The sequence below is a fragment of the Bicyclus anynana genome, chromosome 7 (assembly GCF_947172395.1).
Source record: "Bicyclus anynana chromosome 7, ilBicAnyn1.1, whole genome shotgun sequence".
Taxonomy (NCBI): domain Eukaryota; kingdom Metazoa; phylum Arthropoda; class Insecta; order Lepidoptera; family Nymphalidae; genus Bicyclus; species Bicyclus anynana.
Genome location: NC_069089.1, coordinates 9,397,774 through 9,520,111, shown reverse-complemented (window position 1 = coordinate 9,520,111; position 122,338 = coordinate 9,397,774). Strand labels below are relative to the sequence as shown.

At 34.5% G+C, this 122,338-nt stretch overlaps 8 protein-coding genes across 9 annotated transcripts; all 8 read right to left on the bottom strand.

Moving 5' to 3' along the window:
* Positions 1-10,532: 10,532 nt before the first annotated feature.
* LOC112049284 (larval cuticle protein LCP-17) lies at positions 10,533-12,498 on the bottom strand. The gene is made up of 2 exons (XM_024087159.2): positions 12,354-12,498; positions 10,533-11,574 (listed from the first exon to the last, which is right to left on the bottom strand). Exons 1-2 carry the CDS (start codon positions 12,363-12,365, stop codon positions 11,206-11,208), a joined length of 381 nt encoding a protein of 126 aa, XP_023942927.1. The 5' UTR covers positions 12,366-12,498; the 3' UTR covers positions 10,533-11,205.
* Positions 12,499-17,630: 5,132 nt separating this feature from the next.
* LOC112049203 (endocuticle structural glycoprotein SgAbd-8) lies at positions 17,631-18,870 on the bottom strand. The gene is made up of 2 exons (XM_024087040.2): positions 18,719-18,870; positions 17,631-18,148 (listed from the first exon to the last, which is right to left on the bottom strand). Exons 1-2 carry the CDS (start codon positions 18,728-18,730, stop codon positions 17,777-17,779), a joined length of 384 nt encoding a protein of 127 aa, XP_023942808.1. The 5' UTR covers positions 18,731-18,870; the 3' UTR covers positions 17,631-17,776.
* A 7,210-nt stretch (positions 18,871-26,080) lies between these two features.
* Positions 26,081-40,363, bottom strand: LOC112056007 (uncharacterized). The gene is made up of 8 exons (XM_052882650.1): positions 40,278-40,363; positions 39,083-39,321; positions 38,055-38,145; positions 37,436-37,511; positions 36,160-36,404; positions 31,908-32,068; positions 28,673-28,793; positions 26,081-26,679 (listed from the first exon to the last, which is right to left on the bottom strand). The coding sequence occupies exons 2-8, from the start codon at positions 39,319-39,321 to the stop codon at positions 26,518-26,520; spliced, it is 1,095 nt and encodes a 364-aa protein (XP_052738610.1). The 5' UTR covers positions 40,278-40,363; the 3' UTR covers positions 26,081-26,517.
* Positions 40,364-46,020: 5,657 nt separating this feature from the next.
* On the bottom strand, positions 46,021-48,205 carry LOC112057733 (larval cuticle protein 1-like). The gene is made up of 3 exons (XM_024098277.2): positions 48,113-48,205; positions 47,642-47,757; positions 46,021-46,509 (listed from the first exon to the last, which is right to left on the bottom strand). Exons 1-3 carry the CDS (start codon positions 48,119-48,121, stop codon positions 46,299-46,301), a joined length of 336 nt encoding a protein of 111 aa, XP_023954045.2. The 5' UTR covers positions 48,122-48,205; the 3' UTR covers positions 46,021-46,298.
* Positions 48,206-53,450: 5,245 nt separating this feature from the next.
* Positions 53,451-55,453, bottom strand: LOC112057724 (larval cuticle protein 1). Its single transcript, XM_024098265.2, has 3 exons — positions 55,328-55,453; positions 54,850-54,965; positions 53,451-53,925 (listed from the first exon to the last, which is right to left on the bottom strand). The coding sequence occupies exons 1-3, from the start codon at positions 55,334-55,336 to the stop codon at positions 53,715-53,717; spliced, it is 336 nt and encodes a 111-aa protein (XP_023954033.1). The 5' UTR covers positions 55,337-55,453; the 3' UTR covers positions 53,451-53,714.
* A 7,566-nt stretch (positions 55,454-63,019) lies between these two features.
* Positions 63,020-64,367, bottom strand: LOC112057719 (larval cuticle protein 1). The gene is made up of 3 exons (XM_024098251.2): positions 64,211-64,367; positions 64,006-64,118; positions 63,020-63,479 (listed from the first exon to the last, which is right to left on the bottom strand). Exons 1-3 carry the CDS (start codon positions 64,217-64,219, stop codon positions 63,260-63,262), a joined length of 342 nt encoding a protein of 113 aa, XP_023954019.1. The 5' UTR covers positions 64,220-64,367; the 3' UTR covers positions 63,020-63,259.
* Positions 64,368-72,479: 8,112 nt separating this feature from the next.
* LOC112049094 (origin recognition complex subunit 3) lies at positions 72,480-81,747 on the bottom strand. 2 transcript variants are annotated; one of them, XR_008250994.1, is made up of 12 exons: positions 81,339-81,746; positions 80,714-80,860; positions 79,785-79,963; positions 79,601-79,709; positions 78,708-78,925; positions 77,988-78,135; positions 77,315-77,440; positions 76,218-76,532; positions 75,339-75,728; positions 74,542-74,775; positions 73,357-73,761; positions 72,480-72,648 (listed from the first exon to the last, which is right to left on the bottom strand). XR_008250994.1 is itself a non-coding variant. In XM_052882726.1 (12 exons), exons 1-12 carry the CDS (start codon positions 81,363-81,365, stop codon positions 72,552-72,554), a joined length of 2,175 nt encoding a protein of 724 aa, XP_052738686.1. In that variant the 5' UTR covers positions 81,366-81,747; the 3' UTR covers positions 72,480-72,551. The 2 variants fall into 2 exon arrangements, 1 of the variants encoding a protein (XP_052738686.1); XM_052882726.1 differs by having other exon boundaries at positions 73,577-73,761; positions 81,339-81,747.
* Positions 81,748-89,478: 7,731 nt separating this feature from the next.
* Positions 89,479-115,419, bottom strand: LOC112057712 (T-related protein). Its single transcript, XM_024098236.2, has 8 exons — positions 115,194-115,419; positions 102,586-102,754; positions 96,897-97,017; positions 95,629-95,772; positions 93,370-93,646; positions 92,502-92,618; positions 91,739-92,069; positions 89,479-91,418 (listed from the first exon to the last, which is right to left on the bottom strand). The coding sequence occupies exons 2-8, from the start codon at positions 102,744-102,746 to the stop codon at positions 91,169-91,171; spliced, it is 1,401 nt and encodes a 466-aa protein (XP_023954004.2). The 5' UTR covers positions 102,747-102,754; positions 115,194-115,419; the 3' UTR covers positions 89,479-91,168.
* Between the last annotated feature and the right edge of the window lie 6,919 nt (positions 115,420-122,338).

The window sequence follows — 122,338 nt, the reverse complement described above, 5'->3', positions numbered from 1 at the left end:
TTAAGTATTAGAGGTACCTACTTTAACGAAATTTTATTAAGTAAATAGGTATGTATCAATCTCAACGAAATTATACAAAATAACGGTCGGTACTCGAGTAACGTTATTCAACTCGCTCATCGACGGTGCCGTACAATTTTGTAATTTTGCACTTTAAATGAAGATTTTTTTTTTATATAATTACAAATGTATAATTTGCAGATTATCCCTATATTAGTTGTTTTAATAGTAAAGAAACTCTAAATTACCTATTTATTTATTAAATGTACTCTTATGTCTAGATTATATTATGCATCTAAAACTTGTTACAAAGATTTATTTTAACTCATTGACATAATGATAAAAATAGTTTAAAATTATTCTCCAACACATCGAAATATTTTGTAGAAAGCTTGTTGAATTTACTCGTAATACAAGCATTCTACAAAATGTTTCAAACTTTGAGAAACTTTGTTTGGTGTAACTTTGCATGCAGTTAGATTATACTCATACAGTTTAGTAGGTGAGTAGGTTTAAGCTGTTCAGGGGTTAAATTTACTTTTAAAATAAAAATCAAGTTTGATTGAAATTTAAACTATCAATTCTATGTAAGTTCTGTTGTCGTGTCATTAGATCCATCAAAGTGATAAAGCATTATATTAAATTTGTATAATAATCAGGTAGGTATGGATTGATCATGTCAAATTTGTTTATTGATGACTATTTTCTTATAGTTCAAGGATCCTGGTTATAATTTATATTCTTTAAAAAATTAATAGGTTTGATTAAATGAACGAAATTAAAAACTGGTTCAGCATTGTACTCATTGTGATAAAAAATATTATCATAATTAATTAATTAAGAGTCAAAGGTAGACAAGTAGGAAAGTCTTTATAGTAATTCAATATGACAAAAGAAACTAATGAAATGAGTAAAAGTAAGAGCAAGAAAGTTTAAAAAAAAAATCTCATTTAATTGAAGATATTATAGGTAAAATGTAGACGATAATGACAAGCATTAAACTGTATTTCATAAACTATAATCGGCTGCAAATGTTGCTAACTTTACATTTGTTGTAATTTAGAAGAGGTGAACATTTTGCTAATTGCATCAGTATACAACTAATTATATTTTCCGAGTAAGATAATATTGTATCTACTTCTAAAAATGAAGAGAATGGCACTTTATTTAAAGAAATAACGTTTATAACAGACATTTCTATTTTTTATGTTAAGGAATTGATAATAATGTTAATAAGACAATAATCGTCCTTAGATAATTCTTTAGAAAGTTACCCACTACCTAGTTATTAATAAGTAATTATTACAAAAAGATCTTTCTTTTTCTCTACCTACACAAAATTCTTAAATCATAAAGTTGACAAGGATACAGAAAAAAATATTTCTTGTTAATTATACATTATTATTGTTATTTATTGATTTTAAATTTAATACATATTGACCAATTTGAGAGTCAAATTTTTATTAAACATCAATGTTTCAAATTTAGATTCGTTAAATATGCAAACACATAATATAACATAATAAAGATCGATAGGTAAAGGTACTCGTATATCAAGTTCCATCATTTAAAATGATTAAAATGTATATTGTAGTAATCCTACAATCAAATAAAATTTGTTCTTATTTGTTTTAATTGCTCACAGCTTTAAAGCACGTCTTGATTTTGTTAAAATAGGTAATTTGGCATAATTATCTACAGAAAAATTTAATTCAGGTAACCTGCACAATGTACCACAAAAAAATTAACTAAATCATGACGTAACATAACATGGACATAAGTTTATTTAAACTGCAAATTGTGGCTATTTTAGTAGCGTTTACAAATAATAGTATATAGAAAATTAAGTGATACTTTTAAATTCTGGTAAAATATTACCACAATATGATAAAGCTCCCTAAAGCGTTCCTTGTGAAACTTAGAATACAGATCTTAATACAAACTTAGTACCTACTTGACAAAATGATGCGGCGATAATGTAAAACACGTTCATGTTAAAATCTCTATTACAAATGAAATTCATGTCAATGAAATTCATGTCAATGAAACCTATATTAATTATAAAAACATTAACATTTTTTTCATAAATGCGTTACGTCTTACAGATACCAGATAAGTGCGATGGTTAAAGCAACAAGTACGCTTTTTATATTATCCATAAAGTAAAATTATTAAACGATAAAAGTAGATAAACAGTAGTATGCAAATTGATGACACTAAGTGTTGCTGTATTGGTCAAGTACACGAATCTAGGATATAGGTCATATGTAGATTCTATTGAGTTTTCACATTATCGTAAATATAACTTACTTTACCTCCTATTCTAAGGAACATTGGTTTATGTATTAATTAGTTGGTAATTTATGAAAGTGTATTTCTGAACAAAACTAAAATGTACTTAAACTGGTTAACTAAAGGAATAAACACACTAGAGGTAGGTTGACGCGGCATTTCGTGACGCTTTTCGTTACAAGTCTTACAAGTGGCAAGTCTTACAAGTGCAAGTTACAAGTGGTGTTTTGACGACCTCCGTGGCGCAGTGGTATGCGCGGTGGATTTACAAAACGGAGGTCCTGGGTTCCATCCCCGGCTGGGCAGATTGAGATTTTCTTAATTGGTCCAGGTCTGGCTGGTGGGAGGCTTCGGCCGTGGCTAGTTACCACCCTACCGGCAAAGACGTACCGCCAAGCGATTTAGCGTTCCGGTACGATGCCGTGTAGAAACCGAAAGGGGTGTGGATTTTCATCCTCCTCCTTACAAGTTAGCCCGCTTCCATCTAAGACTACATCATCACTTACCATCAGGTGAGATTGTAGTCAAGGGCTAACTTGTAAACAATAAAAAAAAAAAAAAAAAAAAAAAAAAAAAAAAAAACAAGTGGCATCTTAAATAACAGAGCAGAACCAACTTGGAGATGATTTCAACAAGCTGATAATTTTACATTTTATTCTATCTAAATCCCTCTAAACTTTAGTAAATTATGATTAAAAGCAGGCGTTACTTTCCGGAAGTATTATAACTTTTATTTTACAAATATAATTAGGTAAATTCGTCATGAGGTTGTCGATACACAATGTTATTAACAAGTTAGTCAAAGAGTATATTTAATTTAATTATTTAGCCATTTAAATTAAATTAAAGTTATATTTTATCTTAATTGGAGTCAGTCGAAAATTCTTTGTCTACCATGAATACCTAACATCTAACAACTTTCGTTGTGGACGGCTCGCTTTGTATGCTAAAAAATACTCGTGTGTAGATGCTCTAACTTATAAGCATGCAATACGTCATACAATGCACTATCCTTTAACTATGAACCTGAGGCGTAAGTGTCATAAGCACCTCGTCCATACCCTTCAGACAGAAATATACTCGTATATGATTGATGGCAAAAATCAATATACTTTCCCGGAAAAGCTCAGACACAAAACCTTTACTAGTTTGCAACTAATATATGCTAATTTGTAAATTGCATTTAATTTCCAATGAATCAATAAAGTCATGGTTCATAAATGATACTTAAAATTGTAAACCAATTCAAATAATTAAATACATAAGGTTAATTTGCTGCAAATGGCAAAGGCTAAAGGTTGATACAGACAATCAAGAAGCCAACGATGATTTTCTAAAAATATATATTTTGTTATAAAAAATTAAATCTAGATCCAATAAGACATCAATCAAAATATAACAGCTAATGTGAATAGGTGAGATTTCGGGAAGGAGCACTTTAAATAAAAAATATACATAATAAATAATAATTAATAAATAAATAATATAAAATAAAATGAGTCTTTATTACTAGATATTGATTAATAGCTGACTGGTTACATTTACATTCATAAATACATAATTAATAATTAATTAGCAGCTTGTCCTTCAACATAGGCCTCCTCTATCAATTTCCACTTTTCTCTGTCCCTCGCAATACAATCAGGACCGGCGACTTTCCTAAAATAATCCTCGCAACTCAAATACCTGCCTTTCTTTCCTCTTGCCATCCCTGCATTTTTTGTCTATTTTTCGCCCTTTTCAAAAATCAAAATAAGCACACAACAATGAAAAATATAATTATAAATATAATACATAAATAACAATCCAAAAGTATTTATCGGTATCGTGTTAAACTAAAAATAAGAAATACCTACCTTAATTTTATAACTTAATTGTTTAATTAAGTTGTTTTAGTAACATGACGTACAACATATTTGTTGTAGTAACAAATTAGTTGTAAGAATATTATTGAAAATCTAGAATAGGTAAGTAATTATATAAATAAAAAAAAAAATGTTTTTAAATAAATAAACCATTTATTAGCAAAGGTATTCAAACACGTGTCAAAATTAATAAATGTAACAAAATAATTAATGACAAATTTATGAATATTCAAATCACATTTAAATAAATCAAACATCGTAAAACTTAAACCTTACCCATATAAAGAGATATGCACATCCAGGTTAAAATCTGAACGATTCTGCATCCTAATTAGTTATTTATTTTAAAAAAAAACTAAAATTAAATGTGTAATCAAATTTTTATCTATTTTATTTAATTATGTAAACGCAAAAGCAACCAAAATCGATTAATTAAGTAAATAATAATGTGAAGTCCGTAAAACTACGATAAATGAATTTTTAAAGTTAATAAAATAAAAAATCATTAAATCTTTTTTCTTTATTATCTTCTTTAGCAATGCTTTAACCCTAATACTGATGGTTTATCCTTTACTGTTCACTTTGAGAAATTCACCCTGCATAATCTGAACAGGTTTAGAAGGTCAAAAATAGTAAAATTTACAATAATGAATTTATAATTTTACTACTAGACCACTACAGAGCTCAGACACTTTGTTGCCGGTTTTTTTACATGTCTCTTATCTAAAGCTCAAAGGTTGTAGTTGGTACGTATACCGAGCGATGTACCTACGAGATGAATGAACGATACTGAGCATAGTCAGTATATTTGAGAATTTAATGCATGCACATAAAAAAAACAAATTTTAAATGACTACATGTGAAAAGTGTGATTGTAATATTGTTAATGTCAGAAATAAAAGTAAAATTGTTGCACATCACACTAGGTTACAAAAAAATAGTAATTCTTTGGCAATTGACGTTTTTATTACAATAAACTACCACATGAAGCCACTGGCATGTCTCTCATAAAGTCTAAAGTTTTTATTAAACGCAAGCTTCTAAAAAGTCTTATTATAGGGGTAATGACTATATAAATGATAAAAAGCTAGATATTGAACTGCACTATGCACTTGTAAAATGGTGGTAAACAAAAAAAATCATATTTTTTTGTGTTTGTGATTTAGCGTTCCGGTACGATGCTGTGTAGAAACCGAAAGGGGTGTGGATTTTCATCCTCCTCCTAACAAGTTAGCCCGTTTCCATCTTAGACTGCATCATCACTTACCATCAGGTGAGTTTGCTAGATTGTAGTCAAGGGCTAACTGGTAGACAATAAAAAAAAAATGTTTTTTTTGAGCTCTTCTCGGACCAAGGCGTGTTTGGAACCCTCATAACTTGATTTTAAATTAAAATATGCTTATAAAAGTGTTTAATTAAAAATATAAAGTTTTCAGTAAGATAACTCAGTGTCTGTTAAAACTGGAAAGCTGAAATTTAGTATAGGTATGTATAATAATTACGTCTACAAAGTGATAAAAAGTAAATTTGAAAAAATTAAAATTTTATTTCTACATGCAAAGTAAGGATGAATTTTTTATCGTCTATTCATGGTGTGTGGTATCGTTATCGGTATGTTTGTGCATTACAAAAGGGATTAAAGTGCTAACTTACCTTACGGAACCCTACACTGTGCGTGGGCCGATACGCAATTGGCTGTTTTTAATTTTTAAAATTACCCGTAACACTAAAAAATATTTAAAACCATAGACAGAGAAGCGAATAGACAGATAGAAAAATTAATGCGAATAACTTACCTAAAATGACAAATGAATAATCTTAGATTATATTTTATTATCTATGTCATGTATTGCAAGCCAATTTTCCAGGTACAACGACGATCCAAGCAAGATATAACGAATAGTAAGCATAAATTACAACTTGAACTTGTTACAAAATACAAGTAGGTACAGATTAGCTTAAAACAATCAAAATTGCATATGTTTTGACTTACAACGCCTGTTAGTTGTCTATTACTTCTCTGTCTACGTTATGCGTTTGAAACCCAAAACGCGTTATGAATTCGCATAAATAATGTCGTCGATGACACATTACTGTCCTTACTGCAATATAAACATCAAAGTTTATCACGTTATGCTCGTTTTGAATTTAAAACAGTCTTGAGTATCATTTTGACATAATCTATAATTTTATAGGGACATGGTTGTATCCGGGTTATCCATAAAACTATTATAATGTTTGCAATGAAAGTTAAAAACTGCTTAAAAGCTTCATTAGTTAGCACTAGATAACTAATGAAGGAAAGTTAGCATTAGTTAGCACTAGCCCTTGACTACGTTTTGAAATGTTTGAAATTTAGTTTTTCACGCATTCCGCGGAAACCATGTATTTTTCTGGGATAAATGCAAGCTTATATGTTGCCCTATGACCTCCTCTATCTTTCAGTGAAAGTTTCGTTTAAAAATTTTCTTAGCTGTCTCAGAGATTAGCCTAGACAGACAGACAGAAAAATTTTTAAAGGTTGATTATGTGTTGGTATTGTGTAAATATCTGATAATAAATAATTAAATACAATTATTAATATATTAATTAAATATATAATTGAATACATTAATTAATATATAATTGAATACAATTATTAATATATATTATTATTTTATTTTTGTAATGATGATGACAATTAAACTGTCAAAACATTCAATTAGGCTAATTATTATAGTTTGAAATACCTTGTTAACTATTTTTTAGCTACTGATCATTAGAAACATGAAAGAGCAGACATGGCTTCTAATACTGTGGCACAAAATTGAAAAGAAAAGATCGTACTTCGTATGTTTTGTTTGAATGTTTGTTACTCTTTAACGCCGCCACTACTGTACCGTTTTGGCTAAAATTTAAAAAGGTAATAGATTTTACGCTAGATTAACCCATAGGCTACTTTTCATTCCAGAAAAATCCATGGTTCTTACGGGATTTGTGAAAAACTAAATTCCATGCGAACGAATTCGCGAGCGTCCGCTAGTTTACCATAAATAAAAGCCAAAATTGGTACGTTTTAAAAAAGGCTGAATATAGAAGTTAGCGGTACTTGCTCGGAAATCATTATTTTATTGTATGGAATGACCAATAAAATTCGTAGATAATTTTTGTATTTGATTGAGCATATTTTTGCTGCGTAACTTTTGGTATACATTTTTAAACAGGTACTACTGGTGTCATTCAGCAATAACAACGCATACTCGTCTCACTGATGAGCACGAGTTGCCTGTCAGAATCAGAGAGGTTAGGCTTATAATCCACCACGGTGGTCCTATGCGGATTGGTAGACTTCATACTCGTAGAGAATTGAAAAAATTCTCAACTGTGAAGATGTCCTCACGATGTTTTTCCTTCATCAATTGAGACACATGCTATTTATGTCTTTAAAATGCACATAACTGAAAAGTTGGAGGTCCTGCCCCGGACCAGTATCGAAACTACGCCTTCTAAATCTAAGGCAGAGTTCATAATATCCACTGAGCTATCACTGCTCTCAACTTCTTGTATAGTAATTCAAAATTTACATCACAGCTTCTTTGCTGTGATCGATATGGAAGGCGACAGACAACTAATACAACAAGAATAATAATATTGTAGTTACTTATTATTAAATCATTGGAGCAGCATGGTGGGTCTAAGCTCCATTAAGAAGGGGGCCTAGTCATGAAGTGCACCTTTAAAATAGGCTTATAATAATTAACTTACTAATGATGAATAAACCTAGATAAAGATATTTATTTATCAGTACATCTTTCAAGTTTCAAACCTTACGAGATTATAGGGCTGTAAGTACCTCGTGATACACAAGATGAGATTTTTGAAAACTACATTTGACGTTTTTGAAATCCAGCTATCTATTATAATATTATAATATAAAATAATAAACAAACGGAAGTAATACGAATTGAAATCAAGATATTTCTTAGAAGTTCATACCGTAAACATGTTTGCTATTAGGAAGTGTAAGGAACATCTAATTGTGTAAAGAGTAATGGGAATTCCAGGAATAGTAACATTATCTACCCTAGTTTGATAACTTTGGATTACGAAGAAGCGAGCTATGTTCATAGTATCTCTGCATGATCAAATGATAAATGAGAAGGTTGGAGTCGCAAAGCTTTGAATAAAAAGGGCCAGGGCACATTGTTCGAAAATCCGATGGACTGTGGGGTTCCAATATTCTGGAATGGCATACCCCCTTGACTGTGGTGACCAATAACATCAAAACAGGTTATCCGAATTAAGGCCACGGTGTGTTAAAAGCTTTTACAGAAGGCCTGTATCCAGTACCCTTAGTATACGTTAATCTCATGAAGAGAAATATTGAAATTATTGTCGACCAATTTAATCAACAGCAGTGACGAAATATCTCTCTTTCGACCCTATACAATGAAAGACAGACGCTATTGGTCGCCATTTGTCTTTCTCTCGTCTCGAGATGTCCACAGTAACAGTAAACTTCTTCTTTTTGGGCCGTTTCCGCACTTGGTCATGTGATTGGCCGTTGGGTATGGATCCTTCAGTGTATTATCCGCTAGATTAATTCTATTTTAGTAATAAGTTAGTAGTCATACATAGTAAAAGTTATTTGCGTTCATTAGCTGTTAAATTATTATCTTCCCTATACATAAGTATATTTCCTTTTCTGAGATTCCTTCCTTCCTCATTCCTTTATCTGAGATGAATTAAAGGAAACTTCCAAAAAGCCCTAAAAAATAATTTAGTTCATTCTAGTCGTTATTTAGATGTGCGCTTGATATATTAAATAAATATTCAGTAGAAAATATCTGAAATTATTAAAAGCCAGAAAGACCTTGTCATCTTGTTGGAATATAAATTTGATCATAATTTATATTTACACTTTAAAAAAAAAATGTTTTTATTTAGTTACCTAGACGAGGAATAAATTCAGATACATACGTATTAGGACTACATCCATTTCCTAAATTCCCATCATAAATCAATTCTAAATCAATTTTGTCAACATCTGTTGTATCATATCAAATGGCTCTGCTTAATAATAAAGTATTTCCCTATCCCCTCTAACTATGAAAAAAATAAGGTTGGTAGGAGTGTGCGCACGATTAGAGTTTACTGATTTGTTGTCTAACCAAAAACCTCTTAGACAACAGTTGATTGGAGAAGAGATAGTTCTCTTCTCGGACCAAGGCGCAATTGGAACTCTCGTAACTTTAATTTTAAGTTTTCGACCAATTATTACCATTATCTAATAATATACCTGACGCTTCGAAAGTGTTTTTAAACTAAGCTCTCATTCGCACGTGAGTTTTTTTTAACGGACGTTAAAATAGTGTACAAATTCAATGAATGCATTCCCAGGTATTTGTTCACACGACAGCGTTTTTAAAACATGACGTTTTTTTCGAGCAGTGTTGCTTTTTTAATTTTAGTCGTTGGAGATAGACCTACATTGAACTTAGTAGCCCTCATTCACACGAGAGTTTTTTAACGGAAGTTAAAAAAGCGTTAAAATATAGTATGAAGTTAAATTTCCTTTTCTATTTCCAACACCCACTGAAGCACTGCTCGACTGCACAAAAAAACGTCGTATTTTAAAAACGCTATCGAGTGAACATATACTTGGGAATGCTTTTGTTTTGTTTGTATTTGAACGGTTTTTTACCTCCGTTAAAAAAACTCTCGTGCGAATGAGGGCTTATGGAAATAAATTAATTTTGAATTTGACTTAATTAACATTTTAATTTAACCTATACCGACCATTTAGCTTCCAAACAACACATCCGAGAAGTTCGGTTCTCGCCTGCTGTCTCAAGGTAGGTAAATATTAATAATTAAAAAAATCATGGGTAGATAGATTAGATCTAGAACTAAAAAATCGGATGTAAGTATGTATTCAAAATATTCTTGTTGACCTTCAAAGCTGCCAAACATAAATCTCTAGAACTAGTCAATAAAACCTCTGTCATATAAGAGTGAAGACGATCGCACCCGCAGGCCTCCGAAACTAGTTTCGTTTTAAATGTCAACGGCTATTATTACCTCCCAAGAGGTCGGGTGGGTCACTTAGAATATTTTTGCAGTCGGAAACACAAATGCAGAGTTATACATCCGATGATTATTATTATTAAATCATTTTAGAATTTAAACTAACTCCAAAATGTGTGTAACCTTACAATAATGACAAATATTAAGAAATATTGCAACATTTATGCGCTTACGAAAAAGTTTTTGTATGTTTTAACTCAGTCGAATAGAATTATCCTATATTACTGTGTTTTATTTATATATCTTAAATAATTTCTGAAATTCAAGAGGATTGGTTTAATTGGTGTAATAGGGACAATAAAAGAAAAATTTTGGTATAAAACATTTGCATAATGTTGTACAAAAAAGTATGTATAAAAATTATCAAACACAATTTGTTGATTTATAAAATCAATCAGTTATGTACCAAAATTTCAATAATATTCTTCGGAAACATCATTGCTCAAAATTATCTTAAAATTACAATTCATTGTTTCCCTCACATTACATTAATCATAGCCTTTAGCTCACTAGAGCTCTATCAGACTTCATGTTTCACGACGTTTTTAAACTTGAAGCACACTAAACAAACAAGCACACGACCAAAAATGGTGTTTAAAAGTTACTGTTATAATATTTTTTTCCATAAATATCAATTCACGAACATTCGCGCAGCTTAGACTGAATTAACTCTTTGATAACAATATTGTGCATAAAGACAGGAAAACGGTATTTTTCCTTATAATCGGGTATTTTTCCAGCGTCTCTAGTAATGTTTTTGTCTATTACATGCTCTGTCAAGATATTAAGCTTGCATCACAGTTTTCTTTACTTAAATTATTGCATCTTTTCAATACCATTCTAAGTGTGGTCATGAATCTTAGTGTGTTTCGAACCTTAACAATGTTTACTTTTAGCTTGAATGTTCAAGTATCATTATTAGATTTATGTTTGAGTATTGTTGGTTCTAATAATATTGTACCTAGGTATTAAAGATTTCAGTCTATTGTTGAGGCTGGGGAGGCGCTGTGGCGAGATAGTTCAAAGCGCGCTGGATGTCAGCGGGGATTGGGGGAGAAGTGGGGAGTATGCTTCCTTGAGGAACGTAGCCGTTCTCGTCAGCTGTGTAGCTCAGGCCAATGGGCTTTCCGTCATCGCCGGGATATTGGAACTCCCCCTGGATTTGGAGGGCGGGATTCTCGGCACCGATATTCCTGACTGCTCCGTTCGCAGCAGCGGAGATTCCGTTACCGGTTTCGTATGAGTACTGGAATGATCCGTCTGGGTTGATATTGCTGTCTTGGCGTAAAATCGGGATTGGCTCCGGCGACTGCGGGCCGGCAAGGGCCACAGCGACTAAGGAAAGTACAATCTGAAACAAAACACACAAGTTAATTCATATACCCACAATGTTATTTTATAAAAAAAAAATCGGTATAAAAATATATATCATTAAAAAATATGTCTAATTAATTATGGAGATGAGTTTAATAGTATAGTATTTTTCATTTCATTGACAGTTTTATTCATACTACTCGTATTAATGTAAATTCTAAAGTGAGTTATTTTGTCAAGTTTCATGTTCTCACAGCTTAATCATCAGCATACTCATTGATAGGATTACAAGAACGATTATGGCGATCATTCACATGAAAAGTACTGTTTTCGAGAGACAGAAAAAATAGTGTTCGTTAAAGCAAATACACTAAATTTATTTACAAAGTATAATTATTGCACAATCAATAAAATCGAACAGGAAAAATAATATAAAATGCACTCTTTTTGTCATAGATCAATGCATATACTAATATATTCTAAAGAGGTAAAGTGTGTGGTATTGTAAAATCTGAACCGATTTGCTTAATATTCTATTGCTACCAGAAAGCCACATTAAGTCTAATAAGCGACATTAAGTGTGTAAGCGTCTTAGGCTTCATTATATCCTCGTATTTTTACGGGAGCGGGAACTACGCGGGTGAAACCGCGAGGCGTCAGCTAGTTGTAGATAAATTTAATGACATTTGTCATTTTGATTTTATATAAAATCTGTTAATTACTGAATTTTTACGACTTAATTTTGTATGCTTTTAAATATTTAAAAAAATAATTTTACTAATCACTATTTGAAGGAACACTATGATAGACACTTACAATGGTCTTCATGTCGGGTTCAAATGATGAATGCACTAGACAATGTGGACCTATGAGTGTTATCTCTATATATAGCGGTCACGCCTCCACCTGTGCATGGTATTGCACCACAACCCGCGTCCGAATAATTCGACAATATTGTGAGATAGCTGGACTATGAACATGCGTTACCCAGACATTCTACGTTTTTAAAGACTGTAATTTTGTTACCCTAGGTAAGTACTAAGTAACCATTATGGAATTTTGAATGAAGGTTTCAACTATCTAGACCCCTTAAACGTCCAAAGCTAAAGCTTATTTTTTTAATATTGTGCTCTTTAAATTTATGGTAACCCTTTGTGAAGGGTTACCATGTACTTATTCTCCTGCCATAGGTTAGTACTAAGTAAGGTAGCCAATTATGGAATTTGGTCTGTTTTAGCTTTGTAATGTAGCAGGTTACTTGGGTAATCGTCTAAAGATAAAGCTTATTTATTAATATTTTGCTTGCTTAAAGTTTAATTTTTAAGGGTGTTTGTGAAGGGTTACCATAAATCTAAGGGCCACAGCTCCTACCATAGGTTAGTACTGAGTAAGGGTGCCAAATATGAAATTTGGGCTGTAGGTGGTTTTATAATATAGCAGGTTTCTAGCTTCCAGACCCGTAATCGTCCAAAGATAAAGCTTATTTTTTAATATTTTGCTCCCTTAAAGTTTAATCTTTAACGGTGTTTTTTGAAAGGTTACCATAAGTATAACGGTCGACTTGAGACATGATTTCTCATAATATACACAATATCAAAAAACTATATAAAAACTTGTATGTATAAAGATTTTGTATTTTTTGTATTTTGTATATAATTGGAAAATTGAGGTACTGGATCCTTGAGACCTTCTTCCTTCAAAAATAAGCACGGATCAAGCTCGATATTTGGTTACCATGCTCACCTATGGTAGAAGCATGGGCTGACAAACTTTCTTGTCTTCATAAAATGAGGTACATCTGGCTATGGCTGGCCATTGTTCTACTAACTGTTTCCATGCAAGGTGTTTACACGAGTAATTTAATTCAAAACGCCTATTGGTACTAAAAGAATTATCTAACTAACAAGACATCCACAGAAACGCCGGCGTGGTGCAATGAATGGCGTGACTGCTCCTGCAATAACGGACGTGGTTCTATTACTACAAGTGTAAAATATTCGTGTGTCTAGCATGGGTGTTTTTACTGTCTGGGTTGTGGGTATGTTTATATAAGTAGTTATATCTAGTATATAAATTTATATTTTAATTATAAATATGTAGATTAATTATTATTAGGTTATTACAAAAAGATAAATTCATATTTTAATTATTTTATTTTTATATTTATTTATTTTAGAAATTGGATATCTTAGTACCCATAACTATGCAGGTGCCCTAAATTTTCGAATTGAAGAATTGAGCTTTTCTTTGTTCTAAAAAATTTATCAGTGAACTTCTTCGTAAATTCTTTTTTTGATCTTTCTTTCTCAGGCCGGAATTGGGAATCTGGTAATATTGTATTTACTCGCCTCGAAGAGCACGCTAAACCGTTCGTCTTGGTGATAAGATAATAATAATAATTACAGATTTAAGCATTATCGCGTGCATGTTCTTATATCTTATAAAAGAGATCGATAGAGTATGTCTCTATAATGGCTCTATAGTGGACCGTTAAAATATACTGATGACTCTTATAAATGCATTTTTGCACTTATTATTTGAACGTACATCCAGTAAACAATGACGACAGGTTTAATAGGTACATGTTATTTATATATTTATATAAAGCCAATATCTATTGAGTTTTTAACAATAAATTTTCGTAAATCGTTTCATTATATATTCAAAACAAAACCGCAACGGGCTGATTGTTATGTAAATGACTTTAATCTATACTTCTATACTAATATTATAAAGCTGAAGAGTTTGTTTGGTTGAACGCGGTAATCTCAGGAACTATTGGCCCGATTTGAAAAATTCTTTCGGTGTTAGATAGCCCATTTATCGAGGAAGGCTATAGGCTATTCTTACGGGAACGGGAACCACGCGGATGAAACGGCGTCGTCTAGTAAATAAATAAAACCTGATTAGATTGAATGCTCATCGAAAATGCTGCCTTTGAGATATAACAAAACAGTGCTTGCTGGAATAGTCTGCTATTATAGAAGTCGAGCAAGGCCGCTGGCGACTGTAAATTAATGATTAATTAGAAAAAGAAAAAATAGACGTACTTTATTTACTTATGACTATGAGTAGAGTATAAGTACTCGTAAGTAAATAAAGTATTTATATTAATGCCTTTGATAAAGTGGTACAAACATAAACCATTGAAGAAATATAGTTATAAAGTCAGCAAGGTTAAGTCGAAGCCTTAACTGAATAACTAAGCTTTCGTCAGTATTGTTTCTGTTTTATGTTTACCGCTGATTGCAACATTTATAGTATCAATCAATTTGAAATTTTATATACTCAGTTTTGCTTAAAAATAGAAAATTCAAGGATGTTGTTAAAATATTTCTCACGCCTCGCTGGTTTCATATTTGACCCTTAAACAACTTTATTACGAGTACATAATATTATAAATTCAACAGTAAGTTTGTCTGTCTGTTTATCTCTCTGTCGGTTTCACAGCTAAACCACTGAACCTATTTAGATTAATTTGGTGTAGCGATAATTTGGATTAGCAGAACATACGATACTTTTTATCCCGGAAAATCCATGGTTTCCGGAGAATATAAAAACTTAAAAATCTGAATTTTGAAGAACGAAATCGCGGGCGTCCGCTAGTAGATATTATTATAGTCGAATTTTATGTAAAATAGATTGACAATTTAAAAGTTATTAATTCAAAGTGCATGAGCTGGGCATAACAAGTACACGAGCTTTTGTACAATGTTGATTACTGTTTTCTTAGCCCTTATTCGCACGAGAGTTTTTTTAACGGACGTTAAAAAAGCGTTCTTACTCAACAAATGCATTCCCAAGTGTACGAGTATGTTCACTCGCCATGGTTCTTAAAACACGACGCTTTTTTATCGAGCAGTGTTGCATTTTCAATTTTGGGCTTTGGCAATAGACATTCATGAATTAGCCCAATTACAAAATTGAAGAAAAGCGTTGTGTCTTAAAAACGCTGTCGAGTGAACATATATTTGGGCGTTTGTTGTGTTTGAACGCTTAAAAGCTTTAAAAAAAACTCAGGTGCGAATTAAGTTATAAAAAATGCCAACGCTGGTTTTTAACGTAACGCTTTTTTAACTCTCGTGCGATTGGCCTTAGTCAAGCTGTTTAGGTACGGATCATGAGGTTAATCTGATAATAATGATCGTTACAGGGTCAAACATTATTACAATGGAATTTTACAATGGAAGAAAAGACCTGTACTTAGCAAGAGAACGTTAATTAAGCTGATGATGATGACGAAGCTATTGTGTGTTTTTTACCTATTTTACATGTTAATATGGCACGACACCCATTGTTGATAGTGGGTAGTGAGCCTTCTTTCGTTTTCTTCCTTTCACGGCTGTGGATTCCATTCCCACAGCAGAAAATATTTGATTGATGGGTATTTTCCACTACCTGGGTATATATATATATAAAATAAAAATAATACTACTATTTATATTTATATATATTACTATAAGTATTTAAATGTATTATACGAGTATAATGTTTATCACTTATTTTAATCTTACTCATTAAACGTGTGTATTGTCCAAATATATTATTAAAAAAAACAAAGGTAACATACGTGTACAGAGTGTAAACGAACCGAAGATCAATATTTTAAAGGTTTTAAGAAGAATATGGGTGATAATTTAATCCAAATTTATTTCCCTATTTTCAATAATACTGAAGAAAATCAAAACTTTTCATATTTATCATCTAGTTTAATTTAATATTAGTTCAATTTCAGATATATCTAAATAAAACAAATCAATAATAATTTGATAAATTTAAAAAATAACGATAATAACTCGAAAATCTATCACAAAATTTTCTTTATGATAATAATCTTCTATAGGTCTTAACAACAAAATTAATACGTAAATATCAGTCTGAGTATCATCTTAAAAGCTGGGTTAAGGGCTCGCGAGGAGGTCACGGCTGGAGTCTGGTTTTTTATAAAATCCGATGATTACGCAGTTTTCCATTTGATGGCCAATTAGGCACCTACCGGCGATCGCAATCTTATTTGTTATTATTGGAGAGAATTCAGTGACATCTATTAATTGCCTAAATGTTTTTGAATAGTTTATTTTTAAGGTTCTCAGGGAAGCGTGATGGTTTAAAGCAGGAATTCATATCACTCAGGTTCATTGTTCCTGAGAGCTGTGAAAAAATCTCTAAACCAGCACAATCAAAAGATACCGTTTATGCTAAAAATTAATTCGAAACTCGGATTTGCGAGTTGTCCAAAACATCGTTACAGAATAGCTGCACAGGTTTGTACGGAATCACAAAGCAAAGAAAACTTACGCTGCACATAAGGAACCCTCGGTGCGTGACTCTGACTCACACTTGGCTGGGATTTTTTTTGTAAAAGCTAGCCAATGACAAGTATTACATACTTTGAATCGTTATAAAAATAATAATTGTTTATAAGAACTAAATACATAATTACGAGTATGTACGTGAGATATTATTAAATAATTATTAAGCTGTCAACTCGTAACTATACTTAAACGAACATCAAGAATCACTATTATCACTTCTTATCAAAATATTCAAAGTCTATGTACTTAAATATGCTTAAGGTAGGTAGTAGAAATAGATTGCTTAAAAGGTCAATGTCTATTTTTTGCTCAACATAAATTTGGAAAAACACCTAATAATAGTTCCATACCATTGAATGTTTCCTATAATTCTTCAAAGATTAGTAGGTACTTCCAAAGAATTATTAGTTTTGTGCATAATTAAACATTTTCATTTTACTGCTAGCACGAACTTCGAGCGCGTTGAATTCTTTTATATCCCCACTTTATTTCTAAATGAAACAAACACAACACATAATATTTATATAGATACTAAAATTGTAAGAAAATCCTTATCTTACTTTCAGAGAACAAAGTGAACAGTCAGACCAAGAGATCATACTAAAAAGTATTCGATGTATACGTCCTGAATAAAAAGTAAAGTCGTAATATTTGCTAAAATTCACTCAATCCATCCAGCTGTTTTCCGTGTCAGAGTAGCAAAAATCCAAATACACTAATACATAATAACTTATAAATATTTTCAATATAAGTAGGCTTTTATAAAAAGTAAACGATATTTTATTTGGTTTTAATAGATTCGGTTTATTATGATCTACAAAAGTACAAAAATATTTATAAATAAAATTAATTGTTATTTTTACATTTTCCCTACAGTATAATTTACATTTCAATAACGTAAATCAATGGCGGATAAGGGAAGACTTAGTTTTCAGGCTGGGGTGGAGCGGTGGCGAGGTAGGCGAGTGCGCGTTGGATTGGTTCTGGAACTGGCGGGGGGGTTGGGAGATGAGCTCCTTGGGGCTGGTATCCGTTCTCATCAGCTACATAAGACAGCTGAATGTTGGACCCATCGTCACTGGGGTACTGGAATTGACCTTTGACTTCCAACGCCTCGACGTCTCCAACTTTCTTCAAGTCTCCCTGTTGGTCAGCGCTGATACCGTTTCCAGTTTCAAAGGAGTATTGGTATGAGCCGTCACCGTTGATTTGGCTGTCTTGACGGACGATGGGAATGGGTTCGGTTGGAGCTTGGGGAGCAGCGAATGCCACCGTAGCGAAAAGTGCAATAATAACCTGAAAAACAACAACTTTTATTATATACATTTTTTATCGTTTGACATTTAGTTGTATGTTAATTTATAATAATTATTACAATATTCAAAGGGATTTCAATCGACCGATGTTGACTAGAGGCTATTTACACAGACATTCGAGTGCACAATATATAAATAAATATATGTTGGAAATATATGTTGTGCTCAAATTAAATTGATCGTTATAGGGTACAGACAGGAGGAAGATTAGGAATAGGACAGATGACTTTGCGTGCTTTCTGGAGCACAGTTGAATAACAAATAACACTGCAGATAATCTCTACATAGCTACTGAGGATTGCTTTTACACAAAAGTATTAGTTGTTGTCCTGACCCAGAACCTGAACCCTAAAACTAATGATCCATAGTTGAACAAGTTAATCACTTGACCAACGAGAGTCTTTTTACAAACACGTTAACTAAAACACTACAGATATGGACGGTGTATAATGATAGTAACAATTAACAGTAATGTTGCAATAAGTCACACATTTTTGAATCACTTCACTGTCACTAAAAGCTAAATTCGATTTCACCATAAGGCACTTACAATAGATTTCATTTTTGTAATGTCTGGTAGTTGTATCGATACAAGATACTGTTATTGACTGATGCATGTGTATCCTGATAATTTGAGTATTTATAGTAGGCTCAAGTTACCCACCTCCCTGCAATCCTAGTTTCGCAATCCTAAGTGATGTCGCAAAATCTATGAAATAAGTAAACAGTGGATGCATTACCTCGAGATGTATATGTCAACTTGGTGCGGCGACGTAACGGCTTTCAACAAAGCTAACGGATTTTCATTTGTTCAGTATTGACCTTAACGCAAGAGTGTTTACATCCACAAAATCACGCTGCCTTGCATTCCTTGATCGCACAATTCATTAGTATTACACAAAGTTTTTAGTGTACGTTCTTCATCATTTTCGTAAGATGCAAGAAATTGCATATTGCTTTTGATGTGCTAATTTAAAGACAATTTGCGTTATGTGTAATTATTGCCAAGGCGAGTTCAAGCTCACTTATTTATTTATCTCAGTAAGCATAAATTATGTTTTAGTATGTGAAATGTAAATAAATATTTTGAGACGCGTGCCATGAGGTGAACAGTTATCTAACAGTGCTCACGTAAATGCAGTTAGTGGATTATTGATCTAGTACAAATGGGCATGATTTTAAGATTACAATTACGTATAGCAGCCGCTCCGCTCCCGTTTTGTGTAATTTATCTATTATCATCTCAAAATGCAATGCTTATACAATCTTTAATATAATAGGATTTGCTATAAGATAGCAATCTAGAGCTCTCCTAAAAAGTATACATTTTACTATTGTCTTGCACATTATAAACCTGTATCGTTTATATTATTACAACAAATACATAATTTATGATACTATCACGTAAATACGATTACGTATTTTTGTATTGAACTAGCTGACGCCCGCGGCTTCGTCTGCGTGATATAAATCTTTTCATAAATACAGCGAGATCAATATATTTAGCCTATAACAGTTGCTCTACCTTTTAAAGATAGTCTCATTAAAATCGGTTCAGCCATTCGAAAGCTTAGCCCGGAGCCCGAAGCCCCGGCTTAGACAGACAAAAATAAAAAAAAATTGCTTCAGTTTTAGTATCGTGTAAATAACCATAATCAATTACTATAATATAGTTATTTTGAAATCAAAGACGACGTCAGTTGTATTTATATATGTATTGATACCAGTTTTCAAAAACAGCACATGAAAGAAATGTTTGGAGATTTTCTTTCTAATCAAATAAGAAATAAAAGATTTAATAGTTATTAGTATAATGAAATAGAAGAATCAAAATAATCGATATAATCTAATTTCTCGTGGGACGAGTTGAAGTGGCAATGGGAGGGGCACATAACTCGGGGACGGTTACACATAATATCGGATACGCACCGGAAAGCTGAGCTTGTCAAGCCTGAAGGTATTAAACAATCACACCTATTAGCTGACAGGATGACATCATCGTGTACGTTTCACGAACGATTTATATGCATGCATACATACAAAAAATTTTGAAAAATTTAAAAGTATACAATAATAAATTACTAGAACGCAGCTCCACCTTCGGGGTCCAATTACAAATTCGAGTAAAATTACATTAACATCGGTCCAGCCGATCTAGTGTGATGCGTTTTTTTTTTTTATTTATTCTCTACAAGTTAGCCCTTGACTATAATCTCACCTGATGGTAAGTGATGATGTAGTCTTAGATGGAAGCGGACTAACTTGTTAGGAGGAGGATGAAAATCCACACCCCTTTCGGTTTCTACACGGCATCGTACCGGAACGCTAAATCGCTTGGCGGTACGTTTTAACCGGCAAATTGCTTAAATGTGGTCATTACATTTGTAAGTACATCTTATTTATTTACATCAAAGGTCTCATAAAGTGACATGTATTAAAAACCACAAAAACTCTAAAATTGTAAGTATAACAACAAAATTATAAGGTATAAAACGATTTCGTTTCTATGAAATTTCTATTTATAGATAACAGACTGAATAGTTGTCGTATATCGATGCCTACAATAATATTATGTAATATCATAATCAGTCGCTTGAATAGGTATTCAGACAACAAAGGATTTCGTGTCGATTATGTAAACGCAGATGTATTGTAGATTGAATTTGATAAAGCTAACAGAATGAATGACTCCAAGCGTAGTTTGATTGCATTGACAACAATACGATCGGTACTGATTCGGGCGATGTGTTGAATACTTATCAAAACGGTTTTAAAGAACATTAAAAACACAGCATCATCATCATTTATTATCAGCCTATTTTAACGTTCCTTCTTTATAGGACAGGGGATATGGAGCTTAGACTCACCGCGATGATTCAATGCGGGCAGGTGGGCTTAGGATAATATTGTTTGACACTTTAACGTTCATTATCAGATTTAAATGATAATGACTGGGCTTAACATGCTCTCTGAGGACCGAGGATGTAACACCACCAACTCCTAGTGTTACACCCTTTATAAAAATAAGAAGAAGCGAGAACAGGCACTGAAGTGGGCCGTTAATAATGACCAAAGACCTGTTGATGTCAGTAGAATAGCCGGGAACACTCTTAAACTAAAAAAGATAACATATAACACAAAATAGGCTTGACTTGACCAACTCTCTGTGGTTTCTTATGATATACCCATAGATAAAATAAATTTAGGTATATATACTCAGAAGCTAAGAAGGCTCAGAGTCACACAGCGGGCGATGGAACGAGCTATGTTAGGAGTAGAGTAGGAGAGCAGAAGAACCAAAGTCACCGACATAGCTCAACGAGTTGCGAAGCTGAAGTGACAATGGGCGGGGCACATAGTTCAAAGAGCCGATGGACGTTGGGGACTCTAAGTGCTGGAATGGCGACCCCGCACTAGTAGGCGAAGTGTTAGTGGACCCCCCACCAGGTGGACTGACGACATCAAGTGAGTCGCAGGGATTCGCTGGATGCAGGTGGCTCAGTATCGTGATGTTTGGAAATCCCTACAATAGGCCTATGTCCTGCAGTGGACGTCCATCGGCTGATATGATGATGATGATGATAATATATGCTTAAACAATACACATCAGTATCTAGCCCCAAAGTAAGCATACGTAAGAGTATCTTGTGTTATGGGTACTAAGATAAATGTATATATTATAATATATACATTTATATACTACATATAAATTATTATACTTATATAATGTACAAATGCACCTCCAACTTTTCAGTTGTGTGCATTTTAAGAAATTAAATATCACGTGTCTCAATCGGTGAAGGAAAACATCGTGAGGAAACCTGCATACCAAAGAAATATCTTAATTCTCTACGTGTGTGAAGTCTGCCAATCCGCATTAGGCCAGCGTGGTGGACTAATGGCCTTGCCCCTCTCATTCTGAGAGGAGACTCGAGCTCAGCAGTGAGCTGAATATGGGTAAATACACACAGACACTGGATAAAATCCATGTTCATCACACAAAAAATTTCCAGTTGTGAGAATCGAACCCACGGCCGTGGATGCAGAAAGCAGTGTCACTACCTTCTGCGCCACGCTGTCGTCAAGTCGTAATATCTATACTTTTAGGATTACGACTATAATTTATTATCATCATTATTTAACAATTATGTAAACATTAATGTATTCGCTATTTAAAATGACCTTTAGATTTTATTAAATGAAATATTTTGACTTTGACTTTTCTCGTTCTCCTATGAATAAAGTAAGAACGCTAAAAAGGGTAATATTATCCGAGAAACGAACTTTTCAGGTTTGGGGAGATAAGCATGTGTGATAACCTGTTTGGAGGAGAATGAAACTCCACATCCCTTTCGGTTTCTACACGACATCGAACCGGAACGCTAAATCGCTTGGCGGTACGTCTTTGTCGGTAGGATGGTAACTAGCAACGGCCGAAGCCGAAGCTAAAAATTTTAATTCTTAGTATATTTTAGTGAGACAGTATGAGGAAATCGGAAACGGAGCCAGTCATACTTACATTCTTCAATTTGCGAAGGTTTTCCTGTATCTCTTCTGTATGATTTCTGATTTTCCTAAACTGACCTTGTTAAATAAAGTATTATCATAATTTTTCATTGTTAATTTTTACTAATATTATAAAGAGGTAAAATTTGTGTAATCTTTGGATCTACTTTACTGGTTTTAAAGATTCTTTTACCAATAGAAAGACACGTTATTTGCGAGTGTCATAGGTTTTGTTTTATTCCTGATAGATAGTGACAACAAAAACTTACAAAATACTTCTTGTATTAATAACAGTCACAGATAAAAATCATACATGTTTTGTAGGCTAGACGTTCTTATCATTAAATAGCGATCTGATAGCCTTAAAATGTTGATACAATACTAAAGGAAACCAGTGGATGGTGTGCTAAGAATAAATAAACGACTTATAGGTTTAAAGTCAAACTATGTCTTTATTAACTAAATACATAGACAAATATAGCCAATGCTAAAATACGGTTTTATATAATTATATGCGTTAGTTTTGTAAACTCGGAAGGTAATATCTCATTTAAAATTAAAATTATATACTAACATTACAAAGGCGAAGACGCATTGATTTTGAATGTATATACATAATGTCTTAAACTCTTAAAAACTAGTTATATCTAAACGAATATTGTAAATAGGGGATATTAAATTATTGTTTATTTATTAGTTCGTTACGAATAGGCTCTGAAACGAGTAGAGCGATTTTTTATAAAAATTCTTTCACCAATAGAAAGCTGCAATATTAGCCAATAGCATAGGCTTTAAACTCCCCGATTTCCCTAGGGGGAAATTGCGGAAAATTTTTAATTTTATAAAGATGTAAATTAATGTTAAGGTGCTTTTCCACCAAGAATGTACTATGCATATGCTACAAGGTAAAAGTTACTCTGGTAAAAGCTAACTTAAGCGAAATTATACCGTGTCTATTCATGCCAAGCTACAACGCAGGGTAAGTAAAATGTATTTACACCGTGCACGTGTTATTTCCAGAGCATCCGTCCTTAAAAAACAAAGCTTGGTTTGTTTGCAAAGTTCACGTACTACAAAGTGCCGCCCTTTGTCCATTAAAGGTGTAGGTGTTAAGAGTTAACACTCATGTGCTTCTAATTACTCGTACATCAGCAACGCATGCCCTTAATTTGCACTTTAGTATAATTAGACTTTACATTGAATGAATCATCATATGCCGTCAACTAATCCTTAAAAACATGTTGATTTTTATTTCACTTGTTATATTATATTTATACTGTCTAAATACAATTAATTTTTATCGAAATTAGGAATTATTTCTGCAAAAATCTGCTGCATTGATTGGTCCCCACCAGAGGACTGACAACATCAATCGAATCGCAGGATTCGATGGATGCAGGCGGCTCAGAGCCCTGACGTTTGAAAATCCGTACAAAAGGCTGCTGTGGATGTTCATCGGTTTATGTGATGAATATAATGATGATGATGTTTGCTGCAAAAACTTATACCACCTATGGAAAATTAACTCAGTTTCTTTTTTTTTATTAAATAAACACCTAGAACTTTTATGCATACTTCGATTTAAATTAAACAAAACTCTAAAAGTTTAATTCAAAAATATGTTTGTTTAATAGTATTACTTACACACTCTACCTTACCAAATAATAATTATCATTTGGTAAGTAGAGTGTGTGTTATAAACGTAAGAAATAATCAAGTGTTTACACTATATCAGTCGGACATGATCACTTAATGTCACGTGTGTCTACTAAGGGTTATTAGTTGAAGCTTTGTAAAAAAAAACATCGTTAAAAGTGTTTACGACATATGATTAACAGGCTTCGGGCATGTGAAGTTTATGGCGATGGCTGACGACCTTGACACGGCAGGGAAAGTGAACAGACGAGTGGTTGGGCAACTGAGGCGTCATCAATATGAGTGCATGCGGTGGACAGATCTTCATCATATTATAAAAGCTTAATCGCTTTATGTTCTATGGTTATTACAGTAGACAATTACCTACATGATGAAAATAAGTTCATTATTGTTTATTGTTGTTCAATGGCCCAAACTTTAAATCGTCTTAGTAACAAAATCTGCCGATGGATGTCTGTCGATTTCACCGCTGGAGAGTACGGAATTCATTACATACACATCGATATAAAATATAAAACTTAATTTTATCCCATTTTCTTCAGATGATGATAAATCATGTCCTCACTCATCAAGCACTTTGTCGCAAGAGCTGTTAAAGTTGTAATCTTAGGGTTAATGTTATCTCCCAAAGCAACCATGAATGAACACCAAGTACCTATGAACTGACAGAATTTGAAGCTAATGTCGTACCTTATCTTTATTCTACACTAGCTGATGCCGCGCGGTATCACCCGCGTGGTTCCCGTTCCCGTGAGAATATACTATATAGAGAATAACCGGGATAATATATAGCTTACAGCCTTCCTCGATAAATGGACTATCTAACACTAAAAGAATTTTTCAAATCGGACCAGTAGTTCCTGAGATTAGCGCGTTCAATCAAACAAACAAACAAACTCTTCAGCTTTATAATATTAGTATAGATTTATAATCTGTTATCTTCCAAAATTATTATGATTTAATGACCAAAGATACATACCGTACTTACCTAAGGTATAAACTGACAGAATTTGAAGTCTTATAAAATGATGTAGGTCTGGCAGTTACAGGATTTCGCGTAGGTACATCTGGGAGATTCACCGGCGCGCGACCGCCAGCCTGTTTGAAGCTTAGCACGACGTGACCGCGTGGGAAGCACTTTTCATCTCAAGTTCGCTCTTTATTATTATTTAAAACTTGGGAATTTTTATGTCGTTAATTTATTATTATGCTCGGGAAATTATTATTTCTCAGTAATTTTATTCAAACAGATTTCTTTAAATTGATGTAAGGTTTTATTATTTGTAGAACCTAATTAGTACATAACTAAAATTTGTCCAATTATAAACGCAAAATATTACGCAGTTAGTTAGTAGTTTATAAATGTATTTAGATAAATTTGAATATATTTTACGATTATTCACATAGTTAACGTCTGCGATTTTATGTACGATACATCGTTTTTTATTTTTACTGAGAATAAACGATAAATATTTTATCTGACTTTCTGATGACACATTCAATTTGTTGGTACACGGTTTCTATTCCCGTATGTGTACCCCGACAGAATTACTGCAATTATCATCTTCGCAAGAGATGTCATAGTGTGCAAGTCAGTACGCAAATACACGTGCACTCTCAGGAAACCTGCATAGATGAGAAATTTCTTAATTCTCTATGTGTGTGAAGTCTGCCAATCCGCATTTGGCCAGCGTGATGGACTAAGGCCTTACCCCTTGAAGAGTCGATATCAAATACATAGAAACATCAAAACTTTTTATATATTTATTAATGTATGACGAAAAAAAACAACATTATTAAATTAGCAAATATACATCTTTATCTACACTATACTATAATTAAGTAAATAAATAGCAGCAGCTCTCTAACTATTATTAGATTAGATTATATACAATTTCTTTACTATTTTCATATCCGAACTCGAGATTTGAACACCTTGTCATTTGCCATTTTGCTGTGGTAGTTTCACATTTACGTGAATTTCGTACAAATATAACCTTAAAAAGCTTAAAAAGCTATACACACACTATTTATTTAACATAAAAAAAAGATTCCGAATTCCTCCTTTTTTTGAAATCGGTTAAAAATATACTACAAAGTATACTTACTTTATATTACGTTTATGTAAAAAGTACTTTATACAAAGGATACACTCATTAAAACATTAATCAAATTATGTTACAAAGTTTAAATTAATCTAAACTGGTTAGGTTCAGGTGCTGGAGGAGGGAGAGTGGCAAGGTGATCCAGAGCCTTCTGTATTTCCACTGGTATCGGCGGAGGTGTTGGCAAATGGGCACCTTGAGGCTGGAAACCGTTCTCGTCTGCTATATACTGTAGATGAATTATCTGGAACATTACACATGATGTGTAAGAATCATTTCATAAGAATATACAAGAGTACCTATGTTACACGCAACATAAATTATCTTGTCACTTGTTATAAAGAGAAAAAATCGGTAAGGTACTTGGATCTTGATTGCTTAAATAATATTGAAGGTTCGTTATCTAAAAAGTAATGTAATTCGAAACATTTGAATCTCATTTAGTGTCTCAATTGAACACAGTAGATTACAAAGAATCTTTCGAAAAATTTTTAATTTTTGTTTAGTATAAAAAACCGACACGTGATGGCTTTTGACATAATAAAAATTAAATGCAAAACTGCTCTACATCAAATAGTATGTGCCATCCAAACCAATTTAAGATTTTCATCTTTAATTTAAATGCCTATTATTGAATACTTGAAAACTTTAAGACTTGAATTAAGTTTTATAAATTTATTTTTTATTAAAGTTGCTTAAAGATCAAAAACAACTCGTGTTTTATTATTATTTAAGAGTATACAACCCGTTATTATTTGAGGAAAATTTTTAACAATCTAAGATGGAAAAATCAGTGACTAAAACGCCTTCTATTAAATTTGCCTCACTGTTATATACAAGCAAGTTTTTTATGTTTTTTAAGCAGGCGATTTTGCTTGGGTATTTTGTTTTTAATTTGTACATACGTAATAAATTATTGCCGACATTAAATTAATTACTCTACGAGTGTTAATAAAAGTTGGGTTTGGTTTTGTTAACTAAAATATCATATGTAGTAAACAAACTAAGTTTATACTGTGATTTTTTATATGCTTCTAGAAATTCAATGTTTTAAGTAGGTATGTAAATTATGATGCCATCTTCTTAATGTATAAATGCGAAAGGTTCATCACGAAATCTCGAAAACCGCTTGACGTACAAAGATGAAATTTGGCAGGGAGGTAGTCTATAGTTAGGGAACTTAAGCTAACTTATCCTAATAACTATGTTAGTAGGTATCCGTTAAGAACGGATTTTACGATAAGGCCGGACTAAAGAGATCGAAGGGCGGATGAAGTCGCGGGCGTCCGCTAATACTAATATAATTTTCAAGTCCATATTATAAATTAGGCACATTTTGATTTTTGAGAGTGCATAAGCTAATTTTAAAACTATTTTGATAAGAGTACTTTATTTTCCTTATCCCGTGACTTTGTCTACCAATTTGGATACCAGTCAAATGAAAACCTACTCCCACTTGCACAACAATAGAGCGAAACATAGACACATCATACATATTTACATCAAATGTTAAAGCCAACTAATCGCGGCATCATCGGCCGTGTTTTGAGAGTATATAAAATGTATGAAATTACAGAAATCAGATCGGTGGCGGCTTTTTGTGGCTATGGCTTGGCTCCTGTTTGCGGGGACATTTAATGTTTCATCATCATCATTACACATACCCAGGCAATCGAGAAAATACTCAGGTTTGCAGGTTTCCTCACGAGTTTTTACCTTGATCGTTTTAAGACACGTGATATTTATTTTTTTTAAATGCACAAGATCACCAACACATCAACTGAACGTTGGAGGTGCATGGTCCGGACCGGATTCGAACCAGGTTTTAATCACAAGTTTGCGACGGCCTCCGTGGCGCAGTGGTATGCGCGGTGAATTTACAAAACGGAGGTCCTGGGTTCGATCCCCGGCTGGGCTGATTGAGATTTTCTTAATTGGTCCAGGTCTGGCTGTTGGGAGGCTTCGGCCGTGGCTAGTTACCACCCTACCGACAAAGACACACCGCCAAGCGATTTAGCGTTCCGGTACGATGTCGTGTAAAAACCGAAAAGATGTGTGGATTTTCATCCTCCTCCTAACAAGTTAGCCCGCTTCCATCTTAGACTGCATCATCACTTACCATCAGGTGAGATTGTAGTCAAGGGCTAACTTGTAAAGAAAAAAAAAACCTAGCCAGAGGTTATATCCACTAGGCTATTACTACTCATAATATGTTTAGTATGTTTTAATTACGCTACCTGCCCGTCCGGTGCAGTGTATTTGTATTGGCCTTGAGCAGTCTGCGCTTCTTGTTCTGGTATACCGAGGTTCTTCACGTAGCCAGCCTCCTCAGCGCTGATACCGTTACCAGTTTCGTAACTGAAAAATGATGAATAATGATGATGAACACAGCTAATAGAAGAAGATTATGTAATAACTTATCAATGACACAGACAAAACCGATACAGATATACTATGAGTTAATAAGTCATGGATTGAATTGTTAAAATAAATATTTATATTAATTTAAATAATTTTGAATACATATTGTATATTTATTAAAATGAATGAAATTGGAAAATAATATGTATGTAAATATTATGCTAAAATATGCGACCTTGAATAATGTCTGCTTTTTTTACTGTATGGGCATTTTGCATTATTTTTATTTGTTATATTCAATATTGGCCTCCTCCGGGTTTAAATCAGGTAGGTCCAGTGGTTAGCCTATGCGAATTGAGATTATAAGGTCCTGGATTCAAGTTCTGAGTAGTACAATAATACTGAGCTTTTCTTTCTTCCAAGAAGTTCAGTTGGATTCTGAAGTTTTTTTTATTGTATTATACCCTCGCGCCTTGAAACCACGGTAAACATTGAGAACTATGGGTTTTCAAGATAAAATGTGTGTCTATGTGTGTTTGTTTGTTTTGCTAGTATCCTAAAATCTCTATTTCAAATTTAATACAAATTGGTTCAGTTAAAATATTTACGCACAATTACAGATAAACTTTATAATATAACTAGCGGACGCCCGCGACTCCGTCCGCGTGTAATTCAGTTATTCGCAAATCTCGCAAAAACCATGGAATTTCTCGGGATAAAATAATATCCCATATGTTAATCTTCGTTTTAAACATATAATAAATATAACAATAATTTTAAATAATGTCTGAGTAATCTTTACATGATTACAATATTATTTGAGAGATTAACTCGTCATGACTGTTTCATATGAATTACCTTGACATATTACGATACATTCAATAAATCCCTACTGTATAAATAAATAAAAAAATAACAAATGTTAAATAAATATAAAGGTTAATTAGTCAGATCGAATGATCAGTTTCTTGAGTAAAATCGTTTGAATAAACAGTAAAATATGAACGAGAAATCATTTGACCCGGAATAAAATTGTGAATATTTTTGTTAGGCCTTTTAAAGGGCGAAAGAAATGCTGTGGCGAACGAACTCTTTGAATGACTTTTCAAAAAACCTATTTATAAAAAAATATTTGCATCATTTTTCACCCTCTTACTGACAGTTGGAGGGTGAAAAATGCGTCTTTTTTTTTAATCGCAGTTTTTAAAGAGTAGATACATATAAATAATCTGGCTGTAAGAAACAGTAAATTCGCTTAAGTTAAGTTAATACGCTTATATAAACACTCAAAAAACAAAATAACTATGTTTTTTGTAGCGCATATAGTTATTTAAACGAAATACAAAAAATGTCTCTGTATGTTTGTCCTGACTAATCTTTGAAAAATTTGTACCGATTTTAATGGGACCTTCACTGGAAGATAGTTTATTATAGATAGAAGAAGAGGTTATTGAGCAACATAAACTATAGGCTACTTTTTATCTCGTAAAAGTATCCACGAGATTTGTGAATTTTGCGACGGCGAAAGAGAATACGACAAAAATCCGTGTTATTAGCTTTATATTATAGTTATTCCTTTGGCTTCATTTAAATAAAAAATCGTCAAAAAAGATGATCTCTGTGTACACTCGATCGAAACATATGCGACCTACAATGCGCTGTTTGCGAACTTCAACCTGAAGCACAGGTAAGTCTCTTGTGCATTACATTTTAATATGTTCGAAATTTAAAAATAAAGAAAGAAATTTTTAAAAATCAGCAATCAGGAATTGTAGTAAATTTCTTCCAAAATATACTAACATTCTGTTGTATCGTATTTTTTTTTTCAATATACGTGTAGTACCTTTAATCTTGAAACTAGAATAATTTTCCCTATATCAAATGTGAAAAAAAAACTCCGTCTGTCTATGTGTTCTTTCATATATACAAGCTTCGGAGAGTACGAGTAGATATCATGATCCCCAAAACATATTACATGGACCTGCTAACGCATACTGCAGCTTAAACGATGTTTTGGAACATATCTATTTCAACAAGCTCATTGACTAGCATCGGTTTTCATCTTCACACAAGAAATAGAATTAATTATTTTTAATTGTTTTATGTAATGACACTCGTAATATATTTACTACTAAATCATTGTAAATCATTGTAAATAATGATATATTTTAAATGAGCAATAGTTGTTTGTGTCTTCACAAATAGTCATACTTGACGTGTTTTAGAAGTGCTTGTAAACTAAGCCTAGCTTAAATTAATTAATTATTTAACAAAAGCTAAAGCTTGCAAGCATTTATTTTTTGATTTTGATGACCAAATTAATGAATGACCTTGAAAAATGTCTGACCCTTGAATGGTCTTTATTCTTAATGAATTCACTAAAGTTGATTTCCTAATAGGCTTAAATGAGAGTTAAAAGTTTTTGGGATAAAACAGAATACAATATATTATATCGCGAATGAAATGAACAGTATTCTACAACACAGATTAGTGATGTATTATAGTAGTACAAACAATTCTGTGGTGTATAGTTAAGGAGGAATTTATACTTTTATAAATGGCTTAGGTCGCGAGGAGGCAATTATTAATCTTCCAAATTAGAACCTCAAAATAGGAAAATACGAGTTTTTAAATAAATTGATAGGTTTGTTTTCCGATACAATGATTTATGACTACCTACCTGCCGACCCAATAAATACTTTACTCGTATATTTTACCTTGATAAGTTACCCGATTACAATTTGTATTCGGACATGTCGATTCAAAAAGGCGGCGATGAATTGACATAATCCCTCGTTATGCAGGATATTACATTATTGACGCGTAATTTATTATCAAAATAAGAATAAAATAAAAAAGTACAGAAAATATAAACTAAAAATTATTATTTGCTCATTTTAATTAAACTTCTACTCGGCACACCTTGAAATTTAAGCTATTGTAGTTTAAAGTGAGTGAATATACATGACTAGCGGACGTACGCAACTTCGTCCGCACTTAGACTTCTTAGAACTTAGACGAATATACTTAGTTTTATTAAAATAGGGTAAAAGGAAAAGAATTTTAAAATCATGCACAATAAACAGAAACTTGTATAAGTGGTTCACCTACTTCCATTTGTATGAGCCATCGGGGTTGATAATTTGATCTTGCGCGATGATTGGTATGGGTTCCGTTGTGTACTGTTGGTTCTGAACCTGCTGCTGAAGTAGATACGCTGGTATGTTGCCGACGTCTGCCGCCACTACTCCGAGTATTGTCACCAACAAGTACTAATAACAAAGATACAAACACAAAATGAACTAACTCACAAGAACGGCTTATTGACTCGAGAATCGCATGCAACTTATCCAAAAAAGTTACATGAAAAATCATCATCATCATTAGCAGATTGTTTTAATATATCTATGGTTCATCGCTGTAGCTTGGTGTGGGTAACAGTTGCCGTATGACGTTCATAATACGTACTATTATCGTGAATGGCGGGAAACTATCAAGAGTACCTAAAATGAACTGTCATCCGCACCTTTCTATAGCGCACGAGCTATAGGCACCGCATGATCAGACCTCCCTCCGTAGAGGAGAGAGGAGATGGAGCTTAGACCCACAATGCTGCTCCAATGTGGATTGGTGGTGATAGTATTTGACAATTCAACCGACTTCATAAAGGAGGAGGTTCTCAAGTTGATCGGTATGTTTTAACGATAATTTGCAGATGTGATAATGACCGGAACCAAAAACTTAAATTGATCTATGAGGCATGGTAGAATATGGTATGGTAAGAATTTAGAGGATTCAATATGTCAAACAGAAAAATGTCACAACTGAAAATAAATATTTATGTACTTGTTTGCTAAAGTTAATCCAAACTTACAGTGCTCTTCATGTTGGATCCACTTCGGGTGTAAGTTGAAAGCTGAATGAAAAGAGAGGAGTGGTGCACTGTGATTTAACCCCTGGTATTTATATGATTTTTTCTTGCATTACGCACCGGCACCGATTCAAAGTTCATATTTTACGGCGGTGTATGACAAAGGATAAGTGCATCACGTCCCTTATGGCCTGCGCACACTGCGGATGGAACGCCAGAGGATTTTAAATCTATCAATTTAATTATTACAACTATAGTTATTGTCAGACCATTTTAACGGTTTACTATAGGTTCACAACACACTGCTTCAATACGAGTTGGCGGCCGGAACAAAAGTACCTGACTATTTATCGATCACAATCAGATGTTAATGATAATGACTGAGACTGATCGTCTGCTTAACGTACTCACCGAGGCACAGGTATAACACCAACAACTCCGGGCTGAAAATGATTTAGCCCGAAGAACAATTAGCCCGGACAAACATAAGAAAAACCATACATACAGCCGAACGTAGAACCTTCTCCTTTTTGGAAGTCGGTTAAAAACTCAGTATTTCATAGCAGGACTCGAAACCAGGACCTCCTGATCCAAAGCCACACAGGCTAATCAAATCCCGGCATATGCTGTAAACTGGCGTATACTGGAAAGCGGTATTACAGAAAAAAAATCTTTGCATATCCTCTGGGATCCTAATCCCCGCCGCCCGCTAATGTGCGCCAGTCATTATTATGATACTATATGCGTCCTCACGTACTACGCGTATAGTTAATATAACCTAATGTATCATAACAATGTGTACAATTTTACCTAAAGAATAAAAACAAAACAACGTGCTATTTATATTAAATATGTATTTGTACAATATGTTAATATGAATTGTAATCACTATGGGAAATGTGTATGCATATCCTTTATGAATTCCTAAATTATTAAACCAGCTATCCGATAATGATGAAACTTTGGTGTGGTCGTACGCAAATCCATATGATTTTTTTTGGGTTAAACAGTATATTTCTTACAGGTTCTGGGAATAACTTAATATGTATAATGTTAGCGACTTTATACATAATATTAAGTGCCTTTGCATTCACAATATAAATTTGTATGTCATAGTATGGGTATAAATCGAATTTATTAGCCACGATATTTTGCCACGTCTATTTTTATTTTAGATATACGGAAGCTCTTATGTCATTTATTGTTATGTTATTCAAAATACCTCTGTGTCGGTTCATAGGTAAGGGCACCGCTTACATCAGTCTTGTAGACAGTAAATTTTGAATTTAAATTTCAAATCTATACATACATTACTCAGTTTTAGCTTGGCTATTTTAAATTTACAATTGAAGCTGTGTAGTTTTAAAGTATTAAGTAACTTCTCATACTTGAAGTATGAGATGTTACTTGCTTAAGTTGCTTTCCGTTGACTTAAACCCATGTTAAGTCAACGGAAAGCACCCTGTAAATTAGAAACGCAGTATCCATACAAACTTGGGCCCAAATTATTCCAATGGTACAGAGGTGAAAAATGACAATAAATTAGGACAATGGATAGCTCATGAAGATATTTTTAAAGAAACTTATATTTGCATAATCATTTATATTACTCAGGTGCAGGTGGGCAATAATTCGTATCTCTTCGACATGAAATTCATTGCATTATTAGTGTCACACTGACAGACGACAGTTTTAATAGCGATTTGATACTAAGTTGACACATTTAGTCAAAATACAACAATAAATAATGTCAAAACCCTAGGAAAACTGTCAGTTCAATTCAATTCATATAAGTTTTATTTGACATAATATTTGACAATGACATCTCATTCACTGACTGATTTTGACATTGACAGCCCGCGTTGGCAAAGACAATCATTGTTCATCAAAGAGGATACTTAAATCACTACAATCGGTGTGAAAATATGAAAAAAGTTGATTTTCCCTGTTGGCAAATATTATTTCGGTTAAGATTCTAATAAAGTAATCTAGTAAAATATACAAGATTTTTAGTACATTTTTCATTTCTGTATTGTTCTGAAAAATGGGTCCAATTACAGACCTCTCCTTCTATTCTCTTCTTCTTTCTATTTCCTTGAGTCTTAAAATATACGTCTTTTACAGCATACGCTTCTTTTTGGAAAGTTTATTTTTTTCAAAACTTTAGGGAACAGTAGACCTTCACACGTTTCAGAGATAAAGAGTCTTGACAGACAAATCGACGGACAGATAGACAGACACAGACAGGGACAAAAGGGTGCAACCAAAATATAAGCACTAAAAGAGTATCAACTAAAACTAAATGTTACTAAAAAAATCTTTAAGTATATTATTTAAATCATAGATGCATCAGTCGGTATATGCACGTCTCCGAAACCTGTTACAAGAATGTGTGACATACTTCAACAAGGTTTTTTAAAACAAAAATTTATTGATGTTGCCTCATCGGGCTGTCATACAGAATATCAAAATATTGCCCTTTAACTTTTATGCGCATTTACTGAGCTTCAGTATTATGCTATAATGCGGATATCTCCATCTCTTGGAAAGTACTTTGCTATGCACATCTCATTAAGTAAGTTCAAGTTATTATGTGTCCTTTAAATTGTTTACTGCAGAAGTAGCCCGCGACTCCGTCCATATGCTATCGTATTTGGTATAAAAACCCTTGCATCTGATTTCGATATAGCAGTTTTGTTTAACTTTGTTCAAAGCTAAGTAGGATAAAATCTCATTAAAATGTGTTCAGTCATTTTAACTATTACTAAAGTGTGAAAAAAGTGTGAACACCCTGATTTAAAAACTAATAAGTTTTTTAATCCTAGTTATGAAAATAAATATTTGTACTTTTATCTAATACGTTCAAACATTTTTGTGTGATTGATTAACATAGACATTGACCAATTAAAATTTAATGATATTCTGGATCATTAAACGTTTTTAGGGTTCAACGTACATAGTACAAAAACGGAATCCTCATAATATCATTAATACACATTTTTATGTCTGTCTGTTTTATATTTTAAATCTTTTTTACTAAATGTATTAATAAACTGAAATCTCATTTTTTAATAATGTAAATAGAACATAAGATTTAAAATGTTAGTTCGATACATATTAATATACTTGTCATGTTGTGGCTAAGGTTTTGCATACATACTAGTAGGTACACTTATGTGACTCAACACTACGTGTAATAAGATGTGGTATTTCCTTTTAGTATAAAAACGATGTCTCTTTACGTGTCTCTTAATGTGTTTATTATTATTTTTTCAACTTTATAATTTAAGTAGGAATGAATTTACTGACTTACAATAAAATTAGTAGGTATAACTAATTGAGAAATTTTGAACTTTAAAAACATAGCATTATAAAAATTTGGCTTAAATATAATTCCTCAAGAATTTAAAGTCAGGTTTAAATGAAACACGTAATAAACTCAATATCATTTATTTATTTTTTTACTACAAGCCTCCGTGTTAGAAAAAATTAAACCTTTGTGGGTTTACTTAGTGCGCCAGGAGCTGCCCATGGGTTGTTGTAGTTGGGGTACCTGCCGTTGAATGGTGACAGTGGGTTGTAGGCGCCAAACTGACCGAAGCGGTTTGGGTAGTTATTGTAAGGGTTGTTAGGGTTAAACCGTGGGTCGTAGGGACCGTTCACGCCATTGAACAAGGGCGATTGTGGAACTACACCTTTACCGTCGGCCGGGAAATGCACACCACCATGTCTGAATCCTGAAATTTTTTGAAAGTTAATATTAAAAGTTTTATTGCAATAGTGGAGTGGACTATGTAGCAGTACAAATAAGATTGACGACAATGTTTGTCATTATAATAGTCATCGAGTCTATTGCTGAACAAAGGTCATTTTGAAGACTTTACAACACTTAGCAATGACTTTTGATAAAGTCGGTCCATCTAGTCAGCCCCCCTAGCCAAATGGCACGTCGATTATCTTTCTACGATCGCTAACGCTTCGAAAACTAGATAAATGTATGGGAACGACAGATCTTGATCACGTGACCTGTCGATATATAATTGTAAATTCTTGAAGTTAATTTACGTCGAACACTTTCTTCGAATCCCAAAAACCGTGAAGCATCTCTCCCGAGTGATGCCTTAACACTCATAGGTCACAGTCTGTGAGAATATTTAGACTAAAAGTATATATATAGCCTATGTGTTAAACTGAATTATAATCTATGTGTGCCAAAATTGTTGATTTTTTTTAATTCTTTACAAGTTACCCCTTGACTACAATCTCACCTGATGGTAAGTGATGATGCAATCTATGATGGAAGCGGGCTAACTTGTTAGGAGGAGGATGACAATCCACACCTCTTTCGGTTTCTACACGACATCATACCGGAACGCTAAATCGCTTGGCGGTACGTCTTTGTCGGTAGGGTGGTAACTAGCCACGGCCGAAGCCTCCCACCAGCCAGACCTAGACCAATTAAGAAAACCTCAATCGGCCCAACCGGGGATCGAAGCCACGACCTCCGTCTTGTAAATCTACCGCGCATACCACTGCGCATACCATTGAAATTAGATAACAATCAATCATCAATGAAAAGTTTTCAGAAACTTTCCTAATATACAACTCCGATAAAAGGTTGTTGGCGTCAAAAATATTACTCCCTTCCTAAAGACAGATTGATCTGATAGTTGTTTATCCTATAAAATTTAAGTTCTAACGCTAGAAGGTTTTCGACGCACACTGCAGTCTAGTACTAGTATAGTAGTCGTATAAGTGGAGTCCGTACCATTTTCGTCAGCGACGTAGTTCACCTGGATTGGTATACCTTCAGGAGAAGTGTACGCGTAACTGCCTTCCTTGACCTGCAAAATTAAATCATTATTTCATTTAATTATTTTATTAACATTGAATTTTAACTAGGCACATTGCTTTAGAACTAGGAAATCCTAAGAAAAATGTTTAATTCTACTTCAAAATTTGTTAAACTTGTTTTGTCTGGAGATGGGTTGTTTTTCTATGGCTGCTCACCAACCTACTGAGAAAATCAACAAATGGTAATATTACCTCATTTTCACAATATAAATCTAAATCAATTATAGAATATTCACGCACCCTAATGTTTAATCTATACTTCTATACTAATATATAAAGCTGAAGAGATTGTTTGTTTGATTGAACGCGCTAATCTCAGGAACTACTAGTCTGATTTGAAAAATTATTTCTGTGTTAGATAGCCCATTTATCGAGACAGGTTATAAGCTATAAGTTATCCCCGTTCTCCTACGGGTACCGGAACCACGCGGATAAAACCGGGCGGCGTCAGCTAGTATTGAATAGAGTTGTATTAACCTCGTGAGTGCCAGTTAAGTTAAAAGGCAAGTTTTAATAAAAATATTTAACAGTACCTGAGTTCCTTGAGGCTCACCAGCTTTGTCTATGTAAGCGTCTTTTAAGAATCCAGTTTCTTGAGCTTGCTTGCCGTCACCGGTAGCATAACTGAAAAATGTTTTAGAACTTATTTCATCGTATCATCTTTAAAGTATTCCAAGGAAGTTCTAATAAGCAACTACAAATATTACAAATTTGAAATTTTCACCCGCAAGTACAATTACTACATACACGGATCGCCAAATCCCATTAACATACTTTTTGTTTATTTTGTAGTACGAAATTAGATGGCTATCTAAAAGTAATGATTTTCGTAATTACCAATAAAGATTGAGCCGAGATAGCCCAGTGGATATGACCTATGCCTCCGATTCCGGAGGGTGTGGGTTCGAATACGGCCCGGGGCATGCACCTCCAACTTTACAGTTGTGTGCATTTTAAGATATTAAATATCACGTGTCTCAAACGGTGAAGGAAAACATCGCGAGGAAACCTGCATACCAGAGAATTAAGAAAATTCTTTGGTATGCAGGTTTCTGGTATGCAGGTTAAAAGGCAGAGAATTTCCTTAATTCTCTGTGTGTGTTAAGTCTGCCAATCCGCATTGGGCTAGCGTGGTGGACTATTGGCCTAACCCCTCTCATTCTGAGAGGAGACTCGAGCTCAGCAGTGAGCCGAATATAGGTTGATAACGAACGAACGAATAAAGATTGGTAATTATTAATTATTGTAAATGCTATAGTTACACAGGCTATACAAATGACTTTAAATATTGGATAGAAGCAGATGTTAATTTGCGTAAGTTCATCATGAATAGATAATAATTTATTGCACATTGTAGAGTCAATATCTCCTTAGGATGCTCCGGTTTCGGGGTGAAACGTACGTAGAGTATTTTGTCGGACCTGGGTGACGTCGTCGCATGGGCGTCTGCTTTTCGCGGATGATAGCAAAATAAATAAATTATTATCTAAATGGCTTTACTTAATTAATTAAATACTTACTTTACTTAATTAATAAAAAGTTATTAATTAAATCAACACACCTAAAGGAGTAGCTTCCGTCAATTCCATGGTTATTAGAGTAACTCAAGATAGGAACCGCTGCACCGGCTGAGTTGTAACCCGCATTATAATACGGGTTGTAACCAGGTCCGAGAGGGTTACGACCCGCATAATATGGGTTCAGAGGTGCCGCCGCTAGCCCGGCCGGGGCGACTGGCGCAGCTGCTAGAGCAATGCCAATCCAACAACATATCGCTACGTACGCAACGAAGGGATTCATCTAAAAGAAAAGATTAATTTAAGAAAATGTACACTGTACCTTGTCTTACACGGGCAAGGAGGCCTATTTTCGAGGTCCAGACCCTACCTGATTATCATCGGGCGGAGAAGATCCACTCTGTTACTTTTTTCTTCTGATTGTGTAAGTGCCGTAGGCTCCTTATGGGAACTCAGCGGCGTCACCGGGCGGTATGCTTTGTTACTGTGCCTGTCTGATAGATGAATACAAATTTGTTCCTTTTGCCGTGAAAATCCTTAGGCAATGGAGTCGCAGGGTAAAAATATTTTTCCGAGCTAATTCACAGCGACTAATCGACTAGTTATAGGCAAACTTTTTACCAAAGGATCAACCTGGCTATCCAACGTATTCTTGCCACCAATCCACAAGCATAATTTTTACAGGATTCAGGATAACTTAGTTTCGCTTATCTAGTTATTTTAAGGTCTTTCTTTTTATGAATTATATTATTTAAATAAACCGTACATCATTAAAATAGAACAAAATGTTTATCGAATCTTTTGCAAAAGAATTTTCTTTCTGAGCATTTTGGAGGTTCGGGAGATGATGAACAAGTAGATGGTACTTATACAGGTTTAAAATTCAATTACTTAATGAACTAATGTAATATGTAAATATTATGATGGTTTTCCACTGTGGAAAATTCTACAAAATCTTGCAAACCTGCCGGTGATACTCGAAAAAAATATGCTTTACGCACTAACCGACCTCCTGCGGTGTCACACGCGTAGTTCCCGTTCCTGTGAGAATATGGGAATGAAATAAAGCCTACGACACTCACAAATAACGTGGCTTTATTGTGGTAAAAGAATTTTCAAAATCGGTTTTGTAGATCCAGAGATTACCCCTACATCACCACAAACTTTACCTTTTTATAATATTAAAGTGTGTGGTATATAAATGAATATTATTATTTAATTTTAAAGTGAAACTGGTACCTTTGTAAAGCTGTTGTTAGAACCAACTGTACTTATTGTACTCACTTTGTTACTGATATTGTGGGAACTGAAGTAACCATTTATAGGCAGCGGGGTTGCTCAGTAGGTACAGAGATTTTTTGTTATGCCATCACTCAGTCGTGAATTTCACACACACCTCTTTGCCTACCTATTATCATTTACCACTTTATACTTCAATTTACAAAAGTTATCTCGCATAAAGAGATCCAAATCTAAAATTAGCCTAAAATTACCGTAAAAACTTAAAACAGATACAATCCGCCCAAATCACAGAGAATATTTCAGTTAAGATGACTCTGTTAGATCTTCGATTATTACCTACTAATTTGAATATATTCAAGGATTATGTGGCACTTAAAGTTTTATGGTAAGTACATATTTTTTAACACTTTATGTTATATGGCACAAGAGAAAACATATATCAAGTTTAAGTTATATAGCAAAACACCTATACGTGACATAAACTGACAGTTAAACTACAGTTATTTTAAATTGTTTATTTTTTTTTATACTCATTATAGTATCAGTGTAACAAATATAATGTAGTAGCAGACGCCCATGACTTCGCCTTCAAAAAAGCACAATAATTTGTTTTATAATATCTCAAAGGGCAGCTTTTCGATCTCCCAGGTGACTTTTCCCGACAAACAATTATCGTCATATTTCAATCAAAACACACCAAACCTTAACAAAGGATATACCTACGTAAACCTTCCTTATAAATCACTATGTATTGGTGAAAATTAAAACCTCTTAATGCGTTCTTTATTTAGTTTTCTAGTAGAAACACACAGACGCGGCGGAGGACTTGATTTTGTAATGCTTGAATATATAAAAGGCAAATATCTGAAAGGATTGCGCTGAAAGAAGAACGCTAGTCCTAACTCAGACACTGACTTTTAAAATTACCCATATTTTTTGTTAAGCTCGGGAAAAAAAAATGTCAAAAAAAGTAATTTAATCCATTGTCAATAAGTATACCCCTACTGTTTTCAGAGTCTTGAATTCAGATTTTTCTTAACTTTCATTACGACACTGGGTAGCCTTTTAACGCGTTTATAATCAGCTCTATAATCGCAAGAAGCCCAAAAGCTAGATTCCAGATCCGTGAAGATAGATATAACAATTACATTGCATCTATCAGTACGACGTTGCATTATTGTAAAGCTGTAGGTATAACCTTAAAGTCCAGATTAACCTTTGATTTATTCAAATTCACCTAATTCTGGAGGTTTTAAAAGTTTTGTTTACTTAATAATAAAAAAATAGCAATAAAATGATGCATTATTTATGTTTGATATTTACTATTTATTAGTGAGTTAGTTCTATACTTTATCTGGCGTTCTCCCATGGCACGCAGATAGTAATTTTGACTAAGAATGATTTTTTCAAAATTCACCCTCTTAAAGAAGTTCACAAGGACGAAGTCGTGGATATCAGCTAGCTAGTAATTTGTTTTAATTAATATGTCAAAATTTATTTTTTGCACCAAATACAGAACAGGTAATTAAAATTACGTAATTATACCCTTGTAACTTACTCTTACAATAGTATCCCAATAAACATCTTTATACAATCAAATAATCTGTTTCACATAAATAGAGGAAGATAAATCCCATTATTCTTTTAGAAGAAGGTCAAAATAATTCATTACATTCGGCATAACAGTAATGATAACGATCTAATTATCAATTAAATTCTGATCTAACATTTCGGTGCTCTTAATTACATGTACCTCATTTACATTTTTAACAAACCCGCTGCTTGTTTTGTAACACTTTTTTTTATTGTTTGTGTGATATTAGTATGCTGATGCTTCGAATATATAGTCAGTCGTAAACGGACCCTAATTTGTAACTGTGCTTTTAGAATAGACAAACATACATAATTGTATTATGTCTGAAAGTTTGTCAGTCTATACCATGCTTTACCACAGGTAGGTAAGTAGGTTATAGCTTGTCAAGTTCGTTCGTAACACTCCCGACGGTCGGCGCAGGCCGGGGGCGTGTAGCGATGAATGACAAACCCACGACTGATGCCCCTCCCCCGCTCGCACGATTTCACACCCGCGCATTCTTTCCCTCCGCGGCCCGCATATCATGGGAGTATCATCAACGAACTTGCCAAGCTATAGCCACTTTTTGCCCAACTGCAAGAAGGGTGATGTTTTCGCGCGTATCTTGTATGTATGTATGTATGTTTGTTTGTATGTATGTAATATTTTCTGTTACCTCATTCATTATCCATTAATTTTTCAAAAGATAACCATATCTTCCAAGCCGCTAAACGGATTCACATAATTAAGATGTCGTTAGATTTATAAAATACTAGCGGACGCCCGCGACTTCGTCCGCGTAAATTTCGATGTCAACTTTACTACTACCCCTACCCTACCACTACCCCAACCCTACCACTACCCCAACCCTACCCTACCCAACCCCTACATCTACCCTACCCCTACCCTACCCTACCCTACCCTGTAACTTCTCTATCTTACTCCTACCCTTAGCAAAATCGGTCCAGTCATTCGAGAGTGGTGGTATGACCAAGAGAAATAGAGACTTCTATGCTAATAATATAAAGAGGTAAAGTTCGTGTGGTTGTAGGAGGTAATCTCTGGATCTACTGGACTGATTTGGAAAATTGATTTACCAATAGAAAGCTACGTTATTTACGAGTGTCATAGGCTATTTTTGATCCCCATATTCACACGGGAACGGGAACTACGTAAATGAAAGCGCCGGGCGTCATATAGCGGAATTTCTGCGTCTTTTAGAAATTTTGTATTATCTCCGAAACTATTTAGGTAATTAACATACTGTAAAGGGCAAATCTTATCTCCATAATATCCTTGTGATTATCAAATAATTTATTATAATAAGGATTGAAGTTTAGTTGTATAAATAATGACATAAACCTCAGTATATAAAATTAATAATTTTTAAAACACAAAAGGTACTATATCTGCTAATATATAAAAGATAGATATATGGTGTCGCGGACTTTTTTGTATAACTTTTAAAGATACATAAAGTCTCCATACATAAATTTCAATTTTACACAATAGTTAAGGCAGCGCATGCGAATAAGTCTGTTTAAGAGGATTTTCAGTCCGACATGTATGACGAAAACTGTGATAACTCGGCTAATATATATGATACCAATATAAAATATAGCCTATAGCACTCCCCGATAATGTAGCATTCTACTGGTAAAAGAATTTTTAAAATCGGACCAGTAGTTCCGAAGACCCCATTTTAAAAATGTGACAAACTTACAAACTTTACCTCTTTATAATATTAGTATAGATATAGATATAGACAAAGATAGGTAGGTGGATTGATAGGTGAAGTTAAAAAAAACCAACAATACGAATTTTTTTACGAATATTGCGATATGGGTATCAAATTCAACGGCTCAACTTGAGAATTTCAAAATGGTATATCATGGCCATATTAAAAATGCTACAATTAGAAAAACGTAATTTTTCATTGTCTATACAAAATATGGTGGTGGATGACTATATACGAGTAGGTAGATTAAAATCATTATATCCAATATTGGTCCCGACTGTCTCGACAAATTGCTTTCTAAACTTCTGGTTACAATTTGTTTTTTTTTTCTTTTCAGTTTTTATATTTTATGCAGTCGGGTTTTTTATTTTTTTAATTATTAATTTAAAATTCTCTTGATTTTTCAATATCGTTCTACTAGATTAAAAAATATCATATTTTTGAGACATGAATATATATAAAAATTTTGATTATTAAATATGTTTCAGCCAATACGAGCCTGTACCTACAATCTTTTTACAACCCAATAAGACGCAGGTGGCTCCACTAGGGTTAGTGGGTATTCTGATGTCAGCGAGTCCCACACACCGGCCGTAGACTGCACACACAGTTCTGTCTGTGCAGTTTCCGGACCGGATGTGCAAACGCATTTCCCAGCCACAAAAAAAAACGGGTCTTTGGTGGCACAGATAAGCCACTGCGTAAAACATCTACAAAACTTATTAATTCTTCATTTATTACTACCAGAACCTCGCGTTTTCACCGGCGTAATCGGTAGTTCCCATTCTCTTGGGATTACGAGATAAAATATAGCCTATGTTACTTCCTGATATTAGAACTACAATATCAGGAAGTAACATAGGCTATATTACTATATTTTATCTCTTCTATTGGTAAAATATTTTTTCTAATAGAACTTCATTATCAGGTGTATGCAACTAAACAAATCGGGGCTGTGAGTTTATTTGATATACACAAAAATACAATTTTTTGTCTGTCCGTCTGATTGTCCGAGCTAATCTATGAAATGGCTGGTACGATTTAAGTAGGACTTCACTGGTAGAATAGAGGAGGTTATTGAGCAACATTTATCAACTTTTTATTTGGGAAAAATGCACGGTACCGGCGGTAATTGTACGACCTCCGCGGCGCAGTGGTATGCGCGATGGATTTACAGGACGGAGGTCCTGGGTTCGATCCCCGGCTGGGCCCATTGAGGTTTTCTTAATTGGTCCAGGTCTGGCTGGTGGGAGGCTTCTGCCGTGGCTAGTTACCACCCTACCGACAGAGACGTACCGCCAAGCGATTTAGCGTTCCGGTATGATGTTGTGTAGAAACCGAAAGGAGTGTGGATGTCATCCTACTCCTAACAAGTTAGCCCGTTTTCATCTTAGATTGCATCATCACTTACCATCAGGTGAGATTGTAGTCAAGGGCTAACTTGTAGAGAATAAAAAAAAAAAAAATTCACGTGGACGAAGTCGCGGGCCTTTGCTAGTATCACACTAATATTATAAAGGCGAAAATTTGTTTGTGTGTAAGAATGTTTGTTACTCCTTTACGTCTCAACTGCTGAGCCGATTAAGCTAAAATTTGGAATGGAGGTAGGTTTTATCCTGGATTAACACATAGGCTACTTTTGATCCGGCAAAAAGTCACGGATCCCGCGGGATTTGTCAAAAACAGAATTTCACTCGAACGGAGTCGTGGGCGTCCGCTAGTAATTTATATTATCGAAATTGCACCGTTCTCTACACTGGTTTATCATCTCGATGATTACATTAAATATTCAACTAACAAAACGCTTGGTATTGTTAGTTGAATACTAATAATATGATAAATTTTAAGAACTGCTTAGAATAAATTGATCATCAATTCACATTTCAAGGCCATTTAAATATTTTCACGTTTTAACACGGTAATTGTATCATTACCCCCGGAATCTTTTTTGTCATTTAAAAAATGAGTTTTCAAAATTGTGTTAGCCTTGATAACAATAACTTAATTAAAATATAATCATCATCATTAAAAACCCATATTCAGCTCACTATTGAGCACGAGTCTCCTCTCAGAAGGAAAGGGGTTAGGCCTTAGTTTACGACATTTAATGCAGAAGAAAAGGGTGAAATTTTTAATGTTTCTAATTATGACGTATTTCTACGTCATTTTACGTAATGATTTTTCTGAATTTTGTCACCATCTTCAAGTCACCTTAAAATAAATAATTATATATTCAATGATCTTAAAAACTATATTAGGATTTGTATATAACTATATCAGTTATACACAAATCTCAATATTTTAACGTCTGTTGGCTTCGACTAGTTAAATATTATTAGGAAGCCTATCAGCATACGTAATTTGTTGAAAATTATAATAAGTTGTATTATAAAATTTGGGGTAAGACCAATTTATAAATGAACAATCAATTATTATTTAAAAAGTATATTTGCTATACGAATTACAAAAACGTAACGAACCATAATAAAATGTACAAAAATATGGCAGTGCGGGTGAGATTGCAACAAGCAATATGTGAGTATCAGCCGGTTGTCAATTCACGTGCTCATCATGGCAAACATTGAGTTGTCAAAATTAGGTACGATTAGATTGTTGGTTTTTGTTTTGGTGCGATTCGACAAATATTCGATTGCATACAGTTAGTTATTGAATCGATTATTCGTAGAATTCTACCGGTGTCGACTGCTTATCTCCTGACGGGTTTGGGGATGGAAGGTCCTTCGGCTTTGAAACCGTTCTCATCGGCGGTGTAGTTCACAGTCTCAACGTTGCCTTCTTTGTCGGTGTAGGTGTAGGAGCCGCGGACGGCGACTACTATTTGGGGCTTGTTTTCGGCGTCAAGAACCTCTTTAGGCTCTCCAGTCTCGATGCGGCTGATGCCATTTTCGGTTTCGAAGCTGAAATTAGTAAAAACAATAAGTCAATATGTTTCATGTTATCTATACATTCTATACTTTTTCGGCAATGTATTGTCTATTGTGATTGTATTTTCTTACTAATTTATTATTGTTTTGTAATGACTGTTTTTGCCAAAAAAAAAACATATTATTTAAATCTCGGCTATATTTTACGAATGTTTTCATTGAAACTACAATGATTTAAATTATGGAAATGTATTGCCTTTATTTTTATTCTTTTATTTTTTATATTTAATCTAATTGAACTAATAAGTTAATAACCATCATCCAGGAAACAACCTATTAATGAAAATTTAATAATTTAATAATAATTTAGTATTTTTTTTAAGATTTCCAAATTATTTGCTTTACACAAAATACACTTTTCTTCTGAATCTGCCTTCCGGACTGGTTTTAGAGTATTTACAAATCAATAGGTACGTGTAAACTAAGGTTTCTTATAAAAACTAATTTTAGTTTTGATTTTAATTTTTACTTGTATATAATTGCCTCGTTGCCCAGTAATACTACTAAGTATATGTAAAAAAAGTATCTGATATTGATCGTTAAGGCGTCAAACATAAACCCACATTGGAGCTGCACTTTCTGCGCTTATACAGCACCAAATCCAGAAAGCGCAGGTGCTCTACAATCATCAACTTCTATCAAAAAAACATACCAATCAACTTGAGATCCTCCTCCTTTTTGAAGTCGATTATAAAGTGGGTACGATAGCTATAGCGATATGCAATAGCGATAGCTGTCTAGCGGGCGGAGATCTAACCCACGACCTCATGGTGTTAAGATCAGCTCCTTTACCGAAAAGCTATTGAGGCTTTAATAAAATAGACAAATGACTAATAACTATTTTATGGCCGCCCTATGCAGTATTTACAAATATGATACTGTAGACATTTTCAATACATTTACCTACACTAATTTATAAAGAGGAAAGATTTGTATTTTTGTCTGTAACAAATAAACTCAATAACTACAGAACCGATTTGTAAAATTCTCTCACCAATGAAAAGCTACGTTATCAAGTAATAACATAGGCTATAACTTATATACGTATTCCAACGGGAACTACGCGGATGAAACTGTATTATACTATAAAATATAATATACACACCCAAAGTTGTATCCACCCTGGGGTGTCTGGTCGTATTCTGAGCGGAGGATCTTCAGTGGCTCGTACTCTACGGCGGCGCCGGCGGCTATGGCCACAAGGGCGAGAGCGACAATGATCTAGAAAAACAAAAATCAGTTAGGACATGTTGATAAATCAAACAAGTCTATACAAGCACATTCAATCACATCTCCTATAATATAATAACACGAAAACCACACATGTTAAATCACTTGAATGATTTTGAAGATTTAAGTCTTAAAGTGCTTGTTTGTGTAATTAACATAAGAAGTGATGTTACTTTATTTTATTTTATACTATCTACAATATTACTGTAAGTTGTGCCAAATGCAAGGATGAATAAAATCACTACAATATTTTCTATTTAAAAAAAACCAGGCACTCTACTACCAACTAAACGTTTTGCAAGACAATGACAAGCACTAGACCACTTAAACTACCCTTAGGACGTACCACTTTCATGGTTGATAAGAAGGTTTGATTTCGTAGCTACCTAATAAGCGACTGATGCTTTGGCACTCGATGCAAATTCTTTTATAAATTCATCATCCAACTTAATGTCGCGGCTTCATCGATTTAATGTCATGTCAAATGCCACAGTGCAATGTTGATGTATAATAATAATCGAACTTGACCAAGTTCATTTGATTTTATATAATATTAATCACTACCCCATGTAGTATCTATATAGCACCCGTGCGAAGACGGGGTGGGTTATGTATTAAACCCCATTCAATCAACAGCCTGTATTCGTCCACTGCTGGACATAGGCCTTTCCGAGAGCGCGCCACCACACACGATCCTCCGCCTTTCTCATCCAGCCACTTCCCACTACCTTCTTGATGTCGTCGGACCATCTAGCCGGAGGGCGTCCTACACTGCGTTTGCTAGTACGCGGTCTCCACTCCAGAACACGTCTGCCCCAGCGGCCATCTGTTCTACGACAGATATGGCCCGCCCACTGCCACTTCAGTTTGCTAATTCTTTGGGCTACATCAATTATTTTCGTTCTCCTACGGATTTCCTCGTTCCGGATTTTATCCTTCAGAGAGACTCCTAACATAGCCCTTTCCATAGCTCGCTGAGCGACTTTAAATTTGTGGATAAGGCCAATAGTCAGTGTCCACGTTTCCGCTCCATACGTCATAACAGGCAAGACACACTCATTAAAGACTTTTGTCTTCAGGCTTTGGGGTATTGACGAATTGAAGACCCGACGTAATTTCCCAAATGCTGCCCAACCAAGCTGAATTCTTCTGTCAGCTTCCTTGTCGAAGTTATTCCTACCTAGTTGTATCATTTGACCGAGGTAGTTGTATTCCTGAACAACTTCGATGCTGGCATTATCGATAATTATGGGCATCGTGATGACGTGCTCATTGAGCATGATTTTAGTTTTATCCATGTTCATCACTAAACCCACTTGTCTGGAGGAATGGCTAAGGTCGGTCAGCATTTTCTCAAGATCTTGCAGCCCACTCCCCATTAAATAAGTTCTAATCCGTATCGGTAGGTAAATGTATCGTACATGTATGTGCATTGTACCTACATGGAAGTCTTATACAATATGTACATAATTATTAAGATTAATTTTCATGTATGAACATATTAAATAATTATAATGTATAAAATATTTTGTATACAATAAGTATTTATTTTATTTACAATCCTATTAAACTGCGTATTTTGTTGCTTCGAGACATGCGGGCGCCCGAGCATCATGTAAATGGTTGTATAACTCCTTACTTACATTTATGAGTAAATGGCTACAAAATCTGAAAAATATCACGAAACTTTTTCAGTCATTGGCCTTTCTTTGATTAAAATAAGAAAATTATAAAACTCTAACATACCTTTTTTAATTAAAAATATAATTAAAAAACGGTAAATATATTTCTTTTTTCAAACATTCTCCATTTTGTATCTTAACATTCAGAGTTTTACTTCATCTCATTCTTCGCAAAATTATTGATTGAAATCTGAAATTTAAATACAAAACATTTCATGTTTTGTATTTAAATTTCAGATCGAAATATAGAATAGAAGTCGAAATTTTATTAAATTTTAAAATTAGAAATGTTGAAATTTTCATTGTTTATTTTAACGACCGACACTCCAATACAAAAAATATCAATATTATTTTGGTTTTTCGTCTTTAACCGTCCATATATCTGCTGATCGCACAATAAAATTAATGAGGATTATACGTCAGATACTGCGGAAGCCCTGAAAGTATATGAGCATGAGCTGGAGAAAGTAAGCAGCTTTCGTTACCAATTCACAAAATAATATCGAAGAGGAAGTAAAATTGGAATTAAGTTATTCTACGCCCTTAGTAAGTTAATTTCTTAAAAACTCCTCAGCCATAAGACATACATTTGTACATAAGCTTCTTGTGTACAAAACTCCTATAAGGCCAATAGTAACCTATGCATGCATGATACGTGGGCTCTCACCGTCACAGAAGAATATAAATTAGCAGTGTTCGAGAGGAAAGTGCTCCGCAAAATATTTGGGCCACTAAGAAGTTCAGATGGAACCTATTGCCATAGAATGAACCACGAATTGGAAAACCTTGTGAAAGGCGAAACAATAGTGCGACATTATAAAGCCCAACCTCTTCAGTGGCTAGGGCACGTACAGAGAATGCCAAAGAATAAAATGTTAGGCATTTTATGAGTGATAACAAAACAAAATAGAGACCTCAGGTAAAAAGACCTAAAAAATTATGGCTAGATTGTGTTAAAGAAGGCTTGCAAAAAATGGAAAAGTTAGCAGCGTGGGAAAAAAACATGAAGAAAAGAAATGAATGGAAAGTGGTAGAGGAGGCCAAGACCTACAAAGTCTTGTGGCGCCGAAGAAAGTAAAGTAAGTATACTTCAGATACGGTTTATGGAAAAAATGAAAAATATTCTATTAATTTGAAACATCAAAAAGAAAGGGCCATTGGTGGCCAATGGTTTGGCCAAAAAAAAATTGGTGGTGGCTAAGTTAGAAATATCGAGAAATCGAGTAATTTTGTTGAGTATGCCTTTTCCAGTTCCATATGCTCATAATTTTAATTCAATTCATCGTGCCGTTTTTTGTTATAATCGATCAAATTTTAAAAGAAAAAGGACAAATTTTTTCTGACATTTTTTTCAAGCGTCTATGAATGAAAAAAATATAAAATGATAGATAATTATTTTCTTAACAATTTATTCTTAAGGCGTAGTATTATGTCAAGTCTGGAATTAAAGATATTTATGTTTTCGAAGTTTTAGAGGTTATGTTTTGTCAACGACGAATAGATACCTACTTTTAAAATAAAAGTCTTTAATTATACAATGATTATGAAGCCGGGTATTTAGGTTCGATCAAAGAAAATAAAAAGTAGGTTTGATGCCCATTTTTCTCTTAGACATTGATAATATACATACTTTATAAAAATTAATCTTCCTAATTAGATCTAAAAACCAACGTGGAATTTAAATACATTAATATTTTAAGTCAGTAGTTAAGCGGGAGAATCGGTACCCATAAACAGAAGCGGTCGTTAAAAAGGATGTAAGTACGGAAAATCAGTTGATATCGGAAAAACACAAGATTTACAAGAAGCATAGGTACGCAAACAACGAAAATATGACGCGATGTGACAACTGAACTGACAGTTCATAGTGGAATTGTTAGTGCATGTACCTTTATTTAAAATCATGTCGAACATACTTAAACAATAAATACGTTTGTAAACACTTGTTCCCTTCCTTTGATTATTAAAATATATCATACGGCTTAATGTTGGTAATAATTGTTATTAACATATTTGACTATTATATTTTGTTTATTTTATTAGTTAAATGTAAAATGCCGCCAAGTAAGAGTGAATTTTAGCAGTATTTTGTCATGATTAGAAATGCAATAGGTAGGTAGGTACATACTCGCTTGAAAATCAAAATATTTATTAATATTTCAAAATAATTATATTAATTCGTTATAAATATTAGTTTATATGTTCATTCTACTGAAATTAAACTGATGTCATTGAATACCTACGTGTAGTTCAATGACGATACTTCATTCTGATTCGATACTGGCTTTTCGATACCGTGCGCGTCCCTAGTTATCCAATAGATGTAATATTGGTATAAATAGTGTGGTTGCCATACTCAATTATTTAAATGTAATTGATGTGATTATATTTTACTTTATGGACATAATTAGACATTGTGCACTTTTTCAAAAAATTAAATAATTTATTTTCTACAAACTGTAATAGTTTACATTAGTAGACGCTTATGAATTTTATCAACAAACACCAGACCATTGTCCTTTAAGGATCACGATTTTGGCTTTCAATGATATAAAAATTATAAAACTTTAAGCTTTAAAATCCTTGTTTATAAATTCCAGTACGACTTTTTTTAAGGAAAATGCAGCCTCAAAAAATATATTTAAAAGCTTTTAAAAAGTTAAAAGCTTATTTTATCCGATCGTCGAGTTTCAGAAAAACACCAGACTAAGAATTTCACAAAGCTGTCTAGATTTGTTACATAAAGATCCTCACCGCTTTTTGGTTCAATTCATAACTATGGATTAAACCTGGACTCACCACTACGATCCGGAAACGAAACAAAAGTCCATGACCTGGAAGAAACCGTCATCTCCAACTTCTAAGAAATCTGAAGCAATTACATCCGCGGGCAAGAGTATGAGCTTTCTTTTCTGGGATAGCCAAGGTGTAGTAAGTAATGATTATAATACATGTCATGAAGCCACTATTACGGGGTCTTTATATATGCAGATTAAATGAAAAAATGCGTGATAAAATATGAAAGAAACGGCGTGGAAATCTAGCAGAAGTTGTTTTGTTTCACCTGTTAGATTGAAATTGAGTTGACCTGATAACAATTAGAATATATTTATTTTTATAATCATAATTATTATTCAGTATTTACTGTGGAATATTTTAAAATCCATTTACATTTTACATACGAGTACTTAGCTAAATATGTGAAATTAACTTAAATGATATTCATTCAAAGTGACGTATTTCTTACTACCGTTTTTTTGTTTTGGTCATCACTCTCTCAGCAGGCTAATTCACTAACTTTGACGTACATATACGAAATTGAGATTTCTATATGTATATAGAATATATATGTCATCCGGAGCCTACTGACAACCCTACGTAACTAGCATAGAGTAGCTATACTAAAGCCATACTCGAGGAGTACTGTTTACTAACAATAAAATTAGAAATGAGGGTAGAAAACGCATGTCATTTCATAACTTTTTTATATTAAATTATGTATTGTTTTTTTATAAAATATTATTCAAAATATATTAACTATATCTAATTGTTTTAACCAAATTTATTTTCATTAATTTAAGAACAAGTAAATTATAACTATTATTAGGTGTGACATGACTAGTGATTTATACCCTCATTTTAAATTTGTTTGTTGGTAAACAGTACTTCTCTAGTATGTCTTTAGTGTAGATGACATACTTTCTCAAATGATTTGATGTTTATTTAAAAGGTTGTTAATAAAGACTTATAAAGTGAATAGGCCAGCAGGTCACGCTTTAAAAAAGTGTTAATTAATAATTACAATTCCATAGATAATAATTACAATCTAATTTTGTAATTTGAGAGATTTCTATGCCTTGTTTGTTAAAATAACATTTGTTGGCATCGGGTGGTTAAATCTTGTTGGTGAGCCGAGCCTATCAGCAAAATTCATTTGTCGTTAATTATATGAAGTATATTTTAAAGTCGTGAATGAGTAGAATCAATAAATGTACAATCAAATAGTATTTATAAAGTTTATTTGCTACACGAATTACAAAAACGTAACGAACCATAACAAAATATACAAAAATATGGCAGTGCGGGTGAGATTGCAACAAGCAATATGTGAGTATCAGCCGGTTGTCAATTCACGTGCTCATCATGGCAAACATAAAGTTGTCAAAATTAGGTACGATTAGATTGTGGTGCAATTCGACAAATATTCGATTGAATACAGTTAGTTATTTAATCGATTATTCGTAGAATTCTACCGGTGTCGACTGCTTATCTCCTGACGGGTTTGGGGATGGAAGGTCCTTCGGCTTTGAAACCGTTCTCATCGGCGCTGTAGTTCACAGTCACAACGTTGCCTTCTTTGTCGGTGTAGGTGTAGGAGCCGCGGACGGCGACTACTACTTGGGGCTTGTTATCGGCGTCAAGAACCTCTTTGGGCTCACCAGTCTCGATACGGCTGATGCCATTTTCGGTTTCGAAGCTGAAATTAGTAAAAAAAAATAAGTTAATATGTTTCATGTTATCTATACACTATACAACATATTATGGCATTAGATCCCGGTTATATTTTACAAATGTTTTCATTGAAACTTTACAATGATTTTAATTATTGAAATATTTAAACTAGAAAATTTAATAACCGTCTTCCGGGAAATAACTCAGTAATTCAGATTATTAAATTTTTATCTTAGTATATATTATATAATAAACATATTCATTATGAATCGTTACGGAGTCACACATCATTTGGAGCTGCGAGGTAGGCATAAGCGACAAATCCGGAGAGCGCAGGTCTTACAATTAAAACGGGTCTTACAATAAAAAATAAAAAAAATAAGTCACAAAGACAGAGGAGTGGGTACGACAATAGTCTAGCGGGCAAAGATCTAACCCTTGACGTCATGGTGTTGAGATCAGCCCCTTTACCGTAAAGCTATTGGGGCTTCAATAAAGTAGACTGATGACAAATTTATTGCTGCCCTATGTAGGATCATTTCACAAAAATGATGTAGTAGAAATGTTCAAAACAAGATATCTACACTGATATATTTTTTTTTATTCTTTACAAGTTAGCCCTTGACTACAATCTCACCTGATGGTAAGTGATGATGTAGTCTTAGATGGAAGCGGGCTAACTTGTTAGGAGGAGGATGAAAATCCACACCCCTTTCGGTTAAATAAAGATATTATAAAGAGGAAAGATTTGTGTTTTTGTTTGTTACAAATAAAATCAAAAACTGCTGAACTGATTTATAAAATGCTTCACCAATAGAAAGCTAAATGATCAGGGAATTATAGGGCTATAGTTTATCTACGTATTCCAACGGGAATGAGAACTACGCGGATGAAACTGCGGGTGATACTGCAGAGTTTACTAGTATACTATGAAATATAATATACACACCCAAAGTTGTATCCACCCTGGGGTGTCTGGTCGTATTCTGAGCGGAGGATCTTCGGTGGCTCGTACTCTACGGCGGCGCCGGCGGCTACGGCCACAAGGGCGAGGGCGACAATGATCTAGAAAAACAAAAATCAGTTAGGACATGTTGATAAATCAAACAAGTCTGAACTAGACATTCAATCACATCTCTTAAAGTATAATGACATGGAAATAAATACACTTGTAAAATCACTGAAATATTTTTGAAGATTCTGTTTGTAATTAACTTATGTAGAAGTGATGTTACTTAATTTTCTTTTACACTATCTACAATATTACAGAAAGAAGTGCCAAATGCTAGGATAATTATATTCAGTTATTTATTTTATTTACTTATTTTTTTTAAAGTTCAGGTACTATACGGATCAATAATTTCCAATTAATTGTTTTGCAAGACAATGATAAGTACTAGACCACATAAACTACCCTTAGGACGTACCACTTTCATGTTTGATAAGTTGTTTTGATTTCGTAGCTACTGAGCGACTGATGCTTTGGTACTCGATGCAAATTCTTTTATACATTTCTCGCGGCTTCATCGATCTAACGTAATGTCAAATGCCACATGTCTCTGTACGATGTCGATATACCGGCTCTCCATACACTCGCGAATGACGAACATTCATACTGATGATCTCTGGCAAGGAGCACACATTCGCTTAGTATGAAATTGATTTGCCAATAAATAAGTTCGTCCTTTAATTTCGATCATACTCATTCAAAGTGGTTGTTTAGATTTTCTAAGCTACATTCGCTGAATTTTATCAAAATAAATAATGAAATTAATTTTAAAGGATAGTATTATATGAATGTACGTATGTAAGTATTTACGATTGAAGTGATTTATCTACTCGCATAATTGGTACAACATACGTTTAAGACTTATTAGTAAGGTAAGCCAATGGATGAGAATGGATAGGATTAATTTTTAACCGAGTTCAATTCGACACAATGTATTTTGATTTGCCAACAAATAAGTTCGTCCTTTAATTTCGACCAAACTCTTTTAAAGTGATTGTTTATGTTTTCTAAGCTAAAGATGTTTTATCAAAATAAATAATGAAATCAATTTGAAAGGATGGTATTAAATGTATGTACATATGTAAGTATTTACAATAGAAGTGATTTATCTACTCGTCTAATTGGTAAAACATACGTTGAAGACTCATTAATAAGACATAACATTATTTACTTAAATTATTATAATGTCATTAATAAAACGGCATTAATTTGACGGCCTCCGTGGCGCAGTGGTATGCGCGGTGGACTTACAAGACGGAGGTCCTGGGTTCGATCCCCGGCTGGGCAGATTGAGATTTTCTTAATTTGTCCAGGTCTGGCTGGTGGGAGGCTTCGGCCGTGGCTAGTTACCACCCTACCGGCAAAGACGTACCGCCAAGCGATTTAGCGTTCCGGTACGATGCCGTGTAGAAACCGAAAGGGGTGTGGATTTTCATCCTCCTCCTAACAAGTTAGCCCGCTTTCATCTTAGACTGCATCATCACTTACCATCAGGTGAGATTGTAGTCAAGGGCTAACTTGTAAAGAATAAAAAAAAAAATAAAAATAAAAAACAAAAATAATAATTGCTGTATAGTACCTACATTGTGACAACGAATTACTATTGAAGTCTTGAACTGTAACCTGTTTATGAGTTGTTGCTGAATGGATATTTTTCAACTAATGGCCCTATTAGAAAAGAGTTTTTAGAAAATAAACGAGGTATCAAATTATAGGTATTATGATAGATCTGTGCCGTGAGCCCTTTCAAACTCCACCCGCGTGAATCCTGTTTCTATGGGAATGTCAGCACGAAATATAGCCTAATAGCTAACGCCCCGCGGCTTCACTCGCGTAGTTCCCGTTCTCATGAGATTACGTGTATAAAATAAAGCCTTTGATACTCACAAATAATGTGGCTTTCTAGTGGTAAACAATTTTCAAAATCGGTTTAGTAGATCCAGATATTATCCTACAATACCACAAACTTTACGTCTTTATAATATTAGGATAGATAGTATCATCGTTCATCATTATCAACCCATATTCGGCTCATTGCTGAGCTCGAGTCTTCTCTCAGAATAAGAGAGGTTAGGGCAATAGTCCACCAATGCAATCCAATGCGGATTGACAGACTTTACACACGAAGAGAAGTATAAATGTAAATAATACGACATTGTTTTATATATATTTTTAATGAGAAAGAATTCAATAAGAAACGTAGCTGAAATATCCTAATATACACATAAATAACTATAAAAATAAATCACGCCCACGTAGAATGGTGGCAGGAATATTGTCTGTCTTTCTGCATTGGATAGGCTGATCCTTAAAAAAATGAGTCAGGCCTTCAATCACTAGCTGCACTGAAATATTTCAATAAGAATTTTTTGATATAAAGATACGGATTACTCTTTGAAACGAAATTAAAAATGTGTAATCAAAATATATCAAAACTAAAACCAAAAGATTTCGAAATTTAGCTGCTACAATGACGAGTTTTTATCAGAATTTCAATATCCTGTCATTGAGGGAAAATCTGATATCATCCGACCTTCAAATTACTAAAAGCGAGATTTTCAATAAAATCAACTTTCTATTAAATAAATCCGCCACAGATACTTTAGTATATATTTAGTAGAGTTTTGTGACAGTCTACTATAATCATGCTCATTGCTCATTAACGGAATTGCTGTATTCCAGTCTGAAGGATATGGTAGCCGGTGTACCAGGTACACCGTAACCTACAGCTGAGGTCGATGGACATGGGACTTTGTGGGACTTGTTCCTTTTTTGTCGTAGGGGGAAAAATCCTCATGTTTGGGTAGTGCTAGACTCCTATCGGCTAATAACCCCACCTACGAGTACCTCCAAAAACGCTGGTGTACCTGCCTACCATTTAGCCTAGCACCAGCGTCACAACTTCTTTTACTTTTCGATTTCCCTTTCATCAACTGTTTATAGGTCATGGTTCTTCCACTTAAGTACATTCAGGTGGGTCATCTACCTCGTCCGTCGATAATAACTTTGAAATAATCCAAGAAATTCGCAGTAAAAAAATGGTGAAAATCGAATTAAGGACCTCTCGGTTGTAAAACCAAAAACCCTCTCAAGCGCGTTTAGAAATGTTTTATTTTACAACTGGGAGGCCTTCGATTCGATTTTCAGCACAGATCAAATTGAAATTTTCATTATTATCAACCTATTAATTATAAAGGCCTTTTACTGGGTCTGGCCTTGCTCATAACAGGAGTGTGGATATGATGCTTCCATCCACCGCGTGACTACAATGTGGGTTGACGGTTGCCTAGAGTGATAATGACCAGGGCCTAGTGGCAAAGTGAAACTGTTACTATCACGTTAACGTAAACGGGTATTTCAAAGAAATTGACAGAACAGTGCCATCTAGTGGCACTACTGCACAATTTATATGGAATTGAAACAATTCCATATAAATTCGCGTTTACGTTAACGCGATAGTAACATTATGACAACGTTGAAAACTCCCACTTGGCACACAGGGGCTGACGCGACGATTTAATGTATTCTCCGAAGCGCGGGTGTAGCACCACCAATATCCCTATTCTATTCCCTATTCTGGGCTTAGAGTTTTTACTGCGAAATTCTTGGAAAAAAGAAAAATTCGAACCCTATACCCGTGAACCTAAGCCACATAACCACTGGACTATTTAGTATTTAAATTTTTACTAGGATTTATTAAGAATTTTATATTTATTCATCACCGTCATCATCATCATCATCATCATCATCATCATCATCATCATCATCATTATCAACCCATATTTGCTATATTGAGAGAGATTCGAGCTCACTACTGAGCTCGAATCTCTCTCAAAATTATAGGGGTTAGGCCACAGTCCACCACGTTGGCCCAATTCGGATTGGCTGACTTCACACACGCAGAGAATTAAGAAAATTATCTGGCATACAGCTTTTCTCACGATGTTTATCCTTCACCGTTTTGAGACACATGATATTTAATTCCTTAAAATGTATACAACTAAAAATTTGAAGGTGCATGCCCCGGACCAGATTTGAACTCACACCCTCCGGAATCGAAGACAGAGATAACAATCTCACCTGATGGTAAGTGATGATGCGATCTAAGATGGAAGGGGGCTAACTTGTTAGGGGGAGGATGAAAATCTGTACCCCTTTCGGTTTCTACACGACATCATCGGCGGTACGTCTTTGTCGGTAGCGTTAACTACGCTGACTGTACCAACTCTGAACTCGTACAACAAAGAAGTACCTCGAAGCCATTTAACGATCTGGTAAATTACTGTATAGAAACTGGTCAGCGGATACTCATAGGTATTAGTAGAAAAAACAAGCATTCAAATAAAATAAGAAAACAACTTATCAGTAAACAACTTTATATTGCTGTAGGAAAAATAAGACGATCTCCATTAAGCCACTATAAGCTCTAAAAAAGCTAAAAACTTTATTGATTCTATAATGAAGGTCGTTACCGTTTATAAAATTAAAATACCTTTTGTATATGTGCAATTAATGTAAACTTCATATAAGTAACAAATTTCAGCTCTACGTCCAAGGTTTAGTACCAGTAGGTTTTATTTATTTTTTACTGACAAATGCTAGTTAATAATAATGAACTACGAGTATGTGACCCGGTGAACTTTTTGCCATTCATAACATCTAAAATTGGCTGTTCTCTGCTCAATCCTATTGTATGGATGTTTGGATGTTTGTTACTCTTTAACGCCGCTACTACGGAAGCGATTTAGCTGAAATTTGGAATGGAAACAAATTTTACTCTGGATTTGGACACATAGGCTACTTTTTATCCCCAAAAAATCCATGGTTTCCCGAGATTTGCGATAACTGATGATTTTGATGATATGAATGTTTGTTACTCTTTCACGCCTCAACTACTGAACCGAATTAGCTGTAATTTGGTATTTAGATATATTATAGTCTGGATTAACACATAGAATACTTTATATCCCGGAAAAATCCATGGTTCTCGAGGGATTTGTTAAAAACTAAATTCCACGCGGACGAAGTCGAGGGCGTCCGCTAGTACCCAAATAAAATAAGAAATTTAGATGTTTTTTTCTTGTTTGGGTGTTCTTTTAGTTTTCTCTAACTGATTCAGTTTTAACTGTAAAGTTAAAACTGAAGGTCTGTGGCTCCTATAACAAAAGACAAACTCGTAAGAAAATATTTCTTTCAAAATCTATAGGTACTTTTGTAGGTATTATCATCATTCGGCTCACTGCTGAGCAAGAGTCTTATCTCAGAATAAAAAGGTGGATTAAGGCCTACTTAGTCCACCACGCTGGCCTAATGCGGATTGGACATTTTCTTTTTTTTTAATTTTCAGTTATGCAGGTTTCCTCCCAATGTTTTTCCTACATAGTTCAAGACGTATGATATTTAATTTCTTAAAATGTGCATTAATGAAAAGCTGTAGGTTCATGCCCCGGACCGGATTCGAACCTACGCCCTCCGAGTCGAACGCAGAGGTCATATTCACCGAGCTATCGCGTCTCTAGGTCGTAGGTATATTCGTATATTCAGGTATAAAAAAAATAAAAAAACTTATAAATATAAAATGTAGTTAATTCAACCAAAACCAGACAAAACACTGATATCGCCTTTTTATTAGGTTTAGCTATAATTAAGACTCGATTGGCGCGAAAACAATTGGTTTTTGAATTGTTTTCTGCATCATGCGTCATAGGCATACCAGAGAAGCTTCCTGGTAGGTATATATTTAGGGTTTTTGTTGTGAATAGTTACTTACGTCTCTAAAGGCAAATGTAGGTACCAAGGTCGATTCCTACGCGATACGATATCTTGTCGTGGCGCAGTGGTATGCGCGGTGGATTTACAAGACCTGGGTTTGATTCCTGGCTGGGCTGATTGAGGTTTTCTTAATTGGTCCAGGTCTAGCTGGTGGGAGGCTTCGGCCGTAGCTAGTTACCACCCTACCGGCAAAGACGTACCGCCAAGCGATTTAGCGTTCCTTTACAATGCCGTGTAGAAACCGAAAGGGTTGTTGGATTTCATCCTCCTCCTAACAAGTTAGCCCACTTTCATCTTAGATAGCATCATCAATTTCCATCAGGTGAGATTGTAGTCAAGGGCTGACTTGTAAAGAATAAAAAAAACGAATAAGAAAAGAACAGAAACAATATTAACAGTTAAAATTGTACAATTTTTAAATTCAAATAGCTGGAGCATTGACCGTGAACGGCCAATGTACTAAACTCAAATTCGAGAGGTATTTATGCTTTTTATTTGGAGAAAAATTGGAATATAAATAGACATTGTTTTTGTATTGGTCATATAAAAGCAATGGCTAATATTTTTCCATTATCAAAAGAAAATCGAAACGAGGACCTTGCGTGTCAACAGCACCATTGCACTATAGAGATGAGACATAAAAGCATGCTCTTCTTTTCTGTTATATAGACTTTTATTAGCCAGCGCCCATGACTTCGTCCGCCTTAGATCTTTTTAATCAAGCCCTATCGCAAAACCAGTTCTTAGCAGATATCTCGTTACTATAGACTACCTCCCTGCCAAATTTCATCTTTGTAAGTCAAGCGGTTTTCGAGATTTCGTGATGATGACCTTTCGCATTTATATATTAAGATACAATTAGGTACTTGTGTCATATACAAAAATACTTTGAATAAATCAGGCCCTGAGTATTGCGACAGAAGGCCACCAAATTGGTAATCTTCAAACAAAGAACGGTTCTAGTTTATTTTACTCCGGCAAACTATGCACATTACATAAGCGTTATATTTAGCCTACTACTGTGATGAGAATAAATTATCAATTATCTGAACAACTTGTACAAATGATTTGAAGATTTAAAACTTCTAGTGTGGTATTTACATACGTTGGCCCCTTGGATTTTTTTAGCAATGTGAATTATTTGAATTTCGTATTTTATTATACCTATATAGCAGACGCCCCGCAGTTTTATCCGTGTAGATGTTACTCGGTAAAGATGAATCTTTCTAAAAGTGAAAGAATTTTAAAAATCAGTGAAGTGGTTAGGTTAAACCGTAACAAACAAAGTAACAATTTTATTTTACCTCTTTATACGAGTAATATTATAATAGTTTAGAAAATTATCAGAAATTAGCCTATATTAACGGCTCACTAAAGATCGCTATTAGATACACAGATAATTATGACCGAGACCGAGGCTTGTGTGCTCTCCGATGCACGGGATTGTAACACCAGCAACTTCCCAACGGGGCTGAGAATTATTACTGAAAACTTAGAATAAAGAAAAGCTCAGTTTTTCATAGCTCGACCCAGAACTTGAACCAGCTCAAATAGGATAACCACCTATGAACTATAATTAGGTAAATATAGTACATAATAATCTACAGATATAGGTGCAAGAATATGCATGGAATTTTTAGGAGAGCGTGAAAAATTTAAATTCTCACAGTTTGCTGTCTTATCTATACTCGTATATATAAATCAATGCCACTTTTCGTTGTAATTTAGTAGGGTAGTAGTAGATTAGGGTAGGGTAGGGATAGGAAAGAAGAGCACATAAGTCAAAGCTAAGCTAGACCGGATCCGCTAGTATTTATATATTTCCCATTCATTAGTCATTTTTCAACTTTCAATGAATTATCAACACAAATAATACTCCAGTCAAATCAAATATTCAGTAGTTTTTTTCCAGGAACCGGCTCAATGAGGAATTTTTAAATTTTCATCAATATCATCATTCAGGGGGGAGGGGGTTAAAATTTTATTTATGCATAATTATGTTTTTAACAATTTTACCAATGTTCTATAAGCTACAAGGGAATTAATGTAGCTATATGTTTTTGGTGTTTAATTGACCGGGAATATGTACAAGAGTTATTTAGGTAGGTATACTTGTATGGTATACCGGACTTTTCTAGCTGTGCTATTGAATAATATTATGTTAATAATTAATAATATAATAATTTTATTAGGATAAGTTAGCTTAAGTTTCCTATTGTATACTTGCTCAATAAAAAGAATCTGTATCTACTAAGAAATAGGTACGTTTTCAGAGGGAGGTCTATTCAATTTATCAGATAATGATGTTATATATTATATAACAAAACAAAATACCAAATACAGTCAATGAACTTTATTTGTACTAAAGATCACATCGATAACAAACAATTATTACAAGATAGGTACAAAAATATGGCAGTGAGCGACAGATTTTAACAAGCTTAGGACTGGATGCTGCGACTATCTGATCGCCGTAAGTACTCTCATTCTTCTTATAACTAATCAATGAATAATCAAGTCAAAGAGTAACAACCGATTGTATTGATTATACATTGAAGGCTATTTAGTCAATTGATTCTTATCGTCTAGCGGGTACGGGTTCTTTGGGGATAGATGGGCCTTCAGCGCGGAATCCGTTTTCATCGGCGATGTAGTCAATGGTTTCGAGTACACCAAACTCGTTGGGGTAAGAGTAAGTTCCTTTGACGACGACCACCGTGCGGGGCTTGCCTTCCTCATCCAATACCTCCTTTAATTCGCCAATCTCAGAACGGCTAATGCCGTCCGAAGTTTCGAAGCTGTAATTATAAAATTAATTGTTATATTGCTAATACATAACCTAAATAATAATAAATATTAATTATTATGAAAACGTTACCATCGTGAGGAAACCTGCATACCAGAGAATTTTCTTAATTCTCTGCATATGCATGTGCAATCCGCATTGGCCCAGCGAGGTGGACTATGGGCCTAACCCCTCTAATTCTGAGAGGAGACTCGAGCTCAGCAGTGAGCCGAATATAAGTTGATAATGATGATGATGATGAAACGTTACCAAAGTTAGTGAACTAGATGAAAGAGGTTAATAAAAAAACTTTCTTTTAGTAGAATTTTATCTACAACGTCTGATATTCTGGACCAAGTTACTCGTATGACTAATAAAACATAAACGGGGCAAGCGAGCTTAAACCTAGATCTTATCATTCCTATCCATCGAGCATGTAAACATGATTTTAGTCAAGCACCACCCTAATTAGTGTTAAACCATATTTAAATTACGTTGCGCAATTTTTAATTCAGACTAAATTTAAGATGGCTAATTACCTTAAATTGTATGGACCCTGGGGTTCTTGCACTAGTGCAGACTTAACGATGGTTGGGGGCTCCTTGTCGACTGGGGCGGCGGCGGCGATGGCCACAAGTGCGAGGAAAATGATCTAGCGGAGCACAACAAATTATTAAATTAATAAAAACCAACAAAATGTATGTTTACAAAATATTCGATGTAATCAAATCACTTGGAACGTACCGATTTCATTGTTGATGAATTAGGTTCGGTTACGTGGAACACAAAAGAGCGAATGATGTCCAGCACTGCGATGATAATCTTTTATACATTTCTCCGATCCTCAGAAGCCTGTCAAAAGGTAGCAACGACTTTCCGACTACCGAGTTACAGCCGTTGTGTGAGTGAGTGACGTAGAAATGTAGCGATGTGTGTGTTTCACGCACGCACGCATCTGCTTATTTGACGGATTCATTCACGGTTGTTGACTTAATAATTTGTCACTAAACATGAAATACCTACTTCAACAGGTGCATAAGTATTAGGCCAAGGTGCGTGAAGGCGTGTAACTTTTTTGTTTAAACTTTAATTTCAAAATAAAGTTTAATCAGAGATTTTAAAACAACCTTGTCCAATGTTTGACTAAGCATTGATTTCATAATTGTCTAGGCAATCTGTAACCGGAGTTTTAAAATCTAGAAAACATATAATAGGTAGGTAGGGTTCATAATTGCTTTTACAGGTCGTCCCGTATTTAATGAATAAATTGCAAGTGAATATTAATATATTATAAGAAAGAGTAAATTTATTTTTTTTAATAAGATTTTTTTATTTCAAGTCAATACCAAGCAATATTATACATTACAATAATATACATTAGCAATTTTAGACAAGTAGTCAGACATTGTAAATTTTTTTTGAAGAAAACAGTTTTAATGTGCATACTTAAATTTATTTCATATTTTAAATTCAGCACCTACCATACATTTTTACCAGCAATTTTATAATTACAAAGAGGAGACACAAATTTTATACCAATTTAATAACTTGGCCGCTTTTTTATTTTTATTTATGTAAGATGAGATTGCAGTCAAGGAAAAAACTATTGGTGATGAAGAAAATTTCATACTACTACTACTTATACTAACTAGATATCAATTAGGTACCTTTAGCTAGATTCTTTAATTAATGACCAGCTATGTTGGACCTTTATGTAGTTAGTAGGTACCTATCTAATAATATTTTAAGTTGTTGACGTAACGTACTTATCGCAATTTTTTTCGGTTACGTTACGCAGGTATGTCGCAATGGTACAGAACCCCGATAAGGGGCAAACCTTTCTCATACTTGACCGTCTTTTAATGTAAATATTTAGGCTTGTGTACCTATCTAGCTATTAATACATATCTTATTAATGTGACAATATATATGGGCATTATAATAGTATTAACATAAACTTTACATAAAAAGAAAAAACACACTCACTTTTATCTTACTGAGCATCTAAATTGGGAGCCATTTGGCCAATACTCTTATCTATTTCTTTATGTAAGTAGAGGGGAAACATAAAGTAATCGGTAATTTAATAAGAATAGTAAAGGTCAAGTGGCCAAAAAAAATTGATAGAACCATATAAAATATAATTATCATTAACTACTAAGGTACCTATGTCTACCTACCAACGGTCTTCCATGCATGTAGAACGAAGGTCTGTCAAAGCCAGACCGTCCTCATTTTATAAAAGCTGAAAGTGCTCCAACAATATACAAGTACTTAAGTACCGGTAGGCAACTTTTTAGTTTGAACCGTGGAGGCTTTGGGAGGTAGAGTCTTCAAGGGTCCACATCCTGAACTGTTTAAGAATAAAGCTAATTTTTTTATATCTTTGTGGCTATCCTTCGGAACACTATTTATCAACTTCAAGCACTATTTAAGTATTTAGCAAAAAGCTGCCATTAACCTCTCTGGTTAGATCTCTACTGGGGATATTTCTCATCAAATTACAAACTAGCTGACGCCTCGCGGTTTCACCCGCGTGATTCCCGGTCCCGTAGGAATACGGGGATAATATAAATAGTCTATAACCTTTCTCGATAAACGGGATATAAAACTATCTAACTAACACTAAATGAACATTTCAAATCAGACCAGTAGTTCCTGAGATTAGCGCGTTCATAACAATATTATACGCGTTCATTATATTAGTAAAGATATATTTTTTATAGTTCGACAATTGAGGTTTTGGACCCTTGAAACTCGCAAAGCCACCAAGCTGCATAGTTGGCTCTCATCCTTATCTGTGATAATAGCCTGAGTTGTCAAACTTCCAGCTTTTATGAAATGCGTTAGGTCTGAGCGTCACAGTCAAAAAATTTGAAGACGTTAGAAAAACTTGTCCCGCCGTCGTCGCTATGCAAGACGCAAATAAAAGTGATGTGCTCTTAACCTTTCCAGAGGTCGGGCCTGAACTTTATTTCGTGAAATTATAATTCAAGGTCGTCAAGTTTTTTCACAGACGTGTGTTAATCATCAGTTCTTAACTATATAGTAAAACGAGAGGATCATTTATTTTGTAAAAAAGTATACCTGCCTACCTAATACCAAATTATTACACGATTGGCAAGTGTAGTTAATTATGCTATAGACGTATAAATAAATTTAAAGTTATCAGTTGTCTAGTGGTAAGCATCTGTGGCTATGGATTATTAGGTTCTGGTTTCGAGTAGTGGATCGCGCTATGAATTATTTTATGTTTCTTCTAAGAAATTTTCAGTAGACTCAAGTAGTTATACCTAGCAGCCCAGAGTAGGGAAAATTGATGATAAGAATACCTAATACCTATATTTATATATGATAATACCTAGGAACTTTATAGTCGTAGAGTCAAATGAAAACCTTACGCCCACCAATCCACATTGAAGCACAAGAAGAGTCTAATCTTGAATTTTTACGGCGTCGGTAGCGCAGTGGTATGCGCGGTGGGTTCGATCCCCGGCTTCGGCCGTGGCAGGTACTGGTACAGGCGAAACACCAAGCGATTTAGCGTTCCGGTACAATGTCGTGTAAAAACAAAAAGATTTTTGTTTTTCATCCTCCTTCTAAAAAGTTAGCCCGCTTCCATCTTAGATTGCATCATCACTTACCATCCGGTGAAATTGTCGTCAACTTGTAACGAATTGAAAAAAAATCTTCCCTCCTAAAAAAATCCTTCCTCCTTAATGAAAATAGTCTGATGATTATATCTTAACATTTGCCTGTATGTAGAATGTAGATAAATTATGTACCATTGCCAATGACTACTACCGGAATCTAGACAGGGACCTATGTACCTAATTTACAAATTACTCTCAAATCCTCCTCCGTGAGTCGTAAACCTCATGTATGGGTTGTGACCACCTCCATCTCTGAACTTTGTCCTTAGGATCTTTTACTATCTTATTCTATCTCAGGCTATTCCGAGGGCATCGTAGAAAGTGGACTCAAGTGTAGTGCGGCCTTGATCAAACCAACGCATCGGGCTGCACCCTCGCGGCCTATTTTTAGCCTTATTCGTTTACTAGCTGACGCCGCGCGGTTTCACCCGCGTGGTTCCCGTTCCCGTAGGAATACCGGGATAATATATAGCTTATAGCCTTCCTTGATAAATGGGCTATTTAATACTGAAAGAATTTTTCAAATCGACCACCAGTAGTCCCTGAGATTAGCGCGTTCAATCAAACAAACAAACAAACAAACAAACTCTTCAGCTTTATAATATTAGTATAGATTTTCGTATTATAGCCTTTTCGCGGCCTTATTCTCAAATAATATGAATCAAACCCGAGACCGCCCAATTAAAAAGCGTAGTAAATGTTTATATTTCCCCCTGAATAATATTTGAATTCTTATCCACAGTCGCTAGTCTTTTATGTTCATGGCAATCCTTCGAAAAGCACTGTTAAAGATCAAGCTGGGTCTGGGTCTCCAGCTAACATAATTTCTCATGACATTCCGTAGAAAACATAAATAAATTGCGTTCTATAGATACCTGCATGATATTTTTTGTAAACTGATTTTTTTTTATTATAATTAACATATAAATAGTACTGATAAATTGATATAGTGAAGTTACCTTAATATTTCTAAATTTCTTGTTTTTGTGTTATAGTAATTTTTCTTATTCGGTATTATTTTATTTTGTAATTGGCAGGAGGTGGAAATCAATAAAAGAATAAAAAATACTGGAGCCTAAAATATATTTTTAAAAACAAAGACGTACCAGTAAGTCTCAAAGCGAAATCTTTTGATGCATGTATTACCTATTTTATTGTAATTGTTAACCTATTGTAAGTCCATCCCTTACCAATGGCTGTCAAACATGGACACTGAATATAAACCAAATGACAAGAAGACCAAATGACAACTGGAGTACTGCAACAACATCGTGGTGCCCAAGGGATGCAAAAAGAAAAAGAGGCAGTCCGATTAGTAGATGGAAAGACGATCTATTTGCCTTTGAAGGTTCATACTGGACCCGATCAGCTATGGATAAGACACAATGGAAGAGGAGAAGGGAGGCCCTTTGTTCTTTGCCCAGCTGTGGGATGAACTTTAACTATATAGCATGTACCTACTAAATATTATGAAAATAAAATCTGCTTTAAGATTGTACAGAGCGTTGTGTTTGTATTTAAAAGTTTGTATTTATGTAAAAACTGTAACATCCACTAGTCGATCAAATAAACAAACATGTTGTAAAATTGAGGGTACGGACCTTCAAAATCAATCTAGCTCCAATGGTGTAGCTACCCAAGGGGCTAGGCGGTACAATGCCCCGGGACCCTCAAGATCAGGGGACCCTCTAATCCTTACCAGAAAATCGCAATCGAACTAAACTTAGAAAATTTCGGAAACGAAAGCCTAGCCTAGTACCTAAATAGGTAGTTGCACCAGGGCTCTAATTGGTTAAATGATCCTGTGATATCACCAAAGGACGAAGCCGGATCCGCTGGGCTTTAGTGGGTATTCCGAAGTTTCGGCGAGTCCCACATACCCTCTGGAGTAGGGATGCGTAAATGCATTTCCCAGCGAAAAAAAAAAATAAAATAAAAGGGCTCTAATTGGTTAGCCACCTACTCGTAGCTCCCAAAATCACCACGGTCCAAATTTAACTTTGGTAGGAGCTTGAACTGACAATGACAATGAATGCTTTAATAAAATAAGGTAGGTTGTGAAGAAGGCCAAGTCTGCAAAGATACTGAAGAGATTGGATAACTTGTATACTAATATACTAGATATCCAAATTTAAACCAACTTTTGTACTTATGTAGGTATATTATAATCAGAGGCCAAGTAGGTAAGGTACAACTCGTAGTAGGTATTATATATGGTAAGGCCTATAATATGTGACCCTGGCTGACTGTGATTTATAAACATAATAAAAATATATACATACCACATACATACATTAATGAATGTGATAAAATATACAGGAGCTTGATGAAATGATGTCATTCCGGTTTTATTCACTATCACTAATTTATAAATATTTAAATGTATGTATTTCTTAATACATGCAAAATTATTAATAACTACTTAAAGGTCGCTGATGCACTTAATTAAAATGTACAAAAATTAGAAACGCATAGCTTCGTAGGTATACGTTACATTACGTTTTTTTTTTTTTTGATTGTTTACAAGTTAGGCCTTGACTAAAATCTTACCTGATGATAAGTGATAATGCAATCTAAGATGGAAGCGGGCTAACTTGTTAGGAGTATGAAAATCCACACCCCTTTCGGTTTCTACACGACATCGTACTGGAACGCTAAGTCGCTTGACGCCATGTCTTTGCCGGTAGGGTGGTAAGTAGCCACGGCCGAAGCCTCCCACTAGCCAGACCTGGATCAATCAAAAAACCTCAAACGACCCAGCCGGGGATCGAACCCATTACCTCCGTCTTGTCCATCCATCGAGCAGCACTGCGCCACGGAGACCGTCAAAACACGTTTACATCAACCTTGTTGGTCCAGTGGTTAGGCTACGTGGTATCCTTTTCCCCCGTGGCTCGGAGAGCACGTTAAGCCGTCGGTTCCGGTCATTAACATAGTCGTCGTTAATGAATTTAACACTATCACCCTAAGGCTCCGCATCCCCTTATAGGTATGGAGGGAGGCCTAACCCTGTAATGGGCCGTTAAAACAGGCTGAAAATGATGACTACATTTTAAAATCTTTTTCTAGTAGGTCCAAACATGAGAATTATAGGTAAGTAGGTACCAGGCGTGCGCTTCATAGATGCAAAAATGCACTGCCTACCCTGACGACGGTATGTAGGAGTCAGCTCTGTCACCGAATATTGAAAAACTCAATTGTTGAATTTCCATTTCATTCATCATGTTTTATAAGCCCTAAATTGTAGTGTGACCAATGATGTCTGTATCGTTTGCAAAAAACCTGAGGTACGTAGTATTTAACATATTTGTTACGGGTATTTATAACTTACTAGCGGACGCCCGCGACTTCGTCCGCGTGAACCTCGATGTAAACTTTCAGTTACCTCTACCCTACCCCTACCCTACCTTTACCCTACCCTTACCCTACCTCTACCCTACCTTACCTTTACCCTACCTTACCCCTACCCTACCCCTACCCTACCTCTACCCTACCTTACCCCTACCCTACGTTGAAATTCTTGCTCATTTTTTTTTGGTGTAAACCTCACGGAGCCCGAGACCTTTCCAACGAATGCAAAACCGTGGAAATCGGTTCGTGCGTTCTGGAGTTATAGCGTCAGGAAGGAAAACCCGACATATTTTTATATAGTAGATAACTTTTAATATTTTCATAAGACTGAACAGTCTTCTTATTTAATGATTTGATGTAATTTGTAAGCATAAATATTATTATCTATATAAATAATTTTGTTAAGCATTCTCAAGACTAACATTTTATAAATAAAAAAATTGACATTTAATCAAATTTGAATACATTATTCTGAAACACTGCTTGGGGTTAAAGTCCTGTCATTATGCTCAGAGAGCTAGTGGTAAATTTTATGGAGATGCTTTTTAAATAGTTCAATGGTTCTGTTGTTCTAATAAGCATACTATCAGTTCTATATTATTATCATTAAATCTGTCATGTCTGTAATATATCCACGATTCACATCATTGTGTTAATTAGGTAAATCTATAGACAAGTAAATTAGGCTTATTGTAACTTCAAGTTAAGTTACAACTTAATTTATTCACTTCAACTTTCAGCTTTGTCATCAAATGTGAGATGATGATGAAACCGGAAGGTTCATTAGAACTGGTGGCCGTAAATAGAAACATCACTGAAAAAGTCACAGGAAAGCAAAAATACCCAATTTCGTTTACTTGGAGAACAATGTATTATGTCCTTTTGGGACTACCTACTCTAAAAGTATCCACTATAGTGTATAAGTAAACCGATACTTATTCGCATAAATTCGCATAGTAGAAATGTAAACTAGATGGCGCTAGCGGTATTTTAAGTCGCAATTCGTTCATCGAATTTTACTGCCCATAGTTTTTTAATACCGGGGGCTATATATGAAAAATCTATTCTAAAGGAAGCCTTCCGTTCTTGGCGACCGCGACGCGCTACCGCACGACCCACTGCTTAGTATGAATTTATATGGAGCACTAAACAAAAGTGGTCGCGCGACGCGGTCTCGGGCTTTGTTTAGTGCTTCATACTAATTTATACTAAGCAGTGGGTCGCGCGGTAGCGCGTCGCGGTCGCCAAGAACGGAAGGCTTCCTTTAGAATAGATTTTTCATATATAGCCCCCGGTATTAAAAAACTATGGGCAGTAAAATTCGATGAACGAATGACAGCGTTACGCTTTTTGTGCGCAATCTATTTTGCGCACCGTTCACCGTGTTCTGCCACCAACAGCGTGCACATGCTTGCGGGGGCACAACTTTATCGGCGTGATTTCTACGCCGATAAAGTTGTGCCCCCGCGAACCGCGGACGGAGTTACAACAGGCAGTAACTATAAGGGTACCTTATTTGAAAGCGGGTTTGAAATTTTACTTGAAATTGTCTTACATTAAGCGATTTAAACTAAGTTTTATAATATTTTTTAAAAAGGCTTTTATTAAAAAAAGTTGACTAAATCTCAAGCACCTCCTCAAAATTGTTCACGACATCTTAGACCGTTAAAATAAGTTTTATAAATATACTTGAAAATAATATATGCGACATCTCCAAGGTCAAGGCGAGTTACAAGTTTCTACTTGTTTGTCAAGCTTCATTATCACGAATAAAGAAATTACTAACGACGCTTTTAATAATTCATGAGACAAAATAATGCGTTAATTGTTTATTTAATCTGATCTATTTTGAATAAGTATAAATATTGAATCACAACCTAAAAAAATTTAGCTTTTTTTTTCTCTTAAATTTTTGCAATTTTTTCATAACCAAATATCCAAAAACACTACAAAAAAAATTGTACCGTACACCTACTTATATACTTGCAAACAAATAAAAATGAACAAGGTTTTAATAAAACACTTTAATACAAAATCTTTAACTTAATAAAATCTAGAAAATACATTAAATTGGCAAAATATCACCAAGTAAGACGCATCACGTGATCGGTCTTCCTCTTGGATGACTTTATAAAACCAAGGAATTGCAGCTCTGCTACGGCTCGAGTAAATCGCGCTCTGTAAAAATACAACAAATTATTATAATCAAAAATACCCTTTCTTTGACGTTGTCGGGTAAAAATAGCCTTAAGGTATAAGAAACGGAGATAGAATCTGTATGGGGTGGTTTTCCTTTGGAGGGTCAGGGGGGAAATAATATTTTGGCTTTACACCGAATACATAGGTAAGTAAATGAACTTTTTGTTTGTTTGTTACTATTTAACTCAAAAACAACTCGACTGATTTTAAACGAGTGAGATTACCGCCATATGAAATGTTGAGTCAACTATTATTATTCCGATAGTCGTTTAAGTCAATGGTCTTATAACAAAAAGTTTCGACCAACACCTTAAGATACTTTCGCTTAGCTGGTGGATCAAGGGTCGAATACAGAAGGCAGTGATTCTTGAGACGGCGCGTATTGTTAGGAGGTTCCTCACTCTGGGAGCCCTGATTCACCGGTTGTTGGACACTCAAATGTCCCGCAGCGGGAATTTTAAAGATTTAAAAAAAAATTAGAATAGTTTAAAAAATTTAAAAAGGAAAAAAAAATGAAAGAAAGAAAATAGAAATAAGTTATTGAGGAATAAGTTATTTTAACTTGTGTGTCAACAAATAGTAAGGTTGCTACGAACGGTGATACGACAGGGGGTTTTTCTTTTCCATTTTGCTAACTACGTGCGTCACTAATTTACTGTACAGGCTATAACTTGTGTATCTACTCACTGTAAGCTGGCGTCTTGGAAGCGTTCCTCGTCCTCCTCGTCAGGGCGCAGCACCGCCGCGAAGGCCTGCAGCCAGTCGTACAAGTTGATGTGCTTGCCGCACTCGCGGTGCAGCTTGTACGCGATACTCACGTCGGGCAGCCACTCCGATATGCTCTCCGGCGACGGTAGATGGCAGCACGAGCACTGTGTAACACGGTACACCTTGTGTGTCTACTCACTGTAAGCTGGCGTCTTGGAAGCGTTCCTCGTCCTCCTCGTCAGGGCGCAGCACCGCCGCGAAGGCCTGCAGCCAGTCGTACAAGTTGATGTGCTTGCCGCACTCGCGGTGCAGCTTGTACGCAATGCTCACGTCGGGCAGCCACTCCGATATGCTCTCCGGCGACGGTAGATGGCAGCACGAGCACTTTATAACACGGTAAAGCATTTTTTAAGTGTTTTCTTTTATTTTTAAATCAATATCTGCCTTGTATTTTCACTACGACCAATATTCCTATTCCGTTTCAACTAGTCGGAAAACTGTTAGGAATGGGAACGACAATAGTCCAGTGATATAGTAATAGTCCAGGGATCGAACCACGACCTCTCGGTAATGAGTACGACCCTTTTACCGTTGAGTTATTGAGGTTTGACGATCTCGGTGACGCAGTTGGTAGTGCTTTGACAATACAGATGTTGTGGGTTCAGTGCCTAAGTTAGTCAGTCAAAGTAAGTCAGTTTAGATTTTAATATTTTCTAGATTGGCTTGGCTAAGGTAACCTTGGCGTCGCCTAAGGTTTGGACAGTCTGTGGTAATCAACCACAATACCCTACTCCTACCGCTACCCTACCCTACCCTACGCTACCCCCCCCCCCTTACCCATACTCTATCCCTACCATACCCCTACCCTACCTCTGTATTCATTTGTTACAAAAAATGTGATAAATGACAACCAATTATGTGCAAACTTCACACAAGCCATCTACTAAATAGTCCGTACAAAGCCTATAGACTAGTATCTACAGATACTTCAATTTTATTTGTAATTTCAAAGATTTTGTCTGTCCAGACTAATTTCTGGAAAAGCTGAACCAATTATATCGAGACTCACTGGTCGATAGAGGAGGCTATTGGGCAATATAAAGGGTACTTTTTATCCCGAAAAAATTCATAGTTCCGAATATCGTCCGCTAGTATTTAAAGTACCTGTAAATAATGCACAGGATTGTTCAGAGCCAGGTGCAAGGCGCCGCGCGGGGAGCCCACTATTTGCTTCTTGACGCTGGCCACGTCACTGAAGAACAGGAGCTCGTGGAAGGTCTGCGTGCGCGGCGGCTGCAGACCCCTCGCGAACACCTCCCCAAGGTAACTCATGAACCTGGAGCGCACCATTTCGAATTCTGATTGGACTCTTTCCACCCTTGTCGCTTTGAGCAATTTCTGAAATTAAAACGATAATAGGGATGATGACAGTTTTTTTTTAAATTGTATATAAATTAGAAGTATGCTAATAGTAAAGCAATTTTGTAAAAGTAACAGAGTATCTGCGATCATTACTTTCGGAGCTACAGGGATTTAAAGAGTCAGATTTGCGGCGCTGCCGCGGATCCCTGAAAACGCCCCACACAAAATGATACGATTTAATGACGGCGTCGTCGGTACATAATGATGGTTAGATTTGTATGGGAGGTCAAGCAAAATTACTAATATCTTTGTTATTTGTGCGTTTATGTTTATGGTTCATTTATTGAAAAATGTCACATTAAATGTAAGGATGCTAAAATTGTATGAATTTTCAACTATTTGCGATAAAATATTTTTAATAATTGAAATTTTGCAAATATCCACACTATCTTTGCTTTTTATGTATAAATTAGTTAACATTGACTCTATTTACCCGTATGTATCATAAAAATCAATATATTCAAACCTAGTCATTGTCCCCTTTGTCATTAATTGTTTATTTTATTCTTAATCATTTTCGTAATCATTTTATTTCTTACCTCCTTCAACTTATATCTATTGCCAGGAGCAACATCAGTATCCAAATCATGTTCCTGCTCCTCATTCGCATTACCTAATATAAGACCTTCATTATTAGCACTTTCTATCTGCCTCAAAAACGTAAGAAGATGTATACGGATCAACTTAGCAAAGTCTTGGCCGAGATCATTTGATACTTTAACACTGATGGTGTTTGTTTTCGATGGTGTCGAACGTAATGGTTTTACTGGAGAGGAAGTTTGTAGCACTGAGTTGACTTCTTTTAATGCGTTTTTTATACTTTCCGCCATTTTGATTTGGGATTGAAAGCCAATGAGCTGCATGCACTCTCGATATGGTTGTGTTTCTGTTATGTGTTCCGTTGTGCATTTTGTGTAAATTTCTCTAACCTAGAAGATAAATTGAAACCACACTTTTACCACAAATTACCAACTATGATGAATATTACACCTGATATAATGCAATTTAGTGTAAGTGATTAGTTAAATGTGTTTGTTACTCTTCACTCAAGTGCCTATACAAGGACTTTAGGAAAATAAAGGTCAATGAATCTACTATCAGTTCTGAAAAATTATTCTAACTTGAATTGCTGTTACAAAAATCTCTTGAAGTTATAATTTACTATTTTACGTTTTATTTATAAAGCGAAGAGTCATCACAAAATCTCGCAACCGCTTGACAAAGTTAAAATTTGGAACGGGTTTTGCATGATGGCTAAAATAAGGACAAGTGGATGAAGTCGCAGACGTGCGCTAGTATTTTATTAAGAAAGTCCATTTTAACTATTTTTTTTTATACTAGCAAATTCAACAAATAGATTTACTATGATGCTGAAAGATTGCTATTTTATGAATAAAGGTAAAATATATATTACTTACAGTTTTGCCGAGTAAATTCTTAGGCAAATCCTTAACTAGCGCAGATAGCATATGCACACACAAATAGAAGCTATGTAAGTAATCGTGCAGTTTATGCATTTCCTTGGATAGAATTTCTCTGAAAAAGTTATCATCTTCAAATAGACCAATCTTGGTCTCACAGTCCTGCACCTCCAAAAACGGCCGGAATGATAACAATTGCCTTATATTCTCCAACTCATCTGATTTTAACTTTGATACTGTTTCTTCAATTTTTTCCCGATTACAGCAAAGAGTTTTAATGTTATCGCCATAGTAATGCTCCATCATACAATACTGAAATTGAAAAATAGACTGTCAAAAAAATATATACGGTCGAATTGAGAAACGTCCTCCTCTTTATGAAGTTAAAAATATGAAACATGGTTATCATTATCAACCCATATTCCGCCCACTGCTGAGCTCGAGTCTCCTCTCACAATGAGAGGAGTTAGGCCAACTCACCACGTTTGCCCAATGCGGTTTGGCAGACTTCACACACGCAGCGAATTAAGAAAATTCTCTGGTATGCTTACGATAGGTTTCCTTACGATATTTTTCACTACACTGTTTGAGACACTTCAATGTTTGAGATTAAAAAAAAATAATGTTTATATTATAATTGTTAATGTCTATAGTGCTAACATGCGACCAATGAGATATTCTCGTGAGAAATAGACAAATTTTAACCAATGGCGGGGTAACCGGAAATACCGCTATCTCTTAAATTGTGTTGGGACGAAAGAGACGGAACTGGGACAATTCCACCGCCATTGGACGACGTTTTGTCTATTCCTATTCACTTGTTCGCATACTACTGACACAAAGTATCATTGTGGCCTGATATGGAATGTGTTTCCTAGTAAAGTAAACTTTTTGATAAATAAAGATATTGTGTGGATGTGTAGGTACCGGAGAGTGTCCTTTAGTGTTTGTAAAAAAAAAAAGATTCTCAGAAGAAAAGAGAAGATGACGAATTGACAACGTCCTCCTTTTTTGAAGTCGAAGTAAAAACACTTGTTTATTATTCTTTAATGATTATAAATAACCATTTTTGTGATAATGGTTTTAATATTTACCTTAACACTCTGAACAAGACCTGTAACAGAGAAATCGTAGAATAGAAACACATCTGTCAACAGTTCCAAAGCTCTACCTGACAAATGGAACGGGCTTGTATGAGTAAGGAATATATTCTCTACAACCTGCAAATCAATAAAACAAAGCAAATGAAAAAATAATAATGTTTGTATAAAATAATCAAGCTGTAATAATAAACAATCGCAAATAAAAATATAAAAGCATGAAAAACCTAGGAAAATAAACAAGTCTTCTTATTATTTACAAAAGAAAGTTAAATAATGAAGAGCTCTGACAGTTTTCAAGTGTCCAGTTTTTAGAAAATAACTTCTTAATACAACTGAGGTTTGCACTGCCTTGACTTAAAATTCTATTAATGCAATAAACTACTCAACGGTATTTTAAAATATTAAAACTGACTTTAGTACTTTTAGATCTATTATATAATAAAATAATAATTATTATAAAAATTAATAATAAAAATAAAATAATAATAATTGTATTTATGTAGCATATATTTAAGTTTGTTTAGTTTGCTTATTCAAGTAAATTTATTCATTTTCCTTTTGACTTTTTATATATGTTGTACCGGGCGTGAGAGTTAAATTCATCGAAATAATTATAAGAACAAAATAGTCAATAATAAAATTGTAGACCTGAAGCTATACTAACTTGATTCATATAAACGTGTGATGGATGCGAGTGGAACACTTTAATCAGCAGTTTTGATGAGACATGGTATGGGAAGGACTTGTGAAGCGCAGAAACTGACGTCGCCACTCCAAATATTAGGACTATAGGCAGAGATGATATATAGGAACTGTAACACAATTAATAATTCGCCATTATCAACCTATTTTGAAAGCCCACTATAGGGACAGCCTCCCTCTTTATACTTTAATTTTAATAATTACCCACCACACTGCTCCAATGCCGTTTGGCGGTGATAAACTTTGACTCTTTAACAATGTAAATGATAATGCCTAACACAGGACTCAAACTCAGGGCCCTATGGCCCTCTAGTAAGTGAAGTCAACACTAACGAGGCAGATAATTAATAATTATGCTTAGACTAAAATAAGTAGAAATTTAATATTTTACATGACCACTGAACAACATTTAGCACAAAAGTAGATTGTCCCTTAGTAACTGAATAAAAATGATCCACAATGAGTCTTTACAAGGAGTGTGGTGAAACCCATAAGTCACGTTTGGTCAGGATCCGCATATACACACTTTTTTCATAATTTGTATTTCAAAATTATTAATAAAAAATACTCCATCTTATTTCTTTAGTTTTTGTGAACAATTTTTTAAATATTTAAAAACATAAGACGCCATTTTTCTTGAATAATATTGAAAATACATAATAGCATTATAATAAATGTTTACCTTATAATCATTACAAAGTCCTGTAGTATGTTACAATTAAAGCTCTCAAAGTCTGGCATTATTATAACTAAAATTTTCTTTGGTGGTGCATGCTTTAGCTTTTTTGGTGATGTATTCATATGTGTAGACTGATACCAGTTAAGGAGGGATCTCATTGTGCATTGACTTTTCTTTAATCTGACTGTAGGCTCAATCATGCTTTCATCGGCAGAATCATCCTGTAAAGAGACATTGTTTTCTTTAAAAATATTTTACTACAAAACATATGATTCACACAAGATTTAAAAAAAAATATTTAAAATTATACTCAAAATTCATTTATTTCAAGTAGGCTTAGTTCACAAGCACTTTTGAAACTTCAAGTTTGACTATTTGTAAAGCTTTCAATCAAGAATTCACCATCTATTCTAGAGTTAAATGAGAATAAGAATAAGAAATGTTTAAATCACTGTGGTATAGTTAAATGGACAGCCAGGTGAATCAGGTGGTTTCTGAGACTATCTTGTTGTTACTAAAAACTGAACAGATCTAGATGAATTTTATACAAAGATAGGTAGAAAGAAGAAAGACAAAGTGCAAAGGAATTAATTTATATCTGAGCTGATTACTTTATCATTTATTTATACATAGCACGCCAACAATACACATATTAAATGTTAAAAAATCAAATAAGACATATGAAAGAATTCTGATATGCATATAAACAATAAGCTCACATAAGATTTAACTAATTATATGTCAAATTTATAGGAAAGATTAAATGTTAATTAATAATTTAAAATTAATAAAATGGTAGTACAATTTGAAAACAATAGCATAAAAAGAAAACAAATTAATTAAATATAATTATTAAATTAAAATACTAGGAAAATTATACAAAATTAACTACTTACCAAGTACTCCTGACCATGTATTAACTGTGATACAGCACTTTCTACCATATGCTTAACAGTCTGTGCATCTTGAGAACTTATCATAGCGACATGTGGTGTAACATCTTCCCTGATGATGAAGAACATAAATAATTCAAAAAAGTTATGATAATTATAATAAATTGTGATAATATCATTGGCATACCTTATTTTATGTATTAAAGCGAGGAACTGATTCACATGATCCGGTTGGTTGACACCAGTCAATAGAGTTGCACTTGGTATAATTCCCTCTATTGAATCATATAGACAGGTTTGATCAAATGACTTGACATAATTTACTACATCATTTAACATTGCGCTGTAAGTTTGCTCATGTAGTTCCTTTAACAAAAAAAAGTTTTTTTTAGAAATAAACAGGAAATATAAATAATAATATCCCTTATAGCACATCTTTATGTCAACACATGTTTCTTGAATATTTTTTGTTAAAGGATATAACCCCAGAGTTATAGGAAATACTGGGAGTATTTCCTACAACTCTGGGGTATAAAAAAAACAACAATAACTTAATTGTAGCAGACATTTTGGTTCATGAATAAATCTTATAAAGATCTGGGATGCCCTTATACCAATTATTTTTTCTACCACCTACTTGTGTCTCAAGTACTCTCACTGTAGGCTGCATACCTGCTTACTATCAAGCATAACTGCAGCCGTACACTCAACATACAAACAAATTGCACAAAAGTGACCAATGAAGGCAAATATAAGCTTAAAAAATCATTAAATTATTGCCGGCCTATGTGTTTTCTCACCCCTACCCTTTATCCATATTTTCTCACCTTTTTAACCTTCCCACATAACTATTACAAACATTTCCAAACCAAAACTAACTAAATTGGTCCAGCCGTTTAAGACAAAACAAACAGCAATTGATTTTTAAATATATAGATGAATGTAAAAAGTGTGGAAAAGGCCCAGCAATGTAGACTAAGATGGATGGATAATAATGGATGGTATAAATAGCTGTAGTGAGGGACCAGAACCAGATGAAGAATTAAATCTTCACATTTAACAGACATTGTTAATATTCTTTTTTTAATTGGATGGACAAAATGTTTCTTTGCTTACCTTTAACTGGTGTTCAATTATATTCCAATTGGATTTAAATGTCATATACCATGGCTCCTTTTTAAATATAGACTCAAACAGAGGTTGCTTTGATTTTTTCTTTAAATGTTTTGTTCTCTTGAATCCATTTGGGAATAAAAACACACCCTGTAATGTCAAAGACATCTAATAAATATAAATCTTTTGTAGCCCTCCTCTACTCCTCTGTGATTCCAACTTTTTAGAAATTTTGTTTGAAAGAAATTTATAAGGTAAAATAATGTTTGCCAGGATTAAAATATTAAACAGGTGCACTCTGGTGCTTAAACAGTCTGAATATTTAAAAAGATGGTACTTATTTATATGCTCTAAAAATATATAGGTAAAGTTTATAACTCTGTGAGGTTGTATTGAGTAATCCTTAACCATATAAAGAAAGCCACTTTATTTGTGAATGTCATATTTTATCCCTGTATTCCCACGAAATACAGAAACAAAAAACATAGGTACTTTTATGGATAGAAATGAAAGATCTCCTCAATTTAATGCTTAGTATGAAAGCCTATTGGAAGCATCGTGTTTATATAGGCTTTCTGCTACGAGTTTACTGACTGCAATGATTAGATAAACAATTATTTCTTTTTACCTTTGATACTGAAGTTGTAGACTCCATTCTTCTAATGTATTTTCTGGTGCCGACAAAGAAGCTTCTTTTTAACTATCACTAGGCATATTTATGTACCTCAATTATAACAAATGCTTTATATTTATAGTAATAGTTGAAACATATTAGGTATAAAGGAAACTATTCTGAATAAAAATTTTGAAACGAAAACTAAGAAAAATCACATAAACAAAAACAAACCATAGGAACTTTATTTAAAGGAAAGTATCGGTTCCGATTGTTAATGTTATGATTTTAATTTTATATTCAGAAAGTAGCTATAAGATAACTGTACAGAATATGTACTTTAAGTTAATTTAAGTTTTAACCACTAAATCAGCCAGATAGAACTTTCAAAATCCCTTGAAAAGTTGAAAGAAATTGAATTTGAAAATCATAGAATATAGAATAACCATAAATTAATTTACTCGTTGTCTTTGGTATTCTTGGTCTTAGATCAAATGAATTAGAAAATGGAGATGCAACGCACTCAAATTCACGAACAAAATTGTCTGTCATTTTTTGAGGGGGACGAGGTAAACTCACACATCGAAAATATTTAACACCATTAAAAAATATCTATGTCCATACAGTGCACACAACTATAAATTTGACTCGCAATACAAACACGCGTAATTTTTACACAGACTAACAAACACATTGCTTAGACTATCCAGATTCAATACATAGAATATTCGATTACTGATCGATGTTTGGCTGTTTCGTCAAAAGAATCGACAAATGAAACGTTACTCCATCTTTTACTAAACTACAAGTTTTTGGCCGTTTTTTATGCCATTAACTACACAAACCGGCATTTTTAGGGAGTTCTTTACACGACGAAAACGATAACAACGATGAAACATCTATTCTATAGCAACAGTTTTTAAAAACGCATTAGATCATAGATTTTTGATCTTTGCCAGAGGGGTAGCGAGGCAGGTCCTGTTATTTAAATGGTCTAAGTCTTAGATATATAAATACGTTTGCTCTCCTTTCTCTAGACTCTATGCAGTTGCAGTATTGAAAATAATTAATCTGTGCATTTACTTAATATAGAATCTGTGCTATGAATTGTCTATGGATCTCACAGATAAATAAAGATAATTTTAATAGACAAATTATCTAAGAATTTGCATAAGTGTATTATCTATGGTAGACGTTTCTAGTCTATAGTGATCTGTGGGTAGACGTTACAAAATAACAATTGACAATTCAAAAAGGATTCGATTTTTGGCGGGAATCGAGAAGCGCGCTTTTAAAATTGAAAATTTTAATTTAAAAGTTTTTTAGTAATATACGTGTGAAATAAAGTGTTCATATGTAAATTAAATCCAGCAAAATGCCGTCAGACAGTGATGGCGATGCCCACGAAAGGCTGGACAGAAAAAAACGTAAAGTTCAAAAGTCTGCTGAGGACGATAGTGTAAAATACAAACCCTATATAAAGGCAGGTTATAGCAGAGCCTACACGGATAATAGCACTAACGCGGAATTCCCAGTGTTTGTGGAAAGCAGTGAGGCGGAAATTAAATTGGGGAACAAAAACCCATTAGTTGTGTCCAAATACTTTAAACAAGTAAAAGGTATCTATGAGAGCAGGCGCATTAATGCTAACAAAATAATGTTAGTATTCAAACAAGCGACAGCAGCCAATGATTTTCTCAAACATGAATGCCTAACAGTTTACAATCTTCGTGCCTTCATCCCGGCATCTTCTGTGGAGAGGGTGGGGGTTGTCAGGTTTATTCCTAAAGAGTCCAGTAACCATGAACTATTTAATAAACTTTCTTCAGAGTGTGAGATTATTGGTGTAAGACGATTCATGAAAAAGGTTGTAGACGATGTTGTTCCTTTGTCAACTATTAGTGTAATTTTTGCAGGAACAACTTTACCACAATATATATATTTAGACAATTGGCGTTATAAGGTCTATACATATATTCCTCCGCTAATGCAATGTTTCAAGTGTATGAGATTTAATCACTATGGGAAAATATGCAAAAATATACAGGTCTGTTCACGCTGTGCTGGTGAACACCACTACAAAGCATGCACGGCTGATACATTGAAGTGCAGTAATTGTGGTGGAGCTCACTTAGCCATATCCAAAACTTGCCCTATAAAGGCAGCGAGATTAGAAAAAAATAAACAATCTTATGCTAAGGTAATTGAAATTAATAGTGTTAATTTTCCTACTCTCCCGAAGCCTCAACAAATACAGCAAAAATTCCACCAATCTAAACAAGACACACAAGAAAATTTAGATATTTCTTATTCAAATATCATTAATAATAAAAAAATATTATCAGCAATAATTAATACATTAGTTACTATAGGAAACTCAAATGACATTAAAAGCACAAGTAAAATTAAAGAAGCATTTTTGAAACATTTGAATAAAGTTTAATGGCTTCAAAGCTCATTATTGTTCAACATAACATTCAGAGTATTAATAATAAAAAACCCTTAGTAAAAACATTTTTAACACAGGAAAATATTGATATTTTATTATTAAATGAAACCTGGCTTAAAAACTCTAGTAATCTTGTAAAAATCCCAGGCTATAACTTTGTTGGAAAAAATGCAAAGAATGAACATGGTGGCGTAGGTATTTTATTAAGAAATACATTTAAATATAAACTTTTGAAAACAAAATTTTATGAAGATGTTCAATCCATAGCAATTTCTTTAGAAACCAATGTTGGTGACTTATCAATACTTTGTGTTTATTGTCCACCTAAAAATAAAAATAAATGTAAAATCAATAGACTTAAAAGTATCATCAGTGATATACCAAAGCCCTGTTTAGTAGCAGGAGACTTTAATGCACATCATATTTCTTTTGGTTGCCATAGTACAAATTCAAGGGGTAGAAGCCTATTTGATATTTTTGATGAACAGGATCTGTGCATATTAAATTCTGGTAGGTCTACTACACTTCAGAGACCATATGCAAATAGTTCTGCTATTGACATAACTGGAGTGAGCCCAGTGCTCGCTCCGTTATGTGAATGGACAGTAGGTGTAGACACTTTGGGTAGTTACCACTATCCCACATTCACAAAAATTAACTTAATTCCATCTAAATATTCTGTCAATGATAAAGTAGAGAAATTTTTATATAATAAAGCAGATTGGGATAAATATTTTAAGAAATCCAAGGAGTATTTTGAGTATATCACATTTAATGAACTAGATCCTTTACAGTCATATGACAAATTTTGTGAAATTTTGAACATTTTAAAAAAAGAATGTATTCCGCTGGTTAAATTTGAGGGTCCAAGAACTATTAAAGCTCCCGCTCCTTGGTGGGATGAAAATTGTGCTGAAGCAGTTAAAAATTCCAAAGAGGCTTTACAATTATATAGGCGAGTAGGGTTAATGGTAAATTATATAAATTATAAAAAAATAGATGCACTTAAAAAAATAATCATTAAAAAAGCAAAGAAAGATAGTTGGAATAAACTTTGTTCATCATTTAATAGATACACTCCTATAACTTATATATGGAATTATATGAAAAGATTTAAACGAATAAATACCCAACCAAAACTTAAAAATGATGTATGGATTCCAAATTTCATCTCAAAACTTAAACAGAATAATAATAACACAAACTTAATCAACTCTGTTTTTGAATACAACAATGACAATGAGAATTCCATGTGGCTACTAAATCCATTCACCTATGCAGAATTCAATATAGCACTTCAATCAAGAAAGGAATCTGCACCAGGATTAGATGACATTCCTTATATAATGTTTAAAAAGTTACATAAATCAGGTCAAATAGCTTTACTTAATATTTTTAACAAGTTATGGCTTTCTCAATGTATTCCAGAGAGTTGGAAGATTCAATGTATAATACCAATTTTGAAACAAGATAAACCTGAAGACGATTGCAATTCTTACAGACCTATATCACTGACTTCTTGCATAGGGAAATTGTTTGAAGTAATGCTTAAACTAAGATTGGACTATTTTGTAGAAACTAATAATTTATTACCAGGTTTTCAATATGGTTTCCGTAGAGGTAAAAGCGCAGCAGAGAGTATAACTTCATTTATGTATGATATGAAGAATTGTCAATTGTCTAGATCCACTGCAGTATGTATATTTTTGGATATAGAGGGGGCTTATGATAATGTGGACTTAAACCAGCTCATCAATTGTCTTTATGAAATTGGTATCCCTGGAAAAATGTTAAAATGGCTTTCAAATTTTTTTAATAATAGACAGTTTTATGTTAAGTACAATAATATACTCCATGGGATAAACCAAACTAGTAAAGGTCTTATGCAAGGTTCAGCATTGTCACCAATTTTGTATAATTTATACACCTCACAAATTGAAAATTTTTTATTAGGAGATGTTAAAATTTTACAATTTGCGGATGACTTGTTAATGTATAGTGTAAATAGAAATATAGAAATAGCTAAAAATACTATTAATTCTGCACTGTTCCAGTTGCAGTTTTATTATAAAAATTTGTTAAAATTAAATATCAATACTTCCAAAAGTTCATGTATGATTTTTGGCAGCCCAGTGGGGAATAACATCAAATATAATGGTACAGATATTCCATTTGTAAATCAAAAGAAATTTTTGGGTGTAATTATCGATAATAAATTAAAATTTGACAGACATATTAATTATATTAGCAAAAATGCGTTAAAAGGCATTAATTTATTGAGATGTTTGACTGGAACGTTTTGGGGCTCTGATCCTAAAGTCCTATCTCTATTATATAAAAGCATGGTCAGAAGTCACTTTGATTATAGTTTTCTTGCATATATGCAAGCCAATTCCACATTATTAAAAAAACTTGATGTTATTCAAAACATTGGCTTGCGCATAATAAGTGGGGCTATGCGCTCTACACCTGTTAATTCAATGGAAGTAGAGACTTGTATTCCTCCTTTAATTGTAAGACGTATATATTTAGCTGAAAGATTTTGTTTGAAAGCTCTATCATCGAGCTCTTCAATAGTGAACAAACTTTTGCTTCCAAATAGTCTACTAACTGTAACTAAATCTACAACTGAATCTTTACAAGCGACCGCAAATTCACTTTTGGCAGGTAAACAACCTACCATATCTATTATTATGACATATATGCATAATATTGCCACTAACATAAATGTTAGTAACGCCTGGCCCATGTACTCTTGCTCCTTTGAGAGCTTGATTATGACAAATAAAATTCATTTGTTGAATATTACGTCAAACATAGACTTCCTTATGTTTATTGATAAAAATTGTAAATATTATTATAAGTTATATACAGATGGATCTAAAAATCAGCACTTTGTAAGTGCTGCTTTCTATGATCCACAAAAAAAATGTAGTAAAGCGTTTAAGTTAAATTCTCGATGTAGTATTTTTACTGCGGAATCTTTTGCAATTTTAAAAGCAATTTCTTATATAAAAGAGGAAATTTTACATAGTGTAAATAATTGTATTATAGTAACAGATTCAAAAAGTGTTCTTTTAGCTATTAACAATTTCAATTTTAGTTATAAGTCTTCATACATTATTTTTCAAATTAAAAATGTATTACTAGACATAAGAAAAACTGGAATGAACGTAGAATTTGTCTGGGTACCCTCCCACAGAGGTATAGCGGGCAATGAACTGGTTGATTCTGTAGCAAGACAAGGATTGTTTAATGAAGATTGTTCAGACAATATCAAAACTCCATTTACAGACTTTTATCATGAAGTAAAGAAGAGACAGAAGTTGCTTTGGCATGAACTTTGGAAAGAAACTAGTAAAAGTAAAGGATGTTGGTACGCAGAGATACAAAAGGAAATACCGGTGCAGCCATGGTATTACAAAATGAGTTGGGATTCAAGAAAATTCATATCAATAATAAACCGACTAAGGTTTGGTCACTATTTAGTGCCAAGCCATTTATTCAAATTAAAAATTTATAAAGACAACAAATGCATGTACTGTAAAAAAGACGACGCAGATATCAATCACATAATTTTCAAGTGTTCAGCTTTTGGTATACAGAGAATAATATTAGCAAGTTCGATAGAGTTAGTAAAGGAAGAAAACGAAATTAAGTGTGATCCCCGCCACATTAAGGAATTGTTGAGGAACCATTTATTTTATAAGCCTGTTTTAGATTTCATTAGTAACACAATAGAAAAATTGTAAAATACAGTAGTAAATTTATATTTAGACGACGACTATGACGATAATTTTAAGTGCTGTGTATTATTTTTAAGAAAAATTGTAATATTTAAAGCAGGGCCTATAAGGACTTGTATCCAAGGCCGTAAAATAAATTAAAAAAAAAAAAAAAAAAAAAAAAAATAACAATTAAAAGGTTGTAACGCGTTCGCGTTTACAGAAACTGATTCTATAGAATCAATGTGTCTTTGTCATTGTTGTAATCAAGGAGCATATTTACTCAGGAGACGGGAGACAGGGCCGAATTAAAGAGGTCCACAGGCTGTTACGCTTAAAAAATAAAGACTCATATGAACTTACGAAAGCCTTTAGTACCTCCTTAATCCGGCCCTATCGCAAAATCCATTAATAACAAACGTACACTAACTCTGTTAAACTGTTTACTACCTCCCTGCCAAATTTCATTTGTTTGTTTGTAAAGTTTGTAGCATAAAAAATCAAGGATTTTCATACAAAGTTATGAGAGCCTCGAGGCATCTTTAATCCGGCCCTATCGCAAAATCCATTATAAGCAAATACCTACTAACTATGGAGTTCCTCCCTGCCAAGTTTCATCTTTGTACGTCAAGCGGTTTTCGAAATATAGTGAGAATAACCTTTCGCATTTGTATATTAGGAAGACTTGCCGACGACCGAACATTATTTTCCCCGTTTTGGCCACATTTTTGATCGGTGCTTTGCTCCTATTGTCAAGTAGTTTTTGTTTCTATAAAGACAGACAAAAATTTTACTGATTGCATTTTTGGCATCAGTATCGATTACTTACCACCCCCTGATAGTTATTTTGGAAATATATTTCATGTACAGAATTTACCTCTCTACAGATTTATTATAAATATAGATCTAGCCTACTATATCCTTATCTGACGTGCTGGTTAGTTAGTTTAAGTTAGTTTTTTTAGTTGCCATAAACGTACCTATGTCACGGGCACATACTTGGTGGAGGTACTCAAGAGCGTGCAAGTTAAAGTCTCTTAAGTGTATCTGACGCGCTCTAGTACCTAACTGTAAAAATCCCCTCTTCATCTCCCCTACTATAATTATATACACGCTCAAAGATCGAAAATGCTCAGTGAGCGAAAAAATAGCTCACAAAATTAAGTTAACATGTAGGTACAATTTGTAATAAAAACAATATCTTAAAAGAATCGATTCTTCAGCCGGAACATCTAATTTCGCATCACTTTTTGCAGTGATTTTTAGGCATGTAACTGTAGCTAGTATAACATATCCTTGCGGAATGTGGTACGTTTACCATATAAGAAATAAAAATGGATAGTAGGTAGGTACTTTAAAACTGAAGTCATTGAAGTTAATATTTTTATTATCTCGTTCTGTCTGTTCTGTCTGTTCTGTATTATGTAGTATCTGTTCGTATTTCAACCTCCATGAGGCAAGCTAGTTTAGATTTTTGGTGTTCATATGGTTAATATCATATGAGATTTAGCCATTAATGTAATTTAGAAATGGTTTTATAGTGCGCGCGCGATAAGTTTACGCCAAAATTGGAACTAATCAATAGTGCTGCCATCTTGTCGTCTATCTCTATCTATCGCTTGGCGGGTAAAAGAAATCATTAACGCGGACAACATCGCGCGCAGACTTATCTTGCGCGAACTGTAACAAGGTTTTTAGTGAAGTAGTCTTTAGAGACTACTGAGGTTTTTAGTGAATGGCTATTCTCTAACGATGTTTTGTATAACTCGCAAGAATTTCGAATTCACAGCTATCTTTCTCATTCTATAGTATCATGTTAAACAGAGAGAGAGAGATAGAGGTGAATTCGAATTATAAAAATATCGTTACAGATTAGGGTACTGGGAGGCGTAGACAAAATGATGCAATACGAGACCCTACAATCAAAGGTGAAATTGAAAATTTTTCAAACAATGGCGCAAATGTTTATAACAAAAGCAAATTAAGTAACAAAAACATTATTTATTATCTTCTCTCATGTAAACGACAAATACCTATTAAAAATACAGCAATTTCTTACACAAACATTTTCTAATACATAAAACATTTATTTACAATGCCTTAACTAACATGTATTCATTAACAGGGCATTACAATTCAGAATTAGTTTTAGTTTAGTTCTGTTATAACCTATTATGGAGATTATTATGATTGTGTACCTACAAATACAAATTCTTTGTAGAATGAAGAATTTAAATTATTAAATGAACAGTTCTCAATATAAAATATTTATTGAGATAGGTATTTTACGTTTTTGCGAATAAGCTCTTTTAAGTATCTTGTAATTAAGTGCTCTATTTATATAAAAGTTCAAGTAGGTAATCGGATATCTTATAGTACTATATAGATAATCATAAACAAGTTTCGGCCATGGCGACATATCTCTTTTTGATAATAGACTTGCTTATTAATATTATTATTTTACATAGCGTATCGTTAAAAATGTATTCACCTTGCACTACTCGATAACTAGCTAACTCCACAAATATTTAGAAATAATAAATAAATTGGTCCCTAACTTTTTCATTAAGTCTATTTGGCAGAACACATAATTTTTCTAACACACAGATTAGCACATGCCTGTAACATAACGTGGTCGAAATAATCTGTCCAGATTAATCCTTACTATCCTTAATATTCACAAAAGATATCAAGTTGTTTGGAAAGAACTTTTTAAAAACACTTTAATAATAATAGTAGAAGAGGAATATGTTAATTTACTAGCGGACGCCCGCGAACGAAGTCGCGGGAATCAAGTTTTTCACAGATCCCTCGGGAACCATGGATTTTTCTGGGATAAAAAGTAGTATATGTGTTAATCCAGGCTATATCATAATACCAAATTTCAGCTAATTTGGTTCAGTAGTTGAGGCGTGAAAGAGTAACAAACATTCACATCATAAAAATCATCAGTTTTCGCAAATCGCGGGAAACCATAGATTTTTCGGGATAAAAAGTAGCCTATGTGTTAATCCAGAGTAAAATCTATTTCCATTCCAAAGCTAATCGCTTTCTTTCCATCTCAGCTAAATCGCTTCAGTAGTAGCGGCGTTATAGAGTAACAAACATCCAAACATCCATCCAACAACACACAAACTTTCGCGTTTATAATATTAATAGGATTTCGTTATCGAATCGTATTCGAGTCTTGTTATCTTCTGAAATACGTTTTTATTTGAAAAGATTTCAACGCTCACACGGCTCTTACAAACAATTTATCTATTTATTTTAGTTCCCGCTTCCCTAAATACATTTTGAAATATGATCATGGAAATTCAGAGTAAAACAAAAACGGCCGGCCATGAATTATACAAAAACTCCCAATTTAAATAAATAGCTACCATAAAGACCAAAACAAAATTGAATTAATGCAAAATTTGGAATTCAGGTCCATGATAGGTCGATTTCAACTAAAAAAGGTCTAAAAATGATGACAATTAGCTTAAAAAAACTAAAGATAAGGTGACATACGGCATACATAAATTTTTAATGTTATTTAAAACATAAGGAAGCTTTTTCCACAAGTAGAATTTGATCTATTATTTCCTATAGTAATACATATAATTTATTTCGTTTCATTTCTACGCTCTTGGTATGGGATCTAGCAATTGTTTTCTAAATATTTATATTAGTCACTGGGGAGGCGAACGTGGTGGTAGAGTGGACTCTTCGCAAGGAGACTGGCGTTCTTCTTCGGTACTGAACTTATATTCTCTTTCCCCAGATTGGTGTTCGGATCCCGACGGAGTGGTTCTATCGTCTTGGCTTGCTGGAGCTCCTTCTAGTGGAGGGCCGTTGGAGCCAAATGGCATATTCTCGGCGCTATATGCCACGTCACCTGCACCCACGTACTCTGATGGTTGATAGCCGTAACTGTTTAAACTGGAAATAAAAATGTGAAAATACAGAATACTCGTATATACAAACGACATTTATTTACGAAAGATTACATGTATGTATGTACTCTAACATATCCCTTGTATTAAGAAAATTTTATCGATAGCTTTACAATATTTAGTTTAAGAGTTTCTGTACCCACCATTAAACCAGCTTCATACTACCTTAATATTATTGCATCACCGAAGATATCTACACAGGTATACTTGCGTAGATATCTCAGAGAGCATCAAACGTTAGGAAGAAAAATGTAGAGTAATTACTTAATCGGATTATAGGATAATAGGATAATATTGTTTATTTACCTGTTCGGCCAGTACGAGATATCCTCAATAGCGTGATGAGCGTACGGCGCGTAGGCGTGTTGGTAGTACGGCGAATGGTGCTGTGTGGGTGCGTCGTACTGCAAGGGGTAGAGCGGCGCAGGCGCAGCGGCCGGCGACGAGGTGGTTGGCGGCGTGTACTCTATGGGCGCAGGGTACGCGTGCGGCGGCGTGCGGTAGGGGACAGGGGACGCGCTGGGCTGCGGCGAGCTACTCCCCTGGCCGGAGCTCCAGTACCCGCTGCTAGCGGCCCACGTGTAACTGCCGCTGCCGTTGGTTGCCGCTGATGACCGCTCCGCATTGCCGTACGTTGCTATAGAGTTGGATAGGTTTTGGAGTTAGCACTGAGAACATCATCATTGTCAGTCTATTTTAATGGACCATTTTCCAGGCCCAGACCTTACAAGTTACAGAAGAGGTGATATGACTTAGACCCACCATGCTGGTTTTTTAAGCGGGTTAGAAAGCTTAGGGCGAAAATGAAGAATCCTTTAACGACCACCAATGCTAAAATAAATAAAGACATATCAAGCTCAGACAAATTTTATAGGCTGAGGTATCAGGTTATACATACATTACTATTTTGTGAAGGCGAGACAGGGGTGAAGTTTAATATTGAATATTAATACTTAGTAACCATAAGAAGGGACGAATTTTCAATTCAAATTTCAATTGGTCCCCCTAACGTTGACGTTAGTAATATATGTATATAAATAACATAATATAATAAACAAAATGTTCTTACAAGGTGGTGACAACGTCCGAGGTCTTGAAGGTGGTCGCGGAGGATACGGCGCTGGCCTTCTAGAGGAAGAATTGCTACTTCCATATAGTGACTGAGATGTGACGAACCAACCACCAACTGTAATGCAAATTGTTGGGATCTATTAAATTTAATATTGTTCATCTACCGTTAAAGACCTTAAAATACCTTAAATATTCGTCATATCCATCAAGAAGACGTAGCTAAAGTGTTTTTCAGATAGCATGGGTACGATTACAGTCGCCTGTATAACGTTCGTAATACGTAGGTACTATTATCGTGAATCGCCACAAACTTTTTAGAGTGAAACGAACTGTCACCTGCACCATCCTACATAAAACGAACTGTAACTACAATAATCTCAATGAACTACATTCTGGATTTAATCATCAGATGACAAAACTGGAAGGTAAGTATAACAGGAAACTTATTAATTTCAAAGCTTTTATTTAGTTTTGCTTGTCTGATAATTTTATTATAAATTTGCCACACTTCTTGTTTTCCGATATGGCTGAAATTTAACTTTTTTTAACTCTTGTTAAATTTTTTTTTTTAATTTTTACTTTTTATTTTTGTACGTTTCATAACAGTAAAGTTATGCTAGGGCACACTAAAAACAGAAAAATAAAACCATTTTAACCAAAAAAATTTAACAGCGGTTACCGCTGTTAAATTTTTTTGAGTGGAAAGGGTTAAACAAAATGAACTTTAAATGAGCATATTTGGCATAGGTACGATGGTATTTTTCGCTTTTTAGAGTAATGAGACTCACAGAACAAAGATTTGTATACGTTAAATACGGAAACAAGGTAGACAAGAGACTGAATTTTATTTAACATGTTTTACTTACACTGTGGATATTGATGAGGCGATGAGCTTTGCTGCGGGTAATGCGTTCCAACGAAGTCCCTCTGGTAATAGCCCTCTGGCCTCTCTTTTGCATCCAGAAAGGCCTTCGCGAATGGGTTGTACTTTATTTTCAGTGATGTAACTTCTTCGTTTTGGTAGGCGGTTACAGCGATAAACTGCGTCTCGGGAAACGGATAAGTCATAATGCGGCGAAGATCAGTGCCTACTTTTACTAAGTGCACTCTTGGCTCGTACTTGTGTAGAGAATTCAACATTATCTAGAAAGTAAATGGAAAATTTAATTATTGCAAATCTAAGCTAATTACGTAAGTAAACTTACATATTTCCCCAGAATAAATATGAGTATTTTTTTTATTAAATGACAAGTCAACCATTGACTGCGATCTCATCAGCGGCCCTATTATGTTTCTTGGTGTACCAGTCACTAAATCTCGTTTTTCATCGTATTATCGTTTTTGAGATCATCTAACTTAGTTATTTCTACTTTTATACACTATTTCTACGAAATAACCTTGACTACGCCATTTTACATCAAATGACAGTGATTTTTTGTTGTAACGATCATCTTACATTAATATTTCAACGAAATTACGTAAATACCATTTTTTTGTTAAAATAACGTTACTAATTGCTATTACCACTATGACATACTACGTAAAATGAGGATAATTAATTAATTTCATTGTAAAAACAAAGTTAGACGATTGCAGAAACGAAAATACGATGAAAAACTACGTAAGTAGTAACTGATTTTATTAATTGAATGGTACACTGAGATACGTAATAACCTTGCTGATGTTAAGTGACGAAGGGCGATGCAGTCTAACATGTAAGTGGTTTCACTTGAAAGAGGTATATCTACAAGTTTATAACATCACCACTTCGGGCGGTTTCAACGCGGTATCGTACCGGAAAGCTAATTCGATTGGCGCAAATATTTGCCAGTCGGGTCATAACTAGCCACGACCGATGCCTGCCACCAGATCAGTCCTGAGTTAATTAAGAAAATATAAAATCGTAATCTGACTCGAGGGAATCGAACCCAGGACCTCTCTCTAGAGAAACACGACACTACTAAAAATAATATTCCTTAAAATCATTTAGTGTAGACTAACTTATTAACCGAAAATACATAGTAGGCTGATTATACAAAACATCATACTTATTAAATAACTCATCCGATACAAAGAATATATTCAATTATTTATGTCTGTCAATAATACTGTCCCGTTAACGCAAAATCGTTAACTTAGTGTATAAATATACACAAATATGCACGTATTGTAATGGATCATTAGTGCCTTTATAATATTAATAAAAGAGGAGTTTAACATAAAGCAGATCAGTAAACATAGCAATGAGACAATAATTATTACAAATGATAGTGCGTACGGACACCCGCTAAATAGTTGGTAAAGCTACAGATTTCACACCGAGCCGCCAACATATGGATCTGGATATCAGATGTTTGCTTTCATATTCATTCGCACCACATTCGAGCGTGAGAAATGCCTGCTGCGAGGCAGTAGCCACAAAACTGTAGCAGTAACACCTTCGTATAACAGCCTTTCTATTATCAAAAATTAGTATTCTGTCAGTTCTGGGTACTGTTAATTATGCTCCGTTTTGACTGACGTGAGGAACATAAAGAGAAACGTCTGAGCAAATATAGACGCATCGGTAAATGAATAAACATAAATTTATGCTGTATCGACATGATGTATGAAAAGTACACACATAGCTTGAAATCGAATACGACAATGACAAAAAATCCGTTACTTTATGACGAATTTCTATAAAAGCGTAAGCCTAGAATTAGGTTATTGTATGATTCTGAAAAGAAAAGAATTTTTCTTATTAACTGTCACAAAACTTATTTTTAAAGGTGTAACATTGTAGTCTTTGCACTAACAAACTTCTTCGGTTAAAATAAATATTCAGTAGGTACGAAAAAATTCAAAGTCTGGCTGGTGGGAGGCTTTGACCGTGGCTAGTTACCCTATCGACAAAGACGTACCGTCAAGCGTTTTAGCGTTCCGGTACGACGTCGCGTAGAAACCGAAAGGGGTGTGGATTTCATCCTCCTCCTTAGCTAGTTAGCCCGATTCCATCTTAGATTGCATCATCACTTACCATAAGGTAAGATTGTAGTCAAGGGCTAACTTGTAAAGAATGAAAAAAAAGAAAAAAAAATTACCGAAATTATATATGTATTTGTATTCTAAAGTGAAGTAGTTACCTGTCCATTTCCATTGGTTTTGTTTGTTAGTTTCACTTTGGCAAATGATATTGGCTCTTTCATCCAATGCGCTCCAAAGTTAGGGCTTTCCGGATGTATATAAATGGCGTTCGATGGCGGTACTTCAGCTTTCCCTCCAGGGACCTAAAAGAATTACAACATTCATGCTTAAAACGCTATTCTGATTTTCTCGGAAGAAACAACCTCATCATTTTACAGTACAGCCCAGCCGACTAATTCTCTAACTTTGACGTAGGTTAGCTACTTAATATAATTAATATCAAAATTTCGGCTGTGGCTAGTTACCACCCTACCGACAAAAACGTACCGCCAAGCGATTTAGCGTTCCGGTACGATGTCGTGTAGAAACCGAAAGGGGTGTGGATTTTCATCCTCCTCCTAACAAGTTAACCCGCTTCCATCTTAAATTGCATCATCATTTACCATCAGGTGAGATTGTAATCAAGGGCTAACTTGTAAAGAATTAAAAAAATCAAACCAATAACAACCACATTTTTGTAGGTATTCGATAAAGCCCATCTATACTTAAAATAAATCTGTAGAGAGGTCAATTCTGTACATGAAATATATTTCCAAAATAATCAGAGGGTTATTAGTGATTGATACTGATGCCAATAATATTGTATTATTAAAATTTTTGTCTGTCTGTCTGTATGTTCGTTATAGAAACAATTATTCTTCATACTCCTGGACAGGTTACAGTACACTTTTCATCACGCTAAGATCAATAGAAGCAGAGCAGTGAAGGGAAACGTTGGGAAAACGGGAGAAGTTACTCCATCCAATTTAACTTCGATACTACTGTAAGGGCTAAATTAATGAGGATAATTATAAAATACGAGTAAAATCACAATGTCAACTGGGCAATGTCATTTACCTACTATATACGGGTTGTATGTAGCCACCTGATGACATTTTTACCTATAATCTCAATTTTGATCAGTTAGATAAATACATAGTGAATACAAAATCACGTGGCTAAAGAATTCTTAAGTCACGTGATTTCGTGAATTTCTTATATGTAGACTAACATATGTCAAATTTAGTGAATAGGCTGGCAGGACTCAAACCCATTATACTTATTCGTATGATTCATAGCTAAGAAGGTAACCCACAGAGCCAACGAGCAAGTAAGAAATGTGTAAATATGAAAACTTGAATCTTTAGTGAGCTATACAATACAACAGAATAAACAAAAGAGCGAGTCGTAAAAATTGATTCGATGTTGTAAAATAAGCTTTACTCACCCACTCGCCGTTAACGTATTTCCAACGGTGTGTGTCGACTTGCACAAATTCAAGAAGAACAGTGTACATTGCCGTCGGGTCCAGCCCACTGGCAGTAACTTTTACAACTGGGAACATCCGTCTGAAACAAAAGACGTCTAATACTGAATGCTCATATTACATTGCATTTGTCTGTATTGGAGAGGTACTCAAATTTACGTGTATTTTATACATTACTTGCAGAACGGTTTCACTCGCGTATTTCCCATTCCTGTAGGAATACGGGGATAAAATAAAGCCTCATAATGCAGCTTTCTATTGGTGAAAGAGATTTGTTCAAATCGGTCCACTAGTTTTTGAACTTATTCCTAGTTATTTAAAAATATTTCCTCGTTTTAAAGATATGCCCACAATTTTACCTGATTCAATTAAATTCAAATAAATCATTCCTGAGAATTTTCTTAATACTCTACATGTGTGAAGTCTACCAATCCGCATTGAGCCAGCGTGGTGGGCTATTGGCCTAACCCCTCTCATTTTGAGTGAGACTCGTGCTCAGCAATGAGCCAAATGGGTTGTAATTATGAAATCCAATTATCGCTTACATTCTTCTTTAATTAATCCAACACTGAATGAATTTTTCAATTCGAATCAGTAGTTCTTGTGATAAGCGCGTTCTACCAAACAAACAAACTCTTCAGCTTTATATAATATATAACATAATATATAATGTCTAATAGTAGTTAGGTATGCTGGCAAAGTTTCATTGTAATTTCGTACTACAAAATTACTTTTCCAGGAATCGATTTTATTCGAAATAAAATCTCGCCGCAGGCCTGCTATTTGTTTTCAATGGAATTTTAACCGTGATTTTAACCATAACCAATATTTCTCTTTCTCCTTATAAGAAAGATAAAACCCATGTACCATGAATCGATAAAACCACAGAGCGACGGGGTCGACGGGCGGGATGCGTATCCTAGACTTTTGCTATTTGGGCTCGGTAACCTTGAAGCTTTCAATGTTTATAATTTGTTAAAGCTTATTTATTAGATACTGAAATTTATTTCAGATTCCTTAAATTTAAGACCTAAGAGCTCAGTCGACCTATTTCGGTGACCTACAGAATATAATACGTGCTTTTGTAAATATGAAAATAAAACCTGAAATCCGACTTGATATTTAATAATAGTTTATAAGTATTATGCTGAAATTAATCCATGTAACCGCTTCAAAGCTCAAAATTTATTTTGATTTGGGGAAAAAGGGATAATGCTATCTACGAAGTAATATTTCGATATACGATTCACACAACAAATATTTTGTTAAATGGATTTTTTTCGTAAGTGACTTTATTAGAAATATTTCTTATCTATATATCTACCTACGAACCAATTTACACAAAATTAATCGTTATGAGTAAATAATTACAAAAAGTCATCAGAGATTCAAATCTTGATCCTATGTAGCCTCGCTGGTATGTATCGATGAGATCGGTAGTTATATTTTAGATTTAACTAAGTTTATATGTACTTATTTAGTTAAATAGACTATTTTGGTACATACGTAGGTACATGAATTTGGTTAATTATTTTTTTATAAACAACATTGTTGCTACAATAAATATGAAAAGGTGCAACACACTTGAAATAAACTGCTTGTATATCAAATACGTATATGAATCAGTATAACACAAGACAATACGCCAAGGGTAGAGCGTGGCTCGAGCGGTATCATTTAGACGCCCTACGTTAATAAGCAAGACCTACAGTGTTAATAACTGAAAACTGGCCGCCCCTCAGCACCCTGTTAGCACTCGCGAATGTTACTGATCACGTACCTATACAACACAACAACACATAAACACAAACATCCAAACATACAAGTCGTGTAACGAGATACTCGTTCAATATAAATGGTTTGCGTTATTTAACTCAATATATTATTGAATATCAATAAACCTATAGATATACTGCTATATCAAGGGGCATCTATGGGACATGACCCTCCCTATATCAGAAAAGATCAACGAAATTGGTCTTTCCGTTTGAGAGTACGATGCCATAGACAGACACATACATAGACAGACAGATATTGACGTCAAATTCATAACACCCGTCTTTTTGTTGCTTCGGGGGTTAAAAATACTTTACATCATTTTGGAAAAGAGCTGACAGTCTTACACTGCTGGATTGATGTTAACCAAACAAAGCTAAGGACCGCCACCAGGAAAAACTTAAATTAACAATTTTTTACCAAATGCATATGAAAGTATACATGGTAATCATATCAAAAAAAATATTTTAACTTTTTTGTCTTCTGGAGTAAATAAAGCTACATTTAATCCGATATTCCTAAAAACATTAAATGGACAAAAGGAAATAGGAACTTAAACGGTTGAAACCGCGAGCAAAGCTAGCTAAACATACATATATATATATATATATATATTATTTGAGCTCTCTCATTTTATGTTAGAACTTAGAATCTAATTTACCTAATTTAAACTAATTCTTTAAATCGTCTAACGAATATTGGTTAGCCAAAAAATAGGTTGGGAAAAAGTAATCCATTTATTTTTTATATGATATTCAAGACTTCATATAACGTGGTTAGGATTGTCCAATTTAAGTCAAATAAAATTCCATTTAGTTCCTTAATCTGTTGTCATTTTAAGGGTAGCCTTATAATGTCTCTTTCATATGAGTCTTGGTCACTATTAGCAAAAACTCTAGTGATTGATTTACTTATTCTCTTGATGCCAATTTTTTATCACTAAGAAATTACTGCAATGCAAGATCGTAGTGATCGCATGGTGCCAGGTTGTGTCTATATGACAAATGCATTAAAACTTTCCAACCTGGCATTGTCCTCATAGAAAACAACTCTTCTTCTGTTGGCCAATTCTGGCCGTTGGCACACTTTGACTATTATTGACCATATCGTGATCTTGTCGCATGTGACCCATTTCTCATCCCCAGTCACTATCCGTTTAAGAAATGGATGGATTTTATTCAGCTTGGCTAATGCTTCGGAGATGGATATTCGACCCATGTCATGTTTTATGACGTTTTTGGTTTAGCACCCAAATACCAAGAACTCAACTTTTTGCAACTTGAGCAATGCTAATACTAACATGCCGACCAACATCTTTTATTTTTATGATTTTATTGATTTTACCTTCAGCGATGTGTATCTTTAACATCAAACATATTTGAATAGAACTGACTAGCCCAAAATTTGACGTCATTAGTACGTAACGACGGTATCGGGATCATATTTGCAATATTTTTGCATAATATTGGGTCAGCAAACATATGATACGAGTACCTACCTACATCAATCATGTTGTAAGTTTATTAGTATAGCTAATTCAGAAATTGAATATTAATACAAAACGGTTTTATATTGTCTTTAAAACTTATTGCTTAGTAAATTTCCAGTTTATCTATAAATGGTGATTAGTATACTACATTCAAAGTCAAGCACATACTCGCATCTACAACATTTGTACAAGGCTTTTAAGTTTAATTCCTCGTAAAACGGAGCGAGTTAATTAGTCCCTACACATTTAGAACAGCTTAATGCCTCACTTAAATATACAGTAATCATACTCAGGCTATAAACTATATTGTAAGGAATATTGTTCGATTTTATTTCTTACTCATTTGCTTCAATGTTGTAGGTTGTTTTTAAAGCACAAGTTCTCTCAACGCGAACTAAATGAATCATACGTCAGTGCTTCAAGGTAAGTCGTTACGAGCTAAATAAACTACAGTTACAGGCTATTAATATTATATCTGCTAGTCTAGGCAATGTCTTACAATATTATAAACGGAAATTAAGTTTGACCTTCTACCAAGAAGCAACGGTGCAACGCAGGGACTTTGTTTTAACCGTTAAGGTTGCTGCAATGTAGTTTCATCAGAAATACCAAGAGCGTCATCACCATCATCAACCCATATTTGGCTCACTACTGAGCTCGAGTCTCCTCTCAGAATGAGAGGGGTTAGGTCAAATAGTCCACCACGCTGGCTTAATGCGGATTGGAAGACTTCACACACGCAGATAATTAAGAACATTTTCAGCTATGCAGGTTTTCTAACGATGATTTTCCTTCAGCGTTTACAAGAGCGTATGCTAACCAAATTATCGTAATTAAAAAGTAGCTGAAAGTTTTATGAGCCCATTTTCTTACCAATGGTAACTACAGTAGGTGACTATGGAGCTTGTTGTTTTGTGATGACACGTATAAATCGTTCGTCTGAGAAAAATTACTGGCGTAGAGTTGCTACGAAGCTAAGTGTCAGGTTAGCCTTTACTTGCCTAGACCGTATTTACCTTTCTAAACTATTTGACGAAAGTGTTAAAATCAAATAACGAAAATATTGCTATCTCATGCTATCGCTCTACAATAATTTAATTATTTTAACTACCTGTACCTTTTTTTGCATAAAAAATCAAAATAGTTTACTCGTTTTATACCTACAAGAAATAAAATATTATGCCTTTTACTGATTGAAATTACTAAATCAAATTACTGACTTACTACAATAAATAAAACTAAATTTAAAAAAATACTAAAGAGCCCTGATAGCCCAGTGGATAATATGACCTCTTCCTTCGATTTGACGTAGGCTCAAATCCGGTCCAAGCGTGCATCTCTAACTTTTCAGTTTGCGAATGCATTTTTTGACATTAAATAGCATGTGTCTCAAACGGTGAAGGAAAAAGATCGCGAGGAAACCTGCATAACTTTTCAGAATTTTCTTATTTCTCCACGTGTGTGAAGTCTGTCAATTCGCATTGGGCCAGCGTGGTGGACTATTAGCGTAACCCCTCTGATTCTAAAATCTCGTGCTCAACAGTGATCCGAATAAGAAGGCTAGAAGTTTGTGTTCTTAACAAAAAATAAAGTATGTCAGTCAATCCCAGGCCCTACACGTTATTTATTATTGAATGAGACATTTATTTTCATTTTGTTTATGGTAGTCTATATCTTTATAGCCTACTAAAAAAAGTAAGGTATGACAGTGCTCGTGCGTGAAAGTTCTATTAAGGGGTATGGACTCTTCTGGCATTGGATTGACGGCCGCGTGGCGCAGTGGGTAGTGACCCTGCTTTCTGCATCCACGGCCGTGGGTTCGATTGTGTGTATTTATACATTATATAAGTATTTATATGTAGTATATGAATATTATAACATCAACTATCTTAGTACCCATAACACAAGTTGCTCTGTACTTTGGGGCTAGATAGTGATGTGTATTGTTTAAGTATATTTTTAAAAATAAAAAATAAAATTGGATTCAAACAACATAGTATTGGTTTGAAGAGTAAACTAGCGGGCGTCCGCAACTCCTATTGCGTGAAATCGTGGTTTTGTCAAATCCCGCGAGAGCTGCGGATCTTTCCGGGATGTGTATGTGTATGTATAATGTATATGGTGTCCGGCAACCAAAATCACATGTAATTGCGCTCATATAATAAGGGCAAGCTTTGTATGAATGTTTGTTACTCCTCTACGCCTTTTTGACTGATCCGATTGGACTGAAGATAAATTTTAATCTCCCACTTTGAGTTACTCATTTCGCTAACAATAAATCCAACCGTTAACACTTCCTGATACGGAATACCCAATACTCATTTTCGCTCAATTACCCTTTGCCGCGTGTTACAAATCCATCAAAGTATCCATTGTAATACTAACCTCCCATTCTTAGTAACAATCATTTCGTTGGTGAGTGTCTGGAAACGGACCCAAAGATCGCGGTCGTCCAGAGCAATGTTGACCTCTCTCTCGCGACCGCCGCGCGACCCTCCCCCGCCCACCGTGGGCTCCACTGCACTAAGTATATGCGACGCCGCCATTTTCACACCTGCAGAAAAAAAACAATCGAGTAAATAGTATAAAAGTAAACACAGACATGTCCGGCGTTCAGTAAGCCAGGTCACATAAAAAGCCCTGACGGTCAACTTTTGTTGTCAATTTTTGCAACTACATGTGATCGATTACCGACTATATTAGAATTTATTATCTAACTAATTTGTAAACGTTAATTTTTAGGGTTTCGTAGTCCGAAAGGGACCCCTATAGTTTCGCCATGTCAGTCTGTCTCTCCGTCCGTCTGTCTGCGATTTAGCGCAAAGTCTATAACCACTAGAAAACCGAATTTAGTATGAGTATGACCATTAAAAATGTCAACAAAGTCATATAATAAAAATGAGGTTTTTTTTGTTGGATAAATCTTTATAAGATATGAAGGTTCTGCTAAAACCGGTTATTTGCCACGTGTATTAAATATGTCTTTAAAATGGTAAAAAAAAATTAAAAATAAACTAACATTTTTGAGGTTCCTTCCCTACCAGTAAAGTGAGGATGATTTGTCATCTATCGTGATACTCGTGATAGTATGTATCACTATCGGTATTTTTGAATTATAAGGGTTTTAAATGCTCATTTAATCTACGGAACCCTACACTGCGCGTGGCCCGACACGCACTTGATCGGTTTTTTCGAACTAAATTTAGCTTAATTTAACTTACATAGGTTTGGTAAAACGGTTTTTTTCGAAAAGACATCTAATACACAGTTTATACCATAATAAGCACCTTAGGACTTCTCAATAATTAAATGAAGGAATTTGCAACGTAAACGCAATGGACTAAGAACCTGTAATGTCCAGACAGACCTCAATCTATGAAGGCTGTCAAACTTTGTCAGTCGTATACCCCTTGCATAAGTAATACAGTAGCCAATAATAGAGTTTGGACTGTGGTACTTTGGAAGGTTTCAAGCGTCCAAACTTTGAGGACCCTCAAAGTAGAAAGCGCAGTTTTTTGATTTTCCTCGGCATAATATGGGAAATCATGTCCCCAGTATTGGACTTAGCCCCACGACAACCCATCGAAAAATACCATTAATGATTAAACGTTAAGGGTCTCTAACGAAAAGTTCCCCACGAAGCTAAAGGTTCGGCATCTAAAGAACTGATGTCTCATTATGTCCTGGAGTGAAAATCTAAAAATTCCGTTACATACTTGTAATTAATTTATGATCTGGACTCTCGAAACCTGCTACTTTCCAGTAAGGCCCCAATTCCATAATTGCTTACACTACTAACATCACCTATGGTTGACATCAGACTGCATAAAATGAGGTATGCCTGTATGAAGGGTTTATCAAGTTTTTCAATGAAGCTCAATTAAAGACGTAACCTCACTTCCGCGGTCACCGGTGACAAACTTTCTAAGTTATGTATCTCTAACGGTGTAAAAATGATTTTCCAAACTTGCACAAACTGGTATTTATTATAGTAGGTACCATAATAAATACCTACTTACTTATTTACGAATTCAAATATTTGGTAAATTGTCAGGCGATTTGTGTGACCAACATTACCAACATTAGATACTATGATTCCACAAAAATATTATTAAATTCAAAATATAACATATAAGAACCTAAGCCATTTTAACCGACTTCCAAATTAACTTACGGAATCCTGAAGAAACTAAGGGAAGTCTTGGAAATTTTTAGACGCACTAGAAGTATTATCCCGCCTATCCGCATTGTAGCAGGATGGCGGTTCTAAGCTCCATACCCCCTTTCCTGTAAGGCCCGGCCATGTCATGAGCCATTAAATTAGACTGATTATGATGACTAGAAGCGATTTGGGTATTCTTTGTGATAACTCGTGCATTTGATTACAGAAACCATTAATCGATGAAGTCGAACTGATAATGTAGTATGTACATGGTCACATTGAATTATTAGTACTAAAATGAGAAATGAAGTAGGTAATCGAAGTTGCGTATTGCACTTTCTTGTGACTATTTTCCAAATAAGGTAAATACGTAAAATATAATTTTCCTTAATATCTGAAATTTACTGGCCAAGTATTTGGTTAAAATGAAATCATTTCAACAAGTTAGCTGGAAACGTTAAGAAATATTTATAGCAAATATATACAAGCTGACCATTTTATAGTGGGTTCGGCTCACGAACTTCCCTCATATGTTTATTGTACTTGTTATCACGGACTTGCGTAGACGTAGTTCAACGTACCTACCAGGAAATGATCAGATTTAGACAGTTTTAATTTGTTGGATCAAGTGTAAACAAGTTATATTTTAAAACTTTGACAATCCGCCGTAAAGTCATGTACCTACCTATTTTAGATAGAATAAAACTTTCCATCCTAACAGAAAACGTATCGTATCTTTGAATCGTATCATATCATAATGGACGTTCATACCTAGATATGAACCATCTCGATTTCGGCAACATTCAAAGGCTTAAAACACAAACACATGCATTTGTTTCGAAGCTACGGTACCACTGACAGAGACACGTCAAACGCCACCCGTCACCCGGGTCATTAAATCCCTCTTTTAAGGGGTTGAAAATTTAATAAGGTAACACAAATGTTATACTAACGATGTGTTTTGTTTAGACATATTTAAGTGCGCGTTATCCCAATGTTAAGTAATGAAGTAGAAAAATGAGCAGGCCAACAAGTTCCAAGTTTATTCTAGCCAAGCCTCTGGTAGTTTCTACGTGCCATCAAATCGTAACTCACTTGAAAACCAAAAATGCGGCACCCACCAACAAGAACCCACATGGGTTTGAATGTTTGTTTGTATTATTTGACAGCCTCCGTGGCGTAGTGGTATGCACGGTTAATTTACAAGACGAAGTACCTAGGTGCGCCGATTGTTATTTTCTTAATTGGTCCATGTCTGGCTGGTGGGCTTCGGCCGTGGCTAGTTACCACCCTACCGGCAAAGACATACCGCCAAGCGATTTAGCGTTCCAGTACGATGCCGTGTTGAAACCGAAAGGGGTGTGGATTTGCATCCTCCTCCTATCAAGTCAGCTCGCTTCCATCTTAGATTGCATCATCACTTACCATCAGGTGAAATTGTAGTCAAGGGCTAATTTGTAAAGAACAAAATAAAAAAAAACTAATAAGTAACTAAGAAGATCACTATAATTAGGCTTTGCTACCACTTTTTCTCGCAAGGGTGAGGGATCATAATAATAACATTACGATATTAGTGCGGTAAGTTGAAAATCACAGCTGAGGCGATTTTGCTGGCCCGAGTGTGAGAAGTAAGCAGAAGCTGTAAATATCAAAGCGCACGTATGTCGAACGAAGTTTTAAAACACATTTGCGTAGAAGCACACTTTCTGAAAATGAATTTCCATCTTTACTTGTTTTCCAAAAGAGGAATTTTTGACTTATAGCTATGTCCTGTTAATAAATTCGTCGTCGTTATCAACCCATATACGGCTCACTGCTGAGCTCGAGTCTCCTCTCCGAAAGAGAGGGGTTAGGCCAATAGTCCACCACGCTGGTCCAATGCGGATTGGCAGACTTCACACACGCAGAGAATTAAGAAATTTTCTGGCGTGCAGGTCTCCTCACGATGTTTTCCATCACCGTTTGAGACACGTGATATTTAATTTCTTAAAATGCACACAACTGAAAAGTTGGAGGTGCATGCCCTGGACCGGATTCGAAGCCACACCCTCCGGAATTGGAGGCAAAGGTCATATCCACTGGGATATCACGTCTCTTGTCTCGTATAAATTCGTCTCTACTTGATATTACAATATAGCGAAAAGAAAAAGCGCGCAGAATAATTTTTACTTTTTTACAGATAACGCGCACCAGCGTTTTTTTTTTTCTCAGGCAAATGTACCAAAACAGTCAGTATTACTAATAAAATAAATTAATATTTTTGTATTTTTTTACAGATGAATGGTTGTCATTTATTGTCGAAATGAATAAAATGAAAGAATGAAATGTTTACTTATTATATTTTATCTCACAGAGTCAGAGTAAATGAAGTCAATTTAATTCTTAAACGTTGAGCACTTTTCTGTCATAAAAATTCTTTGCTAAGATTTAAAAAAAGTTCCGTTCGTTTTTAGACGGATGATAAACCGCGCATTTTTCATTAGGTACTTTACGGCACAAGTGCGTAATGAGATACATTACGATATTGAGGTTGGTGAAATAAGATAACTTTACGAGCAAATGTGTTACCTATAAATACAAAACAATGTGTTTCTGCTGTGCTGACGTTTCTTTATTTGAGAACTAAGCGTACGTTGTCACCTTACTACTAAATTCCAAGCCAAACCATGTTCCTGAAATGGAATAACTACAACAGATCCTTCTTTAAATAACATGATTTTTAACATAATCCAAGAGTAATCTAGTACCTTATTTTGTTAGAATGCCTAGTTTTTTCGTACCACACAAAATATGTACGGTGATGCATTTTACATGTTTCAATCAAGAAGTTTCTTATTTGTATTGACATATATGGTGATGATAAAAATATCACATCTAAGTTTTCGTTGTGACCGTTTTCTTCGATCTTAATTATTAAGGACTAAATGTTTTTAAATTAAATCTATCATGTCTAATGTATTTCTACAACAACACGGAATTCCTATCTTAATATATTGTATAATATTTTTATTTTACAAAGTATTAATGAAGTGAAAATTGTAGTTATTGATTGATCACAACAACTCACATTTGTTCTTACCTATAGTATTTTATATGTAGTTAAAGCAGGTCGAAGGATCATCGACAATTACGAAATTAAAATTTATAGGAATCCTTAAGTAGATAAATAAATTCATGTTTCAAAATACAATCGTTAACAGGTCAAATAATCTACATGTCTAGAGAATGAATTCAAATAACGGGGAAATGCTTAAAGGCCCATATAATTATTGTTATTTGAAACACTCGAAGGATTTCCCTTTCCTGTTAACTACTGACATCTAGTCGTATATTTTACTGAACTATAAAACAAACGGAACAAACAAAGCTGACATCTGTAACTTTGAACGCGGTCTTAAAATTGATGCCAACCTACTAGGCTAACGTCAATATAATCTTGACCTATTGTTTTGCATAATAATCACGTAAAGCTTTTATTCTGAATGACAGATAATGAACCCAATTTTAACACTTAGTTATTAAGTTTACATTTAACATAGAAGTTTACATAAAAAATACCTAGCTTTCCTTTTAAATGTGTTTTGGATCATTGATTATTAATTTTAACTAAATGATCCAAGAAGTATTACTCCGTACATTGCGCATTTGCGCATTTCAGCATGGAAATGTCAGCATTTTTTTATTATAAACAATATGTCTAGACTGTTTATCTATACTAATATTAAAAAAGTAAGTCTGTCTGTTAACTTTCACGGCTAAACCACTGAACCAATTTAAATAAAAGTTGGTATGTAGACAAAATGAACCTTGAAGCAGAACATAGGCTACTCTTTCCCCGAATATTTGACGGATTAAAATAACATTTTATACGCGAACGAAGTTGCAGGCGTCCGCTAGTCTTTTATAAATCAAATTTCAACGCAAAGCAACTGTAATAATGAAAAAAGTATAAAACAGTAGCCTTTGTACTTCTGTTTTTGACACTCGCTCTAGAGAATAACGCAAAACAAACCATTGACCTAGGAACACGAAATATTTTTCCTTTGCCTAACTAAATTAAAAGCTTTTGCCAGGGTTGTCACTACAACAAAAGTCCAAGACAAAAGGGTTAGGATTGAACCCTAGAGGATAGAGGCTGTCTCTTTAACCGTGAAGCTAATCGGGCCTCACTTTGGTATTATTTAATATTTTTTTAAGTCATCCAATAGCCATTGAAATTTTATTGAAATCATCACATTATAATTTTAGTACTGGAAATCGAGGCGTGTGACCTTTGTATAGGTATGTGAGGTGTGTGTGTGTGTACGTAAGTGATACCTAATTCCGAAATTTTATTATGCAAGGCCTTAAAGCAAAATATAGTAATTTTAACGTAACCCCACTAACTTCAGGTCTTCGTAGTCATACAATACCTATTTGCTGATGTACTAGCCATTATTACAATACGTTCATTGTCTCTTACATTGTTAGTCTTGGTTTGTTGTGTTTTACAGTTATATTAAAGAATTTACGAAGGTTCATATCGTAATCCTACAACATTTAAGTTTTACACAACAAGAGAGCCAGCACGCGGCACTTACGTATAAAGGCAGAGTAATTACAGCACTGGCGAACTCAACTCTAGCGTCATTATTCATCATTTTACGACTCCATGAGGTATAAATATTAAAGTTGAGTCGTATACATGAATTGCGAACATTTTCTTTTTAATGGTATGTTTAGATGTGGTGTTCGGGTAAATGGTCCCGTGGCAACGTCTCTGCACGACGACCACTACATAATAGCTCCACCTATAGAGCACCATAGGTACCGCATAAATATTTATCGCCTTTTAATTACACGTAATTACATCGATACGTTATCGACGCCGGCACGGCCCTTCTTCTACCCCAATATAAACGTGGCTCGATCACCACAAGTGGAATGTCGCTTAATCGCTTTGCAGTGCCGTCGTTTTACTGATCCCTATAAAATATTAAAGATAACAACGAGTGGCTCTGAATGTCGCTTCGAGAGGAACTCGGGACCCGTGATTGAAGGTTTATGGCTGCCGCTTTGATAAATGTAAGGTTAGTGGTGTCGAGGCGCAATTGTCCGAGCAGTAGGTACGTACGATGCGAGGCGAGAGGTGCTAATTATCAAATGCAAGACCGAACGAACCGAAATTGAAACTATTGAAACAATATAGCTCGTGTTGTCTTTTCCAATTTCAAAGTTTGCAGAACGGCTGCGTAATGAAGGCCACGGAGGCTATGCAAATGGAATGATGCCGAAAACTCAAGTAAGTATTTTTAATGGTCTTGCGTCATCGACGTTTGAAACTTGAATTTTTATTATCACTTGGCATGTATACAACCGCCAGCCTTGATATGTTAATCAAACAATAGACTAAAATCAAATAACGCAACACATGATCAATAAGGTTTGTCTCGACAAATAAATTAAATTTTCTTTTATTGACATAGTATCGTAACTGCCAACTACGCTACAAAAAAAATCTCAACTAACTTGTCTAGAATATGAAAAGTGCACATGTAGAATTATTATAGATACCTATTCCATCAATAAGTTTACAGCAAAAAATGAATATCACAAAAGTTTTATAATGAAAACAAGATGCCACTGTGGGTATCTAAAGGATAGCAATTCGTTCTGGAATTTATGAGGTGCAGATTCATCAATGTGCGCGTTGATGTCTTTTATAAGCGCTCCTTTTTGGGATTGATATTGGATGTCCACAAGAGAGAACTTGTATTGCAATACTGAGCTACAAGTATTTATTTTATTGTGATTCTTAAACATGTCTATAAATCTGATAATATATAAACTTAATTCAGGTATATTGGAAATCATAGTGTGACGCAGAAGGATACCTCAGAGTATCGAAATTTTGTTAAAATCTCATAAGTATTATCGGTCATTACTTTTAAAAGCCCTTTACTGTGCCAGGCCTTTCCTACTTATAGATGGATTTGGAGCTTAGAGCCACCACGCCACTTCAATAATCAGGACTCAGAATGATAATGGAACTATCACTATCGAATGTTAATGACAATGATCGAAACCAGCTACTCATTGTGCTCACAAAGGCACAGAGGGACATTATTACGGCATTGAATAAACCAATAGCTTTTTGTGAGACGATTTTAAATATTCCATCGGGAACCACTGAATTTTCCGGAGAAATATAGTTGACAAAACAAATACAACAACTTTCAATTTAAACAATTCAATGCAAACAAACTTCTTTCTCTCTCTCTCTCTTATTTCTTAATTTCCTTATGGTGTATAAATAAACAAATAAACAATTACCACACGATATAAAGTTGTAGCAATTATTTCATAATTTTAAAATTGGATTAATATGGGTTTAGTTTTGTATACTTACATAGTATTGTGAGGAACCGAGAAAAGTTCGACGTTTGCATTAAGCAAACGTTGAAAACATGCAACGACACCCCAGGCCGGTTTTTTAGACGTGGGCTATTTTATATCCCCCCAAAATATTTAATGTAAATATTCAAATTCGGAAGCCGATAACAGCAATCAAAACTTTTTTTCGGGGATACATTTCAATTAAATTTTATTCCTCAATTCTGTGGTTGTCATAAAACTTTAGAGTTTGACGAGTGAAGACCATTGAGGAACTCCGAATTGATATTAATTCAAATAACTCGGGTTAAAAAGTCAGGGTTTTATGTGTGCTGTAAAAGTTTATTGGAGGGCTTTGTGGTGAGGCGGACGCGCCGATAGGCCTTCGTGCCCGATGACGGAACTCGCCGGGCCTTTGTGCGGATCCTGCGCCGCCGGTACTTTGTAGTTCTACTGTACAACGAACGCTGGGTGCGTTATGAGTTTCTTCTAAAATATTCCACTGGCTGTTACCCTCGGTAAATGTAGATTTGTCTGTACTTGTTTTCTATCTCACAGGAACAGTACATTTATTTTGAATGTACATAATGTGCGTTTCTGTGTACTATGCTAAATTTCATGATAATCGGTCAGGTGGTGGCAAAGAATAAATAATTGAGAAAATTGGAAAATTTTAATATTGGAAAATTAACAATAACATGACAGCTGTTTGATGGATGTCTGTTCAAATACAGATAAATGTCTAAACAGATCTGGATAAAACTTGGCACAGAGATAAATTATTATCGTCTGTTTTTGCACGTTTTATTCCGATATTACCATAGAAATTAATTATGTTTTGTCAAAATTATCTTTAACAATACCTATTACACAACTCTTGCAGTTTTATGTTGCTGCTTGTCTCAAAGAGTGGCATGCAATCTCTACAAATAATTATATTTATATATATTTCTTGATTGGTATTTTGTATTGTTCATTAAATAATTAGTTTAAACGATAAGCTGTCTACGACTATTATTATTTTATGTAGGTAGATATGTAATATCTATGTTATTTTTCTTTTACTCATTTATTACATCCTAATACTACTTTACAAACACAAGAGAGAAAGGAGTTTAAAAACCTTTACTTACTTATAATCAATTAATAATAATTAAAAACTTTCGGTAGGTACTTTAATTAATTACGATTTATTTACAGATACACTTGACAAGTACTTGCCAAAAAGTTAATAATGCGATATGATTGCCGATTAAAATTGCCGATCATTATTGTTTTAGATAGCGTTGTTATTGCGTCAGCGTTGTTAAAACTCTCCCGCCTCCTCATTATCTCATTATGTAATCGCAGTTTAAGTATTTTTGATTGAAATTCATATTTTCATTTTATCTATATATCCCTGGTGGTTCAGAGGTGGCCCATGTGACTTCGTATACCTATTCGGAGCCATGCTCTTTCGTTAGGCGGTCCGGGATCCGACTCTTGGGTTGGACTAAACACACAAGACTTTCTAGCGAAGAAAGGAGGGGTCCGGTCCAAAGTTTTCCGAATGATACAGAAATGAAAAATGTGCCTACTAAAAATCTTGAATTTTTTACTAGATTGAATCTTAGATGAAATATTATTGGCCGACAGTGAAAATTAGCTGATTTCATTACTTTATACTGATCCAACTTAACAAATGCGTATTTCACTAATTGGTTGTCGTCATGTCACGAATAATAGTTGTTCGTTTATTTGCAATTCAAATCGGTATTCGAATAAATGAGTTATTTTATATAAATTGAAATATGTACTGGTTATACGTACCTATTTGAACAAACGAGTACTTTTTAAAATACGAGACTTTTTAAAATTATTGTATCTACAATAAATCCATCAATCGATACTAAAAGATATTGTATAAGAATCGATTGAATTTGATTTATATTAATAGACGCCATCTGTGAACGTCAAGAAATTTCATTCTATGCATTACATTTATTAAACTGACAGTTTTCTTAGAAATTTTAACAAAATGTGTCAAATCCGACGCGGGTCCGATCCTTTAACAAGTAGATAATGTAGCTGATTTAGCCAACGTAGGGTTTTTTAAAAATTGGTTTCATGAGTTTTAATCACCTGACGTATATGCCAGACATAGCATTGAATTTTTTTTTTTAATATCTGTTAACCATGGGCCTAAAGTGTCAAAGGCAAGCGCCGCAAATACATAGTCATTCGATATGACCCAGTATTTACGACGCTTACAAAATTGAGCGTATTCAGCAGCTGCGCCAGGCGTTTGGGACGTGCGTGAGAGATGAGACGCTGCCAACGAATCTACGCAGGTTGCGTTCCATACATAAATCGCGAACCAAAGACCACGGCACTGTTGTCATCCCGTCGTCCCGTCTTGCCCTGAACAAACCGGGAGGTTCTAATTGCGCAGGAATAGCGGAAGTGTCCAGTGCGTAAAGCAAATGCGACCCATATATATATAACATTTGGCCAGTGGATGTAAATTTACCAGTAGACCTAACATGCTTCGAATGCAATGAACGAGAGAGCCGCCAAGTATTTTTCTCTTCACGAGATTTATATGCCACCCATATACATATATATATATATATATATATATATATATATATATATATACTATCTACTGGTAAATTTACATCCACTGGCCAAATGTTAGGCTATCAAGTGCGGTCACGATCAAGTGCGAACTTGAGCAAGCAGCCCGCTGAAGCCTCAATACTAAATAGCTTTACGGGTAATGATCCAGAATCTAATACGAGAGTTCTAAGTTCCAATCCCCGCCCGTTCAACTATATTGTCATATCCACTTCTAGATTAAATTTAGTTGAAGTGGAAAAGGGTATAACGATTCCAATAGTCTATCAACAAGTATTATTACTCTCTTCAAAAAAAACATTTATATCTAATCTAAAAATAATAGTTAATATCTAATATTTTTTGGGAAATCTAATCTAAGTGTGATCGTCAGGGTATTATGACACGTTCTGCAACCTGATCACTCTCATTGATCAGGTTTTAGGCTATTGATTTGAATTTAACAACGTTTTTATAACTCGACATTGCGAATTTTATCTATCTGTTTTTGTCCAACACGATACTATAGATAGAGACAAATAGCGCTGCAGGTCGTTGTTCAAATTCCGTTTTCAAATTGTTAGAATATCTAACAAAAATCTCTCAGTTACTGAGTCGGACACTAATCCAAAATGTCGAGGGTAGTCTCTACCGTTGGATTATTGGCCTGTAGTAGGGAAAGGAGAACTTTGATCATGTTAAAGGCATAGCTGAAATCCTTTTAATAAAACGGTGTGCATCAGGTTTTTAACTAGTGTTACCGACTTCCTGTCTTTTAAAAACAATAACTCGAACACATGACCACATGCTACACAGCTAGAGCTAGAGACCGTACCATACCACCTTTATCTAAATATATGTTGCAATTGCAAAACTAGAACATTACATTTGAAAATATTACATCGTTCCGCATCCATAGGCTGTATAATATGACTTCATAGCAAATCCAACATGGAGAAAATACCAAAATAGAAAATAAGTTATCGCAGAATAAATAATTTTATTGTAGAACACGCTTTCGTCAGCCTATCTACAAAAACAAGCAACACTTTAAAGGGCATGCAAGTAACACGTCCTACAATGTGCCATCGAGTGTACCTCATCCTGGGGGTCTATGTGTTAAGCCTCATGTGCCTATATTTACACAGTCAACCATGCTTCATACCAGTAGGTACACAGCAATGCTGCTTGAAGCATGGTTGTAGTACTTTTCCGGACAAGCTCTTCTACTACAATTATTGTATTTCCGTGACAAGTAAGTTACCGTGAGGTACATCGTAATGAACATACATTTTTAATGAAATAACGTTTTTACAGTGCTATCTTTGTGTCATATAGCTCGTCTAAGGAAGTACTACCACCGTGCGTACTACTGCATAGGTGGGCACTTGTGTTGCTTTTTGAACGGACATACTTACATGAACATACATAGATACATACATGAACTTATGAATCAAGTTGTGTGTCCGTTCAAAAAGCACCTAATTATAATATGGAATTTTGTTGGTCAAAATCCCTATTATAACTAACTAAAGGTACTAAAGATCTACCTATTTGATTATTCCAACTTTTAGTTAATAAAAAACAGATTTTTCGGTTCAGTTCTACCTACTTGTACCTATAAATCAAGAACTAATTAGAATAACTTTATACATCATACTTACTTGAGAAGATTGAACGATAAAAAAGATCAAGAAATTTTCATCAGAAGGAAAATTTAATTTTTCAAGCACATCATTATACATAATGGGTACAACAATTGGGTTCAGCGTTATTTAACAAAAGACGTATTAATTGGAACCTAATGAAATCCATGCAGTTTAAAACAATAAAAATGTTCTTACAAAAATAAATTAACGCTTACCTTTTTAAGCTAAATAGGTAGTCCGTACACTCAAAGAATATTAAAAATTATATACATTTCAGTTCACTTCACCGTACAATGCACTCTCGTGAAATTCAGAATAGTACTTTCGGAGTCATTCAACTCGAATAGTCAAATAGTAGAAGATCGCAACCGATTTCATAAAAGCTGTCTATTTGTCACATAACACAAATCAGTGCTGACGTGCCAACTGCATGACCAACTACCACAAACTCGACCGCACTACACCTCATTAGCGTGTTTACAAAATAATATAACCACTACCTTAATGTACGCGCCATTCGACATTGGTACCTATTCCGTGAACATAAATCAGAAGTTAGTTTACTCATTCAAAGGTTTTTCTGAGAAAACTGCGTACAGAAATCAACCTTTGTGGAACTGAAACAGGGTTGAGTTTTCCGTTGTCGTCGGTCGGAGAAGTGAGCGAGGTGAAGTCGTTCAAACTCCGCCCCCGGCGTATTGACACACATGGCGATTGGTGGCAATATCTAACCGTTTCTTTGACAATCCTGCGCAACATCAATGCGGTTAGTCAATTATATAGACACTCAATAATTCAATAAAGTTCGGCTCCAAATGGATTTTATTTACCGTGGCAGAAAATGTGTTTGATTTGAATTTGAATTTTCCGGCTCTATTATATTTGTTGGAATGTAATCTGCCGTGAAACGTTTAATTTTTGCATTATATTAATGTTGAATTTTTAGATTAGGTAAATTATTTGGTGTTTAAATAATTTGGTGAAAAATTATAAACTTTTAATTTAATAAGGTATATCGGACTCTCTACTTAGAATATTTCCAATTTTTGATATAGTGGTTTATAGAGACCTAATTAAAGGGCATTAGTATTACTTAATAAAGAAATTATAATATTTTCCTATGAATGGAATGAATACCTATTGAATGAATTACCTATTCCCTAACTCTACATATATCTTAACTCTACATCTTATCATTTCGTAGACAAGTAAAAGTCAATATACATTTATTTAAAAACTTATTCCATATCTACCTACGAGTACCTACTAATAGAAATTCGAAAAAGATTCCTTTATCTCTTTGACCCTTTCTTATCGAACGCCTAATGAGTCTCAAGTAACATATAATTGAAAGAAAAGGTCAGGTCTTGTGGTAGTTTTAAGAATAAATAATAGTAGGTATCCACCTTCCACCTTCATATTTAAAAAAGTTGAAATTTCCCACGATATGCCTACCCACCGAATTTATAGGTAATCGTAATAATATTTTAATAGTTCGTTTGTAAAAATATTTTTTAGCCCTTCTAGATTTAGATTTATAATTCTTCTACATGTTTTTTTAATAGGATACGTTATAAATATACTTGTATATCATATTATGCGTAATCTTTTAAAGTTTTTAACAATGAGTAGGTATATAAAATTAATAATAAAAATATATTAACTATTATAAATGTATAAAAACCAACCCTTGAGTCAACAGTCAAGCCAAGCTTTTTAATGTGTTGGGCGAAGCTTTCCACTATTAGACCATTGACTGAAACATGGCGACACATGCGTAGGTAACTTCGTGAGCTAAGTCCACAATACGCAAAATTAAATTCAGTTACACTAATTAAGTAGGTAACATCACAATTACAATTACAGAAAAATTTAAACATTTTGTTTAAATTTTTTTGTCACAAAAAAAAATAATAAAGAATAAAAATAAAAACTTACAATTTATATACATATAAAGTTCCGGACAGTCTATTTTCTCTCTAAAAACTTTGATATTTATGCTTTGATGCTTATTCTTAAAGTCAGATGTTCAAAGGAGCCAAATTCAAATATGACCAGTTTATTATACTGTCTCATCTCGTCCAGTCGGTAACAATTTGTGCCTTATGATCACTAGGCCCTGGGATCGAGACCTAGCCAGGGCTGTATAACTACAAGCTTTTCTTTCTTTCTAGAAAATTTCAGAGCGAATTCTCTGAGTTGCCTGGAATTGGGAAGTAGTTTTTTTATTCATTACAAGTTAGCCCTTGACTACAATCCCACCAATTAGTAAGTGAGTGCAATTTTAAATGGAAGCGGGCTTACTTGTTGGGAGTAGAATGAAAATCCACACCCTTTTCGGTTTCAACGCATCGTACTGGAACGCTAAATCGCTTGGCGGTACGTCTTTTCCCGTAAGCCATGACCAATACCTTGCACCAGCCAGACCTGGATCGATAAAGAAAACCTCAATTGGCCCAGCTGGGGAGTGAACCCAGCACCTCCGTCTTGTAAATCCACCGCGCATACCACTGCGCCACGGAGGTCTTCAAGTTGATGATGTTATTTTACATGTTACCACCAATACCAGGAAGAGAACGTCGGTCTCGGTCACTATCATCAACTTAACGTTAAATAGACATCAAGGAGACATTGGAGCAGCAAGGCGGGTCTAAGCCCCATATTCTCTCTCCTATAAGGAAGGAGGCCTAACCATTAAAATAGGCTGATTAATGATGTTGATGTATAATTATTATTCACAGTAGGAGCAGAGTAAAGATATATTTACTGTGGTAGGAGCGTTAATAACTCGATGCATAGAATTGATACCTGACAATGTCTCATCTAAAGCTGGCGTAGCCGGCTGGTAAATACAAGTTTTGTTTTTGATGGGGGTGATGACTTGGTTTGAATATATTGATTTTTATGAGACATGCGGGTTTATATTAACTAACTAATATGTTAAAAAACAAAGACTGTCTGTATGTTTGGAAAATAAATATTTCTTATTATATATTATTTAGGATTATAATATTTCAAAATCTACTTATAATGTTTTATCGTAATTAAATGAAAATTCATACATTTTTAGCTTCCTTACGTTATTAAACGTGACATTTTTATGAACTATATGCATAAACGCACAAATAACAAAGATAATTGTATTTTTTTTAAAGGCCCATACAAAAGATCATAATAATCAACGACGTCATTAATTCGTGCCATTTTGCATGGGGCGTTTTCCAGGGATCCGTGGCATAGCCGCAAAGATGCCCTTTAAATCCCTTTAGCTCCGAAAGTAGTGATCGCAGATATCCTGTTACTTATATAAAATTGCTTTGCTATTAGCATCTAGGTACTTTTGATTTATATACAATTTAAAAAAATGTCATCATCCCTATTGCAAAGAAACTGGAACTCTCGTAACTTTAATTTTAAGTTTTCGACGAATTATTATCACCATCTATAATATAAAAATGAATCGCTAAATGTGTTGGTAAGCGCAAATCTCGAGAACGGCTGGACCGCTTTAAATATTTTTTTTTTGATGTGTTTGTTGTTGTCAGGGGAAGGTTCGATAGAAAAAAAAATAAAAAATTTAAGGGGTAGCGTAGGGGTAGGGTAGGGTAGGGCAGAGATAGGGTATGTGTAGGGCAGGGTATTGGTAGGGGTTTAGTAGGGATAGGGAAGAAGTGCACATAAGTCAAAGCGAAGCTTTACCGGGTCCGCTAGTTATCTAATAATATTATTACCTGACGTTACAAAAGTGCTTGGAACTAAGCCTAATTAATGAATTTAGACTTTGACTATGAAAGGGATTTTAAGATTTATGTTGTAAAAGTAGGTAAGCTTAAAGAAGGTCGGATGTAAGGAAAAAGTTACTTCCAAGCTTTATAAAAGTGAATTCCATCAAAACATAATTGTGAAAAGGGAAGCCAAAATCGACGGCAAAATAAATTATACAATTCGCGATACGTATTCGATTTCACGCGGACAAAGTCGCGGACGTCCGCTAATGATGAATGAAATCACTTTTACTTGGTATTACAGAAATAAGTATTAGGTACATTTAGATTATTTATCTTACCGTGGCGGGAGCCCGCAACTTCGTTTGCGTGAAATCTGTTATTTTTAGTCCGTGTAGATTATTCCGGGAAAAAAGTAGCCTATAATTCTGCTCCGAGATGCACTTTATATCTATAACAAATTTCGTTAAAATCAGTTCTGTGGCTTAGCCGTGAAAAGGTAATAAACAGACAGACTTACTTTCGCATTTATTCTATTAGTATAGATTGTATGTAATCTAACTCGATCTAAAGTAAATCATATTGACCGGGAGTGCTCCGATATACAAGAGTGGAGCACCATCGACTTCCCATCTCGAGGCTGCCATTGAGAATGTCTTGAAATGAAGAAATGTTCAATATTTCGAATTTCCTGACCCAGTACTCGAACCCGGGCCCTCATGAACCGAATAGGCTAACCAGTGGACCAACGGGCTGTTTTAGTTATGTTACTTACTCCAAATAATAAAATACTCGTCATAGTTATTGGCTTTTCTCTACGTTTCCGAACTTCGCGAGCAATACTTCGCGATACAAGATTTTTGGAGTCCCCGGTTACGCAGAGACGCGGGACCCGGGCATTACCCCGTGTGCATTGATTTTGTATGACCTGCGTATATGTCACCCGAACCTTATTTCGGAGACGGTATAAAGATTGCATCCGACTATACTTACGACTATGGGTAGGTAGGTACATATATCTAATTCGCTCAGCAAAAGTTTGGAATGCCCTTCCACGTTTGTGTCTCCAAGACACTTACAATTCAAACATCTCCAAGGCAAGAGTGAATAGGCGTCTTCTAGGTGAGCGCATTCTTTCTTTCATAAAAAGCCTACTAACTTTACTAATCTCAATCTAAACATTGATTCAATTTAAACGATTAATCCATCTATAATAATATGTTTTCTTAAACGACAAACAGAAGTCCAGCAAATAAGTAGGTAGTTACATTAAAGTGTGGTCTTCCAATAGTCCCCGAGGAGGGCCTAGTCAGCATTCCGACATACCAAACTCGCCTCACCCAGATACGGTCTACCGGCCAAGTGCTAATTGAAAAAGGAAACTTCAAACAACGAACAAGCTCAATGCTCTCAACAGAACGTTTCATTTTTAAACACACGGCCGTTATAGTCGATCGCCGTGCTTTATGTATACTGATACAGTTAACTAAGTAAAATCGTTTCTCAGTAAACCAACATCCTCGCTTTCACGTACACGAGAGCATAGTTACGCTTGCTTTAGAAAAGTTAAACACACAATCGCCTCTAGCAAATTCTAAGTGAGAAATAGGTAACTGAGTACTGAATATAGGTACCTACTTAGGCAAACCTACTTCTTATTCCCAAAAATGAATCCAAGAACAATCCCTTATCCCTCATCTATAGGTCATAGATTCAAGCCTTTAAATATTATGTAGAACCATCGTGAGTTGTTGAGCCGCTGCATGCTGGTGGCTCAACAACCGTTGTGTTGGGAAGTTCATGCTAGAGGCCTATTTCCAGCAGTGGACATCCATCGACTGTTAATGATGATGAATGACATTGTGAGTTACACTAATTGAATTTATTTAAAATCATATTATTACAATGAAACATGCTAAATAGTAAGTCTTTTTCTAGATAGTTATCCTAAAAGATGTCTAACTGATTTGGAATTTGATTTTTATATTGATTCTAATCCACATCTGTCACTGACTGTACCTGTACCGATGGCGATGTTCCTCTGGATTCAAAACGATTTACTTTGGCCCTTCCAAGAAACTACTGAACTGAAATTCTAATAAATTTGTTGTTTGCGCTTAATATTTGAACCAAAGAATAAACCTTACCTAGGTGCCTATATTAAAAAAAGTATTTCTATTATTTTGATCTTTATCCCTTAAATTAAAAACTAGCTTCCTGACAGATTTCCATCTGAGAAATCGGTGGTTTTTATGAGAAATTAAGGAAAAGTGTTGTTTATACTTAATTTTTTTTTATTTTTACGTTTTTTCTCTCCTTAAGCATAAAATATCAACATTTAACGAATATCATCAAGCCTCGCTCGAGCTTTACGCAACATATTTATCGATTAATCTATATATTTATATACCTAGCATGAAATAGATATACAGTAACTTATTAATTTTTCATTTACATAATAAATTATCATCAAATCCGTGAATCCCAAAACATAATTTATCTCTGCTAGGACACTCACAAATACTCAAAATATTTGGTAAATGGGTTTTTAAAATTGGTTTAGGATCTAGAGATTACCCCTTCAACCTCATACAAACTTTGCCTCTTGATGATAATAATACAAAAGAATAGCCCATATATACTACGGAGATAACTAAATATTAACTGCCGGGTTGAGGTATAAAAACCCTGGCCCTCTCAGGATAACGATTATTATCTAATAGGTAATTAGCATTAGGTAATAATTACTCGTATGATAACGATCGGAACCGAGGGATCTTTATGTGCTGCGTAGTACGATCAAAGCCATTGAACTCACGTGTCCATTAAACTGTAAACCTTTTGTTATCATAGAATGTATATATATAGGTAAGTATACTCAATCTCCAATAGATTGGCCAGTGTTGCCCATCAAAGTTCAACAGTTACACAGTTAACTTTTAAGTAATACCTGCATAAAACGATTCGAATCAACATTGTTTTACCAATGTAGGTAATTAACTTACTTACTCTGTTGCAGCTGAAAGCACATATGCTTATTTTCCCGGAAAAGTCCATGCTTCTCGCGGTATTTGAAACTTAATTTTACGCAAATGGAGTTATAATAATATCACACTAATATTATAAAGCCGAAAGTTTGTGTGTGTGTGTGTGTAATATGTTTGTTCCTCTTTTACGCTGCGGCGGGCAAACCGATTAGGCTGAAATTTGGAATGGATAAGTAAAGATTTTAAACTGGATAAACACAAAGACTACTTTTAATCCCGGAAAAAAACATGGTTCCCGTGGGATTTGCGATAGATAGATAGATAGTCGCGGGTGTACGCTAGTACTTATTAAAATCGCGATAAACAAATCCCATGAGTTGATGTGTTAATCCAGAATTAAATCTATTTGCACTCCAAACTTCAGCAAAATCAGTTCAGTAGTTCAGGTTTTAAGAATTAACAAACACACACACTTCCATACAAGAACTTTAGAACCTTATTATCACATAGGACCTCACAAGTATCATCAGGTGCCTCTTTCCATATCCTCGAACCCTTGTAAGTACGTAACAATATTACCTACTTCAAACACCATCCCAGCCGATAACCGAACACGGGATCTCATTTGCGTGTCGCGAGACTTTGCAC

Bases quoted from the DNA above. Each gene is read 5' to 3' on its own strand.
- LOC112057719 (XM_024098251.2), bottom strand. The intron at 63,480-64,005 runs GTAATTAGCCAT...TTATAATTACAG, and splicing joins CAGGGTCCATACAATTTAAG to CTTCGAAACTTCGGACGGCA.
- LOC112057712 (XM_024098236.2), bottom strand. From the start codon at position 102,746: ATGGCGGCGTCGCATATACTTAGTGCAGTGGAGCCCACGGTGGGCGGG. The intron at 92,619-93,369 runs GTAAGTAAAACA...TTTGCATTACAG, and splicing joins GCCTCATCAATATCCACAGT to TTGGTGGTTGGTTCGTCACA. The intron at 92,070-92,501 runs GTAAGAACATTT...CCAACTCTATAG, and splicing joins TCGGACGTTGTCACCACCTT to CAACGTACGGCAATGCGGAG.
- LOC112057724 (XM_024098265.2), bottom strand. The intron at 53,926-54,849 runs GTGTGTATATTA...TACTAATTTCAG, and splicing joins CAGGGTGGATACAACTTTGG to CTTCGAAACCGAAAATGGCA.
- LOC112049094 (XM_052882726.1), bottom strand. From the start codon at position 81,365: ATGGAGTCTACAACTTCAGTATCAAAG. The intron at 79,710-79,784 runs GTATGCCAATGA...CTTCATCATCAG, and splicing joins GCTTTAATACATAAAATAAG to GGAAGATGTTACACCACATG. The intron at 72,649-73,576 runs GTGAGTAGACAC...GTATTTTTACAG, and splicing joins TTCCAAGACGCCAGCTTACA to AGCGCGATTTACTCGAGCCG.
- LOC112057733 (XM_024098277.2), bottom strand. The intron at 46,510-47,641 runs GTGTGTATATTA...TACTAATTTCAG, and splicing joins CAGGGTGGATACAACTTTGG to CTTCGAAACCGAAAATGGCA.
- LOC112056007 (XM_052882650.1), bottom strand. From the start codon at position 39,321: ATGAATCCCTTCGTTGCGTACGTAGCGATATGTTGTTGGATTGGCATT. The intron at 37,512-38,054 runs GTACTGTTAAAT...TTAATTTTGCAG, and splicing joins GTGAGCCTCAAGGAACTCAG to GTCAAGGAAGGCAGTTACGC. The intron at 28,794-31,907 runs GTAGGTGAACCA...ATCATTTTTCAG, and splicing joins GATGGCTCATACAAATGGAA to TTACGAAACTGGTAACGGTA.